The 144,179-nt window shown below is 35.6% G+C and overlaps 1 protein-coding gene across 1 annotated transcript; it reads right to left on the bottom strand.

The window, feature by feature from the left end:
• Positions 1 to 75,738: 75,738 nt before the first annotated feature.
• LOC123868885 (lachesin-like) lies at positions 75,739 to 131,993 on the bottom strand. Its single transcript, XM_045911545.1, has 10 exons — positions 131,699 to 131,993; positions 86,805 to 86,908; positions 83,493 to 83,700; positions 82,601 to 82,756; positions 81,368 to 81,496; positions 79,336 to 79,473; positions 78,797 to 78,946; positions 78,348 to 78,416; positions 77,682 to 77,765; positions 75,739 to 77,470 (listed from the first exon to the last, which is right to left on the bottom strand). The coding sequence occupies exons 1-10, from the start codon at positions 131,778 to 131,780 to the stop codon at positions 77,382 to 77,384; spliced, it is 1,209 nt and encodes a 402-aa protein (XP_045767501.1). The 5' UTR covers positions 131,781 to 131,993; the 3' UTR covers positions 75,739 to 77,381.
• Between the last annotated feature and the right edge of the window lie 12,186 nt (positions 131,994 to 144,179).

Below are 144,179 nucleotides of genomic sequence, written 5' to 3'. Positions count from 1 at the left end.
GACCGTATTCAGATTAATCTTATTAAAACTACGTTTTTAGTAGAGCACTAAGTAGCTGTATTTAAATAATAATAATAAAGTTAGAGTCCTGTACCTACTAATAAGAATTTACGTACTGCTTTTATATCCGTGGCCTATTAACATCAAATATACATGACAGAATTGTAGTACGGATGTATAATATAAAACCGATATTAAAGGCCTATATTATTGGCGAATAAGGCTTTGAGCATTATGTAAAAATCCAAACAATATTAACTTATCCTACCGACTGCATTCATTTTATTTAGGAGGGGTCGCTTGGGGAATTGAATGATACTCTGAATCTGGTAGCTTTTAATATACGTACAATTTGATCTAGAATGTAAATCTAAACTTGAACTAGATTTCCGTAGATAGGACGGGCGGGACGAGAAAGACATGCCTTGTCTCATACGGCGAGATTAGATTATGACACCTAGATAGACTACTAGAGATATAATGGCGTTCTAGATATCTTAAACGGCATTAGGAACGGCATTCCGAACCAGTGGTAGATAATTTTGACGATTCGAAAGCACTTGTAAAAGTTTACTTTAATAAAAATAATTTGAATTTGAATTTGAACTTATTAGAATATTGTAATATGATATCATTTCGCCTCTGGGAAATGATATCATATTACATATACTCTGGAAAATCATACTATTCTGATATTTGGGAATATACTTTTAGCAAATAGTCAAATGTCGTGCGTTGCATGGCGTAGTGCTTTTTAGGCTGAGATCTATAGGACTTTGCTCAGACTAAAACGAGACAACGTTATAACGTTCATATCAATCTGTCTCAGTTTAACTCTGACTTAAGTCTAAGTATGCTCTATAGATCTCAGCCACATCTCAGCCATAGAGTACTTACCTACTGTATCACATTATTAATAGTAAAGCGTACCTACGCGCGCGTTCAGTGTTACATATTGCCGAGCTGTTTTCGTCGCGCCGCGCTGCCTTTGTATGTTGTTTGTTTGCGGCTTTAATGATAGTGATAGAATGGATTTAATTAACTGGGAGTGCACTGAGAGTCCAATGGACTGTGGAAATCGTCGATAAGGCTATTAAACGATGTTTAATACGCGACAGTTAAATCTGATGAATTTCGTACACGCGCGCTGACAGACAAGCCTCACCATCCACTTTTTCATCTCATCCTGTGCATTTATCTAGGTTTAAAAAATATTGAAATAAAATTAATCGCCTAGGTAACAATAATCGATTAAGTGATAATAATTAATTCATGGATGTTTGCTGGTTTGCTCTTAGCCCTGTTTGAAAGCACGCTCAAGCTCTAGTTTATAGAATCAACTTTATTATATTCATGTCTATGTTACATTAAAGGCCAATTCACGCCAATAGCGTTCACGTGACACGTGCGTAGTGAAGCGCGTAAACCCCTAACACACCGGGTTACGCATACGTCCACGCTTTACGCAAGCGGTGTGCCATATCTCATACAGTTCCATACATTACAACGCAATGGTACGCGCTACGTCTACGCTTACGCAGCCTGTGAACGAGCTACAAAGCAAGTGATACTTATTGCTTAAAAAGGAACATAACTCCGAAAGTTACAGGTGCGTGCCTGGGATCAAACTTCGGATCCCTCGCATAGGAGGCCGAAGTCTTAACCAATAGACTTTGCCACCACTACTCTAACTACCTACGTAGTTATTACGTTTTAGTAATAGCTGAGCGTATCATAGACACGAAATTACGACTTTACTATTAGAAATAGTTCGTGATTGGCGTTAACAACGACGTACAATAGGCGTTGATGAACTAACAATTGATTTGATTCTGTCGTTCGCCCGGCGTCAGTAGTTAACCGCCTCCATTATTTATGGCAATCTTCGTCAACGTCAATGCGCCGCTATAGCGTGGGTTATTCAATGACACCATATTGTGTTCGAAACACATGACGTAATGTGAAATTAACTTGATCTAGTTTAGACTAGTTTAAACGTGGTGTTACATGTTACATTAATACATCTTCATAATAAGACCATTTCCGGTACTGTGAGTTGCGAAATTCATCAATAACAAAGTGGTTCGTGGTTTGTGGAAATCCCTACGAGAGACTTAATATATCCAGCACAGGACGTGCATTGGTTAAGAGGATGATGAAAGATTAAACCTAAAGCGGATGCAATACAATTTAATTACCTAAATAAAAAAACCGGTCGAAATCATGTCGAAAGTGGGAATGCGCATTTAACAGGGCTCTCTCCTCACTCGCTTCATACAATCGTAGTTCCAATTTCATTTGAATATTAAGCAACCAAAGTCCATGAAATTTTGCAGACATATTCTAGAAACTAATATACCAATAATAATATACTAGCTGTACCTACCCTGTTCTGTTCTGTATTTGTTCTAAATATTTCTGTGATACTCTGAAACTGGACTAAATTTCAAACCCAGCATACTTACTTATATTTAGTTTATTTTGGAAACGGCTGTAACACACAGACAGACAGATAGACGGATAGATGGACAACAGCGTAACATTTAAGTATATTGCTTTGTATTGCCTTTTGTGAAAGAACCCTAGAAACATCGAGTTTGGAGTGACAAAGGCCTTCTTAGGCTACAGGAAAGAGAAAAAAAACCAATAACTTAATCGTTGGAAACCTTTAAACAAATCATGTCATGTTAAAAATGTAGAGTTTATACTGTGAATGCAAAACTTACCTACGATACGCATGATAGTCACTGCCAATATCTTAGGCTACAGAATATATGCTAGTGCAATCAAAACAACTAGTTCAATAAGACCAATAAACGCCGTTGGCGATTCCGTTCTCGTGGTATTAAATTACTTAGCATAGATGGGTAGAAGTTTAAATGGTAGGGGTATGAGGTGAGGCAATTCGTCTCTTCGACCTGGGTCCAGCTTATCAAACACTCCACGCTCAGCAGTGTTAGCACATTGCTAACTGAAACTGATTTACGACATTGCTTATTCGCTATGGACAGTGACATCCCTCTATGATATTTAGTTAGCTCATCGTGAATAACTTACGACCTCTTAGGTATTACAGATTGTTGTTCTGGGAGTGATCAGCGAAGCGAAAACTGAAACTATCAGAGATAGAGAAATATCGAAACCAGGGTATAGATTACTAGCCGATGCCCGCGACTTCGCCCGCGTGGATTTAGGTTTTTCGAAATCCCGTGGGAACTCTTTGATTTTCCGGGATAAAAAGTAGCCTATGCGCTAATCCAGGATATTATCTATCTCCATTCTAAATTTCAGCCAAATCCGTCCAGTAGTTTTTGCGTGAAGGAGTAACAAACATACACACACACACACACACACACACACACATACAAACTTTCGCCTTTATAATATTAGTGTGATTTTTACTGCACTAAAATTAAAACAAAATCTTATTAGAAGGTTTATAATAACCTTCTAAATCTAGAATCTATAATAATAGACGAAAATAAAAAGCAAGAGATTTACGATTACGATTTTCTAAATTAGACAATAATAAACAGAAAAGGTAACCAGTCAAGCATGTCAGTGAGTGGGGATAAGTAAACAGGGTAAACAATTATTTTTAAATTATTTTAAAATAATTAATTGAAAACCCATGACCGTAAATGAACCTAGTTAGTGGACTAACCAATCTCAAGTTTCGTATTTCGTAATACATAGTTTGCTTGAATTCCCAGTGAAGTTCCATTATCTCGTAATATAACATTACAATTTGCTGGCAAGACGTTTACTTGCTAATATTGGCGTAATTAATATATCGCAGGGGGATAAAGCTTCTGTGACACTAATTTTGATTAATTCCATGTGCTGTTTAACTGGTTATCTTACGATTATTTACAATGATAACATTATTTTGTCTTGTGGTATTTGGAGTTTGGAGGATGTTTGGAGAAAACAATTTTACTAAGGACCTAGACCCTAGTTCTTATTAGGATAGAACGTATTGAATACGTAGCATTATAAGACCTAAAACTAGGTGACTGGATGATTTCAAGCGAGTTGCTCCGAGCTACTGGACGTGTTCTACGGAAATCCCTGCAAAAGACGAGATTGTATGTGGCATTAATCAAACTTAATATAGTTGAATATTAAGATAATAAAAAATTTGGATAGAAATAAGAGGAATAAAAATTCACGTCACGCAGAGAAGAAATCCGATAACTGGTACAACTTCATTGTTATAAAAGCGAACACGTGGCGGATAAAGGTGCGCCGCAAACTTGGGCAACGATAAAACTTGTTTGTTACTTCGCGGACCCGTATTAAAAGGTTTATGCTTAGATTATTGTGTTATAAACAAGGATTACAGCCTCGTTGGCTTAATAATTTATTCTGCATTCTTTTACGGTAGGTGCTCCTTGGTGTGAAGGAACGTAGCGTGGTATACACGCTATGTAGAAATGAGGAAGTCGAACACTATAGAAATATTGTGTGCCGGTGCGTAGAAACGCATGACACAATGTCCAACGACTTCTATGATACTCTGGACTGATTGGTGGACTGGTAACGGACTTCCATATTTTGAAGCTATGTTTTTAAGCATACTAGTAGGTATCGTTTTATCCAAAAGTGTATAAACACTACGCTAGAATGAATAGTCTGTACCACTAGCTTAGGAGTTTGTCTCCACATTATGTACCTATGAGTTACGCCTATCTAGAGTTTAAAGCATTGATTTTAGATGTGCGTTTTATGATATCTTTGGTAACGTTATAACGTTGCGATACACTGCGTGTAGATGATGCGTTTCCGGTGCGTTGCGGCGCTGTACCGCTGTGGATTTGAGTATTGGGTGCCACGTAGGCACTGTGTTGCCGCTCAGGCAAAAAGTATGGCGATGCAGCGTACCACCTCTTCCCACCTCGTCTCTCTGGTCCCAAGACCGTTGCGGTGCGGTGCGGCGCCGCACGAAGTCGCAACGCATCGTGTGGCATGGTACCAACACCGATTTCTGTGTGGGATGACACAGCGGCACCGCTCAGGCGCCGCACCGCCAACGCAATGCATCGTGTGGCTTCACTTTCACTCGGCGTACGTAACGTGTGTGCGTTACGTTTGCGCATCAAGGAATCATTCACTTTAGTGTTATTTTCATTGAAATACTTACCTATTTAATTTCAATCGGCAAGTGTTATTGTGAACTGTGTGCGATATTTGTAAGAGTTGATAGATACATTATATTGCGTATGGTCATCAAACTCTGGCTTTAATTAAAAATTAACATATGATTTGATTATACGTATGTTACATATTTGCCTCGTGCTGCATGGTAGAGGTTAGGAAAGCCGGCTAACCGCAGTTAGCGCTACTTGTATCAGCTGTAGCCAACTGGGCCGGCGGACAGTCAGAGGAAATTAATATAAATTCCTATCACATTTACTCGATACATGGCACGCTCGCAGTGACCTGGACAGTGATGAGCCTATTGTACGTTTCGATTCAACATACGAGTAGATACATCTCTAGTCATTTATGTTAGTTTGCATCTGAATGTATCGGCCGATTGGTGTTTGTTTTATATTTAATACAACGCCGCGATTTGCTGATATGTCCTTTTGTCACCTCTAATGGATTGGAAAAAATTCAATCAACGTTTGCACAAAAATAAAAATGTTCTCTACAATTATTCATTTTGATTTATTTTTATAGTAACCTGCAAACACATTCAAGTAGTAATGAAACAATTTTTATTTGAAGCTATTCGGTAACAATATTGATATATAACCCTTGTGTCCAAATTAGGAAGTTACATTTTGTGAGTTTCTGTCTTCTTTTAAATCTGTACGGGACAGGTTTGCAAACAAAACAAAAAAATTAAAATAACATCACAGATCACGACAGTTAGCCCTAATTCGCACGAGCGTTAAACGGACGTTAACGGTTAAAAAAGCGTTCAAATAGAACAAAGGCATTCTCAAGCATCTGTTCACACGTCAACGCTTTTTTATCCCGCACTGTCAGCCCAACGTCGAGTTTTAACGCAACGCCTTTTTAACGCTCGTGCGAATTAGGTCTTAACTCGGAACTTCTAACAAAATGTCAAGGCTTCGACATCACTGGCAGGCGTCCAATGTACTAAACATTTGACGCAGGTAGCCCTATTTTTCTATGATTTCACGTCACCACAGCCTAATATTTGACATTATCGTCGATTCAGGATCAAACCAAGAGTTGCCTCAATCTAGTTCACTCTAATAAGATGGCGATGATGGCTGTATCGGTTTACTTTATTGTGTAAATACCTGGTCCTGAGTTCCGATAAAAATCGTGTAAAAATTGCTAGGTTTACAGTAGTTTTTAAACTACACGGCAGAAGAAGCTTCGTAGAAGAAAAAGGTATTCATTCACAGTGAAACTTTTGACTCTCTGCTTCTAAAAAAGAAAGCCAAGATAAAAACAGCTTCAAATGATAGTAAAAATATTGAACTTACGTTTAACGTGGAAGGTGCAAACATATCATCTTGAAATTGTCGCATCAATTTTGTGTGTGTTAAAGAGTTTCTTTTCTGCGTAGGGGAGGCGTAATCCGCCTACCTACCGAGGGGCAATACTGTCGCACAAAAGAACAAAATTGCTTCCATCTCCAAAATAAAAGAGGTGGCTTGTTGATTTTATGGGCCTTTAGTAAACACCACCTTCAGGTTTCAGTGATAAATGGGTAGGTTAAGTATGCACCTATTGATTTAAATCGAACAATAGCTTTATAATGATACTACAAAAAGGAAAATCATTTTCAAGCTTCGTACTTTGAATAGGTATTATATGGATACTAACAGTATTTAGCTAAGACAGTAATTAGGCACATCATCATCGTTAAGCAATAGACGCCACGATCCTGCGCCCGGCGCCGCGCCTGTATTTAGCGACTCCCTGCGACCCGTTTGATTTCGTCTACTTCCCTTAAGTAAAACAGGGGGTAAAGCTTTCAGCGTGTATGTGAGTTTCTTTATTCTATCATAACTTCTAAACGCTGAAACAGATAAAATAAAAAGAAAATGGGAAATTTTTCTTTTTTTTTTGGGGTTTGGTCATGTATCAGATATTGTTTCCTAATTATCATCCATCATTAATTGAAAAATCAATATGGCGGCTGTATGACACCATTTTCAAATGTAGGTAAGAAGTCTTTTTTTAGTAAATTTTTTGTTGTATTTTTAGTTTTTAAATTATTTAACAAAACATAATAGGTAGTATCTTTATTAAAAGATGTAATCAGATATTGTAGGGCGGTAATGAATAGCAAGCGTCTGCCGTTGATCGTTAATAAATAATCATTATAGAACGAATTGAATTCACTGGCAGCACTGATGAGTAGAGCGCAATGAGCCGTGGAAAACGACGATAGAGCTATAAAACAATGTCGGACACGCGCCAGATAAATCAGACACATTTGTACACACTCGCCGACACACAGGCTTCTGCAATTCACTGTTTTCATCATGTCCCAGTGAATTATGCTTTTAACTACGGTATATTTTAACACCTTGTCCGTGTATATCATCTTTAGGGTTCCGTTTTCGACGGACGCCAACGGAACCCTATTACTTAGTCTTCGCTGTCCGTCTGAATGTCTGTCAGCGGGCTGTATCTCATGAACCGTTATAGGTAGAGAGTTGAACTGCCGTAATTCCATTGCCGCTATAAGAACCTATAATAATAAACCAAGTCGGTGAAATTCAAAATGCCCGCCATGCAAATAAAAAAAAATCTAAAGTATAGATTATGTTGTTTTATTAGTAAGTACTTAAGTACGTAAGTAGTATTCTTTAACATCGTTTTATCTATGACTCCCTGTTATTCCAGTAAAGAAAATGCACTATGGATACCAGTACCACAAGTCACGGGGGAATGTGGTGCTTATGTTGGAGATGTACCAAAAAACCCTGCGGACACCTAACCGCCTAGCTACAGAGCATAGGGACCGGCAACTCCATCAGCGAGTGTACGCAGGAAGAGACCCTATTACGTTATTTAGAGTCATGCAGTAGCCACAGCACGCCAAGCAACTCGAAGACCGTCCGTACTGTGAACGACGAACGGCGGAGGGGGTGACTCCCAACCCACGTTCCCTATTCTCAATTTCCGACGAACCACCTTCGTTTTCCAGCCTCGCCCGTCACAAACTGGGTAAGCGAAAACTGGTGGGCGAAAATGGGTAATGAATTATTCACTATCAGCCATCCCCTACACTTTCTCTCCTACGACAAACCGGCTCGTTCCGACGTGGAAGAGTAGGCTACTCTGTCTCCCTCTCCGCCACCAATCTTATGTACCTTGGATGGTTTTCGGGTTTCAGGAGTATGAGATAACTAATAACTAATAAATAATAACCACTGGGGTTAGAGACCTTCTGGATGCGTTCACTACTACGCCTGATTTACACCCTGATTATGCTTAGAGGGGCGCGTGGACGAAGACCTGGGAGTGGCCAGGTGAATTAGCCTTGGCTAATATTATCCCACGAAGAACTGATATCATTAGCCATGTTACCAGGCGGTCCAGGCGTTGGTCTTCCCTTCAGACGTATCTGAAAGGGATCCGTACGGGGCCTGGCTGGTACCCCTAATCTATGACTTTTTAAGCTAAGCTAATAAATCAAAAACTAACAATATAAAATATTATAGTTTTATATTTCTTTGTAGGCCATTTTAAAATAATAATGTGGTCGTTTTATGTTACCGATTCGTGCGCTAAATTGCACCCAATTTCCTTCTTCGCATATAAACCTATGCCGCAGGCAATAAAATTTATTTTCAATTCCGCTTTGAATATTTCATTGTAAAACATTCCTCTGCAAATTATTGCTAATTTTTCTATCTACGAGTAACACCGACAATATTTAGTGCTATCGTAATTTAAACACGGAGAGGGAGACTACATTAAAATGTTTTATGTAAAAACATATTTCATTATTTTAATAGGCAGGTGAAGTTTTATTGTTAAGAGCAATCAAAAATAACTTATAAATTTAATTCTGATATACTCGGAAGCATATTATAGAGACTGCAAAGAATACTATTGCAATTTGGTACGTAAGTGTTTTAACTTTCGTACCACCTGGGTCTTTCATTCGGACGGCATTGCGACCCACAGGTTAACATTATCCTTTAGCTCGTATAATGTATAAGTGTATAAGTAATCCTATAATGGCCTCAGTTCAGAGGCTCCGTTTTCATTGGTCGTAAAGTCCGATGGCTACAACAACGCCGGACGGCTATTTCGCTGTAAAGCGTCGGCTAATAGGGATTACTACATTTAACGCGAGATTTACTTTAATGTTTTTCATAGTTAAAATTTTATTTCACTGTACTTATTATTATTGGGGATTTAATTTTAATTTTACGTGGATTTTACTCATCCTGCACAAGTACTGAACTCTGGTGAAATTACTTTTAAGTTATTTAACGCTTCGCTGTGCATGTAGTATGGGCTGCAAAACGTGATTTGTCTTCGTGAAGACGATAATAGTAGATTCAGAGCAACATGAATTGATTTTATTTGTTTTGTCTTTGTTTGTGACACCACCATTGAATAAATGCATTTTCTTAATGCCTTATAATATGGATAAGGTCAAACAGTTCTATAGTAAAATTGTTATTATATGTTTTATTAGTCCCGGCTACACGCTCCATCTTGCCTGCGCAGTTAAAACTGCACAGACAAGACCGAACACTGCGCAGCAGCCCAACCTTTAGCAGCTTATGGAACTTGCCGGGATACCGTCTTGCCATCCACATGCACGCTATGTGCAGGTAAGATCTCAGGTAAGACACGTGAAGCCGGAGCTTGATTCTTCAACCGTAATATAAGGTCAAGCTTTTAAAGGAGTAATTTTAATCAAATTTAGCTTAGCAATGCTTTGAAATTGCGTAAGTTTTATCTTAATCGGATTAATAAGACACAGAAAAACTCTTTCAGTCAAAGTTATCATCTTCATCATCATCGACCCATTGCCGGCTCATTACTGAGCACGGGCCTCCTCTCAGAATCAGAGTTTGGCGTAATGCCCATTTTTATGTGACTGGTAAAGTATAGGTACCTGTAACTTAGCTTAGTTCATGTAAGTGTTACTAAAACTACATAATTAATTCAACTAACAGAATCATTATATCTTTAAACTTTTGCATTTGCGGAGGCACGCATTTATTTAAACCGTACATAATTATCTACTTGCTTTTTTATCCATCCATACTATAGAATAGTACCTAATAGCTATTAATATTATAAATGCGAAAGTGTGTCTGTCTGTCTATCTGCTACATTTTCAGGGCTCAACCGCTGAACCGATTTTAATGAAAGGTACAGAGTTAGCTTACATCCCTGGTACGGACATAGGCTACTTTTTATCCCGGAAAATCGACAAGTTCCCACGGGATTTTTAGAAAAACCTAAAACCACGCGGACGATGTCGTGGGCATCATCTAGTATAATATAAGTCAATGGACTTAAGATTCAGCTTTGATTGTATTAGCTCGTATTCGATTACCTACCCCAAGGCGAGTGTTAGCTTGAGCCATTCGGCAGACGGCAGGCGCGCTAACGCTGTAAGGGAAAAGCAAATAAAAGCGCATTTACGAACCGATTAATATTCAACGGACCACGGTCTCGGCTCTCCCAGGCCACATCGTTTGTTTAACCTCTTCAGTCAATTTGATTTCCGACCTCAGGGTGTGTAATTTCCATTAGAGGCCAAACGCTTTGTTTGCTGACGTACAAAGATTAAAGAGATCAAAATTACCGACTAGATTTCATGAGAGGGAAATCCATACTTTATTATTAATATTATAAATGTGAAAGTGTGTATGTCTGTTTGCTTACTTTTTACAGTCTAATATTTTGTTTGATCTATTTTGATGAAATTGGTTGAGCTTGCATCGTAGTGATGCATATATCTAGGACATTTTTTATCCCGGAAAATCGAAAATAATATTATACTTTCACTACGTTGACTACCTTTCGTAAGGGGTGCATTTCATTTATGAAAATTTCTCATATGGTTATTGGTTAAGCATTAGAAGTTGAAGCGTAAAAAGTAACAAACAAATAAACCAACAAACACATTATAATACTTATTAGAAAATATGAAATTTGTGCTTGACTATTACTTTTTCTAGGATATGAATCACTTATGCTGTTGCTTAAAAAGGTATGGCTGTTTTGTCAATACCGATAGCTCCTTTTAAAGAATTGCTTTAAAGGTTAATTTTCTTTTTAAAAGAACTTAGCACAGGTAAGGAGTACAAGCTTTCTTAATAACTTTGTACCTTAGTATCCGGAACATTTATGTAAAATTATATAAAGCAAGTGCCTATTTTCCCAGCGTTCGAGGAATTCAAATCAAACTCACCTCATTAGCCCGTAAGGGAAACTTGGATTAGTTGACCAACTTCTAGTACTGGACCGATCTATGTTCGCGACGCGAAGCGAACTTTGCTGCTTCGCAATTTAAGTACTGCGAAACATTTTTTTTTAATTTGGAAAACCTAGTTACAAGTAAATTACTTAGTATTTTCACGAATCCTCGTTGGCTTATACTTAGACGAAATAGTCTTTTCAACATTGAGTTCTTGTATTCTCGCATTAGGTAACTAAAACTGTACCTCTATCAGTTTTCTTCACTAGCAGTTGTATCACCATGATCAACTCATCACCGGCCCACCACTGAGCACGGAGAATGAGAATAGGCCTTAGGTCATAGTTCAACACGCTAACCGAGTACAGATTGACAGCTGTCATCAATATGAAAAGTACCTTGGAAAGTTACGTTTAATTATTTTGTTGCTTAAATTGAGGAGCTGGTGAACAAAAAGGTGTAATTACACATCCGGTCAAATGCTTTTTTTCTTTAATCTGGAAGTTTTTGGCTGACTAAATACAGATCTGAACGCATTTCCAAGCAAAACGGCCTAGAACTGTCCTGAAATCGGATCCAAAGTTCGTGATTTTGAAGAAAACGTTACAATTATAGTAAAGTTTCAACAGCTTTCATTCAGATTTTTGCTGCTCCGTAAAATTTTATTTTGTACAATTACACTGTTTTGTTCATCATCTCTAATTGCAAATATAAGTTTTTAAAATATTTTTAATGTGATACAACTAGAATAACTAACGATGTTTAGGAGTTTTTCTTTACTGGTGCTGTAAAACCATATTTCTTGCCTTTCATGATTCTAGGTTCAATGGAACTCGGAAGTACGTTTTGATTTATTTGCGAGTGTCAAAATATGCAACATAAATAGCCGTATTTTTTTATTGCGTTAACATAGAAGCATGATTTACGCCTTCAATTTTTTGGCTATGAACTACGGCTCCAAAGGAACGTAGATTTCGTATTAATTTCAACTTAATACCTCCACTTGTTTCTGAGGTAAGGGTCTTTGAGACTCACGGACAGACGGACAACAAAGTGATATTGTAAGGGTTTCTTTTTACCTTTGATGGTATGGAACCAGCGTATGGAACCCTAAAAAATCAAGACATAAACTAGTCGCAATCATTTTATATTTAGTATATATAACAGTACTAAGCCTCCATTATTTACCTTTGACAGACTCAAGATGTAAGGAGTCACATTAACGCAGTTTCCTAATATCCCGGCCGCTTATGTCGCTCCAGAGACATTCTTTATCTGCTCCGGCTTGCTTGGATTTATTGACTTTTTTCCTGCCTTAATTTCCAGAGATTCGGTCGAATGGACGAACGCCGCCACCGGAACATTAACGTCGCCCCGGGGAAATATCGTTTGTGTTTCATAGCATTTTAAATTACTACTTACATTCTTCATCGTGATTATCGGCTGGATTTAATGGATTTAAACTAAATCAAGATTGAATAAAATAATAATAAGATTACTGTATTCATTCAAAAATTAGGGCATAATTTGGTGATTTATGTAGTTTCGACAAGAGATTTATTGGAATGTCAGTTAATTTAGGATTAATTTAACTTACAGTGGATGGGTCATTAACATTATGAAGTACTGACCTAATCATGCTATATCTTTTTCCCCGTATCGGGGCATAATTGTACAATTAATAAGTCAAGTGCACGAGATTTAACAAATTGGGCCTAAAATGAGCTATTCATCGCGTAGGTTGAAACTGCTGGAAATATTTTTAAAGCCTTTCTTTAATAACATACTTAAACCTCTAACCCTATAACATAAAGTGACTTCCCGGCTCAGTAGGTCGAACAATTTGTTTAAAAATTCAACGCTGTCTTACAAGGAACTCATTTTCAGAACGCAACGGTCTGCGAATATTCCCATTTACCTTTAATAACATGGTAGAAATTGCTCGATTAGTGCAGGAGGGGATATATCCGAGCTTTCGATTGCGATACGAAAATCCGACCTCCCCTTCACTCAGGTGCTTTAGTTTTCATTTACTATTAGTAGATCCCATATCATAACCCAATAGCTTTGTAATATGACTTTTTTTAACTTTATTTAAATAGTTAGATACGACAGAAAATATATTAGCAAAACTATGAGATTGCAATCGGGGTTGAGATGGCAATCGGGGTATGAGGCGGGGGGATGACACCCCGCATATCCGCACGTCACCCGCACTCAGCCGCTGGGTTAGCGCGGGGGTTGTGCGGGTGTGCGGGAGTTCTCTCCTCTATTGCCATCTCAACCTGTCGCGTACCTACTATAGCTGAGTCAGTGGTAATTAATAATGACACTTAGATGAAAATATCGTAGTCTCTCTATGTGCGAAGATTCCAGAACCCAGTGTAAAATTTAATCGAAGTGAACACATTTTCAATTAGCTTTAATTCAACGCAGAACATATTTTAATTAAACGAAAAGTGCTTTTTGGACTAAGAGCATTGAATTATATTACAAAACTTTGATCAGTGAGTCCATGTAGGCAACTGAGCATGGAATTTCTTGTAATCAATGTAAAGAAATTGCGTAGGGCTTGTACATACTAATACAGCTTGCCCAATTAACTTTCAGGTACTGTTAATTTATGACTTAAAAACATCCAATTCTTTGCTATTGTCTTTCCATTTTCTTATGAACTGCTGGAATTTCTTACTTAATCTACTTTATTGAATTTTGGATTTCCTTAAAAGCCATTAAAGAAAATAAGAAGAAGAATTTTGGACCCTTAATTCTTAGTATTCATTTTTCATTCACAAAAAATAGTATTCATTAAAAAAAATCACATCGACAATAGATCGACTGACGGATATAACTGTAATTTTCTGAATATAGAGCTATATTTGCGAAGCTTACTCTTATCACCAATTTAACCAATTGTGTAGGCGTAGTAAGCATTATTTTACGCCCTCAAGAGTTTAGGATCTTAACTCAACAAATACCTATGTCAGACGTTTCACAATTTAGAAATGAGGCCCTTACGTAATAAAAATAGGTGTAGAGGATTTAGAGGTATTATAAATGTCTTTTATTCAGCCAAAGTTTACAAAAAAATAAAATGATAGTCACAAAAAGAAAGGGTGCCATAGTCCATTTCATATAATATTATGTTTTGAGAATAATAATTGAAGATTATTCATATTATTGTTTGTTTTGTTTGTCCACATTTGTGTCAAAGGGAATTCCAATTTGAGCAAAATGAAACTAATAATTCGATGGACCACGAATTTTCCGGCGTGTCGGCAATTTATTGTTCTTTTGGAAATTCATTCGATGCGAGCAAATGAAAATGGAAAGCTATAGCAGGTCCAATAAATCGAAAAGCAAATCCGTGCATGTGCTGAGTGCAGATTCATATTTAAATAGGTATCTACGCGAATATAGATAAACTAAGTATTTACTTACCTGACTGGCTCATCGCTCGACTCGACTTCATCATCATCGCCCTATAATTGCCGGCTCACTACTGAGTTCAAGTCTCCTTTCAGTATGAGAAAGGTTGGCTATAGTGTACCACGTTGGCCAAGTGCAGATTTGCACACTTCACATATCCTTGAGAAAATTATGAAGAACTCTCAGACATGCAGGTTTCCTTACTTAAAACACACAAATCTCCGAAAAATAGTTACGCGCCTTGGATCGAACCCCGGACACCCCGATTAGTGGCGTCTTAAAACCACTAGGCTATAGCCGCTTGGACCCGTCTTGGCTTGAATTCGAATTGCTTGAAATCGTTTCTTACTCTGCTTTTAGACCCCTGCGTCTGCGTCATAGAGATTTACCAATAAAACCTCAAGTTTTACAATTTACATAGAGTTTGAGTTGTGCGTTGATATAAGTATTATTACTACTATTACTTCATTATTATATCATTGTACGTGTCAATTAACATGTTCACTTTCCAAACTAATGAGTATAAAGTAGTATTATTGCTATGTTCCTTGAGGAAACTGATGGCAATTTTCATATTGTGCATCTGTCTAAAGTATAGAGATTTACGTAGAACTGATGTGTGATAGTGTGTTAGCACCATTGTTATTAAAGCGGACGTAATCTAATCATAATTAGATCAATATAATTAATTATGCATTAGTGTACGTGTCTATTCTGAACCAATCAAAGCGGTTAGTTTATTTTATAGACCCATAGATCTAAGGGGAATTTGTTAAACTAATAAAGATACAGTACTGGCTGATGCGCTAACAAACGATTAGCTTTCGATGGTAAGTCAATCGTTCGTCAATCAATCGTATTAAATAAGATTAAAACTTCGTATGTATGGGGTACGCTCGGGACACACAAATACACGGGCCACAGAAATCGCTTGCACCTGTGCTTGCACCCCAAAGATCGACAAAAAATACCTACCTACTTTTTATTCGAGAAGGAAAATTCGAGAAATACAAAAAAAAAAATAGTTTTTAACAACTTTTTGTTATTAAGAGATACTTTACATTTTATTACCGCTGATATCGGATATTTACAATATTAAACGTGCATTCAAAATGAATTAAATCATATATTATGCATATTACAGCTCTAGTGACCAGCTAAATAAGACCGGTCAGTGGACCGTGTACGTTAATAGCGTCTCCGTTCTCAAGGTATTAAATTACAATTTTGGCACACGAGAGTTGTGGGAGGTGGTTCAAGTTGTACGGCTAGGCCCTAGCCGCTAGGGTATGAGGTGAGCAATTCGTCTCGTCAGTGGGGGTCAGCTTATCGAACGCGAAACACTCAGCAACGTTGGCACATGCTAACTGAAACTGATTTACGACATTGCAATATTCATCGAAATATATTAAAGGAAATCTGACCAACTGAAGGAGTGACAGCTGATCTATCAACGAACAGCTCCGACAACTGAACGAATCGGGCTAAAATTAGGCCTGGAGATTATTATGAGTATTATGTCGCAGACATCCGCTGAAATAGGGGTTTGAAATTTGTGTAGCCCAGTCGGACGAATTCGCGGACATAAGTTAGTGCTAGTAGCTCATAAATAGTGAGCCAGGAATAGGGAGGGCATTGTCTCCATGATAGGACGTATTCTTCAATCTGGCTGTCAAGATCAACCCATCGCCAGCTCACTACAGAACACGGGTCTCCTGTTGAATAAGAAGGGTTTTCGTCACAGTCTACAACGCTGGCCAAGTTCAGATTGGCAGACTTCAAATACCTTTGAGAACATTATGGAGAACTCTCAGACATGCAGGTTTCCTTACAATGTCTGATATTTAATTACTTATAACGCACATAACTCTGAAAAGTTAGAGGTAAGTGCCCGGAATCGAACCCCAGAACCCTCGAGGAAACCGACGTCTAAACCACTAGTGACCAGGCAATCACAGCTTTTTTTCAATTTGGATAGTAGTGATAATAATCAATAAGAAAGAATTTATTTTTGACATAATATGCAACATCCCTAACACCAGAAACTTAATTTATGCAAAGATATTTAGTTTTGTTTCCAAAAGCGACTGAAATAATACAATAACAATGAATTTTAATATAATAACAACGAAACATTATGTTTCATTTATTAAGAGTTTAAAATAAGTTTATAAATTGGAGAACTTATTCGAATATCTTTGTCAGGATTTGCTCGTAGCCGACGTGAAAGTTAGTAGTAACAAAGTTTGATTGTATGGAGAATAAACCGCCGCGCACCATTGTTCCAGTGCCAGTTACTGAGTTATTTCAAACCAAATGAAAAGATAACGAAGTATGATTTCACCCTCGACGGATGAAGTTGTTTTGCATAACTCCATTTTCTGTTATGACCTTAGAGCGTTGCGGACGAATCTCTACGTGGATAAAAACTGAAAGCTTAATTGTCGCCATTAGTGGGAGTTACGAAGCGCGCCGCTGGAGAGCATCAAAGTGGATTATTGTGCGCGCGGAGTGTGTTACAAAGATTAGCACATTTGCCGTTAACGAGCCGGAGAACAGGATCACATCGGGCTTCATTCGCTGTGGAATAAAACAAAGTAGCAACGAAAGCAAATTGACTGATCCGGGTCGAGTGTGTGGACGTGCAGAAATAAATATACCTACTTAGTTGAATTAGATATCACGATTCGGTGGGTCCGAAAATTAAGAAACAAGTCCTATGACGCATCAGTAAAAATAGAAACCTAATTTTATCATTTAATCACTAATTTTATCATTTACCATATTAATCATTAAACGTAAAAAGGTGGGGCATTTTCTCAGACATGACCAGTCCGTCTACTTAAGACCATCATGATAGGCAAAATTGAAGGAAAGAGAAGCATCGGCAGAAGAAGATAGTCTTGGCTTGGAACATTCGAGAAAGGGGATAACCGACGTAGCATATCTTATCTATTTGGCTAGAGATAGAAAATTATATGACAAGATGGCAGTCAACTTTCAATAGTGGAAAGGTACCTACGAGAAAAAGTATAAAAGAAAAAGATATCACGGGTGTTATTCAAGTTAATAAAAAGTAAACACTCAATGCACTCAATTTGGAACTGAAAATCAGTTAAAAAATGAAACAAATAAAAGTTACTTGTAGATATTGCGAATTTTTGGTAAATTCGTGATCTTTTTGTGATAGTGTAAGTGCCAGTGGGACTCCAAAGTGGATTTTATCCGCGGTCGAAAAACCCTCGTCTGACGATACGTTTTAGCAGTGTGTAGCACGTTTTGGTTGGTTTCCGATTGCATTATGGCGACGGCATTCGGTAGACATTACTGAAACCATTACCTTATCTAAAGTCCTTCTCGGATTTATTTAGTTTTCCCTCGCCGCAATTTATCGAAAACCGCTCGATAAAGTTGTCAACAGGATCTGAGCCAATTCGATAGAACGCGCGAACGAAAGTGAATGGCTTTTTGGATTGCATTCCTCAACTTTTAAATGCCACTTAAGACTGAAAAAGCTTTTCTATTCAGCTGCGATCGAGACAGGTTGTAAAATAATGAACTAAAGAAACGATGAAATATCTTTTTCTATAGATTTCCATGATCACTATAATACTGAGAATTATATACTTCCTAAAAATTTCTAAAAAATTGTAAACTTTTCGGCATGTAGAGCTGTTAACCTGAGGTGCACTGCGCCTTGAGTTTAACTGCTTTATTTACCATTTCTGACGAGATCCTTTTTCGGATCAGTTGTAAAAAATCCTGATTATTATATTTCTTGTAAATATAAATCAGATATAAAATAAAATCTTATTATAACGAGTTAATCTTTCCATTTGGTCGTAATACCTACTTATTCATCACTAAGAAGATTTTAATAAAAATGTTCAGTATAGCCTGCTATCCTAGATACTTGTAGAGCACCATTTGGAGCAATCGTCTCTCTTGCTAGAACTAAATCTTGCTATTTTTCTCTTGTCTGCTGAACAAACGACCAATAAATCTTAAAAGTTTCAGAACCCCTTTATCCGACAACGCAAATGTATTTTCCTTTTTAAGATTTAGAAACTCGGTAAGCTATTACTCATTTAGTTATCTGCAATGTTAGATTTAAATAATGATCATTAGAAGCTTTTGATAATCTCCCTGGCTTAATGGTGAGTGCTGTGGTCTTATAAGCGGAAGGTCCCGGGTTCGATCCCTGGCAGAGGTACTTTAGGAATTTATAATTTCTAAATTTTCTCTAGTCTGGTCTGGTGGAAGGCTTCGGCCATGGCTGGACTGGCAAAGCTGTGCTGTCAAGCGATTTAGCGTTTAAGTACGATGCCGCGTAGAAGCCGATAAGGGGTAAGGGTTAAAACAATTTTATTGACATTTCCTTCCAAGTTAGCCCACTTCCATCTTAGACTGCAACATCACTTACCACCAGGTGAGATCGCAGTCAAGGGTTAACTTTTAACAGCCAAGTACAATTGTTCTAAGTTTGAACTCAATCGAATGAACGAAATGCGATGGGATAGTTTACGAACAGACGTACAGACAGACAAGCATTAATTTTTATATTACAATTTTTTTTATTATTATTACTTATCAGAGTAAAAGTCATTCTTGGGTATCGTTTATTCATAGATATAGATATGTATGTTTATTGAATTTTGATACTGTATTGTTAACGGGATAAAAACTGCACAAATTATTGTTGCCCTACTCGTAACATAATAATATAATAATAAGTATATAGTCAGAGTAAAGTTCGATTTACTTTTTTCTTCTGGGGTCAGTAAACGCCGCGCGACTAATCACCAAAGAAATGGCCTTTTGCAATTTTTACGTTCTCGTCGAATTGCTATTTATACCTACTTTTTGCCGTGTTGTATTACTATTTTATAGTTTTTGCCGTGTTGAACTCCGTGTATCTTTACAAATCTACGTTTCGTGTGTTTGGATGCTACGCTGTAGCGCTCGTAGCTGCAGCGTAGCATTCAGATTATATTATTATTCTTTCTTTTACTTTTTGTAACACTTATCCAAAAAAACGTAGTTATTACCCGACTGCGGCGAAGCCCAAAATGTTTGAGCACTTCTTGCAGACGAGGTCAAAATGAAGTCTTAGTGTAGAATTATTAATTTTCCCTGAAAAAGGAAACTAAATTGAGGATAAAGGTTCTTTTTCTTCTGCTTCTTCTTTGGGGCTAAGCAGGTTCTGTGATTCCGTGTATCACTTTGACTGTCTCTGAATCATTGTGATCACCACCACTTTCACAGTTCTTCGCCAATACTTGTGGCCGCTAGAAACAGCTTATTCGCATTAACTCCAAAATGAAAAATACGTTAAGATAACTTAGAATTGCGGCCTCTCTTAAAAGTTAAACAAAAGGAATATAACAGTCTCCGTTTTCACATACTGCGTTTCAAATGCAAAAAGGGAAAATATCAAAGGAACCCCACGTCAAGATCGAGCGTGAAGATATGAGAACTGTGTGAGCAGATAATGACTTTTCAACTCAGAAGTCAGGCTTTGTCCGAAATTAATACATGTGAGACTTACTCATTTGTACTCACAAATGAGCAAGTTATAATAAGGCTATTTCCTTAGTTAGATAATGATTAGAGATTAGAGCCATATCTGTAACCGAAGGAAACAAAAGCCGTTTCATGGAGTATTTTTATCTTAATACACATTAAAATATAATGTTACCTACTATGTGATTGATATTATAATAATTATACCTATTGTATTTTTTCACTCAAATATAATCACGACTTATATATTTTTTGAATAAATAAAGTAAAAATCGTTTTTAACAGTTCTATTCATTTTTGTATATTGCAGCAGCAGATTCATATTTTGCAGTTATTTCAAGTTTCTTGAAAATCGTTTCATGTTAAGTTCTCCGGTTTCCAATTTTTCAACCCCAATGTTGCAGGGATAGTGTTTACCAAGAATATGAAAATGGGATAATCCGCACTTTATTTTATAAATGCGAAAGTGTGCCTGTCTATCTACTAGCATTTCACGGCTCACCCGTTCAACCAATTTTAATGGGTACAGAGATAGCTGGCATCCCAATGAAGGACATGGGCTACTTTTGCTGAAAAATCAGGCAGTTCCCACGGAAGTTTTAAAAAGCAAAATGCAAATGAATGAGTTGCGGGCATCCGCGAGCATTATTTATCTGGTATATAATATCATATCATTTTACTTGTTTAAAGTGAATTTCATATTATGTGTAACGTCTGTTAGTTCCTTTCGGTGACCTACTTTATACCTATAGGTAGGTACTTGTTTCGCTTTGCGAAATCTAGTATACAGCTCGTATCCTGGAAATGGCACACCGAAAATTCCCGTAGGACATAAAACAAACACTACTTCAAACGATAACATCGTAACTTTTAAACTGTATTTGGATATTAAATTTCGAAATTTTAATTAAAAATATATCTATCTGTTAATAGATATTCATGAATTCTATCAGTTTGTCGAACTATGCCTTGCCCATTGCCATTTCAGCTTCACAATCAGCTGATCTATGTCGGTTATTCTGGTTCTTCTACGAATCTCCTTATTTATACTTTGATCACGTAGAGAAACTCCAAGCATAGGAATCTCCATCGCTCGCTGAGTGACTCTGTACTGAGCTTATTATGAGGCCCAGAGTTAGCAACCATGTCTCGGGTCCATATAATGTCATCACTAGCCACATGCACTGTTCGTAGACTTGGATCTCCTTTTTTGATTTTTAATCAGTTCTTGAATAATACCAAGCATAATAATATTATAAGAAACATTTTTACCCTTCAATAGATTCGGAAATTCCTTTGGCGATGGTCCAAAGTATACATACTCGTAACTCAACATACTTTTATCTGTTGTCTTGTTTATGCCATCTATGCCACGAAGTTACTGTGCCGTGAAGAAATATTAAACAGATATCTACAGTTTTCGTGAGTATAGTGTGTAACTTTGTTTGTCATGACAAAGTATTTTGCTGGTGCTTACAAAGCGTCGCCATGTTACCACCACAATTCTGTACCAATATTCAGATAGGTAGTCTATAGGGTCTTGATCAATTAATATAAACACGCACAAATGATATTATATTATTTAAAAAAGGAAATAAATTCGTTTTAAACGTATTTAAAGTGAAACTTGGATCACACTTGTAGAGCGCTATTTCTTCTACTCTCATGTATTTTCTCTCTTTCATCAGCAGTCCCGGATCTAGAATTATTTAGAGACGGGGCAAGCAAAAACTGAAAATGTACAATAGAAGCGCAAGCGAAGCGAGTGCGAAATTTTTAATGTATTTACAAAAAATCTATATTAATATTAGCGAAAGTCTTTTTCAGGGCCCATCTTATTAGCCGGTACTATTCAGAGATAGTTTGCATCCTCATAGTTATTTTACCCAGAGAAAGCAGAGTTCCCACGGGGATTTTTAAAACTCAAATCAACGCGTACGAAGTTCCGGGCATCAACTAGGCAACGGGATTTTTAGTACGTGTGCAGTACGATTAACGAGATTGTGGCAATCGTAAATCGGTTGTTGTGGTGAGGCAAGTGCATAGTAGAGCGCCTACATCCATTTAGTCATGTGTTAATCTCAATTAAGCAAGTGGGAAAATGAACTTTAACCTAATATATTAAGGATTAAAATAATTTAACGTTATTAACGGGAAAAGTTAAGTTTGTTAACTTATTGTGGAAGTTTATCTATCTCTAAGTATATTTAAATTAGTTTCAAAATTATTAACTTTTTAAAACCTAAAAAAGTTCATTTGCTCATAATTCGTGTATGTATAGACGAATTATGTTAAAATTAAATTGTTTGTCATATGAAAATTAATGTTTGCCTGACTGTCTACATGTTCGTCTGTTCGTTATCTATGCCCTTATCGTATTGCCTTTCCGATTGAGATGATACTTTGTATTATTGTTGTTGGCACCTCTGGAAGATTTCTGACGTAGTACCTGCCATCAACGTACAAATAGGTGGTGCGAGCTACATTCCAACTCATATGCTAGTATCTCATTGAAATATATTCGAAATACCTGTAGATAGGATCTGCAAGTCTTTATTTTTATGGATTTATTGATGTGTCAGAGATGGCGTCGGTATAACACAGTGTTTTGCTAAAAGCTTTGCTTTTTGGCAGGACTATAAAGATAGATAGACTGGAAATATGAATCTACAACCTTACGAAATATTCCATAGGAAAATACTGTTTGAAATTAGTACTGGTTTTTCATAGTTTTCGGAATAATTGAAATTCTGTTGAAACTCATACAGCCAGTGCAGCGTTCCAAGTCTAAAAACTGTAGATTAAAAATCAGTAGTACAGAATATATACGACTTAAAAAAAAAACAAAAACGTAATAATATCGAAGCTCTCAAAAATTTGAAAAATCATAAATGAAAAAGCTTTCACCTTGTCAGTCAATCGCCAATAATATCGTTCTTTATTATTTAAGACTACTCAACTCCTGTAACAACGGTAAAAGACAAATATGCTTTAACTTAAAATATTTCTTACTTTCAAGTTTTGTCTTGGTATTCATTGGCCTTTTTAGACCCATGAATTTTGCTGCTCCCTAGTCTAACGCAGGGTAAACCATCAAAGATTTTGCGATGCTCAAATTCATACGAGGGGTAGAATAGCGAGGGGAGGTTGTACCTAACTTAGACAAGTGGTAAATAACAGTTTTTCCACAGCGAATTAAAATTTAAGGAACCTATTTTTTAACTAAATCCACTAAATCTTACCTTTATACCACGTCACATTTCATCATAGCCAGTGTTCTGATAGAGTTAATGGTTGCAGGGGCATTATAGAGAAAATTTTGTACTTATTAATTATTAGTATGGATTTTTAAGAAATGATTTTGTGTGTTTAATTTACTAATCATTACTTAGTGATGTTTAGCAATCGTTTTTATAACCATTAATTTAATTTAACACTTATATTGATAAATAAAAAATTTAATACTTTAGGCTTTATGGAGTCAAAATACTGCTAAATGTTAAACTAATTAGTAGTAACTCCACCGTAAGATATCAAGATGATATATTGGTTTTTCAGAAAATTGTTACAACAAGCCCCTAACTCCCCTTCTGGGCAATGGGCATAGTTTTCTGGAACACTGAACGTATTGACCAGTGCCAGTGCCTCATTGTCTAATTGGCAGAAGTTTAGTTTAGTTTTGGCTACTACTTTGAAATTGGGCTTTGTAGTTAGCGAAAAGTTTGTGTATTTTCATCTCAGTCAGTGAAAATTTTTGAAACTATGTTTTAAATTTTGGTTTAATATATTCCAATCGAATGAATTTTCGATAATTCAAATGTTTAGGCTGCAGGTATTTTAGTACATAGTAACACTATTGCCATTACTGACTGAATGCGTTCGTATAATTTGGTGAGCGTATAATTGCCTGCTGGTATTAGGTATTAATTCAGCCAATTACGTAATTAAGCTTACTGTTGTAAATAAACACTATTTTGTGACAAATTGAACTACATGCTAAGTTGTGAATTTTGATTCACTGTTTAGCATCGACGAACATTGAAACTTACCTAATTAATATTAATGTCTAGCTAGCTAGGTATTTTAATCATTAAAACGTCGAGGACGTTTTAATATTATAATCTTTAAATCCAGCAATGCGTGGGACTTTAATTACTTTTATACATGGCATAATATTTTGTATCAAATCTTTGAATAGAGCAACCGCCGAGTTTCTTGCTGGTTCTTCTCGGTAAGAAAGGCAAAAAAAGAAAGGTTGTAGATGTTCTTGACGATTCAAAAGTACTTGTAAAAGTCTAATTGAATAAAAATATTTTGAATTTGAATTTGAATAAATGCTGACGAGATTTTCATTAGACCTAGCTAGCCAAGAACCATCTGGATAATCCGTTGAAGTTATAACACCCACATTTTGCGTCGTGGGTAAAAAAAAAATATATAGTTGTCTCAAAAATTAATTGTTTTACAGAGGTGTAAAACAATTAATTTTTGAGACATTACAATTTATAGCCATACTTGATCCACTTGGTTAATTTAAATTTTTACTTTGCATCTCTCTACGATAAATATCTATTGTATCATCAAGCTTAAATAAACGATTAGCGTTACTAGTGCTAGGTGTGCAAACACAACATTCGTGTAGAAAATCCAAGAAAAGCATTCAAAAGAATTGGTTTGAATAAATAAGGATATCGATACGTTTCTCGAACTCTCAATTTATCTAAGAATTTTATTCATATCCAGAAATAGGGTTCAGAATATCTCGATATACGGACACATGTTGGAACGCGTAAGCTCTACTTGTTATTATTCCTTGATCTTCCTTATACTTTTGTATTCTTATGTTTGAGTGTAAAAGAGATTGGCATGGTTTTTAGCCCATCTCGAGCTACAATTAAGGAATAATAAACCAGAGTGGCTATAATAACCAGACAAACTATAATATTTCGATATTTAAATCCCATAGCTACATAATACGAGTATATCGAAACATAATGGCTGAATGATATTACTGGTGGTGGGTGTAACCGTCACAATTGTTCTCACTAGGCGAGGCTAGATAGAAATCTTGGGCTTGCTCTAAACGTAACAATCTTCTTTCAAACTGATCCATATAGTTTTTCTTGATACTTATTTGCTATTAAATTCTACGTTTTTGTGACATTTGCTTTTGGACCATGGTCACTGCATACGAGAAATTGAGTTAAAGTCATGACCCAGAAATTGGTCCACGCGTCAGGTGTCTTACTTATGTAAAAATTAATTTCCGGTTTTTCGGCGAAAGAAAATATTTGGAGGACTCTATTTCTCGGACGAAATTGTTTGGTCGGAAAGCGTTGCGCTTGGGGATATTGATATCGTTTCCCCTTTCATTTCTTGTACTTTTTATCTTTTGTACAATTTTATATTACCTAGACGAATACCTTAAGCCGTGAGCAAATACAAATTTGCTGTAAGAGAAGTCATTTTGTGCAGCATAGAGTACCTAGATAGCGGTTACTCGGCACAAAAGCTTAACAAGCCAACTTGCTCTCTGTTGCGCATACAAAGCTCGCTTGTTATTAATCTGACGGCAGCAAGTTTATGGGAGGTGCTCTTACCTTGCGATTCAGACGGGATCAGAACTGTGTAGAGTAGAGAGAATTGTAAGACTTCGAATATTATCATTATAGCTTCAGCAGTAGTTTTGATTTTTATCTGCATATTGTGCACGTTAATTACTTCACATATTCATTTTGCTTCTTGAGCTTTGATGTCCTGACGTTTGGTGACCAGAACTCAAATGAGTATTAACGTATCTGCTACTAGCAGGCTGGGGGTCGGCACAGGCAGTATGTATGAAAATCGTTACCTACATAGAATCAAACGACAGTATATCTGCGACGCGACGAACACTCGGAGGTTACTTCGTACGTTTTATACTGTTGCAACCACTTCACCCCCGCGGCTTTACTCACACCCGCCACCAAACACGCTATTGCACAGTTGACACAGTGCACCACCGATGTCCAAAATTACAGCCGCTTATTAACGTTAAATTTGTTTTAAATTATTCATGTTTCTTCGCGCAGAAAGGGCATTATGAACCAGTCGTAGATTCACGTGACAATTCGAAAGTTTTTTTGCGTATTATATACAAAGAAACTTTAGTGAAGAAACACTAGTGGTATTAAAATTTATAAAGTTTGTATGGAGGGAGTTCCGGCACTAATGATCTGATTTTGAAAATTTTTTTCACTGATAAATCGGTTCATTAACCCGGAGTGTTGTAGACCTTAAATTGTATCACGCGGACGAAGTTGCGGGCAAAAACTAGTTCTAGATAAAGATGAAATGCAAGTAAAACAAATATTACTTATAAGTATCAATATCGAACGTAAAAGTACTCTTAGCTGACCGCGTCGATAGAATTTGCAGGCGTTAAAGCTGAGCTTAATAACAGTTTGCGTTGCGATGGCACAGTTGGCTTCCCTAATGTTCGTTTTCACATTTATGGTCTGTTGCGTACCGTTTGTTCAAACACTGACCGCTGATTCATTCTGGAACTGTACAACGCGCAAATATCGAACTATTTCCATGCAATTCAGCGCGTTTCGTACAAATTTGTATTGTTGTGTTTGAAACTATTCGACGCGTATAGCGGTCAGTTTTACTCAGTTCGGAATATTGACTAAATTGAATGTTTCGATATGTACTACGAAACAAATAATTTTCTCTTCCAAAAGCTTTTAAAGCTTTTAGTAGGATTTTTGAAATTCGTTAGAAATCAAAATTTAAAAAAAAAAAAACCATTGATATTATCTTCGAAAGTGTCCATAAAGTAATGTAGTTACAGAAAATAAGCGAAAATATAACGTTAAACCACTTTGATGCACCCAATTAAGTGATAGGTTTAGTACAAGTCAATTTCGCCAATCACAAGTGATAAATGATTGATGGAGCAGAAAATAACTCAGACAGTTATCATGGAAATAGAAATCTCATTAGACTACAGGTTTTAACCGTCAACCATAGCAGTTACCAAAATCACACCCCCGACACAAGCAGATTTATTTACTTACTACTACTACCGGTGCACCGGCCTGTTCACACACGACTTGTATGTGTGGGTAATTAATAATTATAGAACGTAGTAATAGTAGTTCTGTGCCAAAATTGGCAAAATTGACAGCACAATTAGTGGTTATATCTAGCAAAGTCTACCACGCCTTGGAATGGATGCCTTACTCCGATTTCATTCCAATTCATTGGTAACTGCCTGTTCCTAGTAATGTGAAAAGGGTCTACGATTTAAATTTCATGTTCCCTAAACGTTACAACCATAAAGAATGATTTTGGTGACAGTTACAATTCTGTTTACAAGGATTTATCGGGAAACAAATTGTCAGGGCATATCTAAAACGATTATTATTATTATTGGGAGTACTGGGTTTATAGTCTGAGTATTTGAATATTTACCATATTTACAGATCAAACTGTCGTCATCGACAGCTTAGCCACTGCTTGACATAATTGTGTCTGCTAGGGATTTCAACACGACTAGGTCTTGCCCCACCTGAATCCAACGGATCCCTGAGACTAGTTTGATATCGTCTGTTCATCATTAATAGATCGGCCAACGCTGCGTTTGCCGGTGCAAGGTCGCCATTCTAACCCAAGGTGCTGAACTTCTACCGATTCTTTGGACTGTGCTAGCCCATTGCCACTTCATGATTGCAACACGTTGAGTTATGTCGGTTAAGCACCTACTTTGGTACTTCTACGGACACAGCTAACCGCGCATTATTCAGCACAAGCATAATAACCGTAAATTCCTCTACAAAATGTTGTTATCAATAAAAAAATAATTGTCCGCGGAACGTAATGCAAAACGATTCTTCTTTTAAAATCTTTTCGCTAGCACTTTACCTACATTTGTAACAGATTTTTTTTACCAGGAAAGTAATTTTATGTCCATCAAATTAATGATGAAACCGACACCGGCATTTTATGACTTCCCACCATTAAAATAATCACTTTCTTTTTTTTGCGTTATTTTTAAAAAAACAAAACGTTTTGAATAAGGAATGGTACCTAAATAAATGCATTTGTAGCACAGTGATTTAGGCTGAGTTGATACTTAAACTTATTATTTTTAAAATCCTTAAAAAATAATCAAAAAGAGTTTTTGTAGAAGTGTAATTAACTAATTAATTATTATCAATGAGTATAGAGATAGCTTACATTCGGGCACAGACATAGGATACTTTTTCGGAAAATCAAAGAGTTCCTAAGCGGATGAAGTTGAGGGCCTCATCAAGTAATAATATAAGTATAATAACCATCCTGATTGGAATTAATATTACTATCACTAGCTCTCTTAAATTGTCCTGAACCGTTTTACATCTAGAAAGATTATTAAGTAATAGCCTAATAAAATTACTTTACTTTTTATGATCCGGTAAGTCCTTCAAATTTGTGTTAGGACATAATAAAAGCGATATTAATCATTTCTTAGGCAATTTATGAAACGAGGGTGGCCTAATTGCTCTCAAATGACAGAGCCCCTGGAAGGTGGTCCCGGGATGGACCATTAATACTTGTTACATGGAAACATAAAAGGAATCATTCCCGTCTTCTAGATAAATTGTGTATTCACCCTAAGTAACATTTAGTAGTCTCTCGAATCTAGGTACTAATTTACAACTTCAGTTACGGTTCGTCTAATGTTTGTTTTGAGCGTTTATATTTGAGTACCTATTAGCTACTAGAGTACCTACTAATATGTGGTATCGCTCACTGCGCAATGTTACTCGGGCGCCCGCGCCACTTATTTTACGATGATGTGATGATGATGATGATGATGATCATCTTACTATGTTAGAAACCTTCCCTTCAAAAAATATACAAAGTTTCATCACAATCAAATGAAATGTAAAGAACGCATATAAGAGACCAGCAAACAAACAGAGATAATAACATTTTTATAGCGACCGCCCTGACTTCGCACGGGTGCAATTTACTACTGCAGAAAATGAGAAGTGTATTTTCATACAAAAATACCATTTTCACCAAGTTTTCCGGCGGATTTTTCAAAAATTTTCTTTCATTAAACCTTGAAAACTAGGCAAATTGGTCGAGTCGTTCTCAAGTGATGATCTTTCGTACATTTATGAGGCAATAAATTTTTATTTAAATATAGATTAATTAAAGATGAATAAACGTCGTGTTTATAAAGTAACCAGTCAAGGTTTTCCCAACCTGTTTATAACGTCTTGTAACAATTAGTGGAGTAAACGAAGCATTTTCGTCGGAAGTCCTCAGAAACAGCTCCGATTTTGATGTTTTTTTTTTAAATTCTTGTTTTTTATACATTATTTAAAATCAGAAACGTTTTGAAGCGGGGAAATAATTTTTTTATCCATATGTGCGATATTTATACACGAAGTCCAGAAAAACGCTACCTTCTCTTTGAGAAGTTGTAGAGGAGGTCAAATGCTACAAATGACCTCTAAACACTTATGGGTAAAAACCACCCGTTTTTGAGTTATTGATCGTTTTCAGAAAAATACGTATTTATTTCTTTTAAAATTCATTTAAAAAAAAGTAAGGCATATTGCCGACTTTTTATTTAATTTCTAAGTACTAGAGATCTCAATTAATAATTGTGAATGCTAAAATAAAAATAATCTTTGTAGGTTCCCCGGTTAGGGATCCAAGACTGTACCAGTTTCATAATTTCTATTGGGCTACAACTACCGTCACACTTTCTGTCAAACTATGGCAGTAGGCTTACCGAGTAATGAAAACAATTTTTCATTCTGTAATGTCATGTGGCAAGTAGGGTTGCCACCTGCCTCTTTTTGATTTACAGGCTACCACCATCAAAAATACGGGGTTTAGATTTGAAGAAATTTAAAAATTTGAAGTATTTGAAGAAATAGGCGGTGGTTCTCTCTGAAATGCATGGAAAGCCTATTTAGATATTTCAGTTTATTTGTAAGTTTTGTATTTTTTCTCTGTATGTTGCCGTGTCTTGATTGGTGAACTGTGTTTGCAATGTGATTTTAAATAAAAGATTTATTTATTTAAATAGCTTTTAAAAACTCTAGTTTTGTAAAGCAAAATGTTATACATTTCATGCATACAATCTTTGCATTTTAACTTAAATTTACATTTAACTTGTAATTCCACCTTCACAGTATCAATACTATGGCCGTAGCCAGGAATCGATTTCGGGAGAGGTTTTATCAGGGCCGGAACTGAATCCTGTCATGAGGAAAAAAACATTCGCTCAACTTTATGGGCTAATTACCTGGTTAGTGGAATTTCGCCTTTCAATTTGACAGTGAGATAAAATACAACAATAAAAAAGCGCGAGCGCAGTGAGCGTAAGTGTTTTTGGTTCAATACAGAAAGAATTAAAGTGAAAGGGAAACGAGTGTAGCCATAGCAAGATTTTATTTTTAAAGCTCCCTATCCATACTAATATTACAAATACGACAGTATATCTATTTGCCTATCTATTTGTTACCCTTTCACGGCCCATCTTCTTTACCAAAATTTTGGTACTTACTATTCAGAGGTAACTTGCATCCCAGACATAAACTTTTTAGCCCGGAAAATCCCCCACGGAATTTTTAAAACTCTAAATTCATGCAAACGAAATTGCGGGGCTTACACCAAGTAATACAAATTCAAAGCGCGAGTGAAGTGAGCGCGAAATGTTTGATATATTTCCAAAAAAAAATTGGTAAGCAAATGCAAGAAATAGTGTAAGTATTATTTTAGGCTTAGGTTTTTGACGGCTTCCCAGGCGCAGTCGCCATTTCTAAATTTCTGGTCTGGTGGGAGGCTTCGGTCATGGCTAGTTATATGGTTAGTAGGGCCCTAACGGCCAAGAAATTAGACTGCATCATCACTTACCACTAGAAAAGATTAAAGTCACGGGCTTACTTGTATAAAAAAAGGCTAACATCCTCAAACTAAGCCCCGCCGCCTTGGCTACGACCATGATCAATATCGAGTGGGTTTCGGCTACGCATTGCCGCAAAAGGAAAATATTCTTTCTACTGGACATAACGTCAGTGTTCGGTTTCACCAGCCAAGTGCGAGTCAGACCCACGCACCGAGGGTTCCGTATTCGGGTATTTTTTCCGACATTTTACTCGAGAAATCAAAAACTGTTATGCATTAAAAAAATATGCATAAAAATAAATAAAAATCTGTTTTAGAATGAACAGGTAAAGCCCTTTCATATGATAACCCACTTGATATATGTAGTTATCTTACTTTAAAAATTGAAAATACTAATATTTGTTCATGAACACATGACAGACGGATAGAAGGACAAATGGACAGACGGACAGACGGAAAGACTGACAGACTGACAGACAACGAAGTGATCCTATAAGAGTTCTTTTTTGCTTTTGAGTTACGGAACCCTAAAAATATTTAGTTTTATTTGCCCCGTATTTTATTTTCATAATTACAGGTTTCTGTATCCTGAAATACGGGGTAACCAGTAAAATACGGGGCTTCTGGCAACCCTATTCGGAAAACACTGTCACATTCAAGTTAATGTCAAATATTTTGTTTTCAATTACAGAAAGCTGCATCAATCATTATTACAATATTTTCTTTGTTGTGATTGGCTGAATTTTTGAGTTTCAGCCAATAAACAGACTATTTGCCAATTAAACGTCATAACAATATAAATGCCAGAAAGTTTAACCAAATAAAACAAACTTAATGAGAACCTAGTGAGAATGCAAACGGCACACAATTTATAATACATATTATGTTAGTCGTATATAATAGATATTATAGTAGTCGTTCACTTTGGTAATAGTCAGATTGTCATCAGTAAAATTGATATTGGTCGATGTATCGTAAATTATTGTTTCGGTGACAAATATTTTTATTATCTATTTATCTTTGAACAGAATGGAATAGAATGAAATGGAATGGAATACAATGATAAATTTTTATTCCTGTAAACTTTTAGGTAAACTTCAAAGTGTTTTTGGATGGTCAGAAAAATTTACCACTGGTTCGGAATGCCGATCCTACGTTTTCTAGGGTTTCGTACCTCAAAATGAAAAACGGAACTCTTATAGGATCACTTTGTTGTCTATCTCTCTGTCTGTCGTGTGTGTCAAGAAAACCTCTAGGGTACTTCCCGTTGACTCAAAACCATGAAATTTGGCAGGTAACCTAACTGCGTAATTTTGGGTAGTTTTTTTAATCGATAAAAAAAGTTTGCGACATTGTTCAATAAAAATTTGGATTCCAACTCCTCAACCCTGATGTTGCAGGGGACCTGACTACTAAAGCTAATGGGATTTAAAAAGTGTCGATTATTAATTGATATTGAAGGTATCTATACCAAGTAAACACTTTGTCGTTGACCTCAACCCTGATGCTGTAAGAAATTGCATTCCTAAATCCTGGTGATCTCTCGGGATTTGAAAAGGATCATCCGTTTAAATATTCTTACGTGATACAGAAACAAGTTGCATCCCGGGGACGGGCTATTACGGAGAGGCAACTTTTGTTCTGGGAAATGAAAGGATCGGGATTTTTAAAAACCTAAATCCACGCGAGCGAAGCTGCGGGCATTAGCTAGTTGTAAATATATTTAGAAGCTACTATAAGATAATAGATAAGGTACTTATTTCCTTATATTTTTATGGTATGGCAGCGCGCGGTTTTAAATTATAAATTGCACGTCCTGTCCTTTTCTGTAATACATTTTTTTCTCAATATCTACCGCTTTATCTCATAGCAAGAGTCCGTAAGACATAATACAGTGAAAATAAGCAAAATATACAATTTTTGCAGTTTCCACGTCAGTACCTGTCGAATTTTTCTAACAGTGTAAGCAGCAGAGCTGAGTTTACCATCAAGTGTTGATATGTGGGTGTTCCATAGAAGCTTTGCATCTAACATTATACCGAGAAACACGGGGTTCTCCTTTATTTTCAACATATGATTATTTATCAATGAATTTATGTCATTTAAGGTCCTGGTATTGGGCAGTGTGAATTCAACACACTTAGATTTCTTTGCATTTGGAAGTAAATTGTTAGCAATAAATCAGAGAGTGACCTGTGATATGGCATTACATATAGTATACATTGTCAAAAATTATAATATTAAAGCTGTGCGTATTGCGTGAGGAATAGGTTGCAAGAGAGTTGCAACTTGCAGGGTTGATGCATGCGCTATTGCCAGCAAGCATGAGACATATTTTTATCTACAGGCAACGTCTGAGTAGGTAACGCATACGTCTAACGCAAGTTGAAATGTACCAGTGTATTTAGTTAGACCTATCGACAAGTTTGGAGTTGGGTGCAGTCTAAATGTGGCCCGTGTGTTTAGACTGTCAGTTTCTGTCAGTTTCACGTGTCGTCCCCCGCACTTCACCACCCCGCTTGCACAAATCGAGACAGCACGAAATTTTCAAGATTTCTGGGTGTAATTTCTGGTTTTCGTAGTTCCCACATAATTATAACAATATAAAATATATAACGATAATTTTTTTACTACATAATATTCATTAAATTTTCTAGGTCTGTGGTTTTTCCAAATTTCATTAAATTGCTTCGTTGTCTAGAAAAACGAGCACAAAGTTGGGCCTTTTTTTAAAGAAAAATACAAATCTTTGAGCCCCTGTAATTTTAAAACTACATATTTTTAGAAAAATCTAAAACACCACAGACACAGATATTAGTTTCTAGACTATGTCTGCAAAATTTCATGGACTTTGGTTGCTTAATATTCAAATGAAATGGGAACTACGATTGTATGGAGTAAGTGACGGAGAGAGCTCTGTTAAGCATACAAACTCGTGTTTTAATAAAAGCGGATCACCGCTTTCCGCTTGAATATTGTCGCAGATATTTCAATATTGGTGGGATTACCGGCCTATTTAAACATCAGTTTCAATGCCTCGCCCGCCATATTGGAATATACAATTTCAAAGCAACCTCAAATAATATTTATCGAATGTTTTAATAATGTACGCGTTATTGGTTATTTAAACTAAATCTACTTTTCTCAACGGTATTTTTTTATCATTTAAACGAAATCTTTAACTATATCCATTATCCATACAAAATTATATAAGACATTTCCTATTTAAGACTATTTAGGTTTTTGATGCTGGTATTTTATTTGCTCAACACCTGCACCAATTTCTACATTTCAGGGTTTTCATCTATACAAATCAAAAAAAAAAATGAAGTGCCCTTCGAAAAAACTGCATTTTTATTTAGCAAAAGTTAAATACCCATGTTTATTTGTATTAATAAACAATAAAATAAATTAATAGATAACTTAAACTGTCTGTTTCTCTGGCTTAATTTTCGACCTGAAATCTTTCAGAAGTGATTTTGATGAGACTTTTCCAGGCAGGTGAAGTACAAGTCAAGTAGTGTTCTAGGTTTGGTCCACTTTTATTCCGGGGCAATCTAAATCCATACGCTCGAAGTCGCGGGCAAGAGCAAGAGCTAGTTTATAAATAAGTAAATATTAAATCGCTCATCGCAGTTCAAGACTGCAATATTTTACTGTGTATGTTTGTCGAAATAAGATGTAGATAGGAGCTCTCGCTCAGAGCGAAACATAGAGGACGATTTGATAAATATCTAGTAACTGTCGCGTAATCAGGCAGAACTTTCAGGATTGTAGGAATGTTTTTATATTCGGTTTCCTAGCTCGTATTTTCGCCTTTCCAAATTTTTTGTTTATTGTATAATGTAGACGATAATTTTAATATTGTTATACTGTATACTTTTTGGTTTATATAATAACATGCCGACTCGACTCAGTTTGTACAGGTTACCTATTTATTGGACAAAGACCAAAGACAAAATTTAAAAGTAAAAATTCATGATGGTGAAACTCACTTTTTCAAATGTTTACTATTACACATTGTATTCACATACTTACTCTATGCTATATATAAGTCACATAAAAGGTAGGTATAGCAAAATAAGAGATATTTCTCGTAGTGATTACATACTTTTTGATTTGTCCTCTAAAAGTGACCTACATCAAAAAGCTTTCTCTCAAACCCTTTTAAAGAAAAAAAGGCTCATGTTTTGTTGACAAAAATAATGTATGCGCCCAGGATTTTTTACCGTTTAGAATCAGATTTTGAATAACATTTTAATAATGTTAAAATTTTCTTTCGGTATTGGAACATGAAGATATTACGGAAAAAAATATTTATTCTGGTGGGAAAAATTAATAATATCTAGGTATAGTACCGTCACAATCTTACGCCAAAATGATCGAAATATTCTCAGCAGATAATTTTATTTTTGGATAGTTGTCCTACATTTCAACCAAACCAAATAATGTGTGTTAATCTATTGAATTTGATACCTAATCAAGGTGGAACGCCCCTAATAACAACAATATTCAATTTAACAATATGTTCCGTGTTTTATCTCAGGAGTATAATTACATTTACTCACAGGATCGCTGCAGTAATGTGACGCCAATTATAATTTTCCATTTGTTTGCCCCAAATATTGCGCTGTTGTTTACCTACCAACTTGCCGAGACATTGTTTGATTCATCAAGGAATAATTATATTCATAATTAAATATGCTTGTTTCTTTGATTATTATTATTGGTTGTTAATATTTAATTAATTACACTACGCAATTACGAGTGAGTACTATTAAAACTTTGCCTACGGGCAATATTTTGCATTTTTAACTTCGTAAAAAGTTTCGATAGATGAATGTTAGATAGATCATACAATACCCTCTGTTTTATACCTACTACCTACTACTAACACTAGATTTGAGCAAAGCTTAAGATAGAAGGCATTGCCCCTTTGTTTCTATTTTTAACCCCCGACCCAAAAAGAGGGGTGTTATAAGTTTGACGTGTGTATCTGTGTTTCTGTGTGTCTGTGTATCTGTGTATCTGTGTATCTGTCTGTGGCATCGTAGCGCCTAAACGAATGAACCGATTTTAATTTACTTTTTTTTGTTTGAAAGGTGGCTTGATCGAGAGTGTTCTTAGCTATAATCCAAAAAAATTGGTTCAGCCGTTTAAAAGTTATCAGCTATTTTCTAGTTTTCTTGTAGAAAAGAAGGTTAAATAACCCTTAGGTTCATAATATTCAAGTGTCAATTGACAAATGTCAAGCTGTCAAGATGGACGTTGCCTAGATATACATAATTATTTATTTGAAAATCATTTGTCGGGGGTGTTGAAAATTTTTAATTTACACTTGTATACTATGTAATTAGCAGTGTATAGTCACTGAATTTTGCTGAATTTATTTTACACCGTGCATGTACTGCGGCTAAGCAATAATTGTTACAGGTACATTATTGTACCCAGAACAGTGCCTAATGGGCGCACCAAGGTCTAGCATGAATTATTACTTCATCAAGGACTAATGTTGATGCTGCCACATTTTTCGAAGAATGACGACGCTAGAGCTATCTGGGATGCGCCGTAACAAGGGTTTCAGGGTCTTATTTTGGAAGCAGCTTCGGCGGCTAATGGGAGAAGACCCGCACTTGATTGCATTTTACCACCTCCACATATATAGGTAATTTCTATTCATAAATTAATATCAGTTTGTGACTGTACAAAGTAGTTTCTGATAATCAAGAAGCTTCTCACACTTGCCAGAATTTTAATCGTGCCCCGTTTGGGCAAGCACCCGGTTTAAAATAAATCGTGCCTTGCTTTCCGAAATTAACCTTTCACCTGTGTCTGTTTTCACGCGGAGTTTAGGGAGCGTACGTAAGCTCGGACCGTAATTTGCAAAGACGTATAACGTTTGATTTAATCCGGGACGCTAAACAGCCCGGGTCGGGCATCGATTTACTTTTATTGCTGTTTCGTTTTATACCGTCATCCGACTGCTGTCTGATGTGGTACGGTTTTCGGATGTGCTAATATTATTTAAACACTTCTTGCGCTAGGTAATCGACTTAGATGCTCTAGGCTCTCTCACCTCGTGAAATAATCAAAGTAATGGATATACCTTAAAACGAGTAAATGGGAGGGGAATATAGCTGGAAGAATCGATAAATGTTGCAGTTTTAAGGTGCTGAAATGCCACCATCCACTGGAAAGCGCAGCGTTGAGAGCATCTCTCGTGGTAACACTATTGAGCTAAAATAAAATGGAAATACCTTGATGCAGTTGTCAAGTGACGCCTATTCTCTGTTGGCACGTGAAATGACAGATGCAGAGCGCTGCATTTTAGGCGCGAATATAGCGATTCTCTATTTTTGGCGTCTCCGTGGGCACGGCAAGGGTGACCTTTTTAGAGCAGACCTTTGAATGGCAGACTTAGTTTTGTTATGTAATAATCATATTGCTATGCTACCAATGAAATGGCGGCAAAAATATAATACCTAATGACAAAATATAACCATTTATGTCCGTACATAGCAATAAAAATGAATACACGCAATTCTAATAATTGGTTTTTTAATAGATATTATGGTTTGCATTAATTTAGTGTCTGGTACTAGAGCAATCACTTTGTAAACTGTTAATAGAACACTCAGCGGGTGATGGAGAGAGCTTTGCTAGGAATTTATTTACGTAATCAAATTAAAAATGTTCATATTTTGTGACTGATCTCGTCAATTAATTAGGTACACGTATTACCTATAGGTAGGTAGGATAGGCATAGGTATAAGATACAGATTGTAAATGCGTTTGAGTATCCGCCAACCGTATGAGTTATATCGTAGACACGAGTCTCGCAATTCCTGACTTTGACTAGAAAATTCTTATCTATCCATCACAGCCAGCGGCTCATATCTTCACACTTGATCTAAACACTGCCGGAGGGTCCCTTTGATACGTTTCTCTTTTTGCATTTGAAACGCAGTGTGTGAATCGTGACACCTGAAAACGGGGCCACTATTATATTCCTTTTGTTCGAAAGTGGAGGCTCCGTTATCTAATGCCTTTGGCCTTATTTTATGGCACGTGACGTAGGTATAAAACGTTTTTCCATACGAGTTTGCTAATGCACACTTTGAATGGAATTTTGCACATTGGCTGAGTTTTTTATGGTTTTATTAATTTATACACCTACTAAATGATACTAGCGACTAATCCGCATACAACTTGATTTTTCCGGGATAAAAGTAACCAACGTGTGAATTCAGGGTATATATCTCCTTATCTTTTTCCCCAGGTAAATCAGTTTAATCATTGTGGTGCGAAGGAGTAAGAAACATCCAAACTTTGACATTCATAATATTATTAGAATTTATGTCTCCGCTTAGGTATTAATGTATTCGTTTAGTGGGGCACAAATTAAAGATGTATTGGCCCAAAATATCAATGTATCAATCTGTTTGGTCACATTCCTCAGAAAAAAATTCTTTCGCGCTATTCGTCCTACATTTGTATAGGTAATAAAAAGTATTATTAAATACCTAGAACCTACCTCTTTTAGAAACCATAATATTATAGTACTTAATTTATATGCATCTACGTTCTACACAAACTTGCACCATTTTTCTTAGTTTCGCTAAGAAATACAGGCCACGTGTGCAATTTCTTGTAGCTAAATAAGTTAAAGGCGCTCCGAATAAGCCGTTTGCTGTATATAAGTAGAATATATTAAAAGCAACCAACCAACTTTAGTTTGCACGAATCTGACCAAGATTGCTTGTTGCACCTTTTGCCTTTGCAAAATATTCTAAAATTAACCTCTATCTAACACTTGAATTTATTTTAAACATAATCAACGACATTAGGTATGCCATATAACTATATGTTATGTTCATATTACATGGCGTTTATAATTCGTGCTCGGTAATGAGTAAGACAGAACATACAAAACGGTCGAGAGTAGAAGAGAGAGCGCTCTACAAATATGATGAATGAGTGTGTCTAAAACGTATCTACTTCATTTTAGCCATTGATGTTTTTTGGCTATAAATATCGTTGATGAAAATACTTTAAAAGTTTGCGATTTATCGAGAGCCCGTCTGTCAAGTTATATACATTGTAATTCAATTATGTATTCATAAACTGCCTATAAGTAAACTGACCTTCCAAACTAAGTTACAGAGTTGTATTTGTGCAAGTTATTTGCTTAATAAAATAATTCGTGTACCGATAAATTAATCACTTAGAAATAAAATAATCGTTAGTTGTGACTTGTAATATCTCAGTAGATGTAACAATTTCAGCTGTATGTGTTTTATTATGTTAGTCAGTTTATCCTTTTATATATTGTATATATTTATCCTACTAATATAATTAACGCGAATGTTTGTATGTATGGATGAGTGTATGGATGTTTGTTACTCTTTCACCCCAAACCTACTGGACGAGTTTGGCTGAAAGGAATGGAGATAGATTATATCCTGTATTAACACATAGGTCACTTTTTGTCCCGGAAAATCAATGAGTTTCCACGGAATTTTTAAAACCTATATCGACGGGAATGAAATAGCGGGCATAAGCTAGTTTACGCCGCTATTTTTGGAAGCATTATCAAAAGAGTCTCCGATTTTTGTAAAATATATAATATGTAGTCTGTGTCGCTACACGTATGCGTCACACACAATCGTACAAAACTTGTGTTTTCTTTTTAAAGTACATTGTATGAGCTCTACCAATCTGAAATTGTAGAGTATTTTTGTATATTTTTTCTGAAAATAAAACAACCAGCTAGTAAGATCACATACAAACCTCTCGAAATCAAAGCTCTTCTGATTTTTCTTGATAAATAACGCCCAAAAGCAGCATTGAAAACAAAGATAACGACAAATTCAACAGTTAAAGTTCAAGAACTTTTTTCGAGGGCTCTCATTTCAAATGTGGTGTCGAAGCCTTGCCCTTCAAGTCACTTCGTATTTCAAGTAGGTACCTTTCCCTTCGTCGTACTCGTAACACATTGTTTACGTATAATTACAGGGATGTACAGTATATCTAAAAGAACCAGTTTGATACCACCCCTAAAAGCCTAAACATATACAAAAATACAATGGAAATTGCAATCGCACTTAGTGTATATGATTTACTAATCAGAAGATGGTTCCCATTCATCTCCGGTATGCAAGCTATTTCTGTACCAATATAACAGACAGACAGACCGAACATAGACAGATACACTTTCGCATTTATAATATTACTATGTATATTATTTTAAGGCGTGAATGTCTTCATACAAATCCTTAATTCTAGGAGATGCGTTGGATTGGTCACCATGGTGCACTGAGCGTGTTCATGGTTTTAAACCATCGGCTTCCATAGACTGGTAACGGATCGGCATGTCGTAGATGTCGTTTTCGCCGAAAGGTTACCACCGTGTCAGTTATTACTTATTACTCGTGTGTTGTGTATGCCGCTACAATATAACACAACCAATATAACATGACTATACACATAAGCATACTAATTTGTATTCACTTAAAAATACTAATTAATGAGCTTTGTCTATTTGGAGTTTTATAACATCTTTTGTCTTAATTTATAAATTATTTATTCGAAATTTACCTAAATATAAGAAATATTGTATAGGTACATATAATATTATGAGAGCCTTTTGTCATATTATAATATCTGATCTTTTTTTTAACTGAGCCAATATAACATGACTATAATTATTTAAACTTCTGAACCTTTTTCTAAAGGTACTTTGATTTCTACCTGATACTTAAAAGGCGTTTAATGGCTCTCGTTTCAAACGCAGGTGCTAAATAATTTGTTCTTCGGTAAGTTACTTCGAGTGTCCTTTCAATCCGTTTTATACGATCTTGAATTACAAGCCGGTGCTTCACACGAAAACTTTGTAAAAGGAGGCTAGAGTACCTAGTCTTACTATACATGATAATGAAATAAACTTTGACAAATAGGATGAGTCCTTAGAAAAGTAATAGCTTTTAATAAGCTTGTGTCTATTGTGTAGTATCTAGATCGGTACTGTATCGGTATTTGTATCTGTGTATCTGTCTGTGGCATCGTAGATCCTAAACTAATAAACCGATTTTGATTGAGTTTTTTTTTGTTTGAAAGGTGGCTTAATCGAGAGTGTTCTTAGCTATAATCCAAGAAAGTCGGTTCAGCCGTTTGAAAGTTATCAGCTCTTTTTTAGTTACTCTGATCTTCACTTGTCGGGGGTGTTATAAATTTTTAATTTACACTTGTCATTGATAAGTTCATCTTTACCTTTCTACCTTTTGAAATTAGAATTTCTTTAACTTATGACGGTAAATAATAAGTATCAGTGATCTTTAAGAAAATTCTTGCATATTTCATATTTTAGTATAAGAAAACTCTTCGGTAAAATAATGCATATCTACCTCATTTTTCCCGGCAGAGCTGTCTGATGTCTTTCTTTTTATGATGTACATCATCATAAAAAGAAAGACAAAAATAAAACAGTATATAACAAAAATAGTAATTAGTACAATTTTGCGGCCTTGCCAGGATGTAACGGCCATTATTACCTATCTAACACCTTCTATATAATAGAAAAAATTAACTGACTAACACATCAACGTACAGGTCAAACGGCAGGGTCTATATATACCTACTGTATACATTTTAAATGCAAGCTCTTAGCACCGGTAGAGCCCTGAAGATAAAAAAACGAAATCGCGGAAATAGCCTAGTGATAAACTAAAAGACTTCCTTGTTTGAGAATCAGAGTATTTTTGTGAATAAATTTTCACTATTCAAAATATTGGCATCCAAAATCTAACCGCTAATACAGAACGTTTTGACCAACTGTGGTATGATTTAATAACTTAATATTCGCATAATATTCTGCTTCATTTTGCCCATAAATCTACTTTAAACTACCGGTTATCGTTGCGAATATTAGAAGATAATTCTTGTGTTCATATAAATTCCAAAGTTTTATTTTTATAAGAGTTTAATGTTAAAATATGATTTTAACACAGGTTGTTATATTTATGTGGTTAATATGACTGACTGATATACTAGGTATATGTATACGTTTAGTTAAAAAATGTTTAGTTAACAATATTAAGTGATATATTACTCTATGAAAACATTACATTTAAGTTTTTTTACCCTTTTATCCAATCTTCACAAAATGTGAGCTGATGCATATTCCACAGGAATTTGAAACAAAGCAATAGAAAATAGTTACGTTCCTTCCCCTTAGTATTCTCTTCACGGTGCAGTAATTTTGTCGCTTAAATGATATAAACAAGAAAACAAAGTATCTCGAAATACGGATATTTTGGCCTTTCGCCAACAGAATTTTCAGATTCAAAATAAATTCGTTGAAAACTATTTTATTTACTAACAAGGAACTGATCGTTATCGCTGTGCCGCTGTTAGGTCGAGCACTTTACGCTACGTAAAGGCTTTTGCGGTACTAGTTACCTTTAAAGATTTATCTGTACTATTCACATAAAATTCAAATGTATTGATCTAGTTTTTTAATGGCTTACTTTTGAATTAAAACTATTATTCTTTGCTTAAAAATGCACAAGTCTAGTTTTTAAATGCACCTTAGGGAAGTAGAACATATTAAAGAAGTGTACAAAACGGATATGTCGGCGGTACCGACTTTTAGCTGTCAACACTTTGCTCACTAAGCATTACGTCATCTCCCCACTATCGTCGTTGGACTATAAAATCAGACACGCTGTGCGTAGCGAGGCATTATTCGTCCGGTTGTTGCCGAGGACACTTCTCAGTAGGAATAGTTTGTCGTACTGTAGGTTTTAGAGTAGTGGTTACCTAAAGTGGTACTGTTGGTTAAACGAGTTGTTATTGTGGTGGTTAGGTTAGATGGTTGGTTTGGGACCGGTGTAAGGGGTGGAGGAGCCGGTCTAGGTAGGTTAGGTTAGGTTTACCTAGTTACGCTGGTAGTTGTGACATGCAATAAACGGAAGTATTGTTCTTAACACGTCTGAAGATCGCCTAGTGATCGAAGCAGACCCTAAGGATCTCCGCCCGCCTTCATCAATTCTTAAACGATCCTCGGCTCGATCCGACATCAGAAGCGGGACGAACCGTGGAGCCTCTTCAGCTCCACCTAACCACATCGAAGAAAATAGCTGGCTTGTTGCAAGGTCGAGCCAAAACTCTTGGAGATACGTGAATCAATTACCAAAGCTTGGAATATGTGGAAACGAGTGGTTAATGGTGACAAAGACAAGGACATCTGATTCAAGTCCAGGAGGTGAAAGCTACGCAGTACTAAAGGTAATCTGCACTTTTTCAAAATCTTAATATTGCCGCTTTGTGTGTGTGTCGTAAGTTGAGGACAGGGGCCTCCTTACTTCTGTGTTTTGTGTCGTAAGTTGAGGACAGGGGCCTCCTTACTTCTGTGTTTTGTGTCGTAAGTTGAGGACAGGGGCCTCCTTACTTTTGTGTTTTGTGACGTAAGTTGAGGGCAGGGGCCTCCTTACTTCTGTGTTTTGTGTCGTAAGTTGAGGACAGGGGCCTCCTTACTTTTGTGTTTTGTGACGTAAGTTGAGGACAGGGGCCTCCTTACTTTTGTGTTTTGTGACGTAAGTTGAGGACAGGGGCCTCCTTACTTCTGTGTTTTGTGACGTAAGTTGAGGACAGGGGCCTCCTTACTTTCACTATTAGTGGTGTCCAACGAGAATGAGGGCTTCCGTGCGTAATCTGTTTCGTACAACGGTACTGTGTTCCTTTTTTTTTCTTTGGCAGGTCGAGGGCGACCTGTGGTCAGAATGGCCATGTCGGCGCTGATTTACGAAGGCGAGCACGAACGCGCACGAGCAATATCGGACAATCCATGAATCAAGGACGGTGGGGACGGACCGGTCACCAGCTAGCTCCCGAGGACGGTCGCGCGTCAGAATGGCCGTGACGCAACGATGTTAAAAGAGTTTTACTGTCATAGACACCGCACAGTTACAGTTAACCACATATCCTTAACAACAACCAAAAAAAAAAAAATATTTTGTTTTTAAGTTCAGTTAGATGCCAAGAAATTAATGACTCAGTTAGACGCCACCGAGTTTCTTGCTGGTTCTTCTCGCTAGGTTGTGGCATTCCGAACCAGTGGTAAATTCGTTTTGAATAATGTTTAGATCATGATTGATTAAGAGTTGCAATAGCAATTGCGCTCTAATCATATGAACTGTAGTTTAGAATCAGTTCAACTAACTTTCGCGTCGCGACATGTCAGTAGATGGGTTCTTATAATTAGGTTTTGGTTCTTCTCGCAGTGTTAGCCTATGTTTTAGACAGATGATGTTTTAGAAAGTGATTTCTTAACCTAGGTTGGTTGTGTCAACTTCCTAAGTATTGAGATGTGATGAATTAGTCAAGCCAAAGAGACCTAAAAAAAGCCGTGATGGTCAGAATCATAACCAATAGCATTGTACGTTAATTATTGTAATGTTTCTGGTTTACGGAGGTTTAGTGACTGAGGGGACGCCGATGTCCGGTCCACTAGTGTTGAGTGGTTGAGGGGACATTGATGTCCAGGTTTAGAATGAGAAAGATGTTCATTGACAGTTAACTGCTAGTCAGGATGGACGAGCGGTATAATGATTTTGTGGTTATGGTTTTGTCCTCACATACTTTGTGACATTTAGCGTACGAGGGCGTACGCAGGTCAGAATGGCCGTGTCGGCGGTACCGACTTTTAGCTGTCAACACTTTGCTCACTAAGCATTACGTCATCTCCCCACTATCGTCGTTGGACTATAAAATCAGACACGCTGTGCGTAGCGAGGCATTATTCGTCCGGTTGTTGCCGAGGACACTTCTCAGTAGGAATAGTTTGTCGTACTGTAGGTTTTAGAGTAGTGGTTACCTAAAGTGGTACTGTTGGTTAAACGAGTTGTTATTGTGATGGTTAGGTTAGATGGTTGGTTTGGGACCGGTGTAAGGGGTGGAGGAGCCGGTCTAGGTAGGTTAGGTTAGGTTTACCTAGTTACGCTGGTAGTTGTGACATGCAATAAACGGAAGTATTGTTCTTAACACGTCTGAAGATCGCCTAGTGATCGAAGCAGACCCTAAGGATCTCCGCCCGCCTTCATCAATTCTTAAACGATCCTCGGCTCGATCCGACAGATAGGTATTACAACTCATAAAAAATGTGTCAATTTTTTGGGTGTAATTATATACATATATTTTTTTTATTGAGATGACCTGTTTTGTACCTACGTTCATTCGTCAAAAGTTAATGCTTACTAGCTGATGCCCGCGACTTCGTCTGTGTATTTAGGTTTTTAAAAATCCCATGGGAACTCTTTGATTTTCCGGGATAAAATATCTTATGTTACTCTCCGTCCTTTTAACTATATCTATGCCAAAAATCAAGTCGATTGGTTGCTTAGTTAGGGTGTGAAGGAAGGACAAACAAAGTATAAACAAACAAACACACTTTCGCATTCATAATATTAGTATGAAATTATTGTTAATTAGTCTACTTTTTACTAAACTATTATACTGATAGCGATTCATTTGCTGTAACCCGTTGAAGAGTTCCGTCCTCTATTTAAAAAACTATTCATCAAAGCTTCACCAAACTTACATGGTACTAACCTGACAGTACAACCTTCGTAAAAAAAAGAATTGTGAAAATAGGTTCAGATTTGATGGAGTTATGGAGTAAAATCGATAAAAAATTTGATCCCGCATACCGAGGAATCCCTAATGTTTTGGGGATGAAAACTACCCCATATGCGTAGGTCTTTTTCAATTGATTTATTTAAAAATCAGACAGTGAAAAGTCACGGTAGTTAAGGATAAGCTTATCCGACGGCAATGCAGGCAGCTTGCCGGGATCAAGGTATATGGCGTCCGCAGCAAGTCGGATTAAACTTGTTTTTAAGTTTGTCGCGGCTTTAAAATTGTTCGCAGGGACTTACGTCTAAGCTTCCTTATCAGAAGTTATAGAAAGGCGCCTTGGTGGTAATATGAATTTTATAAAACCCCGAGATACGGCGTGGTTTAGCGTGTTTTCAAAGTTATTTATCATGTTATCCGTTATTGGCACAATCTTCTTAGATTGTGTCTATATTAATTTTTAATTTGTTTGTCGATTTAGTTGCTTAAGTTGATTGTTTTTGATTTGAAACATAATTTAATTTTAATTTTATTGGTACAGGTTAGGTAGGTATATAGTTCCTTAGGATGTATAAAAATTTTCATTTTTTTTTACGTAACCGCAAACAGCTCCAGTACTGTATACCATGCGTACATATGCCATGGTACTAGGGTTGTTTGTGTTTATCAAAACAAAAGAATATTATGTTACCTGGTTCGCAATTGTAATGCCATGTTAATTATTATTTTCCATTTCATGTCGTCAACAGTAGCCCGTCTGTGACAATATTTGAGTCATGAAGGGATATCTAATTCTTACAAATGTTGTTTATGTACATTAAAACAGAGCATGTTTGCATTCGCAATTACGATAATATCAACAAATCATGGTAGGTACCAATTAATTTTGTACCCATGTACTTACTTAATATGTTACAGTATAGTATGAAGGCTGTGTCTTTTAAAATACGTTTGAGCGCACAATCAATAATTTAAAAGCCCACTAGAACATGCCCGCGACTTTGGTTTAACGAAAATCCTGTGGGAACTCTTTGATTTTCCAGGGTAAAAAGGAGCCTTTGTTCACTTCCAATGATAACTACCTCTTTATCAATAAATGATACCCTACACCCTTTACATTTTAAGGGCTGCTGATGAAACAGTATTTTCTCTTGACTTCATTCAAGATGAAGGCCTTGTTCCCTGTAGGTCTAAGATTTTTATTTAGTGTGATGAAAATGTGTTGACTATTTGCAAAATTACTTCTGTTCTTTGCGAAATGGTTCAGCAGCTGAGCCGTACAAACGTTACAGACATTGAGAAAGACTGAATTTTCCAGTAATTATAATAGGTATTAGTATGAATAGGATTACTATTTACATTGACTATGGATAAGAATTAACAGTAGACATTTCAGACACTTTATTGAATTGAAACAAGTTCTAGGTATATGAAACGCATTGGGCTGTTTCAAAACAATTCGATATCTGCACGTTGTTTAGTCACAGAATCAGCGGCCAGTGAACAAACCGCGTGCGTTGGACCATGAATGTGAACACGAACATTATCACTTCCAACTGGATCGCTGTTCCACAAACTGTAAAGGCTGGACCGGCACAAATCGCAAGGGCAACGCACGACAGAACGTCACACTAATGACGTATACCATCACTACCCTTCAGCTAGCCATATTATAAATGCAAAAGTAGGTATGTTTCTTTGATAGTTTGTTCTTCAATTACGCCACAATGACGCAATGGATTGACGTTTTGCATGAATATAGTTAAAGATCTGGAGAGTATACTACGTTTTATACCAAAAATCAAAGAATTCCGAGTCGGAACTTCCGACGGGGTTTTAAAAACCTAAATCTACGCTGACATCAGTGAGTTTGCAATACGAAGAACTCATAGGTGCAACGTTGGAAGATCCTATACTAGGTAGGCAGATGACATCGATCGAGTTGCAGAGAGCTGCTGGATACAGGCGGCGCGGGCGCAAGACTGGCGTGTGGAAGTTTCTACAAGAAACCTATGTTCAGTAGTGGACGTCTTTTGCCCTATTGGTTAATACTGATGATGAGTTATTACTGAACACATGTTTGTGGCTACAATTTTGTAATAATTTTAACTCAGTTCACCTATTCTTTACAAGTACAAAAATTTCTTCATTTCAATTATCTAAATTACCTACGCGTTTCATTTTGTCACCTTCAATTCAATCTATTAATCTCAAAAGAAAAACGGACCGACTTCAGTCACTCCCCCTAATCTATAGATGAGCTTAAGTTCACGTTCTTGAAAAGCCCTTAGTTCTTATCCTTTAAAAAAAGGTAAAAAATCGGAGCGAAAAAACAAAAGGGAATAGTCGGGCGGTCCCTCGGGAGTCGTTTTTAGCCGTGGGATAGTACTTTAATCAAATGTTCACCATTTAAGGAAATTAAAAGAACAAGGCACGGGTTTTCCTTCTAAGAATGTCTCCGGATAAATTTTTGAATCCAAACTCAAGGTTGTGTTTGCATATTGTAATAAAATCTTTCGTTGTAACTGTTTATTCAACTAGTATCGAAGAAAATAAAATGATTATATGCGTTTTAACATTGTATTGCATTGTGATCACCTGAAGCGGTCTTCTCTTTCCGGATATGACTAAGTATAAATACTTAGTTCGATTCAGAGTATAAGAAAACTTGTTGATATTTTTATTTATTCATATTGTTCCTCTTCCAACCTCATCCTACGATTGTACTGATAAGTGAAAACCTCGCTGAAGTGGTGAGCGCAGCGGTTTTATAAGGAGGTTCCGGGTTCGATTGGGCAAAGGCAATTCAAAAATTTATATTTCCAAAACTGGCTCCATTCAGATCTTAGGAGGTGGCAATTTACCACCCTACCGACAAAGCTGTATTATTACGGCGAACCTACTGCCAAATAAATAGAAATCGATCGAAAAAACCGCCGTAATCATTCCTTTCTATACCATGCTTCCATCTTTGACAGCATTATCATCAAGGGCTAACTTGTATCTAATAATTAAAAAAAAAACGAAATTAAAATCGGTTCATTCGTTTAGGCGCTACGATGCCACAGACAGATACACAGATACACACGTCAAACTTATAACGCCCCTCTTTTTGGGTCGGGGGTTAAAAATAGTACGTTATGTGTCATTGGATAGAGTGTCAATGTTGAATGTGAAATCCACTACTTGTAAAAAAAACTATCGATATAGAATATAGGTAGCACAGAGCCAGAATGAATAACTTTGAAATTAAAGCGGTTACGCATCCGAATGGCCGATATCCAATCCGAAGCCGTGAAAATACATTCCGAAGTAGTCATAGAACTAGTTTTATGGTAATTAACGTACTAGGTCCGACTTCCGTCATCCGATTACTCTCCGTCATCCAATTTGTCTCCGTCATCCGTGAAGAAATATTCGAACCAAAGTATGTTTAGTACTAACACTTATGCAATACATTGGATTTTCGGAGCTAGGATTTGAATCAGAGATCGGATTAGTGGGTAGGCAAGCAATATCCGAATTCATTCCGAGTTTTTGATATCCGTATTTTTACGGATTCGGATCGGATGCAGTGCGTAACGCTCTTACTGTCTGTGATTGTTAGCCTTGCAATATTATGTCTAATTTAATGTTTTATTCACTAAATGCCACTAACATTTAATGTGCGTTTAGGTCGTTTAAATAAAAGGGTTTGTTTTAAGTTGAACACCACCTTTTCTGCCTCGTTCTATTAAAATTGTATTGACTTGGATTATCTCGAAATCCAATTTTCTTGAAGACTTTATAGAGCGGTTTTGGAAAAAATGCGGAAAGGGAAAATTTGATCAATCCGGTGTTTTTAGATAAGACTTAAGTAATTTTTGATGACTGCCGTATATAATAGTAGATCAGAAGCCAACTGGAGCAGAGAATATAATTATAACGTAATTGTAGAAAGAAGGTAGGTATATTATGGTAGCTGTAAAGTAACAATATCACAGTTGTTGGCATTTTATAGTGGTGGTGCTCTAGTACTTACATGTACATCAGCTCACTCTGGTAGCGATAGTTTTAATAATTGTAGCAATGGATATATTCTGTGACAGTGAGTGAGCCACCATTATCAGAGGGTCACAGAGATCATTATCATTATCATCATCGTCAACCGATATAATATGTCTATTGTTGTACATAGGTCTCTTCTAGGGACTTCCACATGCCACAGTCTTCTAACGCTGGTCATCATTCTAGCACCTTGGAACCTCAACGTCCATCGGGTTTTCCGAACAATGTGCCCAGCCCATTGCCACTTCAGTTTCGCAACTCGTCGAGGTAATAAATGACAGGCAATTAAAATGGCATTCGGTTTCCTATACTATTTTAAAAGGTTTTCATAGGTATATTGTGGCGAATAAAGTTTGATTAAATCCCGTACGCTGGACAACTTGGATGTATTCGATGTTTTCGTTTTATTTCCGCCAGCCCGCTGCTGCAGTTTGCGGTCCTCTTTTGGGATCGTTAACGGGCACTTTTTTGCGCACTCCGGCCGTGCAATAATCGACTTTGATGCTCTCCACCAGCGCGTCTCGTAACTCTCGCTAATGACAACGATTAAGGTTTCAATTTTTATGCACGGACAGCTATTGTTAGCGTCATGATTTGTTTAAAATAAGTTTAGACTCTACACAGTTCAATCTGGCTCTACTTAGTGTAACTTTTCAAGTAAGAGCCGATTCACACCAAGCACGTACACGTGACCACGCGCGTAGTGACGCGCGTGAATCTATAGACATGACAGCACGCATTACGTCTACGCGAACGTTCACGTCACGCAAGCGGTATGCCATATCTCATACAGTTCCATACATTACAACGTCATGGTACGCGCTACGTCTACGCTTACGTGCTGCATACGCGTTTGGTGTGTCCCAGCTTACGTTAACATAGTGCATACATCTGTTATATCGCTGAATATGCAAGGCATATGTAGCCGAGCCAAGCTGAGCTTGAGGTCAAAAGTAGTGCTGTCTCCTCATCCTCCTCCTATGGGGGGACCACACTTGGCCAGTGCGGTGAGCTAAGGCCTAAGCCTCATAATTCTGCCAACGCAATCTAATTTTTACGGTTTCGTACCTCAAACGGAAATCGGAACCCTTATAGAATCACTTTGTTGTATGTCTGTCTGTCTGTCTGTCCGTCTGTCCGTCCATCCGTCGTGTCTGTCAAGAAAACCTATAGGGTACTTCCCGTTGACCTAGAATCATGAAATTTGGCAGGTAGGTAGGTCTAGCACAAGTAAGGGAATAAATCTGAGAACCGTTAATTTGTGGTTACATAATTAATGTGTTTCAATTTACAAAGTAAGATAACTATTCCAAGTAGGAAATCATATGAAAGCGCTTTACCTGTATAGTCTAAAACGGATTTTTTTTTATTCTTATGCATAGTAAATTTTGATTTATCGTGCAAAATATCGAAAAAAATATCCGAGTACGGAACCTTCGGTGCACGAGTCTGACTCGCACTTGGCCGGTTTTTTATCTGGCGCACCATTACGCGCCTGCCTTAATTTGAAGACACTCTTTATTTTAATTTTGTAGATTTTTCCGTTTTAATAAGTTTTCTGTTTTGTATGATTAAAAAAGAACGAATGACAAAAATCTTTCAGTGTTGAGATATTTTTTAATTTTTTAATTAACAGTCATAATAAATGAATTGCCTTGTTCATGTTAACAAAGCCAGCACACTAAACCTGTTGACCTTATTCCTGTAACGAGGAGACGTCTGCTTTTGTTTTTAAATTACCAATAATAAATGTTGTTTTAATAATAAAATAGAGATTTATCGGAGCGATCAAAATGTTTTGCAATGCTCCAATTAACGAACTGTTAAGGGAAGTCGTTAATGTCAATAACAAGGGGTTGATATTCACCGGCCGACATTGTGATAACTTGAGAATAATTCCCTTGTTATGGATAATTAGTTTCTTTGTTTTGAATGTTGTTGCTACGTAGTTTTTATTGAAACTAGCTGATGCCCACGACTTCGTCCGCGTGAATGTGGAAATTCTTTGATTTTCTGGGATAAAAAGTTGCCTATGTCACTCTCCAGGTCTTAACTATGTCCATGCAAAAAAATAATCTTGATCCTTTGTTTCGTTGCGGCGTGATTGAAGGACAAACCAATGAACAAACCGATTTTGGTATTTATAATATGGGTACTGGGTAGTGATTCGTAGGATCATATGGGTGTGCGGCGACAAGAAACTTAGCCTGACTCTTTATTGTAGAAGAGTACAATTGTATAAATACGTTTCAACGAAGTCAATTACATCATCAGGTGAAAGAAGGGCTGGCACAATTTCCTCGTAAAAGTTCAGCCAGTATTCTTGGCACAATGAATTGTACAGTAATTAGATAAGGCTAGGTTGAATGCTTTGAGTTTTACTGTAGTAACATTTGTGTAATACAAAGAACCGGTTATTGTCTAAAGTTTAATTTTTATTTTATTTACTTCCGCTTTAAAGAGTCGATGAAATTCGTCCGTACTTGTGATTTCTTTTTCGATTCCCCGAAACACTTTTCCGATAACTAAACTTAATTGGATCCTTTCAAAAACATCCTAGGATTTATTTCAGTTCGCCCCTGAGAGTAATTTTCAATCAAAATAAATACCTATTCTTTGGAAATCTACTGGGTTGCATGCGCTGATCAAGCACTTGTATGGGCCTTCAATATCCATACCTACCTAAGTACGAAAAGTTAGAAATTTAAAAATTAAACGCATGATAGCGCAGTTTTTTTTTTTTAAGTTTGCTTTTGTAACCTTTATCCGCTTATCGCTCACAAAATATATGCATATCAAAAATTTGTCACACACGTTCGTCTTTATAGCTTTCGTAAAGGCGTTTGCATAAAATTTTACGATCAAAGTTCTCCTGTTATTTTTGTTTATAAGGCTTTGTCTGCACGCAACGTTAATCGCAGCTACATACAGTGAGTTAGTTATCTTTTAGCTAATGCCTTGTTACAAACCATAACGAGTGCTAGATATTGTAACTAATTTAATTTTAGAGTTCCATTTTAACATATCATAATTGAAATTTCATCTACTTTCTAGTGACATAAATCTTACTAATATTATAAACGCGAAAGTTTGTATGTATGGATGGACGGATTTATGTATGGATGTTTGTACTCTTTCACGCAAAAACAACTGGACGGATTTGGCTGTTTGGAATGGAGATGGATTATATCGGATTACCACTGGATTAACACATAGACTACTTATCATCCAGGAAAATCAATGAGTTCCCACGGGATTTTTAAAAACCTACATCCACGAGAACGAAGTCGCGGGCATCAGCCAGTATTTGCATATAATCTTATCGGTATCAAAACTGATATTAAATATACCAAAAATGTTCAAACTTCTTCTTTCGAAATATTTTATCGTTTTTGAAACCTTCACCTAAGAAAAATCTCAGATTTACTTGTATGGGCGGGGCCTCGACTTCCTATAATCCATTTAGGCGAAACAACCTGGCTTCGTGTCAGAGTGATTGATGTAGGTACATGTAAGGTGACTTCACACGTGAATTTATCTGAGCCTTTGGCGCCTACATCAACGCAAACGCCTCGAAATACATTTATAGTATAAAGAGTATAAATAAGCCTGCTGATAGCTATCATATTTGTTCACTCGATAAAGCGTAACGTCTTTGCAGGGCATATAATATAAAGGACTCAGTTTCATGAAGTATTAGTAATAATGTATTTTATTTACCACAGTCCTTTTTTTGACTAGTTTTATGTGAATAGAGGCAACTCCTGCATCAATTTGATCATAGGCAAAACATTTCACTTTCGAAATAAACGTTCTGAAATTTGGCTTAAAGCTGTTTGTTGAACCCAAGTTAAGTAAGAGGTTAAGTATGTTAAGTGCACTTGTACCAGATAGGCACGCTCAAGTTAGCTCCCCAAGATGCGTCTTGTACTTAAAGTAATCCTTTTAATCGATCAATTTATATGAACTCGAGCTGCGAGCCCTTAAGATGAAAGTTTGCTAACAATACCCAGACAGTAATGTATCAAATCGATATTGTGGTAATCTAATAAACTTTGGCAAACTTAGCGAAACGCGTACGGCATGAGTAATATCCTACTTCATTGAATGTTTAATAAAACAATTATTTATCGACCAGCTGTGTATTTTCTAAGTATAGTACTTTGCAATTTTCTTATTAGCCATTTATTAGCATAAAAGTATATTATGTGATCATTAGATAAAATAAATTTCAATAAAAAGTAATCATGCTAATCTTACTTTTAAGTGAGAGATGATCACTCGAGGTTCATAGGAGGAAAATAGTGTAGATAAGTAGAATCTCTAATCCCAGATGATCTATCACTAGCCATGCGTTTGAATGTGTATTAAATTTTAACTTAAGCTTCTTAGTCGATTTGAATACGGTTTTCACAAGACAGACCTGTTCGAATGCAAGGCAAATCAGCTAGGTACAATATTATATCGTCAGTCAGATAGAAAATCTTTTTAGCTGAAAATGTTTTACAAATATTCAAGTCTACCGTAACAGGAAATCTGAAATATGGGCTGCATCCCCACAAATGGTGTACCTTATTTTAGTTAAGCCCTGTACATGCGCTGCTAAGCTGCGTCCGTGTCAGCTGTGTACTACATAGCCGTACATGAGAACAAAATAAGTCCGGTATGCACTATGTTTTAAACTGTTGCAGGATAAAATAAATGTGTTAAGGCAATTATTTCTATGTTTTAGTAGCAAACCGTCAGATCAATTCATAAAAAATTGTAAGTCCAAATCAAATATTAAAAAAACCGTCACTGAAAATATTGAATTTAATTTAAAACTAGCTTTTATATCGTGCATAAAATACTGATTAAAAAATACAACAAGAATAGCGAAGACAAATATTAAACACGCACTCAGTAGTTTGCAGTTGAGTTTAACAATGCAGCTTGAATCGCGAAGTAAGAATACCCCGCACAAACTTGCTGACGCCCGATTAATAACAACCAAGTTCTGTATACACAAATCCGAGCAAGTTGGCTTGTTAAGCTTTTGTACTGAGCACACGCCAACAATTCGTGATTCCACCGCTTTTAACTGCAGAAACGTTGGAGGTACATATTATACAACCATCCCAAATCTTTTCGGTCCTAGGTAGGTACTTGACAGACCAGTGGAGTACAGCAGCTGTGGGATCTCTAATCCAAGGAATCCAGCTACTGAGTAGTTTTGTCGTGTAACTCACAAAACTCCAGGAATATTTGTGGTGCCTGAGTTCATTGGCAAGCATTTGAGAGGGATGCAACAGGAAAGTAAATATATCCCTAGGCCTTAAGTTGCCTTCAAACTACGGAAATACAATAAAATATCGCTCACCCTACTTTGAAATGTCACTGTTCACACTTAGATGTAATATTATATTATTATAATATTAAATATGATATAATATTATATATAATATTAAACATAATATGATATAATATTATATATTATATTATATTTCCGTAGTTTGAAGGCAACTTTAGACTGTTTGCCCATGATGCATTTTGAACGCAACGAGTGCCCTAACCTGTCACGTGGATAAAACTTGATTTGCTAAATTAATTGACTCACAAGTTAATTGACCTTTCAAGTTATTGGGTGAAGTTGAAAGTTAGTCGATTTCATTTGCATAGTTTCCACGTTTAATTTCCGGCAAGTATTAATAAATTAATCTCGGGATGAAATTTAGGACTAGTTAAGATCACGCGTGTAATAAACCCTGAGCTCTTATAAAAAATGAATTGGTAATCAAACATTAGCTACCAGAGATTCTAAGCGTTAACGTTCGTGTAGAAATTTTGGGGGAATCGTTTTAAGACAAGATAAAGTTGAAAACTAAAACCCGACTGCGATCGTCTAAATAAACGCTTAAATATTATAGTAAAATTGTTTTTCTGTCGCTTGGTATATTTTAATGTTGTAGTACATTTATATTTATGAACTCTGCTCCTCTTTCATTTGACACCCCACTCGATACAATGGCAAAAAAATTTTGGAGCCCCCCACTTTTTTTCATGTAACATCCGTCAGGTCAATTTTTTTCGTATAAAATGTAGCCTGTCTCACCCGGATCTTTACGACGACTCGATTGACACCTCATTCGTCAAAATTGGCTCAGTAGTTTAGGCGCTACGGTGGAACACACAGAATCTGGATACAAACATATACACATACATACATACATACATAGACTGCTAAAATCAAACCCTTCCTTTTGGCTTTACCGCAGTCGGGTAAAAAGATTACAAAAAAATCGGGGTCAAAACGAAAGGAAATAGTCGGGGCGGTCTCTCGGGGGTCGTTTTAGCCGTAGGCCGGTGCTTAAATCAAATGTTAACCATTTAAGAAAATTATAAGAACAGAACCACGGATTTGTTTTACATTTAAATTGGTAGGCCATTGGGTTATAATTAATTATAAGAACAGTTTTTTGGACTAATTCGATAGACTTTTATATTCATAGCCGCGACTATGTCTGCGTGAATTTAAGTTTTTTAAAATTCCGTGGACACTTTTTGAACTTCTGTAACAAAAGTACCCTGTATCAGACTCCGAGATGAAAACTATTCCAAACATCAAAATCTGTTAAACAGGTAGACTGTGAAAAGCTAGTTACGGATAGACACAGTCTCTCCTTTATAATATTATATTTATAATTATTTGTCTCTACTTTAAAAAAAACTTGATATCCGAGATGACTAGTAAAACACATTTATATCGCTAGAAAGCAACTTTTTCAAAAACGTGGATAAAGAGAAATCGTTATTATCGCACACCAATACAAAAACTATATTTTATATCGATATGATCGTATTCACCCATTTGTTTTGCTTTTCATAGCATTAATTTCTAAATCAATTTATTGGTCTGTATTCTTTTAGGCACTAGATATGGTCTGACTTTGAACGATTTAAATCCTAACTAAGTTGTTTAAAGCTGAACACCAAGAAGCTATTCAGTTTTTGTGCCGCATTTTCTCCAATCGAACCCAGATCCGTTTACGTTGACAACTTTATCGAGTGGTTTTCGATAAATTGCGGCGAAGAAAACTAAGTAAATCTGAGAAGGAATTTAGATAAGGTTTTAGTAATGCCTGCTATCGCTATATAGCACAATTGGAAACCATGGCAAATAGACGGATAGACATGCACACTTTCGCATTTAGGTAAGTGTGGATATTAGTATGCTAAACATCAATATTGGTGAATATAATAAACTTTTCATTTCAGCAAATGATTGTCTTACTGAATAGTTTATACCCGTGTTTAGCTTGTCACTTGATTCCAGTTCAGTCCGATGTTTAGGGATTTATATCATATCAGCATGGACCGTAATTTCCTAAAGCGTATATACATAATAACGTTTGATTTAATCGGGCACGACGAACGGTCCGGGTAGAGTTTGTCGATTGATTTATATTTAGGTAGCTACTTCTATTTTGTTAAACTCAGTTTAGTATCAGTATCAAACTTGCCTTCTGTCATTTAATTTTCGGAATCATCAACAAACTTTCGACTATTATGTTTTTATTTTGCATGTAATAAGCCGTGATAGCCTAGTGGTTAATATGTCGGCCTCCTAATCGGAGGATCCGAGGTTCGATCCCGGCACGCACCTATACTAACTTTTCGAAGATAAAAGCAATTAAGTATCATCGCGAGGAAACTTGCATGCCTTAGAGTTCTCCATAATATTCTCAAAGTTATCAACTCACAAACTATTCTATAGATAAACTTCAAAACTATTGTATAGATTGTGCAGATTAATCATCGGATTGTAATCTGTAAGCTCAGATCGAATTTTGCTAACTAATGCAATTAAATTCCTAGCGTATGACCTGTTAACAATATTTTTACGCGTTGTACGGTTTTATGTGGAATTTATAGTAAAAACGCGAGCATTATAGAAATCACTTGAATTTTAAAGGATATTAATTCCAACAGAATTGGCCGATTGCAATCACTTGGAAGTCTATTTTATGGCCTGTACCGGATGCGCCATAAAGTGCCGCATAAAATCAGTAAAAGCGCGCGACATCGAAATACATAAAAATAAATAACGTTTACTATATTAGAGTCTTCAATGGACTGGTAAAAATATACAGTTTAATTTAATTGTTAATTTGCATTGGTTAATAGCCCAACTAAAACATTAAAATTTGAATAAATTAGATCTACCTATCTAAAACTAATTCAAGGGGCGGGCGGATCAACAAATTGCCGAAAAGTCGGCAAGCGGCAATACATTGCTGGTTCTTCTGGTACTACAAATGTTCATTGTTGGCGTAATAACTTAACACCAGGTGACCCGCCTGCTCGTTTCCTTATTATATATTAAGAAATAATTATTAATTAATTTAATAAATAATTTATATATTAAGAAAAATATTCGCTATTTTCTGTGAAACTGTTCACAGAAATTAGGCATGCTTTTCACGTCTAATAACAGTAAAAATTAACAGCGCATTACAGTAACTTTACCATAACATTTAGAATGAGTTTGCACTGTATGCCAACAATAGGTCATAATCAAGCTGTGAAAATTCATAGAAGTTGTAAAGACGATCGTGTTTACAAATTTTTGATATTCATATTTTGATGCAGGATACGAGGATTGAAGACATCGTAAAGACAGCGCATATAGAGTTTTCTTTAGCTTATCAAGAATTTATTAAACTAAAACACTTTATTTACGTCAAATGGTTGTATCTTTGGCATTATCAATAAAAAAAAAACTTGCTTTTTGATAAAATCATTGCTTTGAAATTATTCTTTTTAATTTATTTCACTCAAAAACTACGACACTAGAAACCATTAAATATTAAGAATCTGTACATCAAAGGCATATTTTCTGAGCAAACGAGAAAAGAAATAGCTGAAAAATTGCTCCAGGAAGAATTTTTCAAAAGATCCAATTAACTCCGGGATACTCGAAAGGGTTTATGGGAATAGAAGGAGCAGTGACTAACAAATTTCGTTCATGTTTAAAAGCGTTTGAATTTTCTAACCTCCAGCCAAAGAATAAATCATGGCAAGCCACGGTTCATTCAAATTATATTTCTTTTCCTTCTTTCATAATAATGTGGAGGATTACAAACAAACATTATTAGTATCCCAAAAGTAGAACCATTTCATGCATAAATATTATATGCAATTAAATATATTATTCAGAGAAAAAAAAAGGTGGCGATAATGTCGAATTGAAAATTTATCAAGTAAAAAAATTTGGGGATAAAAAAAAATGATATTTGCCAGCAACATTGTAGGAGTCATGAGATAAAAAAAAAACCGTCACGTTGGAAAATCTATACACAATAGAAACTCATAAATGAAGACACATTGTGCGAAGCGGAACTAATTAGTGGTTTTATTATTAGACGTATAGCTTAGTTATGAGTGAAGTTATGAACATGAAATAAGTAAGCAGGAGCTTAAAGGCGTCGTAACAATGAAAATGTCACTTTATGAAATGGGCTCGTAGTTGATTAATGAAGTTAGAGTGGATTGTTGGGCCCTTTTTACCCCGTTCATTTATTTTCGTATCCCACGTCAGAAAGAAACAATATCCAAAATAATACATAACATTTTACGTTGTGATATGTTTCGTTTTAAGACATCTAATTTACAAAATTAGTCTTTTATGAGTTTTATAAAAGTTCTATACAAAGGATGTTGTTTAATATTTATTTGAGCAGAATCTGTTTTAGTAAGGTTTTATTCAATGAATTTTAGAAAGCCAATGCAGTTTGCCATAAGTCACTTTGTTATAGAGCTACGGGAGCTACGGGCTATGAACTATGGATTCAGGTTTGGCACAAATAAAGGGGTTTCTTTGACATTGATTATGTAATCAGTGTGGTTTGAGACGGGACAGAAACAATAAATGCCACGCGATTTGATAACAGTGCGATAAGGAACAGCTCATAACGCGCCAAGAAACGATAAACTGCTATTTTGCTAAGCAAGTTAATGTCATACTATCTATAGACCTACATATTTATCAATGGCATTATCTGGGTAGTAAAAATAAGGAAACACACATCTCGAAGAGCAATTCCACAGCCTTAGCCAGGCATTTTAAGAAAAGCGCTTTTTGAGGGATTTGGCAATGACATGTAGGCATACCATAGACACAATATGTGACATTTATTTTAGGTACATGGCGTACGAAACTCATGCTCGATGATGAGAAAGACAGAAAATACATAACGCACGAGAGTAGAAGAGATAGCGCTCTAAATGTGATCCAATTGTCGTAATTTTTAAGCCTTCTAGTAATATTATTGATATTTATTCTGTTAACGACGTAATAATGAAAATATTCCACATGTTTTATACGATTTGATGGTGAAGTGGTAACGAAATCGATTAGATTCTAAGGGCATACAGTTATAAATAAAGTTTTTTAAAAATTGAATTTGAGCATTCGTTTTGAATAAAAGAAGATTCATTGAGTTGGGCCGCTGCCGATCACAGTACATATTTTATTACTCAATGCTAAACACATTGAGAGAATAAAACTAGTACTAAACGAGCCATAACCGTAGTTGTAAATAAGAACCTAGACTTAAGAGGGTACTAAATGTTAGGTTGAATACATAATTTTTCCAAGACGGGAAGGATTCCTTTTATGCTTCCACGTAACAAGTATTAATGGCACTTCCTACAACCACCTTCTAGGAACTTCGATATTAGTCAACAATTAGTAACAACTTTGTGAACAGTTTCTTAATGAGCCGTCGTCGTAATTACATTCTAATTAAAATATTTCTTTTGGTAGAGATTTCTTTTTGCAAAGAAACTTTGCAGTTGTGCACTGTAGAGTCTAATATCTTCTTTAGAATGTTCTTCTATGTTAGATTAAAACGTGCGTGGAATGGAATTTTGAGGGTATGCCTTAGCGTGGTGGTTTGGTTTTCCTGCATGCGTAACGGGAAGATGAGTAATTCATAGTATCATGTTGTTTTAGCGGATAATTACAAACTAGGCTTGTGTCATTGTGTGGACTTCCGCAAAGTACTTAATGCCTGTTAGTCCTCAAATATTGTCAATGCAATGCATTAGGGAATATTAAGAACGGGCATCCAATAATGTTAATTAGTAGCTTATCGGGCATCAATTGCAAAGTCGAGCGTCGCCATAGTAAGTACGTTGATAGTAGGCACCTATTGTCATATACCTTTACGCAAGTGTCAACAACAACTTTTATCCAAATTATTAGCTATAAATATTTATAGCAGAATTGAATTCAAATCTGCTCAGTAGTTTCAATATGATGCGGGAATATTATACTGTCAGCTAAAAAATAAAAAAAATACTGTTTTGGGCTACCTATACCTATCATAATAAAGTTTCCTCCGATTGGGGAATAATAATAATTTCCATTATTAAAAAAATGCACAAAAATCATTCAGTTACAATAAGTATAGATTTCGAAGGCTTATTATTTTTACACCTTTTCTTTATAGGAGTTTATCGACTATAAAAAACGAAACGTTTCTTGCCTGATTGAACCCTCGTGAGGCGCGTATTTTATATCCTTATAACTTAGCTATATACTGTGTGGTGTGAATTGTGACACTTTCTTATCACTCAATCTAAACTGGACGTGTGCCGTGCCTATTTAGAGAAAGCATATCAATCGATTGCGTTCATTAAGAAACGTCACCCAAGTCAGTAACAGAATAGATTACCGACTTTGAAGGTCTGAATTTGTCCTTTCCGTTACCTCCGTGCCCCGGAGAGCATATTGAGCTGTCAGTCCCGGTCACAATCAAAAACACCTGTAGAACTTAAGAGTCCAAATCTTCGAGAGTTGTATGCGGAAGGATCTAGGAACCCACCGCATAATTATCCCAAGAAATCTCCTACCATTGTCATTAATGGAGAGGAGTCACGAAAGAGAGAAAGAGAGACAGAAGAGAGAGAAAGAGAATTATGATGTGATAATCCACAAAAATGGTATTGTAACAGTTAATTTGATTTTTGGCTAAAAGATAGCAGATACAAGACGAAGAACTCGAGTAGGTAGTTTTCAAAATTATGAATTTTTAGTAGGCATTGCTCTATAGTATTAAATTAAACTAATAAAAATAATTCAAGCTATTGCTTTATGCTAGTTAGGTTTTGGTGTATTTTTGGAAACATGCATGTCTAAGATTTACCTAATAATATTGTTTCACATTAATATCAAATACTTATTATCATAAAAATATAATATAACATCATCACAAACATGAAACAAATCATGCCTACGATTAAACTTGGTAAACTTTTATCTCTGATATAATAATATTATGTCGACATGGCAACAAAATGTAAATGCGATAAAGCAGATAGGTGGCACAATGTTTTGCTAATATTGGTTCAATGAAATCCAATATTTAAATCAGAATGACTCGTGCAGTAATAGTATGATGAATTATTCGCAATATTATAATATTATGTTCTAGTTTAAATTTTGAAAATTGATCGGTATTACATTAACTTAGAGTATTAAATTAACGAACTAGTAGACTCATCCGTGTATGAATGAATTTGGTCTTCAAAGGAAGAATAATGTAGGTGAGCACTTCAAAATGATTTTTGAAAATTCATTCGAATCGATTCATACCTATTGGTAGCGAATCTAAGCAAAATTCTAAAATGGCCGGTTTTTGTGTTTTACTGGTGTTTTTTCGTGCTGGAACTGACACTCTCTAAGGGGGCACCGCGCGTGTGTCAGCGAGCGCCGGCACAGACGAAGTTTATACTTATATATAGTTTCCCTAACTTGTAAATAACTACAAACATGACATTGGCTAATCTGTGTAAAGCCAGACGAGAGAAAAAAAAATCTTTACTAGGGGTTAAATAGCATAATATTGACACTTATCTCCACCAAGCATACATTTCTATTTTAGAAAGAAATGGCAAATTTTTTTAGGAGGCTACACTTGCTAAGCGCACGTTTACCTATTTTTATTATCCATGATACGCAATTTAATATTATAATAATACCTAATACAAATGTCAGGAATGAGAAGAGAAAACTATCATAAAATTAGAAAAAAGCAATACACAATAGAAAGCTCATGTATGAATACATTGTCTGAAGCATAACTAATTAGTGATTCAGTTGCGAGTCGAGGCTATGATTATACAACATGGAAATACTATTTTAAAATACGGCTCAAGACTGTGTCCACGTAAGATAACGAAATAAATCCAAATATATATGATATAATGATGATAGTTGATACATCATAAATTCTCTACATAGTCGAAATCCCACGGACTTGACGAAGCGATTTGCTTTCTCGTTTCTAATACACACTGCTAGGATATGGAGTGCTCTTCTGACTTTCATTATTCCCACTAGCTATAATATTGGTACCTTCAAAAGAAGAATGAATAGGTACCTTTTGGGCAGATGCTCATCATCTCCTGTTGTTGTGATTTTCTAAGCGCAAGCCTTTTTAGTTATAAAGAAATATTTTGGAGCTGATAATTTTCATTAAATTCAGAACATTTTATTCATTAGCTGTCTGATGATAGTGAAGTCTTTCCGCTAGTAATTCTGTGCTTGTGAAATCATAGTTTTATTTTTAGAAGAACGATACTAAATAAACAAGTTATATAACAAAATGAACCACCCCAGCTCCGCTCGAGGAAGATTTCGTAAAATTGGTGAGGTGGTGGAATTACCGAAAATCCTAAAACATGCGTAACGTGGATAAAAAAAAGAGGAAACTTATTGGTGGAGAGTTAAAAATATATAGACAGAAAGATGAGGTTTCATAGAGGTAACAATGCCGCAATTTTCAAGATATTTATAGTAGGTACGCGTAGGAATCAGGGACTCAGATAAAGTCACTCTACAAGTCACCTTACAGCGGCTACATCAATCACTATGACACGACATCAGGTTGTTCGCCTAAATGGATTATAGGAAGTCGAGGCCCGGCTTGTGAGAAACGAGTCTCAGATTTTCTCCTTGTCATCATCATATTCAGTAAATTCTCAAATTTCTCGAAGTAATAAAGCTGATAAATTTTATCGAGAGCTAACCACTACAACAACTCTTTTTGTCCTAAATATAAAAAAGGTAGAATCCCTGCCTGGATAGTAATTTAATAAATAAAAAACTTACATACACATAAAATACTTGTCCTCTGACTGACTGACTGGCTGATCTATCAAATCTCAGCTTTAATCGCTAGGGGTTTAGAAACTTGAAATTTTTATAGTAGATTTCATTTTATGACGTCGGTACTTACTAACCAAGAAAATTCCATCCGTAAGGGAGTTAAATAGGGGATAAAAGTTTGTATGAAAATCCGCCAGTTTTCAAGTTAATTCATGAACATTCGAATTTAAGCTTTTGGTTAAAATAAAGAAATAAATGTTACAAGATTTTTAAAAATTTTACTTGAAAGAGGCACTTTCGGTAAAAAAATTAAGAAATATGTGTTTCAGGATTCTTGGATATCGAAAAAAATCGACTCGAGCAAAGCTGGGGCGGGCCAGCTTTTTTCAGCCAGGAATTTTATTTATTTCATTTCATATTATGGACCTTTTTAGATTATGCAAGCGAATTTCATTGGTACTTTTATGTCACCGTGTATAATTCGACTTAAATTATTTCTTGCTTTAAAAGCATTCCGATGTTCTAAGCATCCCAGGTCTGAGAAAATTGAAAATTGCATTTTGCTCTCTGTGCCATAGACTACTGAAGAAAACTATTTTGTTATCTTTTTTTTCTTTTACATATTGTTTTTAAAGAAATGCTCTGTACCTATAGTCCTATAACGTATAGTCTGTTACGTAACGTTGTACCAGTCTATGTTTATTATTACCGATTACGTTACTGATTTAAATACTTTATTAAAATATTTACCCCTGTAACGGATAATCCTATTGCTATATAAATTATTCACAGCTTATTCATCACCCTGAATTAGTAGTAAGGCATTGTCAGTTTGAAATGGATCAGCGGAATTCCGGTAATAGGTAAGTAGGTATCTATAGTGCGAATAAAGGCAGATTCGCTAAGGCATTGATTATTTAATCAGGGCGGTCTGAAACGGAGCAGAAACAATAAATGTCAGGCGATATGATAACAACGTGATAGACAGTTTATGAAGCTTTGCCCGAGGATAAATGATGCTATCCGGTTTTGGGCGGAGATATTCATGGTTTCCACAGCGCTTGTTATAAGATCTTAGGAAATTATTTTTAAGACGTCATATAATATCACAAAGATTACCGATATTGAGAAATCAATACATATTATCGAAAATTATGTTTGTGTGTCCGTACGATTATTATCTAGGTATGCTTTGAACATCGTTTATCTAAGTTATAAATTTGTTGAACCATGCAAAAAAAAAAATAGGTGGCGCACGAGACGCATTACTACGCGTACCGGGTAGTCAATTGGTAGTCCCTATGTTAAATGTATGTTTGTTTGTTGGTTTGTACTTTATATAACACTAATATCATCACTAATATTATAAAGGCGAAAGTTTGTATGTGTGTGTGTGTATGTTTGTTACTCCTTCACGCAAAAACTACTAGACGGATTTGGCTAAAATTTGGAATGGAGATAGATAATATCCTGGATTAGCACATAGGCTACTTTTTATCCCGGAAAATCAAAGAGTTCCCACGGGATTTCGAAAAACCTAAATCCTTAATCCACGCGGGCAAAGTCGCGGGCATCAGCTAGTCTCGGAATATCTAAGGGTTCCAACGTGATTTTTAAAAACCTAACCTAACATCTTCCACGCGTTTTTAATTTCCCATACTGTCTCAGTTAAAAAACACACTGTTAACTGCTATTGATACTTGATAGGCCTGACCAATGGGACGATTCAAACAATGCCCAATCTTTTGACTATAACGAATAAATTGTAGCTCCTTGAGCTTTCTTAGTGTTTTTAGTGCTATTGTTGCCATTGATGTTGCATTTATAGCTCTATGATTTATTTATTACATACTCTTTATACACAATAAGGCATCTTGCACTCTTTTTATGGCAAAATAGTAAACATACTGGCAGTAACCTGCGTGTTAGTGCAACTAATGTCGGAAGAGTGAGTTAATTTTGAGTGTGCGCAATGTAGACTGCGGGTTCATCCTTCATGATAATAACATATCTCTGCAAACTATGGCACTTAAATCCTATTGGATAGGATTTACGGAGTCTTCATACTTATGCGTGTAAATGTAGTGCTGGGCCTTCGAACGTCTGTCACTTATGTGCTTTTTTTGTTCACAGGTCTAAATAGAGAAGTATATAGAAGACATAGAAGCCTGCAAGCGCAGAAGTTTGTGAGATCAGTGGAAGATCATTCAAAAATATCGTTTGGATTGCGTTGAATAGAACTGTATTCCAATATGGCGGTGTGAATACATTGAAAGTGGTGTTTAAATAGGCTGCTAATCCCACCAATATTGAAATATCTGCGACAATATTCAGGCGGAACGCGGTGATCCGGTTTTATTAAAACACCGGTTTGTATGCGAAGCGGTAGAAAAAATGGAGATACGCCACTATTACGCTCACGTTGTCATCTCACCGTATTAGGGGCATAACAATAAGCACTTTTCAGCCGTGAAATTACACGGCAGACTAGTCACTTGCGCATCTTTTTCATATCTTTTTGTGAGTAGGAATGTTTTTTTTTTTCACTTTTTTTTTCGTTTGGTGTATTTGGTTACGAAATTATTCTGTCTTCCTACGTATGTCTTTTTCTTCTACAGGGCCAGGTAAGCTAAGTTTGTTGTGGGTGAAGTATCCTTCTCCAATTCCAGCCATCGAAGCTCACTTCAGAGCCACCCGAATCGATGATGACTTCCAGAAGTGAGGCAATGAGGCTTGTTGGATTTTATCATATTTTGATTACAAGTTCTACAAACACTAATTGTTATAAGGCTGTTTGTTGTTTTTTATAGAAGATAGGATACTTATGATCCATTGTATCGCAACCTAACTAATATTATCTAATGGTGGTTTCTGAGTCGACTTCTGATAAAAATATACACTTAAAATTGCTCCCAAACGAGTTTGTAAGCAATTACATACTTTTATTGAAAAACCTTCATTTTTAGATAGATAGATAGATAGAAACTCTTTATTGCACACAAAAAACACATATAAGGATAACAACACAGTAAGAAGAAAACAGAAAAAAAAACAATTGTGTGCAAAGGCGGCCTTATTGCTTGGAGCAATCTCTACCAGGCAACCTTTGCTGAAAGGAGAAGTTCTAGGAAGGAGGTTGGATAGTACCAAGTCGCAAGGATCAGTGCAGTCGCTTTTAATCAGTGTTTCAAGGAAAAAATTGTTAGAATTTTAGTGTGAGGGGGTTTCCTCTTACAGATACGATTTAGACAGGCGGGCGGCGTCTAAGCTGGCAAAATAGTAAATGAAAAATAAAACCAGCAGCTTACGCCAAGTTCACTAGTAAGCTCGACAAGGCTTTAGAGAGGATACAACTCCTAAACAACTGCCTGACTACAACCGTTAAACTTTACTATGAAATCTAGCTTTTACATCGAGTTTATGCTGTTAAAAACTTTAAATAACACTTGATTTTGTATGTTGAAAATAAATAAATACATTAAAATAAATAAGAGAATAACAAATAAAAATAGGGTTTTACATAAAAAAATGTGTGCAATAAATACTGCACACATTTTTTTGACACTGAATATAATATCCACCTGTTATACGTTTTTATACGTTTTCATATTGCTGAACCAATCTCGATTAAATAAGGCTAATAAATGGCTTAGATAAAGATAGTTTCTGAAGGGCAGAGATGGATTATGGATGAAAACTAAAAGTTATGAGTAGGTACATGCTAAAAGCAACTTGTTGGTTAAACTTCAAAATGATGAAGGGATTAAATAGTCTACAATAAGTAAAAATAGTTAATTTCATTAAAAATATATCTGTTATTGAGAATATTTTATTAGTGTTAGTAGCTAGCATAAATATTTTGCTATTGCTAGTCAGCGAATAGCTACTTGACTCGTCTAACTAAGCCTTAACCTCTCGAGGTAGAGTTCGTGCGGGAAATCACTAGTTTATTGAGCGTAAAAATTATACGGTTATCATGTTTATTTGAACGAGTGAATAGATTATGTGCATATTCTTTAACGAGCAAAGTTTAATTCTCATTTAAAAGGCAATTTGTTCAACGATACTTGAGAAATATGGGGTTTTTATCTCAACTATAAGCCGTTATAAATTAAATTAAATACTAAAATTACGCGTGTTATCTGGTTTGCTTAATTGAGTAAATAGATTATGTGTATAGTACAACAACCTTATCCGTTATTCATTAGATTGTGCTGCTTGCAAATTAAGTTGGCTCCGCTCCAAAATTTAATGTTTTTGATCGAAACTTGGTTTTGTAAAAGATACACAGCGAAGATAAAATCGATGATCCGTCCACAACTCTGGGATTATATTATTTACTTGCTTATGAAAACAATTCTCCCATTTAAGGTCATGTGTTAGTTCTTTAAGATATTATGTGGCGTCAATTAATAAAATGGCTTATTCTGTTTATCCAGCCTAAAACAGCCACCCTAGTTGTATTCGTCTATTCATCCTGATGGAGTGGATTAACGGAATTTGTATATTATTTTATAGGTCAGAATTTCCGAGTATACGGTCTACTCCCTACAGCTGTTAAAGAATGGATACACGAAATAAGCAAAAAATATACCTATACTTATTTCTAAATTTATTTGTTTTTTTTTTTTCAATACAACGCAAAAAGGAAGTGATTATTTTAATGGTGGGAAGTCATAATCATAAAGTGTTGATGTCGGTTTCATCATTACTGTGATGGACATAAAATTACTTTTCTGATAGAAATCTCTATCAAATGTGGGTAAAATGCCCAGAGAGGCCTAAAAAACAATGTTAAACGTGCTTTTCATAAAATAAAGGTATTCAAATTAGTGACTAATGACTGCGTAACATTCCATTATAAACGCTACCTCAAAATAGGATAGGAACAACGAAAACTTATTATGTATCAAAGTAAGGATGCGAGCTTTTCAACCATTACATATTAATGAATTATCACATCAGTACTATTTATAAATTTTTTGTATAAAAAAGACATAATAATTCTTGTATGTCGTTGTATTATTATTACACGTATTATGGAATCTTACTAACATCGCGGTGCTGATAAATCCTTATAAACAAAAATTGTAAATGTCATCGAAATCGTTCTTTACTATTGTATCGTTCAAAGAAACATGAAATTCAAATCGAGGAAATTGGGGGACCTTTTTTCATGCAGCTACTCGTAATACCAAATATTATGTGTGATCTCAAATAAGAAGTTAAAAGCCTTTTAACGTACGGCGTCGTTGGACAATGACTTCGTCGGGGTGTTATTATTATGTTTTATTCTCCCTCTCAATAACTTATTATTTGATACCTTTTCTTTATAGGACGATTTGGCGATAAAAAACGTAATGGTTTTTACTTGATTGAACACTTATGAGAATATTTTATTGATCTTTTTAGCTATATACTAGGTGATGCCCGCGACTTTGTGGGTTTTTAGAGTTCTTTCTTTGCTGTCTGTCTGTCTGTCTGTCCGTCCGTCCGTCCATTCGTCGTGTATGTCAAGAAAACCTATAGGGTACTTCCCGTTGACCTAGAATTATGAAATTTGACAGGTAGGTAGGTATTATAGCACAAGTAAAGGAATAAATCCGAAAAAAAATTAAAATGTGTTTCAATTTTTAAAGTAAGATGCCAAGCGGGGTGTCATATTATGAAAGGGCTCTACCTGTATAATCTAAAAAAAAATTATTTTTATTTTGATGCATAATAGTTTTTGATTTATCGAGCTAAATGTCAAAAAAAATACCAGAGCCTACGGAAACCTCAATGCGCGAGTCTGATTCGCACTTGGTCAAGTTTTTTAAATCTCTTAAAAAAAGTAAAATTTCTTTTGCATTTAGTAGTAGCATACGCAGGGTATCCGCTAGTTTTCAATATTAATGTAACTAGATGCCACAGTCCTCACCTCGAAAGTATGTAAAACACCGATAACAATGGTACAATGTTCCAACTTTATTATTAACGCCTTTCATTAAAGGGTTACTGGACTGTAAAATTTCTAATAACGAAAGTTTACGGAGATGGCGTGATAAGTGGGTGTGATAAATTGATGGCTCATTTTATTAGGTACATAGTGAGCGGTGTGGCGGCTGGAAAGCGGGGTTTATGGCTAATATGGCACAAGCAGCTCACGGCTTGGAACTTAGTTGCATTTTGCATAAAATCGATAGTCTTGTAGGGTGCTTGTAATAATGAATGCGTCTGCTGTGGGAAGTTAGTTACAAAGTTCTCTTGGGATTTTTATAAGGACACTACACTAGCAGAGTCACTCAGCAGGCGATGAAGAGTTTCTCTAAGCGATCAAATCAGAAATGAGGAGACCCGGAGGAGAACCAGAATAACCGATAGCTTAACAGGTTGCGAAGTACAATTCTGTTTTGAATATACATAGGCAGAAAATATAAGTCGATTTGTACGTCGCTACGACTAATTGTTGAACTTTTATAATAATTATCATCTGACATCTCTTGTAACACACATTATGCAAATAAAAAATTTCTAATTGACCTCTTTGATTTTCCGAGATAAAAACTTCCTTTTTGTCTTTAGGATGTAAACTGCTTCTGTACCAAATAGATGAGATCCGCGACTTCATACAAGTGGATTGAGGTTTTAAAAATTCCGTGAGAATTTTTTGATTTTCCGGGACAAAAAGTAGCGTCCGTCCTCGGGATGTAAGCTAAGTCTGTAAGCTTCATCAAAATCGGTTTAACTGAGGGGTCGTGAAAAGCTAGCAGACACACAGACATACTTTCGCATTTATAGTGGACTAGCTGATGCCCGCGACTTCGTCCGTGTGGAATTAGGTTTTTAAAAATCCCGTGGGAACTCTTTGATTTTCCGGAATAAAAAGTAGTCTATGTGCTAATCCAGGATATTATCTATCTCCATTCCAAATTTCAGCGAAATCCGTCGAGTAGTTTTTGCGTGAAGGAGTAACAAACACACACACACATACACACAAACTTTCGCCTTTATAATATTAGTGTGATACGTTATGGATAAGACAGATAAATGGAGCAGTTTGTAGATTCAACGGGTGTAATTTCATAGCTCTAAATTGTGTATGCACAACTGCGTAATCGAATGGTTTGCCCCGACCTGATCCCCTCGAGGCGGGTCGCAAGGAGCGCTGCCATTATGGCATCAAGCACTACAATATCTGTTCTAGTTATTTACAGGATTGGATTCTCTGCAGCGCTTTCATAACTAAATGTATTCAATTATTCTTTGCGATCCTCACTAATCTAAATATTCCATTCAAACATTTTTATATTTTAAAGGTTTTGTATTGTAAATCAAAAATACAATTTTTTTAAATTACTTCAAAATAGTTAAATGGATTAATTTGTTTCTTTATTGTGTGTGTAATATAAATCAATAATGCGTATAAAATAATGAAAAAAGTTTGTCAACAAAACCTGATTGTTATCAATAAAAATATTAAAACAGTCGCAAACCGAGAACAAAGAAAAATAATGGTAGGTCATCTATAAAGATTTAAAGGACATTTAATAATGAAACGCGGCATTAAAGCGGTTCAACAGAAGTTACGTTTAAATATTATATTTGGCTTAATTTATGAGATTTGGCCTCGTTACAAAATAAAAATTTTCATTTTTTGTGTATTTATCGTTGGGACTCATTGTTGATTGTACCTATAGATATTCTTCTCTCTGGGCTGGTTTCCGCACTTAAACGTTTCCGTCTGTTGTGCGTTGTATAGTCATGTTTGTTTTCTAAATCCAGAGTTTTTAAGATATTTTTAGTAACTTTACGACTCAAGTTATGCTTGAAAAATTAACCATTTCGGTACATAGAAGAAGACCTTCTTAATGTAATTCTTCACATTAAACAGGTATTCTTCCGTGTATTCGGCAGCAGAATTTCAAACCCATTATTCGGGCATTTCCACTGTCGTAATACCTATCTACTCTGGGGTATTACTATCGAAATATAGGAGAGAATTTGTTGTTGTTCTTGTGTGCCTTTCCAAAATATCAAAACATTACTTAAAATTCTGGCTCTAATTACCTTTATTTGGGTTTCCCCATAACATTGGATAAAAATATATCAACCTAGTTATTTTCTCATTTGAATTCAAAAATCCCGGACAAAATTTTCGAACGAATACACTTCAAAGAGTTTACGAGTATGAAAGGTATCAGTAGCTGCATAGACGTATGTTGGGCACAGAAAATAGTTCAGTGAAAAAAATTCGTTGCAACTGGAGGCCGGCGTCCTTCCCTCCGACGGAAGCTGTCATCACGTGTAGGTAACTAGTACGAGAGACGTCCTAAAGAACTATTTGGTACGAATAAAAAACTGTAATACTAAGAACGGTTACAGATTAGCGTTTTGTTTCGCGTTTTAGCTCAATTTTGTATACGCGCGCTTTTTATCACACGCGCATCTCGTACAAGCGTTTGCGCGCTCTTAAGCTCGTATTTAAGTAACTTGCGTAAGTTGCGAAAATTTCTAATCTATATTATTAATAACTGACTCAGTGGTTCGAGTGAAAAGGCCTGAATGTGCTCGTGTCTAAGCGCGTATGCCAAACCGAGAGTAAAACGCGCTGAAAAAAATAAAGCTTGTAACCCATAAAATATTTACCTACTGTCAGCAGTCAAAACTCAGGTGGGAAACAGAAAATTTTCTTCAATAAACTGCCTTAACTATACCAGATATATGAAAATGATGTACAGAACCAAATTATAAAACTTATATTATTATTATGTCTAAATGCTAATACTGTATTACTTAAATTACTATTTTTGAAGTAAATAGCTTCGTGTTATCGAGAACATGCTTGATCCTGTCCTTATTTAATCTAAATCAAGTTTTCTTTTATGTATTGGACTCGATGGATATTTGACCACTGTCTCTGGGCTAAATTATGAATAGAACTCTACGATGCCTCCTCAAAAGTTAAAAACTGGCAGAGTTATATCATATCCAAGCCCGTCAGTTATCCCGCCTTAGTATAAGTGCATAAAGACTTCACCGTGCTTCAGCCGAGCGTCCAGATACCTCCGCCTATTATTTTATGCAAAACGAGACTCCACTAGGAATAAATGTGTAATAATTTTGGAAACAATAGAGTTCTGTAGCTCGACGTCTCATATTTTCTGGGGTAGCAGCGGGATCACCGAGATGCAACTGGATAAGAAATGGAAGTTGTAAAGTGTTAGTTTCCATTATTATAAGTAGGTCGCCGGAATAGTGTTTGCGTACTGTAATATAACGCCCCGAGGATATTTGTCATTTCTTTTCTTTGAATGAGTTCAGATGTAGATGAGTTTTTTTTTATAATTCTTGCAATTTTTAGTAGACTCTCTTTTGAGTCTACTAAGTCTAGAGATTTCTTTTCTATAAGATTTAGGATAGCACTATTATCTACGAGAAAATAGTGTAGTTACAGTAGGCGTATAGGGATGTACCTATATACAATTAGGGATGTTGTGTACATCCCTAATTGTTAAGTAAAGTCTGATTTTTAATTCGGTGGAATTTTGGTACTTTGGGTGGGTTATTTGTATGAAAACAGGGTACCACCTGAAGTTTGAATTTACCCCGAATTATCCTAATTATCGTTGTCACCAAAAAATTCTAACCCATACTAAACTTAATATTAGAAATCCTTAGAATCCATAGCCTATTTTTAATATTTTATTTGAATTTGTCTTTTTTTTTCTGGGAACTCTTCAATCTCTAGTAAACATAAAGAAACGTCAGAATTCCCCGGAATTAAATATCAAACTACATACGAGTAGGTGATTTCGGGATTAATGAAAAAACCATTTTTTTTTATAAAAAGTTATTTATTTTATGTTTTTTTTTTACAGAAACAGCTAACGATAACTATAGTTACGAAGTTAACAAGTGCTTGCTTTTTTACATACGAGTAACTAACTATTGCCATTTCGATTGAGTTTTATTTTCAGATATCTGTACTAATATTGTGTTTGGTGCCATCTTTTGGGCTAAAAGAATCTAGAGCTGGATGGAGATCTTGTGATTCTTTAAGGATATTATATCAACAATTAATAATAAAAACTGCTGACTTATTAGCTGTAATGCGGAAGCATGTGGGAGTCCACCGCATTACTATCCCAAGAGAGTCCCTACCATTATAATCGAAAGGGGCCACGACCTTCAGCAATGAGGAATACGACTATAAAGAAGAAAGATAGTTGTTTGCCTCTGATCACTTTCATGAGCATGTCTTTCAGAGTCAGGGAGACTTTTACACAAGTTATGTACGTAAATGGAGGCCACATCTACGTTAGCGCTTCCTCCGTGAATCGCGGCTGAAGCAATTAACACGCGTGATAGACGCACCGTGGTAAATGCGGCAAAGCTAAAACTAATATTAGGTACAATGTACCGATGGTGTAGCTTCCAAGCCCCCTGCGACTATCGCATGCGTGGATTGCTTCGGTCGCAACCCACGGAAGTCGACCTTTACTCTATTACTCTGCCCATAAAAAAAGACAGAATAGAGTAGAGCACACCGCGAGTCAATGCGAGCGAGAAACCAGGTACCTAAGGGCACTTAATTCCTGAAAGGCCGGCAACGCATCGGCGGTGCCTTTGGTGCTGCAAATATTCATGGGTGGCGGTAATCACTTAACATCAGGTGACCCGCCTGCTCAAATGAGCAAATGCTCGCTATTTTTTAACTAAAAAAAACACATTCTTGTACTCGTGTCGCATCTTCTCCACTTTTGACCGTAAAAATGGCACCATGGAGCTAATAATATTTTAATAACAAAATGGCAAAATTACGTCAGGAATAATATTTCAGGTATTTCGTTCAGAAATTTTAGTAATTTATTACCATTATAATTTATGAGACTGTCTCGACTGTACTCATGCACAATATTTAAATCATTATTTAGACTAAAAATTAAAATGACAAAGCATGCCGTTCGTTCTTAACGCAGAAGATAGACAACTAAATTATTTACATTACTGGATTAACAGGGTCACTTACTCCATACAATCGTAGTTCCAATTTCATTTGAATATTAAGCAACCAAAGTCCATGAAATTTTGCAAACATATTCTAGAAACTAATATCTGTGCCTGTGGTGTTTTAGATTTTCCTAAAAATATGTAGTTTTAAAATTACAGGGGCTCAAAGATTTGTATGTGAATTTTTAAAACTGCGTAACTTAACCTGAAAACTGCGTAACTTAACTTGAAACCGAATATTTTAACAAAAATCTGGAAAACCACAGACATAGATATTAATTTCTAGAATATGTCTACCATATTAGAGCCTCAATAGCTCAACCGGTAAAGGAGTGGACTGAAAACCGAAAGGTCGACGGTTCAAACCCCGCCCGTTGCACTATTGTCGTACCTACTCCTAGCACAAGCCTGACGCTTAGTTGGAGAGGAAAGGGGAATATTAGTCATTTAACATGGCTAATATTCTTTTAAAAAAAAAAAAAATATTTCATGGACTTTGGTTGCTTAATATTCAAATGAAATTGGAACTACGTTTGTATGGAGCGAGTGACGGAGAGACCTCTCTTAAGGTGTCACATAACCATGGTGTATGAAGTCCCTTCAAGAGGCCTCTGTCCAGCAGTTGACATCTACTGGTTGATGATGATGATGATGATTATTATCAGTAATGATAGGACTAGGTAACTAGTTCCAAAACCTATCGTGAAAAAAAGATCTTACGAAAATCTTCTTTGTAAGTTATCTTACAGAATACCTATTACCATCATAATATAGAATTGCAATATTTAGGTATTCTTTATTTGTAGAACGTAAACAATAATGCATAGATATAAATGTAGAGCGAACCTATCTATTTAAACTATATGCATGAGATTCATGGAATATCACGGATGATATTTGTTTTGTGGATACGTATTTATTCAGGTCCTAGGTAGGTACATCTCTATACACAGAAACGTTTAATATTTATACTAAGTATGCTAAGCTTAAGCTGGTTTAGCAAAATAAAATACACAGTACCTACGGTAGTGCAAAAAATTAACAAATGCTTTACTACGAGGAAAATAAATTGATTTCGGAATATTTACCTAAATGCATTTAGAAAATGTTCATAATATAAATCTGGGTTTGGATAAGAGACGTAACATTAAAAAAATAAAAATAAATGTATTGATGATAGTTTGTTACAAAAACACTGGATTTTTTCTGCTATAAATGGGAGGGTAGATACAGGTACGGTTAGTTTACGGTTAGCAATATTTTAAATATTAACTTATAATATTTACATTTGATATTACATAGGTCGCAAAGATTCGATATTAATTCAGATATGGCACAATTATTATCGTAAGTCTATCAGTCTTTTATAAAGATACCAATAAATTTACCTCTAACTTTGATAGATTCTAAAAATTACAACACAGTTTTTTACATCTTAAAAACCTAGACAATCATTTAAATAAAGCCTACAACATAAATAACAATTCTACGATAAAATTCTATTTGTATTTTTAGGAATAGGAAATAATTTGGTGTTGGTTAAGAACTAGGCTGATATATTTGGGATTGATTCAAATCATGAATCACGATCACTACCTCTACGAGACTTTTAAAAAAAAATTTAAATAAGTAATTGAGACATTCAATTCTCAAAGCGTAAGTACTAATTAACGAAAAACATAAAATAACTCCTAAGTTATAGAGAAGTGCCAAAATTTGCTTCGTTGAAAATCGTTTCAAGTTATAATCGCCTAGGAAATTCCATTTGACTTGTATTCAAAGTTACACATTGCACATAGGTGTACAAGTTAGCTTTTACTTTACCGAAATACTCGGTTGCGAACTGGGATACGAGAAAAGTTATATTTGATGTTAGGTAATGCTGCTTCTACACGTTGGGCCTAGAATGTTGGCCAAACTATCGACCTATACGCTAACGCAAGTTTGCCAACGTTAGCTTACAATTTAAATAAGTTTGGTCGCTTTAAATTGATTCGCATTGAACTTTAATCGAGTGGTCATACTAACTTTTGCGAAAAAACTGAACAGCTTATCAGGAACAATATAATAGTGTCAAATGGTTCATCTATACATTACTTACACTATTTATGTAATCTATTATAGCTCAAATCATAAAAACAAAAAGGAGAAGGTTGTTAAAATATTCGTTGACTTACTATACTACACAATCATCTATTTTCAACTTTTTTACACTGTAACAACTGCTATTTTAACTTCCACTGTCTGATTTAATTATATTTTTTAGTTCATTTCAATAGTCAATTGGCACTACAAAACTCCGATGAAGCTTTTAACTGCATGTCAACTAATAAGCGCCATTGCCAGTAGATATGATGGGTGAATGAAACGACGAATAGTCGACGAGCTCGACGACTGGGTAGATTCATAATCTGCAACAAATAAAACAAGATCCTTATTACTATACAAAATACAAAGCTTTTATATTATGGCTTAAACGACCTAAGTACGTATCTATGCCATCATGAAACACTTTAGGTGATAATCTTTTTCAAAAAAGTATTTGATAACGGCATCTTATTCAATTTTCTCCATTTTCCAAATAACACTGCACTTTGTTTACATTTAGAAATTTAAACATACCTAAATCTTTCCATTCTTCAACTTCATAATCTCCAATAACTCTGTTTTCCGCAGAACTATCCCTCCAACGATTCTTTTGTTTACCTTAAAAGAAAATTACATAAAACAATAAGAACACGGTAACATCCCGTTATAACAATTTGGAACAAAAGAGGCTTTTCAGTATGAACACAATCGTAAAGAATGTAGAGGAAACCCGAAATCTGTAACAATAAAAACGTACATTGGAAGTCAAAGAGCAAACAAAATCGTTTTTCCCACAATAATATTACTAACGACCCAATTGTACGGAAGCATTGGGCTACGGTGGGGAAGGCAATAAATACAGAATTCACCGAAGACCTTTCTCGATCGGGTACAGGTCGACGATGAATGTATAAACAGCACGTGGGGCAACAGAAGTTTGACTGCTATTGCCCTTCTGATCGTGGTTTACGTGGCTATATTGAATTTACAAATTTTCCAATAAGCAGTTGTAGAAAGGGGAACTGGGATAAACATGAAAAATTAATTTCAAATCTGATCCCGAAAGGGTTTTATTGAACCCTCAACCTGATTTGAAATTACTTATTCAAGAGAATATTTTTCTTATTTCTGTCTTGTCGAGCTAATATTTATTTTATTATTTTATGCTGTGACGGATAAATGCTTCATTAAGATAGTTACCTTTTTTCCTCTGAGGAAATGTCGGGACATAATTAACAGTCGTGCTCGTTGTGGAAGGCGCTGGTATTTCTAAACAAACCAAAAGAATATATTGCGTAGTAATCAAGTTCACTATTCTGTGATATTTTACTATGTAAAAAGCAGTCTTTAACGATTTCTTTCAAATTATAATCGTAAATAGAAATGGTTTTAGTGCTTTTTTTAAATAGACTATCACTTGGCTACACAGACCTGCTGACAAGTGATTGTAGCCTATGATGTAACGTGCTTGGCTAGAAGATGCCTATTCACTCTTGATCGGAGTTATTTTAAACGTAATAGTATGTGTTCAAATTCAGGCCAAGACTCGATAACTTTAGATTATACAGAGTACGTTATTAGAAGTTTACGTTAGATAAAGACATGATCAAGCCTATTCAGCAACGAAAAAAAAGAAAAATGTTCTTTACCATCTAGTCGTATGAGGCCATCTGTCTCTCCAAGAGAATTCTTCGCCACACAGCGGTAAGAGGAGAAATCTCTAGACGACACTTTGCGTATAGTGAGCTTCATTTTCCGGCTATAACCATCGTCATTTAACGCTGTAGTGTACTTGTTTCCTGCAAACATTACAGCTCGTTTAAAATAAATTATAACATGGAGCTCTTCAATTTATATTCGCAAATTATAGTAGAGAGAGTCAGCGCGTGCCAGGCCTTCGTTATTTCATAACAGCTGATAGTTTCTCTGCACATTGTCCCCAGAACAGGGAGGAATGATTAGCAACTTTGGTGGCTTTTGGAGGTAACAGGTGATAAAGGTTTAAAAAAATCTTACATCAAAATATAAAGTATATTTTTTAAATATTTTCTCTGGAATGGTATAAGAAATCACGTCATTCATTGCCAGACACTTAGAGTCGTGGCAACCCCCCTGCCACACACCCTTATAGTTTTAAATTTTAAGGGTGTCTGGCAGGGAGGGGAGGGTTAGCCGGTTTATTACTAACCGGATATAATCATATCGCCGCGGTCCGTAGTCCAGTAGTTGATGGAGGAGGGGTAGGCTTCCGTGTGACACTCCAGCGTTACGTCCTGCCCTACATATGCAGCCTCCAACTGATTCGGGATCGATAGCATTGGCGGAACTGCATACAAACATTTAAAAAGACATTATCTGGCAGTTACCAATGCTATTATGAGTTAAAAAACAATAAAGTGCGAATCGGATTCGCACACGAAGACTTCCGTACTATCGTACAAGAATTAATAGCGGCTATTTTGAATTTTTCACTATTTGTTGTTATAGCGGCAACAGAAATACACATTCTGTTAAAATTTCAACTCTCTACCTCGGTTCACATGATAAAGTCGACTAACAGACAGCACTTCTTATTGAGTGTACCTACCTAACTACCTGTCTCTAATTAGGAAAATAAACTATAAGTAGGTACATAGTTGTGCCAACTTTTAGCGTACTTAAAAATAAATCCATTTGGTAATGCTAATAAATTAAGCTATAAGTTCCTCGTATTTTCCCCGAGAAGAACCTTGAACATAAACCATTAATGTAAATAATGTTTATCTCCATTTATAATCAGGGCCATACAAATGGCCATATTACTGTGCGCATTTCATCACGGCCGTTGTAATGAAATTTGGAGGCGAATTCATAAGAAAATCTCATTGGTTAATCGAGCGTAAATTACGTGAACATTTTACGTGTCTTATAAGAAATGCAGAGCGAATGTGCCGAGATACGGAATGTGAATTAGGGGTAAGGAAATCGTCTCATTGCCTTTCGGGAGGCGGAGGCGACGGAGCGGGAACGATACGGGAACAGATAGCCTGTAGCCATTATCGCGTCCGGGCCGTATTCACGTCAGCATAATGCTCTAATTGGGCGCAATTATGGCCGCTCTAGTGGAAGCCTCCGTCAGGTAGACGCGCTCTGTCCTCGTAAATACTCGTTAACGACTCCCGTTCCAAGAAAAATAATTTTTCTGAACGCTGACTACCGACGAACGAAAACGATGTGAAAATGGGCACGTACTTACGATGCAGTAGGAAGAATTTCAGGTTGAGTTAATAGGGCGGGAAAAATTTCTCGGCGGATATTTGTGTAATATGGTACTACTTAATAAAAATATGGTAGGCGTTGAAAACACAATTTTTCTCATTTCTATTAACTTAACTAATATTTTGTCCTTCTTATAAAACTACAATTCAAGTTTATGATTCCAAAAATTTTCTAAAGTGACCCGAGCGTTGGGTCCTATATTTTTCGACACAAAGGTTACGGAGGGCTACAACCACAAGGTCTCCAACATAATGATAATTTACAAAAGTATTCTGTTGATAAATTGCTCGCCCAAGAAACGTAATTGATTTATCATAATGTTAGTCACGATGAAAATGTAAATGGCTTTACACTCACTGTGCACTGAGACTGACATACCAGGAATAATAACAACTCAGGCAGATATTCTATTTTCACAAGCCGTAGACTAATTTATGCACGTGTTACATCCAATTTGGAACTTTAATTGACATTGAGTACGTTAGTTCACAAAGTAACGTGAGATAGCGAAAACAATTGACATATTATACCTGCCTACGTATGCGGTGTAAATTCGGCTAAATTCAGCACTGTATTCCATTTGCCTTAATTATCTTTCGCATGTCATTTTAATTTAGGGTAGCATGCCACTATTTTGACAGTGGTTGTGATAACTATTTTATTACTTCGATATCTGGGGATGTCATTGGTCAGCGAATTGAAATGTAGTATACCGTTAATTTTGTAATAGATGGTTATGTAATTTTATTACAATCAACGTTTTTAAAACAACAATAAAATTATTTATTTACAATTTTTTACGAGCAAAATTAAATTATAAATAATAATTTAATAGTTTCCTGTTTGTAGTAATTGTAATGGAATAATTAACTGCCACTGTACTTTAATGAATGAATGAATATAAATAAATCAAAAGGAACTATAACTATTGAATTTTTTCTATTTATGAATTTCAAACTTACATTGTACCATAAGGACGACTCGTTTGCTGATCGATGGTGGGACGCCATTGGATGCAATACATAGATACGCTCCCATGTGAAGACGTGATACTTTAGATATTGTTAAGTTTTCGCCGTCCACTACGTTGACTGAAAAACAAAGTTCCTTTAAGGTTTTTCTTCGTTGACGAAGTAGTTTGTTAGCTCAAATAATGATTATACGCTAGAAAGATCCCGTTTCCCAAATCAGTCTTGTAAATATTTAGGCTATGCGAAGATTGCACAATTTGGTTGTATTGTTCAAAACAATTGGTTCAAGTTGGCATTTTGAGAGAAGGTCGCTCGATGACCCAAACCATTGGCTGCAGACATTCGGTGCTCGCAAGGCAAACTCGTTTCTTTCAAGAATTCGAATAATTTCCAACGATCAAAGGTATTCCGTTTATTTCATCGAAAATTCATGGTTATTCTCGATGTTTTCAAGTTGTTCTCTCTGTACGTGATTTTTGAGCTTGTATTTTATCGGTATTTTCCTTTCCCATATGTTTTGCCTTTTCAAATGTTGTCAACATAATTATTATTTTCGTATAAGTGCTTTGTATTATACAAACAAAATTTTAAATAATTTTTCGCTGGTTCTTTGCTATCACGTGACATAGATGCTATTATAATATGCGTGTTGTTGTCGAATTATGCGCAAACACTTCAGATTCTACAGATTGTAGATAAACAAAATATGAGACTACACCCAGCGCCAACCAATACTTTACTAAGAAGCTAATAGAACTAAGCAGAGGGAAATTTAAGACAGTTTGGGCATGATAACAGGCCACTATTCTTTAAACAAACACCTCTCCGTTCCAGGTATCACCGACAGTCCTATATACAGAGCATGCTTGGACAGAGACGAGACACTAGAAGACGTAAATGCAGTGGTATATAGGCCAACGAGGATCCTATATTTTCTCCCCAGCAACACCTTCTGAAGTCTTCACCAACCTAGGTGGCCTGCTTGGATTCTGGTGAGAACTCGACTGTTTGGAGTGGACCGGGCGGAGAGCTGCACCAGTAACCTCACGTACAACAACGACTAAATGCGAAAGAGAAACCCAGTACGAAAGAAGAAGAAAATGATTGCTGTATTTATGTTTAATTGACTCACAATATTATGTTAAATTTAATCTTTGTTTTTTTTTTTTATTGAAAATGTTACAATAAAGCTTAAATCCTAGGTAGTTATCTTATTTTGTTTACCCCATTCGCTGTTACAGTTGAACTCCTGGCCGTCTTCTCGTCTCCACATGACGTAAGGTTCAGGGTAGCCAGATGCACGACAAACCATAGTGACGTTGGTGCCTTCACGGACTACCATATCCGTTGAGGTCATGTTGTCGATGATAGAAGGTGGCACTAAAATATGAAATTATTGTCAACTAGATACTAATATTAAACATAATATTAGTTATCCATGGCACATAAAATATAAGATAAAATTCATGTTTCTCTGGTGGGAGGCTTCCGCCGTGGCTAGTTACCATCCTGCTATAAAACATCCTATAAATAAATTTGATCAAAAAAATACTGCCGAGACTGAGTCTAAAATAAATTACTAAAATTTAAATACTATAAACACTATAAAGAGAAAATACCCTTTGGCGCAAAGGCTAAAAGTGTTAAAGTATTCTAAGAAGATCTATCTGGATATAAAAAGAAATTTCGAAACTTAGCCGCAATAAAAAATCAGACTGGTTTCCGCAGCTATCTATTTTATGATAAAATATTATTTTGGCCTTCAGTGTGTCTTTGCGTGTTAAAATAATATTAAGGTCGACAATTTTTACCTATATTTGTAAGTATTTTAGACGACAGCAATAAAGTAGTAGATTGTAGATAATCGCACCATAACTTTCGCTTACATTTGCCTACACTACCTAGGATTTCATATTTTTTTCCTGACAGGCAAAGCCAAAAGAACGGGTTATGATTTTAGTAGACTGTGTTTGTTTTAATATATTTTTGTGTTTATTAAGAGGAATAGTAAGGTTTTCATTTTGAACTTTATACTGTTAAAAACCTAACAACTGGTACCTACTAAGTTGTACAAAAAAAATTAAAGTTACGCAGTATGAAGTAAATTGTTACTAACCTACAACTTGAAGATAGCCTTTCCTGGAGCGCATGGGGTCGGTGTTGACTTGACACATGTACCATCCTCGGTCCACCTCTTGTACATTCTTGATGTGCAGGTACCACGAGCGGTGGTCGTTGTACGAGAGACTAATGCGCGGGTTCTGAGTTATTATGTTGTGGTGAATGCTGAGGATTGTTTGAGTATCCACTCGCACCCATGCAACCTGTGCAAAAAATAAAACTTTAAGCTCACTTTACTTTTAATCTTACTAATAGTACAAGTTTGGATGTTAGGATGAATAACTGAACTGAAATAGGTTGAAATTTGGTATGGATATAGCTCACATAGGCAACATTGTATCCCGGAATATCAGAGAATTCCCGCAGAATTTTAAAACTGAACTCCACGCGGACGAAGCGAAGTCGCGGGCATCATCATAAAAAAATAAAAGGAATACCTACTAATAGAAAATGGAATATGTACAATGTACATGTTACACAAATAACTACTTCGCAGTAACGAAGTACATTTATCTACATTTCTCAAATTATGACTATTTTTAGGGTTCTGTACCTCAAAAGGAAAAAAGGGAACCCTTACAGGATCACTTTGTTGTCTGTCTGTCTGTCTGTCTGTCTGTCTGTCAAGAAAAGTATAGAGTACTTCCCGTTGACCTAGAATCATGAAATTCGGTAGGTAGGTCTTATAACACAAGTACAGGAATAAATCTGAAAACCGCGAATTTTGGTCACATCTTTTAAAAAACAATTGAAATATGTTTCAATTTTCAAAGCAAGATAACTATACCAAGTGGGGTATCATATGAAAGGGCTTTACCTGTCATTCTAAAACAGATTTTTATTTATTTTTATGCATAATAATTTTTGATTTATCGTGCAAAATGTTGGAAAGAATACCCGAGTACGTAACCATCAGTGCGCGAGTCTGACTCGCACTTGGCCGTTTTTTTTTAAATATAAAAGCAAGTAAAAGAGCATGCGGGTCACGATGTTAGTGATTAGCACTGCCCATGAACATTTGCAGCACTAGAGGAACCACCAATACGTTGACGGCTTTTGAGGAATTTAATAGGTAAGTAAATAAAACTATGGTAAAGACTGTGACACGACTAAAACATTGTTTTATTTTCAATGAAAATGGGGAAAATCAGACTTTGAATATAATTTAGTATTACATAACTATTTAGTAGGTAGGAACATAACAATATTTTTCTTATTATAAAAACCGGTAAATACCTACTTAAGAATTTTCTTCAAAAATTTCTACAATTTCCCCCAGAAGCTTTTAATAATATTTTCATTTGCGGCTTTGTTTACGTTTATTACAACGTTATGCGTATTAGCATCGTTATCTTATTTTTATGAATTTTTCTCATAGCACGAGCGAACGTAAAGCGTAAACGGTTAAAAAAATATTTACCTACACTGTCTCTAGTACCACAGCGTAAATATATACAGTAAGACGATACTCATATGAGCCGGGTGTGCGATCGTAGCAACTGTATACCTAAAGAATAGTCTATATGTATCTACACAATTGATTGGTCAACAAATACAAATCATTCAAAAATCAATATCATTTCAGAAATCAAAAATTCTTGGTGGCCAGTTTCATTTTTGGTTTGAAAGTTTTTTTATTTATTAAATTAAAATTCTTATCTACTTATATTATATATATTTTTTATGCATTTTCTTCGGAATATACATTGATTCACTGCTAAGCAAAATAATAAAATTTATTCTGCCGACTTCTGCTGGTCGGTATAATGAATAATCCCTCTCTCATTTTGTCCTAGTAACCCCCACACGACTGCTCTGTCTAGACGTCTCCGTCGATCGACTGTATGATGTATTTTTTTAAGTTGTGGTATTTGAAAGTAACTTATTGTTAAATTATTGTCTATTTTCTAGGTTTGTAAGGTCCTGTATAGTGGACGTTTCTGACTTGGCTAGTTATACCGCCAACTGGTTAAGCGTACCAGTGCGATGCCACGTATGAAATGATTAGGGATATGAGTTTAATTAAACTGCCATACCTCTATTTCTAACTTGTCATTGCATAAAAAAGTACCGTAGTTCAAATAAAAATGTAGAGCACGTATTGTTAAAGTTTTAGAAATAAGATTACCTCAGACGCAGACTAAGTTGACAAAAAAAAAAAAAACTTTTGTTGTAATAGTGAAATTAGGGCAGAATTCACGTGAAGAATTTAGTGTCCGCGTATTTGTAGACTTTATTTTTTGAAGAGTGCAAAAAATACCATTTATGATATTTATTTTGAATACAGTCCAGCAAAAACTCAATTTATTCTCCGCACTATTATTCGGAATTCAGGATACACAATGAGGTAATTCAATAATGTCTTTGTTCCATGCCACAGCCCCACAACGCCGCGCGAGCGTGGACTTATTTACTCGTCAAAGAATATTAAATCGTCTTCTAAACTCAGTTCTGTATTTACCTCCTCCCGCTTTTAATCCGAGTGCCCACTCTACATGCCACTCCAATTTCGCTAACTAGCCGTCCTGCATGATTAATAACTGGCGAATCGTGCATTCTGTGCAAAGTGATATTAAGTTGGCTTGTTAAAACTTCGAGCCGCACAAATGGCGTCGTATAGAATTTATGCCCTCAACGTCATTTGCGTCGATTTACGTTCTTGAGAATCTGGTGAAAACTCTTAGTTTTCCGGGATAGAAAAGTATCCAAGTCAGTCTCCGGGATGCATCAATGACCTAGATGATGGCTACAAATTTGTCTAAATGATTTCAGTTCTTTAATATTCCTGTAGGAATTCTTCAATTTTGTGGAATAAACTGTAGGTATGCCTATCTCTAAGCCAAATGTCGTGAATATCGGTTAAAAGGATGATCCGTGAAAGACAGACAGATACACTTTCGCATTTATAATGTTTGTATGGATTATAATATCGAAAACTACGCTATTGTTATCTCTAGTTCATAACACAGTATTACATGCTGTAGTACTTAGTCCAAAAGATTTGCTTTCAAAGTCACAAATCACAATGTCTGATCCAAAATGCGTTTTAAGCCCTTTTGAAATTTACTATAAAAAATTGCACAAACAATCCGGAAGAAGCTTAAATACTCCATTGTTACCAAATACTAACCAAACAAAGCGTTTAATTTAATAATAATAACAACAATAAAATTTACCTAGTATATAAACGAGATTCAAGTTTTGATTTAAGCATTAGGTATTAATTAAATTGCTAACGGCTCCGCAATATTCTAAACAAACTCATTATCACTCAATTAATGTTTACAATGAAATTAGTTTATAATACCTTGTATCCTCTCAGATCCTCGACGACGCACGCCAAGAGCGCGTCCCGCCCTACCGTTACTGTAACGTTTGGGACTGGCTCCACAAACCGGGGAAACAGGGATTCTGTAACCAATAAATTAGTTTTAATATTCTATTGTTTTATTTAAGAGTAACAAATAAATATAGTTTAAAAAAAAACTAAAAAAAACGCCCAAGTGCGAGTCAGACTCGCGCACCGAGGGTTCTGTACTCGGGTAATTTTTCCGACATTTTGCACGATAAATCAAAAACTATCATGCATAAAAATAAATAAAATTCTGTTTTAGAATAGACAAGTAAAGCCCTTTTATATGATACCCCACTTAGTATAGTTATCTTATTATGAAAATTGAAAACATTTTTTTTTAATGATATAACCACAAATTCACGGTTTTCGGATTTATTCCTTTACCTGTGCTATAAAGACATAATTCTACAAACCCTAAATCTTGGGTAAAAAAGTACGGCTTGGCCGTTTACAGTTCGTGGATTTTTTTATCTGAAAGGACATTTAAGACCTGTTGGCGGATTATAGCAATATAATTTTACCTGTTTCTTGCTAAGCCTTAAAATATGTTGTCATTTTATAGTTTTACGAACATTAAACGGCCAAGCCGTACTTTTTTAACCAAGATTTAGGGTTTGTAGAATCAGAGCTTGTAAGTAGAGTTATTTGTTATTTATTGTTATAAATGTGATATAGTCAAGAGCATTTAAAAGCTATATACTTTGGACTTGGGATAGCTCCCATGGCCAGCACAAATCTAAGCTCAGCTAGGGGCTTGGCTCTACTAGAGATCTCATAACTTTTTAACAGTGAAAACATTATGAACTTGTGAGTCTTGGCAACATTTTACATGAAATGTTTTTGGTGGGATTTCATTTCTTTTTGACAGGTGCCTTAGATTTTTTTTTTGTTTTATTTCTTGTAGGTTCATCATTTTCATGGCCCACTCTCTATCGTTACCTCTTTTTTTTAAAGCTTTTATTAAACTTGCAATGTACTCGTATGTAACTATGTTTGTCCAAATTTCAGTCTTTTAGGACTTCAGGAAACACAGATAGTTGGTACGTTTGATAAATTTGCCACGGACATCTTATCCTGAAAACTTTAGTATTCGAGCAACAGATTTTACAGATATGCATCTCATATACAAGGAGATGAAAGGTGACCCGATTTCTTAATTTATCTGTTGTTCATAATTCTTGAAATTCCTACTTAATGCCAAATTTCTGTCTTCTAGGACTTCAGAAAGTAGCCTAGAATTTTTGACTAGAGGTTTTGAATGTCGATAAATCTGAAACTATAAAAGCTAGACAATTGATATTCAGTGCGTTTAATAAATATGCCAAGAACATCTTATCCTGAAAATATCAGCATTCTAGCGACAGAATTTATAGATTTGCTTCCCCCATACAGAGGCGTAGAGGGGGGAAATTTCCAATTTCTTAATTTTTCTGTAGTTTGTATGCAATTTCTAGTCCACATACCTAATTTCAGTCTTCTAGGACTTTGGGAAGTACCCTAGAATTACAGACTAGAAGTTTTGACTGTCAATAAATCTGAAACTATAAAAGCTAGACAATTGATACTCAGTGCGTTTAATAAATCTGCCAAGGACATCTTATCCTGAAAATATCAGCATTCTAGCGACAGAATTTACAGATTTGCTTTTCCCATAAGAGGCGTAGAGGGGGGGAAATTTCCAATTTCTTAATTTTCCTGTAGTTTGTATGCAATTTCTAGTCTACATACCAAATTTCAGTCTTCTAGGACTTCGGGAAGTACCCTAGAATTACAGACTAGAAGTTTTGACTGTCAATAAATCTGAAACTATAAAAGCTAGACAATTGATACTCAATGCGTTTAATAAATCTGCCACAGACATCTTATCCTGAAAATATCAGCATTCTAGCGACAGAATTTACAGATTTGCTTTACCCATAAGAGGCGTAGAGGGGGGGAATTTCCAATTTCTTAATTTTCCTGTAGTTTGTATGCAATTTCTAGTCTACATACCAAATTTCAGTCTTCTAGGACTTCGGGAAGTACCTTATAGGTTTTGATGATCATCAGTGAGGGACGAAAACGGCGTATTTTTGGTATCAATATATCTGTAACCATAAAAGCTAGATATTTGATACTTAGTATATTTGGTAAATTTGCTGAGGACACCTTATACTGAAAATTTCAGCTTTCTAGCGTCATCCAGACCGAAGTTATGACGAGTCGAAAATACGGCGAAACACTTCGAGAAAAAGGTACGTAGCGCCCCGGCCGCCGTTTGGCTCGTCTTGGCGGGGGCACTACCGTGCCCCCTGATCACCCTTATCGAAGCTGGATGGCCGTTTTCTTGACTTTTTAAATATGATTTTTTTATAACTTGTGTTAGTGTAACTATTTCCGTAGGTTTTAACTGGCTTTTCCAGTTGAGATTCATTTTGCATCACTATTGATGACACATGCGAAACTTTAGCACCATAACGAGACGCCTGTCATGGAAATGACCTCACCGCTATATGACGTTATGGTATGAATATATGGTATACGTTCTCTAGGAAACCACGCACTTATTTCTAAAGACAACGTTACTAGACGCTACATTGCAGCCGTTATGTGGTGGCACTGCTTTTTGGGAAACCCAGACCGTATACCTACTGTAAATTTTTGTATGACAAAACATTCTTAGTTACGAAAAAATCAGTGATTTCCACGACAGGCAAACTAGAAACCGTAATAGGCTCGCAAATCCTACGCTCCGACTCAGGAAAGTGGGAAAGTCATTTGTGGGAATGAGTTTAATATTTTATAATAAAATTCCACAGTCAATTTTAGACTTGCCTTTACATAAGTTCAAAAAATCTATTAAAAGTATGCTCCTGAAAAAAGCTTATTATACAATCGAAGATTATATAAATGACAAAAAAGCTTGGATTTGACTCGTTCCAGCAATACATGGGGCTGCAATTGCTTGTATAGTACAAGTATGGCATTTTATTGTAAATTGAATACTTGAAAAGAGCAACCGCCGAGTTTTTTGCTGGTTCTTCTCGGTAGGAACGGCATTCCGAACCAGTGGCAGATTATTTTGACGATTCAAAAGCACTTGTAAAAGTTTAGTTGAATAAAAATATTTTGAATTTTGAGTTTGAATTTGTAATGCAGCTAGAAAATCTTTTTGAATAGCGATTTTATGATACATATTTCGTATCTGTATGATATTTTTCCTATTTTCCGGATTGTTCCGTGTGCCGCCAGCTTTAGTGATAATATATTCTGAAGTCTAGTGTTTGCGTTTGCCGCTATTTGTTCTATTTGAAACTCGGAAAGTAAAAGCCGATCAAAGGCTCTGTACAAAGTTCGCTGCTATTTTTATTTGTGCTAGAATTATTATAGACGTTTAAAAAAAGGAGACTGTTATTTCGTTATCGAATTGAAACTTGGAGTTTAAAGAAATACAAATTTTTGTAGTAAGTAAGTAACAACACTGTTTTGTTTATATTTCTTTGGCTATTGTCTCTTATACAACTCTAAGGGCCTTTTCAGTGCGACGCGGACGACCCACGCGGACGCCCGCGACGGACGGCAAAATGTATGAAACCTCAACAACTCCGCGACGCGGACAGCTCCGCGTCGCTCTGAACGCGCTGCTGAGGTTTCATACACTCCACTGTCCGCCGCGGACGTCCGCGCAGGCCATCCGCGTCGCACTGAAAAGGCCCTAACAAGAGTTAAGTTACATCCTAAGTGCAACTGCCATTACTCGTTCGTGTGTTTTTTTAAGCGATTTCAATGAGAAACAAGGTGGCAAATCGCTTCATACATGTCCGTGTCATTTTGACTACGTAGGTATACCTATGTAGTTACTTGTATGCTTATATTGATCTAGACTTTCCTCCTCACAAAGTAATTATATTTTTTTTTCGTAGTATTTACTATCTCTCATCTACGAGTATTAACAACACTCCTTACAATCATATTTAAAAAAAATATTTACATTAAGTAAATTCTTAATATTATTATTACTTACTAAAGATAATTAAGAATTATGCATTGAATTAAAGCCCCCATGATTCAGGAATCACATAAGTTATATTACAGAGAGCTGCATTACATAACGTTCTTATACAACCACAGCACTCAGGAAATTCGTTGTGCTACGTAGGTAATTTAATAATTTAACTGAAAATAGCAAACTAGGTTTCTATCTGGTTTCTAGAGCATTGCCAAGTTCTGTATGCCGTGTGCCCCTTACACGGAGTGGTTCAACGTTTTTAAAGTTTACGTTGCCTATTGTATACTACAATGCCTTGTACAAATACTTAGTTATTTATTCAGCTCTTTTCTTTGAAGGAAAATGTACCTGGCTAATATTAAAATGTGCACTATTTGCTCCTAGATTTGCTCCCCATACATTCTTTTTACAACTTGTTAACTTCTGGTTTTGTGCCGGCTATTACCTGACTGTATTAGAAGGGGGGTAATGTTTTTCGGTGTATATAATATTCAGGTCTGATTGCAGCCAACCGCTAGCCTATAAATTAAAAAAAATATGTATGTATACAATAAGTGTGTATGTATGTATGAACACAAACTTTGATGTCGCCTGCAGCCTAAATTGATGGATAAATGAGGTGTTGTAAGATTCGTTTAAAGCTGAAGATTATGAAGTTGTAATATTTTGGTGTAATGTATCGAGTTTTTGTGACTCAAAGCAACAAGTGTAAATTAAAAATTTATAACACCCCTGACAAGTGAAGATTACAGTAACTAGAAAAGAGCAGATAACTTTCAAACGGCTGAACCGATTTTCTTGGATTATAGCTAAGAACACTCTCGATCAAGCCACCTTTCAAACAAAAAAAAAAAAAACTAAATCAAAATCGGTCATTAGTTTAGGAGCTATGATGCTACAGACAGATGCACAGATACACACGTCAAACCGATAACAACCCTCTTTTTTGGTCAGGGGTTAAAAAGTGACTTGTAACGTTAGTTTGTAATGCAGCATGTAATGTAACTCAGCGAGTGCCGCGGTCTCCAGGCAACTCTCGGTTTTTTCGCGAATTCCCCTTGAGTGTTACATTACAAGTCAGCGTAGGTCTACCATTTTGAATTATAAAGAACAAGTGTAAATTAAAAATTTATAACACCCCCGACGATCCAAAGTATTTGAGTTTTGCAAAACATCATTTTCAAATAAATAATTATGTATTTAGGCAACGTCCATCTTGACAGCTTGACATTTGGATTTGTCTATTGACATAATATTATGAACCTAACGGTTATTTAACCTTCTTTTCTACAAGAAAACTAGAAAAGAGCTGATAACTCTTAAACGGCTGAACCAATTTTTTTAGATTATAGCTAAGAACACTCTCGATCAAGCCACCTTTCAAACAAAAAAAACTAAATTAAAATCGGTTCATTCGTTTAGGCGCTACGATGCCACAGACAGATACACATATACACAGATACACAGACACACAGATACACACGTCAAACTTATAACACCCCTCTTTTTGGGTCGGGGGTTAAAAATAGAGCACACTTGAGTCTAAATTACGATGAAAACCTCATAGAAATACATTTCAAAGCTTAAAAATCACAACTATTATAAATGAATTCACTGAAAAACGCCAATTGCGAGTTTCATCTTTATAAAAAGAAACATTAACTTACATCTAAAACCAATAGGTAACTTGAGATTTCGCAATAATGATTCTTTCTATTTACGAGTCCTTCAGTAAGAAAGAATTCTCAGAAATTCCATTCGAGCGAAACTGGGGCAGATCAGCTATTTAAAGATTATTGTAAATTCATTTGTATTCAAAGAATAAAAGTGGCAATCGACATTTCATGTAGGTAATATCGTAGGTTCTGAATAGGGCTGCATCGAACGGTTTATACAGGATGCCTATCGACCTACTTCGATTCCACTTTATAACTAGGTACGCGGAAAGCTCTCCCGGACAATAGATTCGTATGTTCCATGCATAATTCAAGGAAGTAGGTAGCTATATTATAATTTATAAGGCAGCAATTGAATAGTAAATGTCTATGACGTAGCTCCTAACAAGCAGTGCTTCTCAACTTTGTTTAAATGATGTTATAAATAAATATGTTAAATCAGTATTCAATGTGGATAAAAATATTGTAGGTATTTGCCTCTAGACGTTTTTTTGTAATAGCGACGATAGAACTACACAGTATGTGAAAATTTCAACTCTCTATCTATTACGGTTCATGAGATCCAGTCTGAGATGACAGACTGACACATATGGACGGATAGCTTCGGCTTTCGGGTACGGAACCCTAAAAACAGTATGACATAAGTACTAATACAAAAACAAAAGAAAGGGATGGAAAGTTATTCTTTCGAAAGAAAAGGGTGTAATATGACGGTACATCAGTCAAATGAGGCTTTTATAATTGAGTAAACGTCAATGCTAATGTGATACACATGTCGATATGAACGATGTATCAAACCCTGCAACAATCTATTTAGGCTAAACAACCTGAGACACGGAAAAATACCCGCGAATGATTGATGAGTGAGCGCGAATAGAACAAATCCATCGCAAGCCCATCAATCTTGGTGTTCGTACAGCCTTCTTGCGAGCAACGGCTTCGTCTCTAATGAAAGAAGAGCTTACTGAGCACATAATATAAACAATCGGGAAATGTTATTTCTAACATACAGCTCATGATAGATGGCCTGTGGTGTATGATGGCCTTAGTTTGGACTTTATAGAGTTTATTACGTCTCTCTTATTATTTAAAACAAACCGGCCAAGTGCGAGTCAGACTCGCGCACCGCAAATTTCATACAAATCGGATAAGTGGATGGATCTTAAGGGATGCCGTGGGAACTCTTTGATTTTACAGGATAAAAAGTAGCCTATGTCCCCGTCCCCCGGATATAAGCTAACTCTGTACCAAATTTCGTCAGAATCCGTTGAACTGTTGGGCCGTGAAAAGGTAGCAGACAGACAGACAGACACACTTTTGTATTTACAATATTTGTATGGATCTGTTTTTTTAATTAACAATAATTTGTATACAGTTTCGATGAACGCTGATGCTGTGGAGAGGTTACGGAGGCATGGCAATTAGAATATGTACCTAAGGAGATTTTTTTTTAAGCTGAAAAGCATTTGAAAATGCACGGCGTGGCCTGGTGGTTTTCTCGATGTCCGTATTTAGCTAATTGGGCCAGTACAGTGCACTGTGACAAAAGTCCACGTTGTCTAGTCTACCCCAGTAAATTAGATTCCAAGCCCCGCGTCGCTCCCTCTATTCGCATTCGCTTTGCTTACCTCTTTCACCCTAAATTAACTAACTACCCTTGCCTACTCATAATTGAAAAACCCGTCAAAGACCCATTACCCTATATTAAATTTCATCCAGTTTATTCCAATTAAATGTTAAACATGTTATCTGCCCTTAAATAATATCCGAAATTTTACATTAATTTATCATAAAACGTCATGCTTAAAATCGTGTTCATTTTAATGTGCTCATTTGTGATTTATAATACCTATAAAAATGTTTATTTTTGTATCATAATGGTATTTTATTATGAAAATATTGAAAATTAATAGTTGACCATAAGTTCAGGTCTGGAATTTTTATCCATTGCTACTTCCCGACTCCGTTCACGCGATGTTAGTACCGCACGTTTTTTTGCAGGATAAAAATTACCGAATACATGGTGGCCCATACACCTAATAATATAGGACCTCAATCGCAGACATCTTTTTGCAGTGCAAACAACGTGTATGCGCCACTCCGAATTCGGTAAGATTTATGTTGCAAAAAATGTGTGCAGGGTTTTAAGCTCCTTAACTTTCTATACTCAGAGTATGTGCTACTAAGTATTCGGTAAGACTTATTCTGAAAAAAAAAATGTGCCATGTTAATGTCATGTGAACAGGCTTTAGATTGCAGAGAGCACACATTAGTCAGTCACTACAAGCTTATAACAATACCACTGCTATCTGTTTTGAAATTGAATCATCTGTTTTCCATTCGAGAATAGTGCTCTAAAAATAAAACCGATTCTGGCAAATTCGTGCCGGCGAGTCTCATGCGGCTCTCAGCGGCCGCTGCGTGGGTACATTCATGAGTATCGATTTTATGCAAAATGCAACAAGATTCACTTGAATGTCTATAGGTTATATTCGTAGCACCTATGTATGTACCGAGGAATTACACGGGAATTGCTATCTGGCTTGTAAATGGCTACGTATGGCGTAGAAATGCAAAGTCCTATAGGGTGGGATTGTGATAATTTAGGTCGTGTATGTATATACTTGAAACCTAATTAGCGTAAGCTTTGTACGTGCTACACTAATGACATTTCTCGTTGCTTGTAAAATAATACAAAGTATATGCCTACATGGATAAACATGTGCATTAGTAGGTATATGACGTACAAAGTAAAAATATGAACTGAAATTTAATAAAAATGTTTTTATTTTTTACAGTTGTGCTTGTATTCTAACAACACCTCAACAATACAATTGTAATTTTTAAGCATTTTTAATATGAAGTTAATTTATTTTTACTCACAAACGTATTGGAAAACGTTGTAGGTATGATGCCGGTGACCATTGAAAACTAAATCTTTGGCGCTATTTTCAGAACCCTTGCCTTACGGCTCGGCTGGCAAAGTTTTTTAAAATGTCCAACAAACTGCACATGCAGCATAAATAACTAAAGTATTTGCTTGCCGCTTGAGCATCTTTTTAACCCCCGACCCAAAAAGAGGGGTGTTATAAGTTTGACATGTGTATCTGTGTATCAGTCTGTGGTATCGTAGCTCCTAAACTAATGAATCGATTTTAATTTAGTTTTTTTTGTTTGAAAGGTGGCTTGATCGAGAGTGTTCTTAGCTATAATTCAAGAAAATTGGTTCAGCCATTTGAAAGTTATCAGTTCTTTTCTAGTTACTGTAACCTTCACTTGTCGGAGGTGTTATAAATTTTTAATTTACACTTGTTGCTTTGAGTTACAAAAACTCGATACATTATACCAAAATATTACAAGACATAAGACATCATGCTTGCTTACTTACAGCCTTATAGGTATAACATTTATGTACATACCAAGTTATTAGTAAGCATATAAATTATTATGATCAGTATCATGCTTTGTTGGAATGTAAACATTAACACGTTGATAATAATTAGTGTACGCACATTAATTGTTTACCTTACATAATATTATTATGTATTATGTTCAACCGAGTTTGTATGGTTAATTTGCTTTGTTGGATTATACTAGGTGATGCCTAATTGTCTTTATAGTAAAGAAGCTTGACTCAATATTGTAAAAGAACAACCATTCCATCCATTTTTCCATATCAGCCTGTATGCGACCCACAGTTGGACATTTTGGAGACCTCGCCATCACACACAGTGTTCCGCCTTTCACATCAGCTATCCTCATGCCGCCATATTTTTAACCCCCGACCCAAAAAGGGGGGTGTTATAAGTTTGACGTGTGTATCTGTGTAGCTTCTAAACTAATGAACCGATTTTAATTTAGTTTTTTTTTGTTTTGAAAGGTGGCTTGATCGAGAGTGTTCTTAGGATAATCCAAGAAAATCGGTTCAGCCGTTTGAAAGTTATCAGCTCTTTTCGAGTTATTACTGTAACCTTCATTTGTCGGGGGTGTTATAAATTTTTAATTTACACTTGTTAAAGTCATCAGTCGAGTGAACGTCGTCGTAGCATACTGCACGTATTGCAGGTTTTTTTGCTTGCTAAAAACGCATGTCCAAACAGCCATCGGTACTGAAACAGTTATATTCTGTCCAATGCCGAAGTGGTAGTGGACTTACTACTTATAGAGACAGCTTGAAAATCCTCTGAGCTACGTTGGTTACTTTGATTCTTTGACGGATTCTCTGCTTGCAAGTTCTACCTCTCAGAGAGACACCCAACATAGCCCGCTCTAAAACTTGCTGAGTGACTTTTTGTGGAGGAGCTAAAGGCTGTATGTGACATCACAAGCTTCTATGCAAGTTCAAGACTTTTGTCTTTAAATCATCTTAATAAAAAACTAGAAGTAGTTCTGTTCGCGTGATGTTTTTGTTAAGAAAGGTTTGACCAAGTCTGCACTCTAAGGAAAAAAAAAGCATTCTAAATTTAAAAACTATCAGACACCCATCCCTACTGTCGATATTTCGTCTATAATACCTGCTAAATTTTATCACGGCGACACTCATAAAAACGCCAGAAACGAAATATTAAACTGGAGTCAGTATAAAGCTTATAAAAATATCTGCATGACAGCTTGGCGTTATATTACGGCAATAAATCAGAGACATCGCGACAGCGGCGCGTGGCGAAGTCTGACGGCCTGGTGCCACCTCGTAGGCGACACCAATCAGATGCATAAATATTACCTTTGCCTACAGTCTACACCTACGAGCACGCCTACCCCTCACGGCACGACACGACGATTCGAATCTACAAATGTCAACTGTTGGATAACATGCACTCGCTTCAAGTTATCGCTCGGTGCATTGCAGTAATTTGTTTGCTGGGAATGTTAATTCAATCAAACTATTTTAATGGATTATAGCTGGCGTATTTCTCGTGAAGTAAATTTTCAACATTTACCGAAGAAAATTCGTCGTTACCTAAACTCTTTAAAATTATATTAGGTACGAATAGCTGACCCGCCCCGGCTTTCCTTCGGTGGATTTCTGAAAATCCTTTCTCAGTGGCGGTCTAAGTTATAAAGAAAACCTGCATTCATATTTTCTTTCTAGACTCAAGTTTGAGTGATACGTTGTTATAGGTATATCAGTCAGTCAGTTTAACCATTTACCTCGTTCCGTGATCAGTTTATTATAGATTTTAGTTTCACAATATTGGATTCATTGATGTCAAATTTTAAAGCTTAATTTATACGTATGTACAATTAAAAGATGAACTGAAGGTGGATACCTACCATCTTAAACCGTTTCAAACGTCTAGTTATTTAAGATTTGACTTAAAAAGGTTTCAAAAAAAGTAAAAAAAGATTCTCAGAAATTCAGCAAGTCTAGGTATTTACTTACTTATATAAATTTATGTAATATTAATATAATATACTCATAAAATACCACACAAGCACCCGATTCTTAGTGCTCGTAAGCACTTAGCTTATCTGAGCATTGCTTAATTCTCAATAAAATATAAAATTGAGAGCAGTAAATCTATCATGGTTTAACGTTCCGCGTATTTAAGTATTTTGCGAGCAACGTGAATAAAGTTTCGTACACGTTTTCACGAAGTATCGCCCATAAAGGTTTTTTATCAACGGTAAAAAAGAATATCGTCGAGGGCAGCACTCGTATTGTAAACAAGCAGTAAAACTTTAAAGCGCCGTGTACACCGTCAGCGCTAGTGTTTGACAATGGTTTCCGGCTCATATCGTCAAATTGGAACCGTACGTGCCTTGCTGTGCTGAATTACACGATACAGGGAGCGGTGTTGTATGTTGTGAGATTCACTTATAACATTTGCTCCGTAACAATGCCCGACACAATGTTGCATTTCAACCGTGAATAAAATACTATTGTGGGGCGGAAACCGCACATCGAAAAATCAGTGAGCGTCGCGTGAAATGCTACCGGTGCCGGCATCGGCATAGACGTCAAGAAATATGGCCAAACGTTGCGCACATACGAAATATATGGCACAATAGAACGCGGCCGTGTCGGGTCGTGCCGGGCTCTGTGACTTTTTATTCATACCAACTGCTTATTTTGATAATCTCTAGGCTATTCTTACGAAGTTTTGCTAGAGGCAAGCTGGAAGAATCTTTTTGTAAATAGTGATCTTTTAGTGTTATTTGAGAAAAGTAATACTTATTATATATACTTAGTGTGTATCTTTCAACTGTAATTTGTTTAGTAAGAAGTTGAGGACTTGTATAACATTAATTATTTGGATACATCAATTACTAGATGATGCCCGCGACTTAGTCTGCGTGGATTTAAGTTTTTTGAAATCCCGTGGGAACTCTTTGATTTTCCGGGATAAAAAGTAGCCTATGTGCTAATCCTGGATATTATTTATCTCCATTCCAAATTTCAGCCAAATCCGTTCAGTAGTTTTTGCGTGAAGGAGTAACAAACATACACACACACACACATACAGACCTTTATAATATTATAGTGTGATTTATTATTATTACAATTGTTCAGGCACGATTTTTGAGATCGCCAAAATATACCTAATATTTAGTTGAAAAATAAAAATGTTTGAATAGTATTTTTGTTGAAAATCTGTCATATTTTTCAATTTTTTATTTATTTAGCGATTGAAAAATTAGCTCTAAATTTTGACAAGCTACAAATGAAACGGGATAATTTGTTCTGATTTATAGACTAGGATAAAGGCATAATTCAAGCAGATATGATTAAACATTTTACAGACATGTTAAACACTTGAAAGGTTTATCATATTTACACAAATATACATAAATATGATAGACCTTTCAGATGTTCAACATTTTTTTTAAAATACCTTCAATGTATAATTCTCGTTATTTGCACTTTGTGACTTCAGCAAGCGCAGTACCATTGGGGCTGAGTTTCGAAGCAACTGCTGTTAACTTTAGGGAGAAATCTTGCCTCGCAATATTCTCAAAGACGAAAAGACCGAGCGATGCAAATAAGGAAGCTTTATGTACATTGGGATTTCGTTATAAAAATATCGAACTTTTCTCGGAACTTATAAAAATTAGTTGGAAACTCGCTGAATATGTTTTCAGTACGACAACAAAGATGTCAACTAAGCGACATGCATAATATATTATCTTTATGAAAGTTTAAAATAAGTGGCGAGATAGCTTAAGTTATGTATTTTTCTAGTTTTCAGATTGCTATTAGAAATGATGTATAGTTTTGGATTTTGATACACAAACTAAAGTTTTTCGTAGTTAAATCATGACTCGGGCAAAATATCATGAATTTAGGGAAGAAGATTACTTATATTTTGATTACATACTAGAGAAGATGAAAATGACCAGTTCAGTCCTTGAGTTCTTGCCCAGTAAAAGTGAAAATTTGTGATAGACAACGCAAACGAACTTACATATTCAATCCATATATTGAAATAAATCAATAATTATGATTGATTTTTTTCAAATAGATCGTTCATGAAACTTTTCATTGCTCTATCAGTTTCCAAAATATAATGGGTTATTATCTCCTAATTAACTTTCAATGGATCCAGTAGGTAAATTGGATTTCAAAATGATGACGCAATTGTATAGTGAAATCTGCCCGTTTAAACTATTTAATTTGTTGAGCCGTTATTTAAAGTAATTAATTTTAAATTGACTTTAAAATTAATTTAAACAATTGTATTATATGTATAAAATACTGTCGGACATCTGGGATTTTGTAAGGGTAATGTTCAATTTAACTTGATTTCTTTTGTTCTATTCACGTTCTAGAATTAAATAAATTATGCGAAGTTCAGGGCCTGGATTCGTGGAAATTGGATTTATAAAAATATAGCTCTCAAGTTGGTTACTTGGGAATTAAATTTTTGCACCACGTGCTTGCCTAAGCGGTGATTGGTTAGTGACATTTAGTGGCTAAGATACCCATCCTCTGTGGCCATATAGGCGAAGGTTCGGCGTTCGACCCCGGGCATGCACCTCTAACGTAACGGAGTTTTTTAACGTATATGTTTTTAACAATTACATATCACTTTGTTTAATGGTAAAGGAAAACAAGAAAAATCTGCACATCTGAGAATTCGCCTAATGTTCTCAAAGTTGTGTGAAGTCTGCTAATCTGCACTTGGCTAGCGTGGTGGACAATGGCCAAAACCGTTCTCATTCTGAGAGAAGATCCGAATTTAGTGTATAGTAGTGAGGTGGCGATAGATTGATGATAATCATAATGATGATGACTCGTTTAAGGTTCAGCGCACACCTGCAGTATGGAGCCGAGGCGCAACGCAACTTTTTGATAACAACTCAAATTCAGATTTATTTACTTTGGCACAATGACAGCAACTCAAAATGACATTGCTCCTTGAATCTCTTCAGTATTTTGTTCTCTTTGTACCAATTTCTACGAAAGCGTTATATTTGGCGTTTATAAAACGGATGATATTACAAAGCTCCAACAAACAAAAGTAGTGATAATATGAGCATTGTGCAAGGTTTAATGTTATATAGATGTATAATAGGAAGTTAATTGAAGATAATAAAGACATTGCCAACAAAAAGGAACGTAAAAGACAAAAGACGGGACGTAGAAAAATCCCGACTTATCGCACGATTGGTGTGGAGACGTGACAAATAGCCTGTTGTTCACTAAATCAATGTTGGAGGAATTTGAAATCAAAAGTAATTTGCGTACGCGGAAACATGGAATGAGATGAACGTTGAGGAAAGTACGCCAGAAAATTCAAAAGGAAAGCAATGTGAAGCGGGCGGAGGAAAATTGGCTTCATTAAATACAAGGGCGTTACAGCATACTAGAGATGTTACGGATGTCTTATTGGATCAGATTCGCAATAGGAATTTTTTAATACATTCGATTCGTGTTGGAATTGCTTTCGCAATAGAAATTGAAGTCACAACTATTCACGTTTATCATTCAGCACTGTGGGTGATGTTTCTATTTTGGACTGAAGTATTCTGGAGAACTATTGGTACATGATCATCATCAACAACCTATTGCCGGTCTACTACTGAGCATGGGTATCCTCTCATAATGAACTGGTTGAAACCATACTGCATGTGATGGCTAAGTGTAGATCGGCAGACTTCTCACACCTTAGAAAACATTATGGAGAACTCTTAGGCATGCACGTTGCCTCACGATGTTTTCCTTTACCTTTAAAGTAAGTGATGTTTAATTGCTTATAATGCACATAACTCGCGTGTCCGGGATCCTTCAAAAACCACTTAACCACCGCTTGATATTGGTACTTATATCATTATAAAAGGATTATAGCTCAGACATACGTAATTACCGATATACAAATCTGCAATGAAAAATATTTTGTCAGGAAAACCAAACCAATTAATTAATAACACGTACCTAATTATTGAAGGTGCATGTAATTGACGTAGGTAAGTAATGAATTGAGAAAATAGTTGGCCATAAATAAGATTATAAAATACTAGTTAATATTTATGTGCCTAGTAATTATAGTATACGTATGCATTTTTGAATAAGGGTGAAGCTGACTCCCAAATTCTTGCAACATTTTACATACCTACTAATTCGTATAACTGTCAACGCTGTCAGGCGCGACCGATATGAGCGCCGTGACAGAGACCGGAGACCTCTGGAGACAGAGACATGCGACATCGACTGACATTTTGCATGCATGTGGTGGATGCATTTGACGATCCAAAAGTACTTTGTAAAAGTTTGATTTAATAAAAAAATATTTTTATTTTATTTTTGATTAGTTGCGTTAGTGGGTAACAGGACTAGAGAGAAAGTCGCTGTCTCCTTTTCTTAAAAAAATTCTTCTCAGGAAGCGGTAAAAAATGAGTTTGGTGTGGGTTCATCCCAGACCTGGGTACGTTTGGAATTCTCGTAGCTTTAGTTTTAAGATTATGTAATTAACATCGATGTATAAATTGTCACCATTAGAGTATTATTTTACAAATTCCGCAATTTGACACTCAAAAAGTGTGCAATGGTACCCAATTTGAATGAGTGATATGAATTTTGAATGCCTAGTAGAGTCCAGATCCGCAGATTTCTATCGCAAAGGCATTATGATCTTTTGGTTGAGATGGCAGAAGTAATAATAATAAAGGTTTAATACCTACTTCGATAAACAAATATACCTACTTTTTCGTAGAAAAAGGTGTTTGAATTTTTCAATATAAAATGGCAATTTCATACTTTAACCCCTAATAATTTAATATGTAAAGCAAAGTAAGAAACTGAACACTCATTAGCGAAACCTAACTTGACCAATTTTAATTTGAATATCATGTATTATTTCATGCGCTACTTCGTGCGAGTTTTCAGTAGAAATTAATGTGTGAATTAGTCTTATTCAAATTAATGTATATTAGAACTTTTTACTCATATTCGTGAGTTTATTTCGCACCCAGTTTTTCTTTGATACTGATTGCAGTTAGGTATATTTCTAATAGTTAACTATATATATCCATGCATAAAATCACGTCCTTCCGTTATTCAGTTGCAACGTGATTGAATGACAAACTAATCAACCAACACACTTAGGCATTTATAATACTACTAGCTGATGCCCACGACTTGGTTCCCGTAGATACAGGTTTTTAAAAATCCCGTGAGAATCCATGGATTTTTCGGAATTAAAAGAAGCCTATGTGTTAACCCATGGTATAATCTACTCCTATCTCTATTTCAAATTTCAGCCAAATCCGTCCAGTAGATTTGCGTGAAAGATTAACAATCATCCAAACATACGTACAAACTTTCCGTTTATAATATTATTATAGTAGGATAGGATGGACCGTGATTTAAATCTCTTCCGTGAATAATAATTAAAAAAAAAATCGGAACTTAACTAAAAGTGGCATAGCAAAATAGATGCAAATTCAATTACGAGTAACACGAACATTCAGGTAAACTATAGCGACCTAATTACCAGATTTTAGAGAGAGCTGCACGCCTCGCATATAACCGAGTAATCTACTTATGGAGAGCGATGCAGCGAGATCAAGTGTAATAACGTATCGATGATCTGAGTGCGCAAAATTGTGTATTTGCTCGAGCAAATACGGCAATTTGAGTAAATACGTGTTAGTATCCAACCAAAATAAGAGTAAATTAATTTTAGATTATTTATGGTTTTATACTTAAATATATATAAAAAAAAGGTGACTGACTCACGGACACGCACTCAACACACAGCTCAAAATAAAATAATTTTTATTTGATCACATAGTGCACATTTTGATAAAATCTAAAAACTATCACTTATTAAACGAATTAGATGTGAGCCCCTCATATGTTTACTACATAGATAAAGAAAACATTTCAATAATTTGGAAATTCGTTTTTTGTTAATCATAACAAATCATCGTTATTTCTAAATACATAATAATAAAGTTTATCTCATATTTCTCAAAATCAATCATATTATTACAGACGTATTAGTGAAGAATAAAACTAAGTAACAATGAAACTTCCGAAACAATTTGTTTTTTATTAAAAGCTATAAACATTTTTATTAGGCGCGCTAAATCTCGTTCTGAGAAATTTCCTCCAAATAATATGTGACACGCATTTTATATTGAACGCATGTTGTTTGGAATTCATGGACTCTCTATTCAATGAGCTATTTCGGCATGGCTCTCTTAATGATACGATCAAAAAGGCTCTTAATACCATCACACTAATATTATAAAGGCGAACGTTTGTGTGTGTGTGTGTGTGTGTGTGTGTGTGTGTGTGTGTGTGTGTGTGTGTGTGTGTGTGTGTGTGTGTGTGTGTGTGTGTGTGTGTGTGTGTGTGTGTGTGTGTGTGTGTGTGTGTGTGTGTGTATGTTTGTTACTCCTTCACGCAAAAATTAATGAAAATGCTGAAATTTAGAATGGAGATAGATTATACCCTGGATTAGCTCATAGGCTACTTTTTATGCCGGAAAATCAAAGAGTTCCCACGGGATTTTAAAAAAACCTACATCCACGCGAACGAAGTCGCGGGTATCAGCTAGTAATATAATAAGTACTTATATTCCAGAGCAATTACTTCGACAGGAGACGCTGGTTCCCTGGAAACGGGGACGGGCCCTATGCGGCTCGCAACGTGCGTTGATACATTGGTCCCATACATCTATGGTTGCGTGTCATATTCAGAGAGATAGACTTCAAGACAGAAATGGCTGAAGCAAGTATCTTATCGGGGGTTACATTTTCTTTCAACTTGCTGTCGAGACCCTGGGGCCATAGAGTCTTAATGTTAAAAATTCACGAAAGATTTCACTGCCATTACCTCATCTGTGACAGATAGGCTGGCTCATTTTTTGCGCAGAGGATCAACCTGGCTGTCCAGTGCGAAAATGCAGCCAGAATTCTTGGCACAATTCCACGCCTAAGTTTTACTGTAACATTTTTTAAACAGTTTTTCAAATTACAGTAATAAAATGGATAAATTGTGAAGAACATGAAAATAAGAAATATAAGACTCGGGATAGTTAAATATTACTCGCCCTATATTCGAGTTGTAGAGATCAGTTCTCCAGTAACTTCTTTCATAAATTATGAGCACAACTATTGTATGCACTTGATTCTACACAACTTTTATCGTTAGCCCATATTTAGAGTTTCTTGAAAATTCTTATTCTTGTTAGTTGATATTTAAAAAAAAAGCACAAAAACTTGTGGATGCATTTTATGATAATATTCCCTTCACATCATAGAATCACTATCACACCCATATTAAAAATGCGAAAGTGCATCTGTTTGTTAGTTTATTGGTTTGTCCATCAATTACGTCGCACTGGAGCAACGGATCGACATATTTTTGCATGGGTACAATGAAAGATCTGGAGAGTAACATAAGTTACTTTTTATCCGTGATTTTTTAACCCCCGACCCATAAAGAGGGGTGTTATAAGTTTGACGTGTGTATCTGTGTATCTGTGTGTCTGTGTGTCTGTGTATCTGTGTATCTGTGTATCTGTGTATCTGTCTGTGGCATCGTAGCGCCTAAACGAATGAACCGATTTTAATTTAGTTTTTTTTGTTTGAAAGGTGGCTTGATCGAGAGTGTTCTTAGCTATAATCTAAAAAAATTGGTTCAGCCGTTTAAGAGTTATCAGCTCTTTTCTAGTTTTCTTGTAGAAAAGAAGGTTAGATAACCGTTAGGTTCATAATATTATGTCAATAGACAAATGTCAAGCTGTCAAGATGGACGTTGCCTAAATACATAATTATTTATTTGAAAATGATGTTTTGGAAAACTCAGATACTTTGGATCGTCGGGGGTGTTATAAATTTTTAATTTACACTTGTCTTTTTATGTGATTTTTTACAAACCTAAATCCACGTGCATAAATAAAACAAGCTTATAATCTGCAATTGACTATAAATTCGTACATTCCCTAAACTTCTTCTTTTTTCCATAATTTAGAACGTTTCAGGAGGAAGATTTACATGTACCTATTACTCATCCACTTTAGGTAACAGGTAAGCCCCTCGACCAAAGCAGATTTTGAATTCAGAATCAGAAATTGTAAAAAACTTACTCGAGCCAATGTTCTGTAGTATCGTATATTTCAATACAAATGTGTACTTGCTTGGTTTCTCCACAAATAATTAAGTTTTATCCTTATTACAGCGAAAAGATAGAGCCAAGATTTTCTAGTATGCACGGAACTCTTAATGATATGTTATGAGGAAAATGAACGAGAAAGTTTTGCTATATCGTGGCAAAGCTTGTGTGGTGGCTTATTTATTGCAATCTGAATTGCAATGAAGCTGCATCCTAGCAAGCAAGTTCCAAAGGTGTTCCTGAGTTGGGTAACAAATTGGAACATAGCAAATAATCATACACAAGGCGCAAACTGGGTAAGTTGAAAGTTCGTCCAACTTGCTTTGGTAGCAATCTACTTCAACCTTATGCTCAATACATCCAAAATATATTTATTTTATAATTTAAGTTATTGGGCGAACTAATAAATTACGAATAAAAACAGAAGAAGTAAAAAATGGTAAGAATTGAATCGCAATACTAACAATAATTACGATATAATTATTGAGCACTAACTCGCCAACAAACTGATATACAGTTTGGCGAGACATATTTTTATAAGGATTTTTTGTGTCTGTATATTAATAAATTAAAAAAAAAATTGTTTTTAAAGGTTTATTGTTGATATCAAAAAAACTATGTTTGTTTTATTTTTCCTGTAAAATATACCTACATAAATTTCTATTAACCATTATTATTTCAAATTTTACGATATAATAAACTTCAGAGATACGGGGGAAGGGGGGAGGGGACCGTATTTTTTGACATTTTGCACGATAAGTCACAAACTATTACGCATAAAAATTAATAAAACTGTGACAGACGGACGGAGAACGTACCAAGGGTTCCATATTTACCATTTTGATACGGAACCCTAAAACAATACATATAGAGTTAGTATGGTACAGATGTAAAATGATATGTTACGAGACAAACAAAGGAGGAAGTTTCCTTATCACACCATATCGGTATGTTTATGTGGATTGCCGAGAACCGGTGTTCTAACGAGTAAGTTTCAAAGGCGTTCCCGAGCTAACAAATTGGAGCATGGTGCTGGTAACTCGCAAACAATCATACACAAGGTACAAGTTAGACAAGTTTGGACCGTGCGCTTAGAGTTCATCTGACTTTTGATAGTAATTTACTTCGGTATTGCGGTCAGGAGAGATGAGCTTAGGTAACGTACTTAGGAGTTCGGTGCAATCATGTCGGAATAGTTTTGTATGACAAGTGACATAACGTAAAGTTTTAGGTGGATATACGTTCTTTACGTTACTTACGTCCGTTTTCAATATTCAATCATGTCGATCAGTTACTTAGTAACGTGGTTATTTGTCAAAAACACCATACAATTTTTGAAAAATAACAACGCTGCTATGTAACTTATCTCCAGATTGCGGATAGATTGAAAATTGAAAATGGACGTTAGTCTTTATGTTATTATCCATCCATGATCCATCGTTTTCGACGGATGTTGCTTGCGTAGTCTGGTTTGGATTCGGCTTGGATGCATAGCGCAAGCATTCAAACTTCATACAAGTTTAAATCTTTATTTTCAGAGACTTTTATCTTTTATAATGCCAGTCCCATTCTGTAAATATATTGATATAATGATATTGTTGTTAAATTGTTCAATTAAAATTAATAATATTCAATTTATTCGAATTGGAAATATTCTCGGCTGCGAAAACCTAAAACGAAATGGGATCTAGTGCGCAACTCATATAGAGAGACTTTTATCCTTTTGGACGATGTCAGTCCCATCGTAAAAATAGATAATTACCTAATATAAAGTATATTTAGTATATTGTTGTTAAATTGATCCATGAATAATGCTCCAAATTGGGAATATTCACGGCTTCGAAAACGAAAAACGATATTCGGATCGCAATCCTTCATACAAAATTGGTACTACGGCTATTTTGGACCGAGATTACTCGGATACGGATCGAATGTCGGATCGAGCGTGTAAAAAGCCTTAAGTTCCTACTTTGCGTTTTTAGAATTTGGTCGTTGGTCGATAACATCTTTCTATCGGAAATGTCGGCATGAACTTTGGAATTCAGTAGGTACCTCATAGTAATGATGGCAAAAGTAAGTTCATAGTCGCAAGGAAGTTGGAGTTAGCGGCTTGTTTATATGACAATTGGCATTGCAATGAAACGACATTCTTGCGAGTCACTTCAAAGGCGGTTTCGAGCTGGGTAACCAATTGAGCACAGTTCCTGGAAACGCATATATAATATTCAGATCATAGACAGAGCGCTATGTAAAGCAAATCCTAAGTTAACATTGATTGCTAGGTAGTTTAGAACTATGTGGAAGTACATACAAGTTGATTATGGTTGTGATAGTAATTTGATTAGGTAAGTTACGAAAGTAGAAAAGTTTGATTTTACTTTCTTTTTCCTAAACTTAAACCGACTACCTACTCTTACGACGACTCATTTTTAATCTAAATAAAAATAGCGAGCAAACGGGCAAGCGAGTCACATGATGTTAAGTGATTACCGCCGCCCATGAACATTTGCAGTACCAGAGGCAGCGCCAAAGATATTCAAACATATTTCATGTAGAATTTTTTCGTTTATCACATCTGGGCTCTTGGCTTCATAGTTCAATCGTCATGACGCTATATACTTAGTTTTTGCCCACAACTTCCGCCACGTATAGTAATATACATATATCACTTAAAGCACATTACTTCTGGATAAAGTAGCTTTCTAATGGTGAAAGAATTATCAAAATTGGTTATAGAGTTTATCGATTACAAACAAACAACCAAATCTTTCTTTCAGTATTAGATGACACGTGAAAACCTAAACATGTCACAATTAGATATAACGACGACCCGAGAAACATGCAAACATAAACTGCAAAATTCATAATCCTTTGGGTACATTTTCTTATTTTATATAGTAACTGGTGCTCAACACGTAGGATTTGATAGTGAAAAGTAAAAACATTTTGTTATTCCTCTTATCTACTTAAGAGGAAAACCATCTCGAATGACTTAGACGATTTCACCTTCAAACTAGCAATTTTGACATGTCATGACCCTCTATTGACAATTAATCAAGCAGACATTTCAATCTGCGAAATTTACGCGGACTTTTAGTATTTTGACGTAGGAGGGTAAAAGATCCAGTACATGAACGAATAAGGATTACCCTGACTTTCACCTAAAATTAAGATATATGAGAATTGTTCTATATATAATTTTTATTTTTTGTGTATCTGTACACAGTATATCAAAAAATCAAATAAAATGCGTGGTATTAATTATTATAAATTATTTTATTTAACAAAAGGATAAATTGCCAGTAAATGAACTGGAAATTTCAGTGAATGAACGAACTCTATCTAGTGCATAAACTCTCGATTCCTATTAATAAATTCTTAAGTATATTTTCGGCTTGGAATTCAAAAAAAATTGTCAGATTTTCAGTTTTTGACTTATTGTATATTTTTTTCTACATTTTTCGCGATAAATCAAAAACTCTTTTACATAATAATAATAAATAAAACCTGTTTTAGAATGTATAATAGAGCCCTTTCATATGATATTATCCCCTTTGGTATAGTTATCTTAGTTTGAAAGTCACCTAAATTTTCTGGAAAACAGTCCAAATGACTACAGAGAAAATGAAACTTAACGCCCTTGTTGCATCCAAGTCGCTGGAAGTGCAACATCAGCTACTGAATGTGTTAAGAGTAGTGAGAATAATATACCGTAACACAAGTGTCTGATGTTATCAGATTTGTTCCTTTGAGCCGAGAAGCCACATGTTCTGATGCTTTTTAGACAATCTAAGATCTCTCATTAAGTGATCCAAATAATTTTGATTTAATGGTCTAAGTTGAGATGTAAAAAAGTCACTACATCGTCACTACCTTCTGAAAGTTCTTGAAATGGTAGATTAGAGGTACTGGGTTGGGGCTGAGGTACAGATTTATCACCAGAAGTCAGAATCGTTCAAATTACAGACTGCAAGTTACAATAGAGCCGCTTGGAACAATTTTTTTGCTGTTTCTTCTGGTAATATTCACAACGCAGAAATAATAATCATCATGGTGTTTAGATGGTTCGCGCCAAATAATAAAATTTTTTTTTAGTAAAAGTAGTTAACTATTCTTATTTGCTCATAAACGCAACGAGGAAATACAGCTTCCACATATAAAAATTGGAGTCCAGGCCTTGCTGTTAGCTGCTAATGGGTTCTCAAAGTAGCCCGAGTATGCTTGTTTTACTGGGCACAAAAGGAAAGAATGAAAGGAGCTTACCCAGTACATCTTAAAAGATCCGTTATAGATACATGCATCCTGCCATGCCTTACCTATGCCAGCCAAACATGGGTCCAGACAAAGAATATAAAAAGAAATAGTAACTTGCTAAAGGGCGATGGCAAGTTGCATAAATTAAGCAAAAAATATTCAAAGTGAGAATTGAAGACATAAGAAAAAAGACAAAGCCTACAGACACCTTGAGACATGCCCTAAAACTGAAATGCAAATGGTCATATTGTATCGATTTTTACAGATGAAAGAAGGACAGGTAGGTAGACCGAAGACGCGTTGGTCTAATGCTATTGTGCAAATCGCGAGAGAAAATTAGCTTGATAGTACCAAAGACAGAGAGAAATGGGGATACCCAAGAGGGATCCATATCCAAGAAAGAAGAATACCAGAATAAATATAAAAAAAATTCAAAAGAAAAATAAAACCGATTTCAAAATCACAAACACTAAAAAGTAAAAAATAATTTAAGTTATTGTGGTTTTTGAAGTCGGTTTTATTTTTCTTTTGAAAATTTTTTATTTCAAAATTTTTAGTGGCCCCACTGTACTATAATAATATGCCATGCCCAGCTAAAACCCTACTGTTTACTAAGCAATTACACTGATCGCGAGCAATTTGCTCTTATCCATTGAGAAGTTCTGTTCTCCATCTCAGAAGATATTCATCAGAACTTGGGATGAATATGGGACCACCTGCAAAGTATACCTAGCTTTTCAAAAAAAAAATAATTTCCAAATCGGTCCAGGCGTCTTTGAGCAATCGATGAACATACATTAAAAAAAAATTGAATTTGCTCTTATCCATTGAGGAGTTCTGTTCTCCATCTTCAAAGATATTCATCAGATCTTTACCAAATTTATATGGGACCACTTGCAAAGTATACCCTATCAAACAAAAAAAAAATCCAAATCAGTCCAGGCGTCTTTGAGTAATCGGGGAACATACATAAAAAAAAAGATACCGACGAATTCAGAACCTCTTCCTTTTTTTAAAGTCGGTTAAAAATATACTAAGATTTACTAACATGGTGTTATACCACAGAGTAGCAAACAGAGGCAAAGCTTCTAAGAAGTGAGCAAATTTTATAACTATTTTGGTAGGGTTGGCACTGGAGGATACAATTTAATTAACAATAGTTATTTGTTCAACAAGTTTGGTAAAGTTTGTTTTTGTTGTTATTGCTTAGTTTAAATATCGATCTTTAAATATCGATCAATAGATCTAAATATCGATTTTGAACGAAATCAGTCAATTTAGAAAGAATTTCAAAATGGTGTCGACTTTTTTAAATTTTGGTAACAGTTTCTTATTTTGTGATCCCAGGGAGCTCTAAATATCGATTTTGAACGAAATCGGTCAATTAACAAAGAATTTCAAAATGGCGTCGACTTTTTAAATTTTGGTGACAGTTTCTTATTTTGTGATCCCAGGGAGCTCTAAATATCGATTTTGAACGAAATCGGTCAATTAACAAAGAATTTCAAAATAGCGTCGACTTTTTTAAATTTTGGTAACAGTTTCTTATTTCGTGATCCCAGGGAGCTCTAAATATCGATTTTGAACGAAATCGGTCAATTAACAAAGAATTTCAAAATGGTGTCGACTTTTTTAAATTTTGGTAACAGTTTCTTATTTCGTGATCCCAGGGAGCTCTAAATATCGATTTTGAACGAAATCGGTCAATTAACGAAGAATTTCAAAATGGCGTCGACTTTTTTAAATTTTGGTAACAGTTTCTTATTTTGTGATCCCAGGGAGCTCTAAATATCGATTTTGAACGAAATCGGTCAATTAACAAAGAATTTCAAAATGGCGTCGACTTTTTAAATTTTGGTAACAGTTTCTTATTTTGTGATCCCAGGGAGCTCTAAATATCGATTTTGAACGAAATCGGTCAATTAACGAAGAATTTCAAAATGGCGTCGACTTTTTTAAATTTTGGTAACAGTTTCTTATTTTGTGATCCCAGGGAGCTCTAAATATCGATTTTGAACGAAATCGGTCAATTAACAAAGAATTTCAAAATGGCGTCGACTTTTTTAAATTTTGGTAACAGTTTCTTATTTTGTGATCTCAGGGAGCTCTAAATATCGATTTTGAACGAAATCGGTCAATTAACAAAGAATTTCAAAATGGCGTCGACTTTTTTAAATTTTGGTAACAGTTTCTTATTTTGTGATCCCCAGGGAGCTCTAAATATCGATTTTGAACGAAATCGGTCAATTAACAAAGAATTTCAAAATGGCGTCGACTTTTTAAATTTTGGTAACAGTTTCTTATTTCGTGATCCCAGGGAGCTCTAAATATCGATTTTGAACGAAATCGGTCAATTAACAAAGAATTTCAAAATGGCGTCGACTTTTTTAAATTTTGGTAACAGTTTCTTATTTTGTGATCCCAGGGAGCTCTAAATATCGATTTTGAACGAAATCGGTCAATTAACAAAGAATTTCAAAATGGCGTCGATTTTTTTAAATTTTGGTAACAATTTCCTGTTTTGTGATCCTAGGGATCCTCAGATATTGATTTTGAACAAAATCTATGACAGTTCAAGAAAATAGATTTTAAACACTATTTAAATTATTATCATTAACATTAAATTAAATGAAAACACGACGCGCGACGTGTACTGCAGCCCCTGAACTTGAGCACAGGCCGAGCCGGTATAAACCGATTTCTCTCCGTACGCGACGTAGCGCCTGTGCTCACGCACACACGCGCCTCAAGCTTGTAGTAGTGTACCTATCGTAGCGCGCTTGTATGAAGCTTTGACTCTGTTCGCTACTCATGTGGTTATACAACGCAATACCACACTCACAAACACTCGTACAAACATACAACACACTCATACACACACATGGACGCACGCACACGCACTTTTGAACGGTTTGAACGGAACACGGTTTTGAAATTGAAATTGAAAAAAGTGTAAGAATTTGTAAGAAAATATTTAAAAAAGGTATATCAGCCGGTTTTTTATTCCAGCTCTTAATACATGTAAAAACGTCCAATCTGTTCATTTACTCGAGCCTTTACCCTAGTACCTAATTATATCGACCGCCCCATATCAAAACAAAGTAAATGTCATTTTTCCGAAAATCGTTTTATGTCATAAGCCTAACTTTCATAGTATGTCCCGTTGTATTGTAAGGACACCCACATTAAAGTAAAATTAAAAGCTAGTAAGTCGCTTTGACCATTTTAAAACATAGTAAGTCTTTGAACTGGCTAGGTTTTTATAGATTAATGCGCCTTACTAAGTTTTTAAAAGGAATTAGATTAAATAAAATAAATATCACCCATTATCTAAATACCATGTCAAAACAGTAAATACTTAATAATGCATTAAAACTTAAAAGTAAGATAGGAAAAGTCAATGACCTCTACATGTCAACTGTTAAATATGGTTTGCAAGGGAAATACTTTGCATACTTACATAATGTTTTTAGGATTCCATATCTCAAAAGGAAACACGGGACCCTTATAGGATCACTTTGTTGTCTGTCTTTCTGTCCGTCTGTCCGTCTGTCGTGTCTGTCAAGAAAACCGATAGGGTATTTCCCGTTAACCTAGAATTATGGGCAGGTAGATAGGTCTCAACTCTCATAGCCCAAGTAAAGGAATAAATCCGAGAACAAATTTCGTGATTCTAGATCAACGGGAAGTACTGTATAGGTTTTCTTGACGGACGGACGGACAAATGGACAGACAACAAAGTGATCCTTTAAGAGCTCCGTTTTTCATTTGAGGTACGGAACCCTAAAAAAGAAAATGATGCACATGTAATGAATAAATGTGTAGGCCAGTCTTCACACTAAAATATTTAAACCCCTTTAATTTAAAAACTGTCATAGCCTAGTGGTTAGAACGTCCGCCTCCTAATCGAAGGTCGGGGGTTCGATCCCGGAATCACGCACTACTAACTTTTCAGTTATGTGCGTTTTAAGCAATTTAATATCACTTGCTTTAACGGCGAAGGAAAACATCGTGAGGAAACCTGCATACCTGCAAGTTTTCCATGTTCTCAAAGGTGTGTGAAGTATGCCATTCCGCATTGGACCAGAAAGAACTACGGCCTAAACTTCTTTTGAATTTAAACCACTTACTAGGTTTTGATCTGAGAAAGAAATTTGACATTAATTGACAAAATTGAGAGACCTAAGCTTGTATAAGAACACAGAAGTGTCATAATTCGTGTTCACTTTGCCTAACGTCTCTCAGAGAGCAGAGAGAGATTTAAACTGTTTCTTATAATCACTGGCCATATTTCAAATGCGAAAGTGTGTTTGTTGGTTTAATATTCAATCACGCTGCAACGGAGCAACCAGTCAACGTGGTTTTTTGCATGGATACATTTAAAGACCTTGAGAGTGACATCTCTCTCCGCATCGTATTCTTTATTGCTGAGGGTTGTGACCTCTTTCCATTATTCCTACATCTAATGGTAGGTTTTCTTGGGATAATAATGCAGTGGGTTCAAAGAGCCTACGGAACTCGACTAGAAAAACGAGATTTTGACACTTAGGTTTAACGGTTATGAATTAGTTATTAATATCAGTGATAAAATTGATTAGGGCTGTCAGGTAAAATGACATTTATCTCGGAAAATCAAAGAGTGTCCACGAGATTTTTTTCCAAGTTTGCGCTACTAACTACATATATTATGAAGAGGAAAGGTTTGTTTGTTTGTTATCGATAAACTCTGAAACTACTGAACTACTTGCACTAAAGACATAATCATCAACATCAACCGACAGACGTCCACAGTGAACATAGGTCTTTAATAGGGTCTTCCACATGCTACGGGTTTGCGCCGCCTGAATCTTTGCGCTTCCGCTTGACGACAATCATGCTTTAAAGAAAGCAATGATGAGGTCCAAGTAGGAGCACGCTTACCTAGAAGATGCCTATTCACTCGTGGCTTGCAGGTATCTAAGGTATATATGGCAGGAAACACGGCTGCCGAAATGGCGTTCCAACCTTTAGGCTCTCCCCATTGCCCGCAGCATGAATCTGAGCTTTCTTATGAGACCCATGGTTATATTATGTACATATAATATCTCATAAGAAAGCTCTAACACACAATCCAGCTAAGTAAGTCCAATTTCGAAAAAAGCTAGCTAGCCGACAAATCTAACTCAGGCAGCCTTCGGGAACCTTCGAGATGTCTCTGTCCAAAATTCCTCAATGCTTGAAGAACAGTCTTTGAATAGTGCATATTGTCAGTGATGAAATATGGATCCGAAATATAGGTCTTTTTTTTGTACACAGGAAATGCCTGACGCATACCCCTCCGTCATGTGGGGCTTGCACCAAACTTGCACTACTACGAAATCCATTTCGGAACACGGCACCCGGAACGAGGCGCGCTATCTCCTAACATAGGTATAATACCTATTTAGAACACTTACTATCTGTCATCATAATCTATGACAACCTCCGAGTATTTACCTGGTAAAACCGTAACTTTAGAATAAAATTTAGTATATAAGCAGGCTTCATTTAGAAATGAAAAAATCCCTATTTTATTTTTCAACGATTATAAACACAACTTTCATTCAAAAATAATAAGCTTAAATTCATTTTAAATAATATTTTGCGACGAAATGACGCGCACAGTCCTTCCGCCATGACAGTCCAGTGGACACTGAATTCCATAGAGCGCCTGCAAGAAAATAAATAGCACAGGAAGTTTTTTGGTTAGTTTTAGATTATTTAAGAAACGAAAAACATTTAGTATAAAACTAACAGTTAAAATTGATTGCTAAACCTAAACATATCATTTTCTGGAGGTTGGCTTCAAAGTATCAAGATGTTAAAGAAAACTTTTACAGAACAAGTTGCGAACATCAATGTTTTCAACTTGGTTTTTTTTTTTATTGGGATAATGTATACTAAATAAAAAGAGGCCCTTATAATCTTCACAAACTGAAGTTTTTAATTGCATGTATTTAATAGCTGTTAATGCTTTAGAAAAATAAACAATTTACTTCAAAGTACAGCATTTTTGCGATTTGTCAAATAGCAATTACTCCAAATAATCCAAATAATTTTGATTTAATGGTCTAAGTTGAGATGTAAAAAAGTCACTACATCGTCACTACCTTCTGAAAGTTCTTGAAATGGTAGATTAGAGGTACTGGGTTGGGGCTGAGGTACAGATTTATCACCAGAAGTCAGAATCGTTCAAATTACAGACTGCAAGTTACAATAGAGCCGCTTGGAACAATTTTTTTGCTGTTTCTTCTGGTAATATTCACAACGCAGAAATAATAATCATCATGGTGTTTAGATGGTTCGCGCCAAATAATAAAATTTTTTTTTAGTAAAAGTAGTTAACTATTCTTATTTGCTCATAAACGCAACGAGGAAATACAGCTTCCACATATAAAAATTGGAGTCCAGGCCTTGCTGTTAGCTGCTAATGGGTTCTCAAAGTAGCCCGAGTATGCTTGTTTTACTGGGCACAAAAGGAAAGAATGAAAGGAGCTTACCCAGTACATCTTAAAAGATCCGTTATAGATACATGCATCCTGCCATGCCTTACCTATGCCAGCCAAACATGGGTCCAGACAAAGAATATAAAAAGAAATAGTAACTTGCTAAAGGGCGATGGCAAGTTGCATAAATTAAGCAAAAAATATTCAAAGTGAGAATTGAAGACATAAGAAAAAAGACAAAGCCTACAGACACCTTGAGACATGCCCTAAAACTGAAATGCAAATGGTCATATTGTATCGATTTTTACAGATGAAAGAAGGACAGGTAGGTAGACCGAAGACGCGTTGGTCTAATGCTATTGTGCAAATCGCGAGAGAAAATTAGCTTGATAGTACCAAAGACAGAGAGAAATGGGGATACCCAAGAGGGATCCATATCCAAGAAAGAAGAATACCAGAATAAATATAAAAAAAATTCAAAAGAAAAATAAAACCGATTTCAAAATCACAAACACTAAAAAGTAAAAAATAATTTAAGTTATTGTGGTTTTTGAAGTCGGTTTTATTTTTCTTTTGAAAATTTTTTATTTCAAAATTTTTAGTGGCCCCACTGTACTATAATAATATGCCATGCCCAGCTAAAACCCTACTGTTTACTAAGCAATTACACTGATCGCGAGCAATTTGCTCTTATCCATTGAGAAGTTCTGTTCTCCATCTCAGAAGATATTCATCAGAACTTGGGATGAATATGGGACCACCTGCAAAGTATACCTAGCTTTTCAAAAAAAAAATAATTTCCAAATCGGTCCAGGCGTCTTTGAGCAATCGATGAACATACATTAAAAAAAAATTGAATTTGCTCTTATCCATTGAGGAGTTCTGTTCTCCATCTTCAAAGATATTCATCAGATCTTTACCAAATTTATATGGGACCACTTGCAAAGTATACCCTATCAAACAAAAAAAAAATCCAAATCAGTCCAGGCGTCTTTGAGTAATCGGGGAACATACATAAAAAAAAAGATACCGACGAATTCAGAACCTCTTCCTTTTTTTAAAGTCGGTTAAAAATATACTAAGATTTACTAACATGGTGTTATACCACAGAGTAGCAAACAGAGGCAAAGCTTCTAAGAAGTGAGCAAATTTTATAACTATTTTGGTAGGGTTGGCACTGGAGGATACAATTTAATTAACAATAGTTATTTGTTCAACAAGTTTGGTAAAGTTTGTTTTTGTTGTTATTGCTTAGTTTAAATATCGATCTTTAAATATCGATCAATAGATCTAAATATCGATTTTGAACGAAATCAGTCAATTTAGAAAGAATTTCAAAATGGTGTCGACTTTTTTAAATTTTGGTAACAGTTTCTTATTTTGTGATCCCAGGGAGCTCTAAATATCGATTTTGAACGAAATCGGTCAATTAACAAAGAATTTCAAAATGGCGTCGACTTTTTAAATTTTGGTGACAGTTTCTTATTTTGTGATCCCAGGGAGCTCTAAATATCGATTTTGAACGAAATCGGTCAATTAACAAAGAATTTCAAAATAGCGTCGACTTTTTTAAATTTTGGTAACAGTTTCTTATTTCGTGATCCCAGGGAGCTCTAAATATCGATTTTGAACGAAATCGGTCAATTAACAAAGAATTTCAAAATGGTGTCGACTTTTTTAAATTTTGGTAACAGTTTCTTATTTCGTGATCCCAGGGAGCTCTAAATATCGATTTTGAACGAAATCGGTCAATTAACGAAGAATTTCAAAATGGCGTCGACTTTTTTAAATTTTGGTAACAGTTTCTTATTTTGTGATCCCAGGGAGCTCTAAATATCGATTTTGAACGAAATCGGTCAATTAACAAAGAATTTCAAAATGGCGTCGACTTTTTAAATTTTGGTAACAGTTTCTTATTTTGTGATCCCAGGGAGCTCTAAATATCGATTTTGAACGAAATCGGTCAATTAACGAAGAATTTCAAAATGGCGTCGACTTTTTTAAATTTTGGTAACAGTTTCTTATTTTGTGATCCCAGGGAGCTCTAAATATCGATTTTGAACGAAATCGGTCAATTAACAAAGAATTTCAAAATGGCGTCGACTTTTTTAAATTTTGGTAACAGTTTCTTATTTTGTGATCTCAGGGAGCTCTAAATATCGATTTTGAACGAAATCGGTCAATTAACAAAGAATTTCAAAATGGCGTCGACTTTTTTAAATTTTGGTAACAGTTTCTTATTTTGTGATCCCCAGGGAGCTCTAAATATCGATTTTGAACGAAATCGGTCAATTAACAAAGAATTTCAAAATGGCGTCGACTTTTTAAATTTTGGTAACAGTTTCTTATTTCGTGATCCCAGGGAGCTCTAAATATCGATTTTGAACGAAATCGGTCAATTAACAAAGAATTTCAAAATGGCGTCGACTTTTTTAAATTTTGGTAACAGTTTCTTATTTTGTGATCCCAGGGAGCTCTAAATATCGATTTTGAACGAAATCGGTCAATTAACAAAGAATTTCAAAATGGCGTCGATTTTTTTAAATTTTGGTAACAATTTCCTGTTTTGTGATCCTAGGGATCCTCAGATATTGATTTTGAACAAAATCTATGACAGTTCAAGAAAATAGATTTTAAACACTATTTAAATTATTATCATTAACATTAAATTAAATGAAAACACGACGCGCGACGTGTACTGCAGCCCCTGAACTTGAGCACAGGCCGAGCCGGTATAAACCGATTTCTCTCTGTACGCGACGTAGCGCCTGTGCTCACGCACACACGCGCCTCAAGCTTGTAGTAGTGTACCTATCGTAGCGCGCTTGTATGAAGCTTTGACTCTGTTCGCTACTCATGTGGTTATACAACGCAATACCACACTCACAAACACTCGTACAAACATACAACACACTCATACACACACATGGACGCACGCACACGCACTTTTGAACGGTTTGAACGGAACACGGTTTTGAAATTGAAATTGAAAAAAGTGTAAGAATTTGTAAGAAAATATTTAAAAAAGGTATATCAGCCGGTTTTTTATTCCAGCTCTTAATACATGTAAAAACGTCCAATCTGTTCATTTACTCGAGCCTTTACCCTAGTACCTAATTATATCGACCGCCCCATATCAAAACAAAGTAAATGTCATTTTTCCGAAAATCGTTTTATGTCATAAGCCTAACTTTCATAGTATGTCCCGTTGTATTGTAAGGACACCCACATTAAAGTAAAATTAAAAGCTAGTAAGTCGCTTTGACCATTTTAAAACATAGTAAGTCTTTGAACTGGCTAGGTTTTTATAGATTAATGCGCCTTACTAAGTTTTTAAAAGGAATTAGATTAAATAAAATAAATATCACCCATTATCTAAATACCATGTCAAAACAGTAAATACTTAATAATGCATTAAAACTTAAAAGTAAGATAGGAAAAGTCAATGACCTCTACATGTCAACTGTTAAATATGGTTTGCAAGGGAAATACTTTGCATACTTACATAATGTTTTTAGGATTCCATATCTCAAAAGGAAACACGGGACCCTTATAGGATCACTTTGTTGTCTGTCTTTCTGTCCGTCTGTCCGTCTGTCGTGTCTGTCAAGAAAACCGATAGGGTATTTCCCGTTAACCTAGAATTATGGGCAGGTAGATAGGTCTCAACTCTCATAGCCCAAGTAAAGGAATAAATCCGAGAACAAATTTCGTGATTCTAGATCAACGGGAAGTACTGTATAGGTTTTCTTGACGGACGGACGGACAAATGGACAGACAACAAAGTGATCCTTTAAGAGCTCCGTTTTTCATTTGAGGTACGGAACCCTAAAAAAGAAAATGATGCACATGTAATGAATAAATGTGTAGGCCAGTCTTCACACTAAAATATTTAAACCCCTTTAATTTAAAAACTGTCATAGCCTAGTGGTTAGAACGTCCGCCTCCTAATCGAAGGTCGGGGGTTCGATCCCGGAATCACGCACTACTAACTTTTCAGTTATGTGCGTTTTAAGCAATTTAATATCACTTGCTTTAACGGCGAAGGAAAACATCGTGAGGAAACCTGCATACCTGCAAGTTTTCCATGTTCTCAAAGGTGTGTGAAGTATGCCATTCCGCATTGGACCAGAAAGAACTACGGCCTAAACTTCTTTTGAATTTAAACCACTTACTAGGTTTTGATCTGAGAAAGAAATTTGACATTAATTGACAAAATTGAGAGACCTAAGCTTGTATAAGAACACAGAAGTGTCATAATTCGTGTTCACTTTGCCTAACGTCTCTCAGAGAGCAGAGAGAGATTTAAACTGTTTCTTATAATCACTGGCCATATTTCAAATGCGAAAGTGTGTTTGTTGGTTTAATATTCAATCACGCTGCAACGGAGCAACCAGTCAACGTGGTTTTTTGCATGGATACATTTAAAGACCTTGAGAGTGACATCTCTCTCCGCATCGTATTCTTTATTGCTGAGGGTTGTGACCTCTTTCCATTATTCCTACATCTAATGGTAGGTTTTCTTGGGATAATAATGCAGTGGGTTCAAAGAGCCTACGGAACTCGACTAGAAAAACGAGATTTTGACACTTAGGTTTAACGGTTATGAATTAGTTATTAATATCAGTGATAAAATTGATTAGGGCTGTCAGGTAAAATGACATTTATCTCGGAAAATCAAAGAGTGTCCACGAGATTTTTTTCCAAGTTTGCGCTACTAACTACATATATTATGAAGAGGAAAGGTTTGTTTGTTTGTTATCGATAAACTCTGAAACTACTGAACTACTTGCACTAAAGACATAATCATCAACATCAACCGACAGACGTCCACAGTGAACATAGGTCTTTAATAGGGTCTTCCACATGCTACGGGTTTGCGCCGCCTGAATCTTTGCGCTTCCGCTTGACGACAATCATGCTTTAAAGAAAGCAATGATGAGGTCCAAGTAGGAGCACGCTTACCTAGAAGATGCCTATTCACTCGTGGCTTGCAGGTATCTAAGGTATATATGGCAGGAAACACGGCTGCCGAAATGGCGTTCCAACCTTTAGGCTCTCCCCATTGCCCGCAGCATGAATCTGAGCTTTCTTATGAGACCCATGGTTATATTATGTACATATAATATCTCATAAGAAAGCTCTAACACACAATCCAGCTAAGTAAGTCCAATTTCGAAAAAAGCTAGCTAGCCGACAAATCTAACTCAGGCAGCCTTCGGGAACCTTCGAGATGTCTCTGTCCAAAATTCCTCAATGCTTGAAGAACAGTCTTTGAATAGTGCATATTGTCAGTGATGAAATATGGATCCGAAATATAGGTCTTTTTTTTGTACACAGGAAATGCCTGACGCATACCCCTCCGTCATGTGGGGCTTGCACCAAACTTGCACTACTACGAAATCCATTTCGGAACACGGCACCCGGAACGAGGCGCGCTATCTCCTAACATAGGTATAATACCTATTTAGAACACTTACTATCTGTCATCATAATCTATGACAACCTCCGAGTATTTACCTGGTAAAACCGTAACTTTAGAATAAAATTTAGTATATAAGCAGGCTTCATTTAGAAATGAAAAAATCCCTATTTTATTTTTCAACGATTATAAACACAACTTTCATTCAAAAATAATAAGCTTAAATTCATTTTAAATAATATTTTGCGACGAAATGACGCGCACAGTCCTTCCGCCATGACAGTCCAGTGGACACTGAATTCCATAGAGCGCCTGCAAGAAAATAAATAGCACAGGAAGTTTTTTGGTTAGTTTTAGATTATTTAAGAAACGAAAAACATTTAGTATAAAACTAACAGTTAAAATTGATTGCTAAACCTAAACATATCATTTTCTGGAGGTTGGCTTCAAAGTATCAAGATGTTAAAGAAAACTTTTACAGAACAAGTTGCGAACATCAATGTTTTCAACTTGGTTTTTTTTTTTATTGGGATAATGTATACTAAATAAAAAGAGGCCCTTATAATCTTCACAAACTGAAGTTTTTAATTGCATGTATTTAATAGCTGTTAATGCTTTAGAAAAATAAACAATTTACTTCAAAGTACAGCATTTTTGCGATTTGTCAAATAGCAATTACCTTAATTTGTAACGTGTTACGTTCACCCGTTTATTTATTGATTGAACAAATAGAATTGGATTAAGAATCATGAATATGGAAGATACAGATCGATTTTAGAGGGAGAGAGACACATTGAAATAAATTCAACAAAATCCAATAATACCCTTTTGAATATTCTACCACTCATCCGGCAAAAAGCTAATCCCTTGAATAATGGCGTTATAGATATCAACGTGGAAGCAGGCGTAGTGAAAAATATGCCAGCTGTCCCACTCTCAGTGTGTATGAAATTAATAAAGCTTTTAGATAATAAATTTTGTTTTGTTGAAGGCTTTATTGTTTCCGTGGCAATTAGCTGGTAATAGGTATATCAATTAGTCAATGCGGGCGCCTATGCCAAATTTAGTTATATGACCTCGTATAATTTTATTAGATTTTGAATGCACATTAATAAGCTTTACTACTAAACAAGGTATAAATCCTGTATTCATAATAATAATTCATAATAATATTACAAGTTCAAAAGTGTGTATGTCTTTCTGTCTGGCTTTTAACCGATTTTTACAAAGTTTGACATCTACAGAAGTAGTTTGTTTCCCAGGGAAGGACATAGGCTACTTTTGGTCAATGAAAATTAAACAGTTCCCACGGCATTTTAACACTAAATCCACGCGGATAAAGTCGCGGGTATCATCTAGTTCATAAGATTATTGAATTATGTATGCAATATGGATGATTCCTTTGGCTTTTCAGTGTTTAAATGTTCAAATGACGTTAAAAATTACATATGTTATATTAATCTGCATAAACAGAATTATCACGAATTTGTATTTCGACGTCACCTAAGCTAAGCTGGTATACCTCAATGATGATTTCAGGGTAAAGGCTATCCTTGCCAACGATCCCCCGTCGATTTCCTACGTATGATATTATTGTTCTTATCTCTATCTGCCCTGGTTCGTGCATTCTCGGTTCCTAGATCGGTACATTTGTGATAACCAAATTTCAAATTGCTGTGATTGGCTGAATTTACCATGTTCTTGCTGCGACAGTGAGTTTGAGCCACTAGCGGAACAATGTTAGCCGGTCAGAAATGATTGCAATTAGTCAACCTGTTTGACGTCCGTGTTCTGTTTTCGATTACAAAAAAGAAAAAATTGTTGTTGCAATCATCAATTTTAGCAAATAGTGAAAGAGAGTCGGCCAATCAGAGGTCACAACTACCGTCACACTTTCTGTCACACTATGGCAGTAGGCATACCGAGTAATGAAAACAATTTTTCATTCTGTCTAGGTCGAAGTAGGGTTGCCACCTGGCTCTTTTTGATTTACAGGCTACCACCATCAAAAATACGGGGTTTAGATTTGAAGAAATTTGAAATTTTGAAGTATTTGAAGAATATATATATAGGCGGTGTTTCTCTCTGAAATGCATGGAAAGCCTATTTAGATATTTCAGTTTATTTATAAGTTTTGTATTTTTTCTCTGTATGTTGCCGTATTTTGATTGGTGAACTGTGTTTGCAATGTGGTTTTAAATAAAGGATTTATTTATTTAAATAGCTTTTAAAAACTCTTAGTGTTGTAAAGCAAAATGTTATACATTTCATGTATACAATCTTCTCATTTCAACTTAAAATTACATTTAATTTGTAATTCCACCTTCACAGTATCAATACTATGGCCGTAGCCAGGAATCGATTGCGGGAGAGGTTTTATTAGGGCCGGAACTGAATCCTGTCATGAGGAAAAAAACATTCGCTCAACTTTATGGGCTAATTACCTGGTTAGTGGAATTTCGCCTTTCAATTTGACAGTGAGATAAAATACAACAATAAAAAAGCGCGAGCGCAGTGAGCGTAAGTGTTTTTGGTTCAATACAGAAAAAATTAAAATGAAAGGGAAACGAGTGTAGCCATAGCAAGATTTTATTTTTAAAGCTTCCTATCCATACTAATATTACGAATACGACAGTATATCTATTTGCCTATCTATTTGTTACCCTTTCACGGCCCATCTTCTTTACCAAAATTTTGGTACTTACTATTCAGAGGTAACTTGCATCCCAGACATTTTTTTTAGGCGGCTTTTTAGCCCGGAAAATCCCCCACGGAATTTTTAAAAATCTAAATTCATGCAAACGAAATTGCGGGGTTTACACCAAGTAATAGAAATTCAAAGCGCGAGTGAAGTGAGCGCGAAATGTTTGATATATTTCCAAAAAAAAATTGGTAAGCAAATGCAAGAAATAGTGTAAGTATTATTTTAGGCTTAGGTTTTTGACGGCTTCCCAGGCGCAGTCGCCATTTCGAAATTTCTGGTCTGGTGGGAGGCTTCGGTCATGGCTAGTTATATGGTTAGTATGGCCCTAACGGCCAAGAAATTAGACTGCATCATCACTTACCACTAGAAAAGATTAAAGTCACGGGCTAACTTGTATAAAAAAAGGCTTACATCCTCAAACCAAGCCCCGCCGCCTTGGCTACGACCATGATCAATATCGAGTGGGTTTCGGCTACGCATTGCCGCAAAAGGAAAATATTCTTTCTACTGGACATAACGTCAGTGTTTGATTTCGCCAGCCAGCTCCTGCTGAATTTGTAAAAAACCGGCCAAGTGCGAGTCAGACCCACGCACCGAGGGTTCCGTATTCGGGTATTTTTTCCGACATTTTACTCGAGAAATCAAAAACTGTTATGCATTAAAAAAATATGCATAAAAATAAATAAAAATCTGTTTTAGAATGAACAGGTAAAGCCCTTTCATATGATAACCCACTTGATATATGTAGTTATCTTACTTTGAAAATTGAAAATACTAATATTTGTTCATGAACACATGACAGACGGATAGAAGGACAGATGGACAGACGGACAGACGGAAAGACTGATAGACTGACAGACAACGAAGTGATCCTATAAGAGTTCTTTTTTGCTTTTGAGTTACGGAACCCTAAAAATATTTAGTTTTATTTGCCCTGTATTTTATTTTCATAATTACAGGTTTCTGTATCCTGAAATACGGGGTAACCAGTAAAATACGGGGCCTCTGGCAACCCTATTCGGAAAACACTGTCACATTCAAGTTAATGTCAAATATTTTGTTTTCAATTACAGAAAGCTGCATCAATCATTATTACAATATTTTCTTTGTTGTGATTGGCTGAATTTTTGAGTTTCAGCCAATAAACAGACTGTTTGCCAATTAAACGTCATAACAATATAAATGCCAGAAAGTTTAACCAAATAAAACAAACTTAATGAGAACCTAGTGAGAATGCAAACGGCACACAATTTATAATACATATTATGTTAGTCGTATATAATAGATATTATAGTAGTCGTTCACTTTGGTAATAGTCAGATTGTCATCAGTAAAATTGATATTGGTCGATGTATCGTAAATTATTGTTTCGGTGACAAATATTTTTATTATCTATTTATCTTTGAACAGTATGGAATAGAATGAAATGGAATGGAATACAATGATAAATTTTTATTCCTGTAAACTTTTAGGTAAACTTCAAAGTGTTTTTGGATGGTCAGAAAAATTTACCACTGGTTCGGAATGCCGATCCTACGTTTTCTAGGGTTTCGTACCTCAAAATGAAAAACGGAACTCTTATAGGATCACTTTGTTGTCTATCTCTCTGTCTGTCGTGTGTGTCAAGAAAACCTCTAGGGTACTTCCCGTTGACTCAAAACCATGAAATTTGGCAGGTAACCTAACTGCGTAATTTTGGGTAGTTTTTTTAATCGATAAAGAAAGTTTGCGACATTGTTCTATAAAAAATTTGGATTCCAACTCCTCAACCCTGATGTTGCAGGGGACCTGACTACTAAAGCTAATGGGATTTAAAAAGTGTCGATTATTAATTGATATTGAAGGTATCTATACCAAGTAAACACTTTGTCGTTGACCTCAACCCTGATGCTGTAAGAAATTGCATTCCTAAATCCTGGTGATCCCTCGGGATTTGAAAAGGATCATCCGTTTAAATATTCTTACGTGATACAGAAACAAGTTGCATCCCGGGGACGGGCTATTACGGAGAGGCAACTTTTGTTCTGGGAAATGAAAGGATCGGGATTTTTAAAAACCTAAATCCACGCGAGCGAAGCTGCGGGCATTAGCTAGTTGTAAATATATTTAGAAGCTACTATAAGATAATAGATAAGGTACTTATTTCCTTATATTTTTATTGTATGGCAGCGCGCGGTTTTAAATTATAAATTGCACGTCCTGTCCTTTTCTGTAATACATTTTTTTCTCAATATCTACAGCTTTATCTCATAGCAAGAGTCCGTAAGACATAATACAGTGAAAATAAGCAAAATATACAATTTTTGCAGTTTCCACGTCAGTACCTGTCGAATTTTTCTAACAGTGTAAGCAGCAGAGCTGAGTTTACCATCAAGTGTTGATATGTGGGTGTTCCATAGAAGCTTTGCATCTAACATTATACCGAGAAACACGGGGTTCTCCTTTATTTTCAACATATGATTATTTATCAATGAATTTATGTCATTTAAGGTCCTGGTATTGGGCAGTGTGAATTCAACACACTTAGAATTCTTTGCATTTGGAAGTAAATTGTTAGCAATAAATCAGAGAGTGACCTGTGATATGGCATTACATATAGTATACATTGTCAAAAATTATAATATTAAAGCTGTGCGTATTGCGTGAGGAATAGGTTGCAAGAGAGTTGCAACTTGCAGGGTTTGATGCATGCGCTATTGCCAGCAAACATGAGACATATTTTTATCTACAGGCAACGTCTACGCATAACGGTAGGTAACGCATACGTCTAACGCAAGTTGAAATGTACCAGTGTATTTAGTTAGACCTATCGACAAGTTTGGAGTTGGGTGCAGTCTAAATGTGGCCCGTGTGTTTAGACTGTCAGTTTCTGTCAGTTTCACGTGTCGTCCCCCGCACTTCACCACCCCGCTTGCACAAATCGAGACAGCACGAAATTTTCAAGATTTCTGGGTGTAATTTCTGGTTTTCGTAGTTCCCACATAATTATAACAATATAAAATATATAACGATAATTTTTTTACTACATAATATTCATTAAATTTTCTAGGTCTGTGGTTTTTCCAAATTTCATTAAATTGCTTCGTTGTCTAGAAAAACGAGCACAAAGTTGGGCCTTTTTTTAAAGAAAAATACAAATCTTTGAGCCCCTGTAATTTTAAAACTACATATTTTTAGAAAAATCTAAAACACCACAGACACAGATATTAGTTTCTAGACTATGTCTGCAAAATTTCATGGACTTTGGTTGCTTAATATTCAAATGAAATGGGAACTACGATTGTATGGAGTAAGTGACGGAGAGAGCTCTGTTAAGTGGAAAAAGTTTTTGAGCCAATTACAGTGTGACTTACATTTCAACGTTTAACTATTCCTATTCCATAGGATTCATGCAATCTGGTTTTCCTAGTCCCAGTGCGGAATTAATACAAAAACAACTTCTTACATCACAGCCGGGGATTTCTCTTAGTTTCATTAGTTTTACTTGCTTCAATTCTCACACCAAATAGGATTTGGAAGATTTAGGCAATTTATCTAGTTGGCTTAAGTAGTTGTTGCTTATTACCCGTACGTAACAAAATTGTGGAATTTTTTTGTGTCTGAAATACATATAAAAAGGTACGTACGTCAAGTAATGCAAGCTAAATCACTACCCCATAATATTATCACTACCCATATTATAAATGCGAAAGTATGTTTGTTTGATTTGTTGCTCTATTGATTTGTCCTTTGATCACGTCGCAATCTAACAACGGATCGACGTGTTATTTTGCATGGGTGTAGCTATAAAGGCTACTTTCATCTCCGGGTTTATTGGTCTTTAATCACGCAGTAACGGATTGTTGTAATATTTTGCATGAATAATGGATAATGTTAAAGACCTGGAAAGTAACATACGTTTTTATCTCGAAAAATCAAAGAGTTCCCACGGGATTTCAAAAATCTTAATTCATCGCGGCCATACAATAATTATTATATAAAATGTAACATTACTGTTAAATTAAACAATGAATTCCTGATTTATACGATTTATGATTATCATACAAATCAGAGCCTTGTTGTAATATTGTTATACGAGAGATGGGTAATGTTATTTGGACCCAATATTGTCAGTCCAATTTGATATCGTATTGATGGATTACTTATTGTAAATGCTGTTTCATAATTCATATACATGTAATATTACAGTTATAAAAAATAGAAAAGCAATACGCCGCACCACAACATGTTCTGGGCTTCCAAAATAGAATTTCAGGAATCGACACGTGTCGCGTAGGGTGGACTCATGGCATGGAGGCTCAATGCATAATTGGCGAAAAATACAGATGTAGCTCAACGCGTTTTTTAACCCCCGACACAAAAAGATGGGTATTATTGACGTGTGAATCTGTGTATTTGTTTATCTGTCTGTGGAATTGTAACTCCTAAACGAGGTGTCGCTGGCGAGACAAACTCGATGTCTATATGCCGGCCTGGCCCCAAATATCCCTAGACAGAGACAGGTGGGAGGAAGAAACGAAGGCCCTTGCCGAGCATTGGTACAGTACGGGCTAACAATAATAATAAAAACATAATAATAGTAATTAATGATCAGGAAAATCAAAATTCTCACGTCAGTAATTGATACTACGAAACATTAACCTAACTTTGCTTTGCCCATAAATAATAATAGATAAAGGTAAGCAAATTTTTCGCGTTGTAGAATCTTCGGAAATTCTTCACAAATTGTGAGACACTTCAGAATTTATGAAGGAATTTCCAACGGTTGGATCGTAATGTTGAAAAACTTACTTTTGCAATACTTTTCCTAATTTTACTTATTTACTTTTAATTGGAAATATATTCTACTTATATTACAATATTTATTCATGTGAAAGTTTGGATGTTTGTTACTTCTTCACGCTACAATAACTAAACTGATTTAGATGAAATATAATAGAGATAGTTTAGCTATCTTAATTTCATCTAAATCGGTAGGGTATATCCTACTTTTTATACAGAAAAATCAAAGAGTTCCCGCGGGGTTATAAGAACCCTATATTTACAGAGACGAACTCGCGTTCATCATTTAGTACTTGGAACCTGGATAAACAATTTATTTCATTTCTCTATTAATCATCATTCCATGCTATCCTCAAAAATGAGGATATGAGGATTTCCACGAGGCATGGAATACTAAAAAAAAGCTGTGATAGCCTAGTGGTTAGAACGTCCGCCTCCTAATCGGAGGTCCGGGGGTTCGATTCCGGGCACGCACCACTAACTTTTCAGTTATGTGCGTTTTAAGCAATTAAATATCACTTGCTTTAACGGTGAAGGAAAACATCGTGAGGAAACCTGCATGCCTGAGAGTTCTCCATGTTCTCAAAGGTGTGTGAAGTCTGCCAATCCGCATTGGGCCAGCGTGGCAGACTATGGCCTAAACCCTTCTCGTTCTGAGAGGAGATCCGTACTCAGTAGTGGGGCTGAAATGGGTTGATCATGATGGAATACTAATTCCATGTCTCGTGGAAATCCCTTCCTTCCATAGATAACACTTTAAAAATAGAAAACACCTTAAAAAAAGTTAAAGTATAAATCATGCAACTAATTAATTCTAGTCTAATGAGTTTGTACCTACGGGTGACAGTATTTGCCAGTGTTTCGGTGTGTGTTTGTTTACGCGCGTGCGTGTGCGTACCGACGCTTGTGTATGTGTGTGCATGTGCGTGTGTTTATGTGTGCGTGTGTGTGCGTGTGCATGTGTGTTTATGTGCGTGTGTGTGTGTGTGCATATGTGTGTGCGTGGGGAAGAGGGGGGGCTGATATTATAATTTTAGTGTTTTTCCGTGACTGGTATTAAAAAGTCCAGCAAAAAGGAAACATCCATGTCAAGTGCATGCAAACATAATTGAAGAATAGACACGTGTATCTAAGAAAAATTAAAAGTTCCCGGTTCTCTTTCACTCCAGCTCTGTGTTGTATGCTTTAGAGCTTAGTCTTACCACTTAGCGGCCGCTTGTCTCAGATGCAATTTCATCTCGTCGAAAGGAATGGTCTGTATAGAATGTTTGCTAAAGAGGGATGAAATCCTACCTAATGATAGTTTACACAGTTAAGTAGAATTTTGTACTTAATGAGAGTTTATATAAATTTTATTAACATTAATCATAACGTTAAAAATTCTACATACCTATTAGAATATATGGACATCGATCAAGTCAGATAAAAATATTCATTCGTGCATTAAAAATATTTCAGCAAAAGGCTCAAAGCGAAAAATCTACACGAAAAAGGACAGCTGATACTGTTTGTTCCGGCAAAAGAAAAAAACATACAGGAAAAAAAAACCTATGTCAAAATCCCCGCGAAAAGGCTAAAAGCTAGGCTTCAATATAAATTAAAACAAAGTTATACAAATTCTGTTCACAGCAAATGATTTCGTTTATATTTTAGTACTTAAGGGCTCTTGAAACATAATCGCCTTTGAGCCTTTTCTTACGTAAAAGGATAACTTTATTTATCAAAGTTTTCAACACGAAAACGTTGTAAAAGGGAAAACAAGAATATAAATAAAACTACCAAGTTCTCGGAGAGGAAAATTTTATCGTGGCGAAAATTGTTCATTTGAATACAATAGGTATATATAGCTGTGCTATATATGCAAAAGAGTAAATACTCCTACTTATTTAAACTAATTACGTTTAGCTTATTTTAATGGAGTGATATAACTATTAATGAGTAACTTAGATTACAAATGAATGAATTGTTTACGTTGCTATTCGGTTTACTTACCATCGGATGATGTACCAGGCCTTGCAATTACCAAAAGTAATAATAATAAAGAAGCGCTCGAAGCGAATCTCAGACAATTCATATTGGTTCAAATCTTTAACCGATCAGCATCGTAATGCAAACTTTTCCGACCATTAGAGGTATGTCAACAAAAGTGTTGTGATGAGTTTGCCGCTGTAATGGTGTTCGGTCATTGATTCGCCAGCTCGATGTGGAAATCGTTTCGATTAAATATTCATCGGTTGTGGGTCGAGCGAGCGAGCGAGCGGTTCGACGACGTGGCGGCCACGCTCGTAGCGCGGTTCGGCGACGGACGCGTAGCTGCGGCCTCGGAGCACACCGGCTACGTACTGCCCGCGCTACGGCGAGCCTCGCCGCTTTGTCTACGAATCTCCTAAACTCCCGGCGCTTGCGTAGCCCCGCCTCGCTCTCGAATGAAAGGACGGAACATTGCCAGTATTTGTAACAGTTTGCGTCAAATTGATATAAATGGAGACGGTTTTAATAAAGTGTAATTGACTTTTGCCGACTTTGCGTCGCATTAATTTCGGCCACGCTAAGACGCCTCGGGCAGGTGCGGCGTTAAATATCATCGGAGTAACTTCGCTTTTTGCCATGAATAATCTCAAATTTAAATGAATGTTAATTATGATGAGATTTTAAGTTTAAGAAAATATTCGAAAGATTGATGTTAAGTAAGATCGTTAATACTTTTTTATACGTACTAAGTTTATAATTAAGTTTAGAATTCTATTAATCGGCATTAATTTTTACTTTTCTGTTTTAAAGTAAATTGCTTTTGGTTTCAAATTCATTATTTAATTGACTCGTCTTCGAGGCTTATTATATTCTGCTCCAACCGCGTACCCACACTTCGCTAATCAATAGCTAACGAACAGATTAAAAAACAGGTATTAATTTTTATGTTAAAAGTTAGTATGTTATTTAAGTTTGTTGTTAAGTTAGTATGTTAGTTATGTATGTTAGTTTAGTAAAATCTACGAACTGGCGGGTGATTTGTTAACTCAGTGATCAAAGCTGAATGATAGCCACCAAGCTCATTTGACATTTATTTTTAATCCATTGAAGTTTTTCTATGAAAAGTACCTAATTGAATACCACTCAGTGAAGCAGCACTGTAGAGTTAGTCAAATGAGTTTGATGGCTATCATTTAGTTAATCACTGAATCAGCGTATGACCTCGCTGGTCACTATAACCTTAATTTAGTTTAGTGACATACTTTTCATTCATGTCTTTGGCTAGTATTGAGGTCGGTTCGGTAAACGCTACAAGCACTGTCGATCCCCACACTTTCACGTGTTATTTAGAGCTAGTTAATATAATCACATAAAGCTCCCAGTGGGGAGCGGTGAGAACCAGCAGGTGACTCGCAGTACGCACTGACTTTGCTCGTTATAATGATAAAGAGGGGCACACGAGACACGGTGACTATTCACCGCATTTATAAGCATAAAAGCTGCATAAAATCATTTGTTTTTACTTATTCAGGAACAATTGCAAGAGAAAGATAGGTGAAACTATGTTTAAATGTAATGAAAAAAAAAACAAAGTAGCAATGTGTACAATAAATGAGTATTACTGTAAAGTGCGAAATAGTATTATACAATATAGGAATTTATGTATTTTGATAATTATAAAAAACCACTCGTATAATATCCTTCTTAATTATATAATATTATGTTCAAACAGATAAATAAATTCGTATAAATTAACAAAGTTAAGATAATAAGGGCGATAGGTACCTATTAGTACTTATATCTTTTTGAGGTATTACCCAGGTATTAGGACTTTTCTTGTCTATCCTCTTGTTTTATATTATTTTGACATCTTAGCTACAGTATAGTATCTATATCGGGTATAATAAAAAATATATAGTGCGTACATTTTGAGATCTTATTCGCCATTGTGTCTATGTGTCAAGTTTCATGGCATAAGTATGGTTCACCTTCAAATTAAGGACTAAAATCGTATTTTTGACAGGACAGTTGACAGAGAGCTAAAATGGTGAGTTAGATCTCAAATTGTATGCATTATACCTGACTTGATAAAATTGAATACGCAGGATTTTGAGGAGTTGATACCAGTTTTTAGACCCATAGAGATGTTTAGGCTTAAATATAGAGGCATCCTCTATGTTTAACGTTCAAATCTATAGAACGCACTTTGACTTAAGTTTCAGTTAAAACGAGCCAGATTTATGCCAGCGGTATAACGTTGTCTCGTTTTAACAGTGTCTTAAGTCTGAGCAAAGACAGTGCACTCTATAGATCTCAGCCTAAGTCTAAATGGTACCTTTAGCTAGGCACCTAATGCGTATCTACCTTAGCACGATAAATGCGATAACGCTATCCCGTGACTTTTTTTATCAACAAAGTGTTGCAAAAACGAGAAGATAATAAAATATGTGCACTGATTCGCGTGGACTGTTGTAAAGCCGTACCAATTTCACTAGGCGAACACCATTTGTGAAAGGTGTTGAGTGACGCAGGTATCGTACCTATTTAATTGACACAGTACCAACTACCGTACAGATTTTTAAAAAAAATATATTGTATACTAGCTGATGCCCGCGACTTCGTTCGCGTGGATAGAGGTTTTTTAAAAATCCCATAGAAACTCTTTAATTTTCCGAGATAAGAGGTCTATGTTCTTTTCCATGTCAAAGGCTATATGCATGCCAAATTTCATCCAAATACGTTCAGCCGTTTGAGTACGTGATTGAGTAACAAACATCCACACTTTCACATTTATAATATTAAATATCAATAATACATTACATTTTGTACCTACAGACTCCAATTTTTCAATTTCAACAAATGCTTATGACAACTTTAGTATGAAATAGTAGGAAACAGCAAGAAACACTGTATCATGTATTGTATTTCTTCTCTCGCAAGGTAAATCTTATAGATGTTATATAATTTTCATCTGTTATTAGTGTCACTTTTTCGTTTCGTCGAGTTTCAAATCACAATGATACCAAAGACGTTTTCAGTTCAAAAACAAAAAGTTTGGTCGTTTCAGATTCAATATATTATGTGCGCGTGTTCTCGCTCAGCGAACAACGAAGCTCGCTCGAGCATTGCTCACAGGAAATTTATTGTTTTTCTAAGGAAATTTCCTTAGAAAATTTTATATTATCGCTGAGCTCTTAGGATGATTTGGTAAAGTTTAATGACCTGACTATTTGTGAGCATGTAGGTAAGCAGAAATTATATGATGCTCACATTGCGTATAATATTATTAATTAAGTAGGTAGTTACTCGTAACTATACCAAAAGAGACGTCCCAGGGCTGATAAGTCCGTTCACTATGATGCAAATAAATATCGAACTTAATAGTAAGTATAGGCTGCAATGAGATGTTCGTTTTCAAAACTTACAGACTGCTAACTGTTTTGTTATTTGTGTACCTTCAGCGATATAAATATGAATCCATATCTTTGTGTACCTTTAAATTTTATCGGACCTATAATAAGGTAGATACTACGAAAATCGCTAGCAACACACGTAGCAAAGAAACATGCGCACGGGGCACTCTTGAGACTGATCTTTCAATGTGCTCAGATTAAATTTGTTCACATAAAAACGTGTCCTATGGTCGATAACGTCGTAAATGTGCAGATATTGCTGGGCAGCGTATGAAGGTCGCGATAGGGTGACGACGCGACGTGCCAAGCCTACTGAACTTCTTTCTATTCCAAACATCGCTGAATCTTCGTTCATTTCATGAACAAAAGAATATTGTTTTTCCTCGTTAACTTACAGCATAAACAACTAAGAACTAAATATACATGTGAACGAAGCCACTCGTAATCATAGTACAGTAGATTACCAAGAGCTTGGAAGAAGAATTAGGCACGATTTTATTTTCTTCGTGTAGACCTTGTGATAAGTTGATTATTTGTTAGATTTAAAAAAAAAAAAACTATCTGAAGTCATCGCAATTTATTCTAAACTAAGTTAGGAAGATTGGCCGAAGTTGATAAAAAGAGGAAAAGCCGGAGCTCATGAGTGGTCGGATTTAAGGAAGGCTGGGACCCGTGTGTGGTGACGCTCATGAAATGTCTGTGTTCAACAGTATAATATGTCCGTAAGCTGAAAATAGGATGATGGTGATGATGCAAGTATCGAAAACTCATAAGTATAGCACCTTTTTTTCAAACGTTAAAATGTAAAAATAAAATAAAAGTAGCCTTAGATTTATCGCATTAAAAAGTATTAGGTAAAGTGCTCTGACAAAACTTTTATTTCGTGATCGCGAGAAGAAACTTGTACATTTAGCTATGAAAAATGCGAATCATTCTCTGAAAGCAAATCAATATTCAAATATAAAAAGTTTGGAATGAACTTTTTCAGCAAAGAAATTCTTTTTAGCATTTTGTATACCTACAATTTTGCTCTCTAATTATAAATGTTGGAGTTCCTTTAGCCCCTATAATTTATTGTGTAGCATAACTAATTAAAAGGACGAATAATGGAGAACTTTGATATACGTCGGATATATAAGAAATTACATAAAAGCACAGAAGTGTTGTTCTACTTTTTTGCAAGGAAAATGAAATCTAATTTTCTAGTTTTTACTGCTTTTGACGGTGAAACTGGATATTCCTTAAGTTTTTAAATAGTATCTATTCATACTAATATTATACATTTCTATAACTACTAGGTATATACCTAATATTAAAAATGCGTCCATACTATAATATTATAAATGCGAAAGCGTGTCTGCCTGTCCGCTAGCTTTTCCCCGCCCATCTGTTCAACCTGTTTTGACGAAATTTGGTACAGAGATAGCTTGCATCCCGGAGATGTTTATCGACTACCGGAAAATCAAAGAGCTCTCACGTGACTTTTAAAAACCCAATTCCACGTGAATGAAGTCGGTACCGAGACAGCTTGTAGGTATTCCTTAGTCGGATATAGGATATTTACCTACTGTTTATTGTATAATACTTACTTATCATTTTATTAAAATAAAAAAGTTCCCATAAGATTAAAAAAACTGAAATTTCCGCGGACGAAGTCGCAAACATCATCTAGTTATCTATATTAACAACTAGCTGATGCCCGCGGCTTCGTCCGCTCAGATGTAGGTTTTTCAAAATCCCGTAGGAACTCTTTGATTTTCCGGTATAAAAAGTAGCCATGTGCCAATCCAGGATATTATTATATACTAGCCGATGCCCGCGACTTCGCCCGCGTGGATTTAGGTTTTTCAAAATCCCGTGGGAACTCTTTGATTTTCCGGGATAAAAAGTAGCCTATGTGCTAATCCAGGATATTATCTATCTTCATTCCAAATTTCAGCCAAATCCGTCCAGTAGTTTTTGCGTGAAGGGGTAACAAACATACACACACACACACACACACACATACAAACTTTCGCCTTTATAATATTAGTGTGATCTCCATTCCAAATTTCAGCTAAATCCGTCTAGTAGTTTTTGCGTGAAGGAGCAACAAACATACACACACATAAACGCAAACTTTCGCCTTTGTAATATAAGTGGTGATAAATCAATTCCCGCTTGTATCACTTGAGAACGGCTCGACCGATTTGGCATATTTTTTTCGTGTCGCGTTTGTAATATTGTCAGGACAAGGTTTCTATGAAAGAAATCGGAAAATCCACCGGAAAAGTCAAAAATTTTAATGTAGTTTTCTATGAAAATCTTAATACATGCCTCATTTTCTTCATTACTAAATTGCACTTGTGCGAAGCTTGGACGGATCGCTAGTTATTTTACATGAGAAAATTCACCAACTCAATTATTAATACAGGTACTTAGAGCCTATAATTATAAACTTCCTTGAGTTTAATAACTTGCTAATAACTTTTATTTAACGCTTAGTAATATTATTATAGGTGGTTACTGACTAATATTTAAGTGGCATTAGACAACTGAACTGTTATGTATTATCTCCAATAAAGTTTTGATGAATTCCCCTGTGTTCTCACCGAACCTTTGTAAAGTTGAGGCCTTAGCCTTGGATATTGATGAATAATAATTTGACAGCTAAATAATGCTGTTGCAATTATTTACTGTCTGTTATGAATTAGGGGTTTTAATTTGAAATGATAAATGTGCTCACAATCATGCAATAAAAAGGATTGATTTATGTACTAATTTATCAAAGCAAATTAAATTAAATGGATCTATTAGTATCTATACCAAACTGTCTGTAAATGTTTTGGTAGGATAGGTAATTCTTAGGGTGATTTATAAAAATGTATGCCTATTTAAAAAAATAGGTACACATATAGAAGTATTGAAAAACATAAAAAAAAATTAGATAGTTTTTGAAGATTAAAGTGACTCGATTTATTTTATAAATATAATTAATATAACAACTCAGTTCAGTAGTATCAGGTTCATCATCATCATTATCAGGCGATAGACGTCCAATGCTGGACATAGGTCTCTTGTAGCAAGTTCCACGCGGTCTTGCGCCGCCGAGATCCAGCGGCTCCCTGTGATAAGTTTGATGTCGTCTTGGCAAGATGGCAAACGGTAAGCGGTATTTCAAGGCTGCGCTTTTCGAAGTAAGGTCGCAATTCTAACACCTTGGAACCCAAACATCTATCGATTTTTCTAATTATATGCCCTGCCTATTGCCACTTTAGCTTCGCAACCTGTTAAGCTATGTCGGTTAATCTGGTTCTACGGTTCTATGGCATCACTGGCAACACGCACTGTTCAAGGATTTTGGTCTAAAACGCTGAAGAATTTCGGACGAGAAACCATCTCGAAGCTTCTCCAACGCCGCCCAGATCAGGTTACATTAAGAAAATTCTATCTTGTACAAAAGTATCTTCATACGGATGTATTCGTTAATATTATTGTATATTGCCAAATAAATAGGGCTGAAAGACGATAAGCGCAAAAACGGTTTCCTTATAAAAGGGATCCGTCTCGGCTAAGCTTCGGGAACCCTTTTCCCGTCTTCGCAAATCGTCGGAGATTAAGGCAGAAGGCATACGCTCACACCTTCTCTGCAATATTTTTTCTTGACTTAACTGCGTACAAAACTCTTATACGTTTTATTAAAACGTATAATTGAGGTCTGCGTTTTTTTTTCAAAGTTGAAACGGATTTATTTAATGATGAATCACATGATGTTAATAATAAATACTGAGTGGTTAAGAAACTATAATTATTATCATTATACCTACGCTTGTCATACATTTCCCTTTAGTGCAGTTTTTAAGGACCATTGGTTTAAACTCTCCTGGATACGTCTTCACAGATTTAAATATCACAATAAAAACTTCTGTATATACCTATCCAAGTTTCTAGAGTACGTAGAAGCGTAGACCATATCAAATATGACCTTTTTGAGCTGCAATTTAATGCACCTTTGCTACCTCATACCGGTCCAAGCAACCACGACCCAAAGTTCATACTAACCAAGCGTTCCTACTAAATGTAAAAACGCAACGTAACGTAAAATTTTCCGCTTTTATTTAGTACTATGACGTAGGTCTGGTGATCACGGGATCTCGGTCTATTTTGACCTTGACGGAAAAACAATATGTGTATGACGCAATAGAGCGGAGTTAGTATAATGGTTAATACGTGGGCTTGCTATTCGGTGAGTCCGGGGTTCGATTCTGGCTACTCACCCCTAACTTTTTGGAGTTAAATAAGTAGTAAATAGTTTAAGCGAATGAATATCTCTTGCTTGAACGGTGAAGGAAAACCCCTGCACTCCTGAGAGTTCCAAATATGTGCCCATATTTATTTGATCTAATCGTTTTATCTGAAACGAAAGAAAAACGTAGGTATTTCAAACATTTAGAGAAAATCTTTTGCACGCGCCGCTAAGAGTGTTAAAGTTTGTTCGTTTCAAATTCAATATATTAAGGGCGCGTGCTCTCGCTCAGTCGACACCGAAACTCACTCGAGCGTTACTCACAGACAATTTATTGTTTTTCTAAGAAAATTTCTCAGGTACATTCATGACGTACTTTTGCGAGAGCCTTTCCAATACTTTTCTACGACGTAGAACATCGATATCGTCTTGGTTCACTTTCAAAAACTTCAAAGTTTGTATTGAATGCAAACTTATCAAAAAGGCTTTTAAATTTATGAAACATTATAGGTACCTACTAAAATGGTAAAATTATGGAAGTGTAGATGGAAGAGTATTGACTCTAACTAGTTTTTACTGGCATTGCAAGATAGTAGTAAAAATATATAGGTACAACCTATCCGAAATATTTTGTTGTGAGCTCCGAAAAGAGCTGATAGCTTTAAAACGGCTGAACCAATTTTCTTGGATTATAGTTAAGAACACTCTCGATTAAGCCACCTTTCATGTTTGAATGAACCGATTATAATTTAGTTTTTTTTTAACAAAAATTACATTAGTTTAGGAGCTACGATGCCACGGACAGATACACAGATACACACCTCAAACTTATAACACCCCTCTTTTTGGGTCGGGGGTAAAAAAATATACCTAACAGGCAAGTATAGTACGCGACAGGTCGAGATGTCAATCGGGCTGGGGACGCCCCCCACATCCGCACAGCCCCCGCGCTAACCCGGTGCGGGATAGCGCGGGTGACGTGCGGGTGTGCGGGCATCCCTCCGCCTCATACCCCGATTGCAATCTCGATTTGTCGCGTACTATAATATGTAGTTACATCACGCCCTCAGATCTTAGTTCACTAAAACATCATCTTTACAAAACCTTACATAATGAAATTCAATCAGTGATATTTGAATAATTGAATAACATAAGAATAGTACTTTTGGATTTGAATTACTTTTCTTTCCTACATACTTTTTTTTTACTTAGGTGTAAATATCCGTTAAGAATTTTTGAAGTTCGTTTTTATTCCGACATCTTTTGCATGATAACGAAATACACCAACAATCAACATAATATGTAATTTACGTTACTAGTTAAATTAGACAAACTATAGCAATGCAGCTATTTTGTAATATTCGTTGGGTTTTACGAACTAGCAGCATGAAACCACGTACGGTATGGCACTCCTGAGACTGATCCTCCGACGAAATACCTAGTTGATAACGTCGAAAACTGCACGTATGCTATGAAAGTTTCCATAGGACGATATCGTACCGATATTAAGGACCCTTTTGTATATATAAATGTTTGCTCTAGACAAAATAAATTACACCTGCGTGTTGAACGGGACTCAATTTTTTACATAAGAATTAAGTAATTTTTAGATGCATAAAAATTGAAAAAATAAATAAATAGGAATTTATTCACTCTTTTATCACATAATAATAATTTCTTCTATGTAAAAAGAAAAATATATATTAAAATTGAGTTAAGTATATCAAAGATTCGATCGTCTGTCTTTTGTAGATATACAAAATATCTTATTGCAGTAAGTTTCAAAGAAAACTCTATATTTTAAAGATAAATTAATCTGAACTCTATCTGAATAATTTTATGAAAAATTCGCTTTGTACGCGCAAACAATTAGATCAGTATTTTCTAGCGCCTTTGTTTGGTTCAGGCATAGCGGCAAGAGACGGGCACACAATGCCTTCGTCCGATTATGTTTGCAGTTTGAACGATCAATCTTGAGGCTATTACGATGTTTTAGCGCCTTGATGTATTGTTTCAACTTCAATAAACTTTTGATGAATTATCTCGTGTTCTCCGCGAGCCTTTGTTACATTGAGGCCTTGGATATTGATGAATAATTTGATGTATAAATAATGTTACTCTTATTTATTGTCTGTAGTTTTGAAATATTATATTGAGTGTTTAATTACATGTTTAAATAGGTAACTACCAAACATTATATTTAAATGTTCTCATTGTATTAACATCATTATTGCAAAAAAATAGTGATAGCCTAGTGGCCAAGGCGTCGGTATCCTATTCGGAGTTAGGTACCTATTTCATGTGCATTTTAAGTAATTAAATATCACTTAGATGCTTTAACCCAGTTCCCACTAGATTACAACATGGGTTTATTCAAGGTGCGGACCAACAAATTCCTGATAGGCTGGCAACGCATTGGCGGTCCCTCTGGTCCTGCAAATGTTTATGGGCGGCGGTAATCACTTAACATCAGGTGACCCACCTGATCGTTTTCTCGCTATTTTATGGATACGTGGATACACGTAGGAATAAAATAAACACGACAAAAATTTAAAGTATAAGAAACACAACTGAAGAAAAAGAAAAAAAGTAGGATTGGATAATTGACTTATTCTAACTTTGAAAGAAAAGTAATGGAACGTCCAATGTAATGAACAATCACAAATAAACTCCGCTCTACATCTTACACTCAAGAGATAAGGTAATTATTAATTAAGGGATATTGAAGCTGAAGTCTGTTTATTTAACCTATTCATTAAATTATTAAAAAAAAATCTCTTTCTCTTAGATGTGTTAACACTAACATTGAAATCAAGGTCCTAAAATTGTGCTATTCGTTTCTTTACCCCGCTTTTCTTTTCAAATTTTCGTTCGTAAAACGACGATGTAATATGGGTTTTATTGGAACGTTTTTCTTTTGAAATAAAACGAAATTGTTGTTGTATGAAAATGTATTTTCACAATACTGTGCTGGCCCACGATAATGGCTTTTTGGTACCGTAAACACAATACAGCGAGAAAAACGATTCCTCCAAGTCATCTTTTGTGAAAATATAAAAAAGCATCTGTTTATTAAGAACTTCGAAATGATTGCATCTTTTATTGTTATTTAAAGGTTTTTAGTTATTAAGCTTTTAAAATACCTTCCACACAATATTTTAATATAGCACACATATCATTTTATAATAACTTAGATGAAGAATTAGTACTCGAAAGTCGAAACATACCATGCACGAGTACTTTACAAAGGAAATTGGAAACAAAGAAATTGGAAAAAGTGGAAAATTGTACCTTCAAAATCTGGCCAAAATCGATCCGAATGAGAACTCGAGGGAATGCTATAGGAAAACGGTTTTGTGGTTTGCCTATTCTTCCCTTGGCGCATCCAAGTTGATAGATCGCTACTGACGGTGGAACTTTTGCAAAAAAAATCAGCATGCGCAGTGCAGACGTTACCACATTGTTTCACCTTTCAAATTATTTTGAAAGATGTCCATGGATAACTAGAACAAATTGAAAATGTCCTTGACATCTCCATTTAGGTAAATAGGTATATAAGGTGACTGACTGACTGATTGTTTGACTGATCTGACAATGCACAACTCGAGCCACTGGAGGGATCGGGCTGAAAGGCATACCTACAGATAGATATCAAAGACGTAGGCATCCGTTTAAAAAGGATTTTTGAATATTTTCTACGGGGGGAAAAATTAAAATAAGAGTTTGTTTATGTGAAAGCTCTTTTTTTAAGGTTTCGTATTTAGGCTTTCGGTTTATAGTGAAAGAATAAGTGTTTAATAATAACACGATTTTCGGAAATTCTAACGGAAAGAGAAATTTTAAAGGGATTTTCACTTGTAGGTTATAAAATAATGATCTAACCACAAGGGATTTTTAAGATTTCCACGCGGATGAAATCGCGGGCAAAGCTAGTAAATGATAAAATATAAAAGCCTCTTGCATCTAAAAAACAGCAAGAGGGTTTAAAGATGTACCTAACAAGGGATTATTTTTGATTTCAGATTAGGTAGTTACTTTTCTTCATGTTGTCTCTGATATAATTCAACCATTAATGATACGCAATATAAATAAAAGAAATAAGAACAAATTACTTTGGCCTTGGTCTTTGTAAGACCATACAATAAAGACGCTTGGTCTCATACAAAAAGATGCCCTAATAATCACATCACGTATTTTCTCTTATATCTAACTAGTTGATCAATAGAGATATTATTTATAGACTTGTAAGAACTTATATTCGAGCATGTGATCGTAAGCTAAAATCTAGGCAATTCTGTATGTATAAATATTAACAAGCTCAACACATAAATCGATTTTCACGAGAATACTAGAACCTTTTTCTGTTTAATGCTCTTAGAAAAGGGCGCATTCAACTCTTATTTACGCATATGATGATTTACTTTGAAAACCAGTTAAAGAAAGCTTAATAAGCATTTTGTAATAAGTAAGCGCTGTGGTCTTATAAGTTGAAGGTCTACGGGTTCTATTGGGCAGAGGTGATTTGACATTATTTACATTATCTCTCGTCTGAGTGGGAGGTTTTGCTGTGGCTACCATGCAATTTAATATTTCGGTATGATAACGCGTAGAAAGCGGTTAGGGGCGTGGGTTCAAATGAAGACTGAAATATTCCAAGTTATCCCTTTTCTATTTTAGACAGCCTCGCCACTTGCCACCAAGTAAGATCACAGTCAAAGGTTAACTTGTAAAACTTTTCAAAGAAGGATTATTTTATAAACGTTGTATGGAAAAATAATAATAGCAATTTTTATTTTTTATCATACCAAGTGATAGCCAGTATAAAATAGAGTTTAATCTACTGACTACTTGTTACTTTAAAATA

Source organism: Maniola jurtina, chromosome 10, assembly GCF_905333055.1.
Source record: "Maniola jurtina chromosome 10, ilManJurt1.1, whole genome shotgun sequence".
NCBI classification, from domain to species: domain Eukaryota; kingdom Metazoa; phylum Arthropoda; class Insecta; order Lepidoptera; family Nymphalidae; genus Maniola; species Maniola jurtina.
The sequence above is the reverse complement of the archived record's forward strand: the minus strand, read 5'-3'. Positions and strand labels throughout refer to the sequence as shown.

Coding starts and splice junctions, on each gene's coding strand:
- LOC123868885 (XM_045911545.1), bottom strand. CDS start 131,780: ATGAATTGTCTGAGATTCGCTTCGAGCGCTTCTTTATTATTATTACTT. Junction 82,757..83,492: donor AGGCTATCTTCAAGTTGTAG/GTTAGTAACAAT, acceptor TTCATATTTTAG/TGCCACCTTCTATCATCGAC. Junction 81,497..82,600: donor CAACTGTAACAGCGAATGGG/GTAAACAAAATA, acceptor TTTGTTTTTCAG/TCAACGTAGTGGACGGCGAA.